Source organism: Hibiscus syriacus, unplaced genomic scaffold, assembly GCF_006381635.1.
Source record: "Hibiscus syriacus cultivar Baekdansim isolate YM2019G1 unplaced genomic scaffold, ASM638163v2 tig00111013_pilon, whole genome shotgun sequence".
Taxonomy (NCBI): Eukaryota; Viridiplantae; Streptophyta; class Magnoliopsida; order Malvales; family Malvaceae; genus Hibiscus; species Hibiscus syriacus.
This window is the reverse complement of record NW_024062953.1, coordinates 934,210-1,054,657: the sequence shown is the minus strand read 5'-3', so window position 1 is coordinate 1,054,657 and position 120,448 is coordinate 934,210. Positions and strand designations below refer to the sequence as shown.

The following is a 120,448-nucleotide window of genomic DNA, read 5'->3' as shown; positions in this document are numbered from 1 at the left end:
TGACTGACGACGGTAGAGCAATGACGAGAGGACACCATCAGTTGAGGTTTGTTCGCAAAGCATCAGGGAGCACATGGAAGGTGGCAGTGTGGTGAACGAATGTCGGGATTGGTAAAAAATGTTGAAAATCAAAAGGAGATAGCTTGAACTTCAACAAATCTTTGTGGGGCTTTCTACGACAGACAAGGCTTCTCGGAGTGTGGCCGGTTGGGTTTTGCTCGTGAGCCGATGACGCATACACCAGTGATAGCTGTGTTCGCCACCGATGGCTGGAAAATAAACGACGAGAGAAGTGACAGAAGAGTACTTGGTTCGGCTGGTGGGGGTTTTGTTTGGTTTCTAAAACAAATTGTTTTTGTGTGCATGTGGAATTATAAACCCCTCCAAGTTTGATGGATTATAAAGGATTTTCCCAAAAAATCACCGATGACCGGTATATTTACCGATCTAACACCGGTCAGACTATATTTCCCGATCTAACACCCTTAGCAGTAAAACGCGTCCCCTGTACCGCGCTATATGTTGATTTGGCACCACGTGGGGTAATGTGTTCCCCCTGAAGCGCATCTTATGCTGACATGGATACACGTGTGTAAAGCGCGACCTATGGGGCGCGCCTTACGTCACGTAGGGGTATAGCACGGGGAAGAGGCCGCGCCTTACCTTTAATTCTGATTTATATATAGCGCGGGGCAGGGGTCGAGCCATACCTTTAATTGCCTTGTAATTTTTCCCGGCTATAAATACCCTTCTCCCCGATTAAGTTCCTCACATCTCTCCTCTCAACTTATAAATTAATACAATAATTCCGTCAACGAGTCAATAATCCTGACAATTTTCTCAGATTTTATTCAGAAGTTCGTTCGCTTTTTCGTTATAAGGTAATTTTGTGATAATTTTTTTTTATATTTATTTTTATTATGATAATTTGAAAAAATATTATACTAATTGTTGTCAATTAATTTTTTTGTTTGTAAAATTAGAAAGCGGGAATATACGTCGAAATAGTTTTGCGGTACATGTAATAATATAAAATTATATTATTTAAATTATTTACGTTTATGTGTAAAAATTTTATTATGTTATATTTTCGTTCATATATTATTTATTTCATCAGCATTGTTTCAGTTGTTTTTTTGCAAATAAAATATTGCTGCACTTTTAAACTCAAAGAATGGCGCGACTTTTAGCTATTGTTTATTATGATGGTGAAATTCGAGAAGATGAAACCGGCGTTGTTTTCGTATCAAATGAGCGTTTTAAAATATCACAGAAGAGAAACATAACTCTTGAGGAGCTGATAACGAAGATTTCGAGGAAGATTCATGTTGGAAGTAGTAGAAGAATGTCGTCGTTGCAGTACAGATTTCCAACATCATTGTTGCCATTAATTTATACAGCGTTCGAACTTTTAAACAATGATGACGTTAAAATGTTACCGTATCAGCAAAGTGTCGAGATATATAATTTGCATCCAAGCAAAGTAGATCGTCTGCCATTTTATATCTGCAAAAATAAATAAATAAGTAAAATATTAAATAAATTAAATACTTAAATAAATTAAATACAAAATATTAAAAATATAATAAAATATATATTAGAAGAGATTATAAGAGTATTTGAGAGAAGTTGAGAGAATTTAGTGTGACGAAAGTGATTGAGGATGGAGGTATTTATAGGGAGGTTTGGGGTATTGAAGTCAGGGTAGTTGTGTAATTACACCTAAGGCGCGCCGCAGGGGCACACCTTCCTGACGCGTGCCAGATTCACAGGGAAGGCGTGGTCCCTGCCCCGCGCCTTAGGTGTAATTACACACCTACCCCGCGCTTTATCCACGTGTATCCATGTCAGCATAAGGCGTGCTTCAGAGGGTGCGCCTTACCCCACGTGACGTCAAATCAGCATATATCGTGGTGCAGGGGGCGCGCTTTACTGCTAAGGGTCTTAGATCAGAAAATATAGTCTGACCGATGTTAAATCGATAAATATATTGGTCACCGATAATTTTTCGGAAAAAACGTCGGGTTATAGGATATTTTCATTGTTTTATTTAAATGAACATATCCTAGCTTAATGACTGTGGGACACGGGTTCAAATCCCTTAAACCACACTTGTTTTTAATTTCATAAAAACTAAAGGTAAAAGAGAAAATTCTTGCTCAAGTCCTTGAACTAAGAGAAATCTCGCAAAACAGATCTCAAGTTTCCAAAAACTTGAAATTTGGCCCCTCAAAACTTTAATAAAACTATTAACATTAATCCAAAATTTCGGGTGTGACAAATGAAATTAGAATATTCAAAAATTTAAAATTAATTTAAAATGAGGGTTAGAATTTGAGAACATATGATGCAATTAACGTTACTGAATAAATTATAAATATATAATTTGTAATATTAAACTGAGAAAGCGTTAGTAAAAAAATAATGTAATAAATGCAGGGGTAGTTTAGTAATTTAACAGGGGAAACAAACGATTTTTCAGTGGATCAGGACAATCCCTTTCATTGCCAAAAACTGTGGGCCCTTGAATTCAATGGGCTCTCAATCAAGGCAAAAGAGTGGTTTCAGCAATAATTGAAAGGCTCCATGACCTGTAGATCTATGCCACGTAGCTGAGCATCAACGGTTACGATGACAGAGGAATCTTTTTTACTGGTGTCCACGTCTGGGGCCCATTGCCCTCAAGATCAGGTCTCAATCATTAGATAAAAACATTATAGGGTTTGGGTCCCACTTAAAAGTGACCCTTTGTAAAAAATGAAAAAGAAAATAATTTTGGGAATTTAACAATTAACAATACATCCTACATATCTTGTTAAGTTGAACATCATTAAATAATTTGAGTTTCTATTCATAATTTTTTCGATTATATATATATATATATATATTCACGTAGTTGTCCAACCATGAAATTTAGAAAGAGAACAATATTTTTATTATTATTAAAGTCACTTAATAATTTTAAAATTTTAAATATATTATAATCATGTAATTTTTTAAAACTTATTTTTTCTATTTTATTTTTGCTACATTAGGTTTTACATTATTGTTATTTAATTATTTTTATTTAATTTTATGATTAGTTATTTGATAGATATATATAAAAGTACAATTTTTTTTAATTCTTTACATTTATTTGTATTTATCCATTTAATATTAAATCTTTAAAAATAATTAAAAATTGTCATTAACTAATAATATAAAAAATAAAATTATCTATATTTTACAAATTAATAAAGGATTATAAATATAAATTTTTTTAATTACTTCGTAGAAAAATTTTGTTGATATTGTAATCATGGTTTTCAGAATCGGACCGGCTATCGAACCGGACATGTTACCGGTTCACTGGTTCAATCGGTCGAACTAGTTCGACCGGTCGGAAGAACCGGACGACGTTATAATTATTTAAAAAATTAAATAAAAATACCAAAAATATTTAATAAAAAATAATTTTTTATATCATAATTCATATTCAAAGCAAGTCATAACATATATAAGTTAAAAATCATAAAATCAAGTGAAACAAAATGATTCAAATTAACTACAACATAATATTTAAGTTAAAATATATTAAATAATAAATATAATTATATAACCATAATTAAAAAATAAATTTGGGGCTAAAAAAATCATAACAAAATGATATTGTTTGGTTTAATTTTTTTTTAAAAAACAATCTCACATGGCTAAGAAACATAGAAGATCATCTCAACTAACTTCTATAAATAATAGAGGTAATTTGACATTTAAAATCATGGAGCCTTTTGGTAAACTATTCTTTCACTTCAATCAAGCTCGAATTTTAGGCTTCAATCAATCTTCTAAATTTTTTTTGAGTTCAAACCTTTTCGAGTTTAAGTTTCAATATTATATTTCGAGTTCGTGTTAAACTTCATAATTTTTAGCTTGTGAGTTTGAATCGAGTTGAGCTTACTTTTAAATTTTTCAAGTTCGAGTCGAGCTCAACAATACTCGAGTTTGACTTGGCTCGTTTAACAAACGATTTCGTTTGGTTTAATTTAAAAAAAAAAATTGGAGGTTTTTTCTGATTTCCAGTCGGTTCGGTTTGAACGGTTCAACGATTCTGGACGGTTCACTAATAACGTTCAACCGGTCTAGATTAAACCGGACTAGACAACGATTTCCAGTTGAACCGACCGGTCCAATTTTCAAAACAATGATCGTAATTGATTCATTGAAAACTCGATCATTTTTTTTTGAGGATCAGAGATTAATTTACTATTTAAATCATAATTTGTGAATACTATTTTAAAATTAACCCATTAAAATAACTAGAGTAGGCAAAATATAATTCGATTTATAATATATTAAAATTATTTTATAAAATTCAATTATCATAGTTTACTTTATACGATATAATTTCCTTCCATAGTAGCCAAAACAGCAATCATCATCCATATAGCTCCAAACTACTAAACCATGGGCTGTCTCCCAACCATACCATCATCATACATTTCTTAACTCTCTTGGAAAAAATATTTTATAAAAACAACCCTCAAATCCTCTCCCTTCCATCAAACAATCACTTTGATTCTTCTTCCTCGAGCCATGTTAGGGAAGAGAGTTCGACCCTTGATCGGAAACTTGCCGGAGCTACTCATCTCCACCCACAAATCGGCGTTTTGGGATCCAATAAGAAGCCCCAAAGGTCCACTAGATCTTAAAACCCCATCACCGAGAGGTTTAAAGTGGTACGACGCCGGCGGTGTGGGTCTCGGAATCATTGCTTCGATGGAGAAATCTATTCGCAGCTCGAATCGGCCGACGGCGGCGATCGGAAAAGGTGGACTGATCGGAGGATTGGAGGGGTTGGAGGTGGATGATAATTCGGAGGATTATACGTTTGTGATAAGCCATCATGGACATGGGAAATCATCGACGAAGGTGTATATTAATGAAGAACAAAGACATGACAGAAATGGGTTCTTCTCCGGAGCAGTTAAGGAAACACCGTTATCACCGTCGTTAACGGAGGCGGCGGCGAGATTCGTCGAAGATGAAGAATACCCAACCTCGAACTTTCTCAGTTCTTGTCATCTTTGCAAGAAGAAGTTGCATGGACAGGACATATACATGTACAGGTAAGAACTATGAGCTAAAACCCCTTCTAATAATTTTTTTGATTGATTATTTTCCATTGATTCGACTGTTTTAATGATTTTTTTTCTTTTTGCAGAGGGGAGAAGGGTTTCTGTAGTTCCGAGTGTAGAGCAACACAGATAATGATCGATGAGAGGAAAGAGAGATGCAAATCAGAAGCTTCGAAATCTGTGAAAAAATCAAGTTTGAATTTTGATAATAATTCTGGGCAGATTTTCTCCACTGGGATTCTTGCAATTTAGCCTTTGGTCAAACCAGCTGAATATATATAAATTATAGGAAAAATATCATACAATTTATGAGGGGATTAATAGATTAGTTTAATTTTCCCGATGCTAATTTAGAATAAGAAGAAAAAAATTTGAAAAAAATTTGAAAATTTTGGTCGGATTTGTAGAGTAGAGGCATATATGTTGTAATGAGAAAGATGTGAAATTTGATAAGAAATGAAGTTCCTTTTTGCAATTTTTATGCTTTTCTTTTTCCAATTTCATTTTTGTTCATTTTTAAAAGCTTAAGCAAAAGGATTCTGATTTTGTTGGAAAGTTTGAGATATGATTTACTTTTACTTTTAGATTAAAGTGTTAATGTACACTTTAGTCTTTAAAGGACACTTGAACTTTATTTGGTAAAATAGAAAGAAAATTGGGAGAAAGAGAAATTCAAACTTTTGAAAAGTGAAAATACAAGAAAAAAATAAATTTTATTGATGTATATCTAGTTAGGGGTGATTAATTGATTCAAATTTAACAAGTTTTGATCTAATTTTATCAAAATTGATATAATTTTTTGAAAAAAATGAATTTTGAATTATGTGAAAGAGAGTATTAAAATTTGAGTCAAAATCTGATTTAAGATATAAATGTTTAATTTTATCTAATTTAATATAATTATAAAAATAATATTTACAAAAAATATTATCATATATTATTTTGATCAATTTAATTATTCCTCACTTTTTCTCAGTTTTGTCGTTACTCATCTCCTCCACTTTTTCCTCTTTGTTCTTTATTTATTATTAGAGAGACAATACAAGAATAGACGAGAAATGATAGGAATCAATGAGAGAAATTTGAAATTGATTTGTGTAAAATTACCGGATTTGAATTTTTATTCCACGTTTTGAGTCGATGTCGTGTTGGGTAAAATCTTCTAAAATCAAAGATAGGTCAAGTGACGAGTAGAGAGTGACACTTCTCATACCAGAGTCGAGATTAATTAAGTCAAAAATTCAATCCTAACCGACTCATAACCATCTTTATACTCGATAATATGATAAGAAAATGAGATAGGAAAAATACTTTAAAAATAATATATATCTTAAACTAACTCATATCTCACATACACATCTCTAATACTTGTATTTTTATTAAAGGATTCGATAATTTAATGATTAAAATACAAAAATAGTATGATCGAACCTATCAAGTAGTCTTTTAGTAAAAAGTATATTATTCTTCTTAAAAATTTCAAGTTAAAACAATTGTATTAATAAGGTGAGTATATATGGGATGTATGTACGTTGTAATTGATTTTCTGCACAGAATTTGAACATTTCCTATCTGTATGGCTAGAGCCGCTTCATCATGCGAACCATATCTCACAAAACCGACATCTTTATCTCGTTGCACACGGACAATACATGCTCGATGGTTCCCGCTTCAAGGGCATGGAAATGACTGTGGAGATCAGCTGATGTAACCCTGTGACACTTATGTCCTTAACTATCGGGAGGGCTTTCTTGTCGAAATCTTCGTCTGGGTGCTCGTTGTAGTCTGTCTTCATAACGATTCCAACTCGGACATTACCGACATACTGATCCCACCCACTCTTTACTGCAATTGCATCATCTCCGAAGCCTATGTAGCAGTCCTCGACTATGACATCCTCACATGAATCTGTTTACAACAAATGGTTATCAATTAGTCACATCCAGAGTGAACTAATCTTTTCAATCTGCAGAGCAAATCAACAAACCGAAATGTTGTACAGAGGCATAGATTTGAGCCAAATTCTCAGCACATTTTGTTCCTACTTACCGGGATCGATTCCGTCAGAATTCCACGCTTCATGTAAAGGAGCGATGATGGTAACGTTCCTGACCGTTATGTTCTTGCAGTTGTATGGATGAAAAGTCCAAAACGGAGAATCACGTAAGGTTATATTGGCGATTACAATGTCACTAGAGCACATAATCTGCACAAGCGGACCCCTGGTATGATTGTCCCTGTCCGTTTTAGATACCGTTATGCCCTGTTGAATTGTAGAAACAAGACACAAATTATACAATGACCAAACACACAGCTTCAATGGTAACTCGGAATTCGCAAAACACAATTCCGGTAACAGAGATGCCGTATCTAACGATACAAACGGGGCAAAGAAACTAAAAGATTATAACATCTTGGAGGCTTTGACCGTTGATTAAACTCCCATACTGAGGTTCATGACGTTCTCTTCAGTGCCCGTATGATGGCAACGGAGGCATTAGTGGCCGTTGTTTCTCACCCTGTATGATATCATAAATGGGAACACATCCAAAATTAGCAATAGATATTGTAAATGTCATACCACAACAGCAAGGTGAAGCCATTGAAATCCAAAATCTTAATCAAAATGGGAAAATAACGAATCGCGACGGCAAATTATAAGTCACTAGTGTCACCGATCACAACCTAGCTTGTTTTCAGTGACTTTCAGTATCACTGTCAAATTCAAAAGTACTTATCAGTTCATGAACTCGACTAACTTCAACGATAAGAAATTACTTAATGACTAAAGCATAAACTAACATCATTATACTAGCACACTATGGAGGTTAGAAATCGATAAAATCACTATAAACTTTCCCGATTATACGACCATCATACATGCTTACACTAATTATAAGACCCCCACCATAACCACTTACAACCTGGCTTGTTTCTAGTGACATTCAATTCCATTATTTATGGATTCATGAACTCGACTAATTTGATCGACGGAAAATTATCTAATGGTTACATCATTATGCTAGCACAATGTGGAAGTTAGAAATTGGTAAATTGACTAAGGATTCCCTTGATTAATACGATCATAATACATGTTTACACAACCCTCCATCACTGTCATACATACTTAAACATGAACTTGAATAACTTCAACAAATCATTTAATGTGGAAGTTAGATATGGTAAAAAAAATTATGATTTCCCCTGATGAATATGATCATCATACATGTTTACACTAATTATATAAGACCCCATCATCACCATCATATATACTTATCGGTCTATGAATTCGATTAATTTCAACAATGAGTGACTAAAATATAAACTAACATCATCATAGTAGCACAAATGTGGAAGTTAGAAATTATAAAAATAAATTATATTGATGAACTTATTTTATATTAATGAAACATTAAAAAACACAAAAAATAAAATTTCAAAAATTATTTACATGAAACAAACAAAACCATAATTTAATCTTCTTGAATCACTTCTAACTCATTCTAATTTGATCATAAAAAAGTTTACTTGTATCAAAATTGACCAAAACTCAAAATTAACCTGAACTCGACAAGATATAAAACGAAAATCAAGGATGAAGGTGAGAATTTAGCGTAGAAGAGACAGATAAAATTATAAATTTTTGGTAGGATCAAAACTAAAAAAAAAATAACTATTTTAATAAGAGACTTGGGATGCAATTAACCCGTTGTAAGAGACGTTCCCGTGTAATAACCTTGTCCAAAATACAATTGAAGTTTCGTTATATACTATTGAAGCTGACACCGCCATTAATAGCAAAAAGCAGACATCACTGTTGTAACCACCACCGGAATCTCTATTGTTAGAATCCAAAGCAACCTTCGACACCCCACCATTTCGACACCTCCACTCGAAGCCACCGGCACAGCCAACCAAACGAAACAAAACCTCAGCATAAAACCACTCTATCCATAGCCATCGCCATTGCAAGGAGCTGCAGCAGCAGTAATCATTTGGAATCGGAGCTTTCTTACGTCGTTTCTCCCCCCGGTTCCACCAATGTCCACCGCGGTTGTCAGTTCCCTTGTTTTGATTCTTCTCACTCTTTTTCTATTTTCCACCCTTTGTTTCTCTCAACCCGACGCCGTTCCCCTCCTCAAGTTCAAGAAATCGTTGAAGAACGGCGATTCGAAGTTGAAGAATTGGATCCCAAACTCGTCACCTTGTCGGAGAAAATGGGTTGGCGTAATGTGCGTTGGTGAAACCATCATTGGTCTCCATTTGACGAATCTAGGTCTCTCAGGTTCTATCGATGTCGAAGCTTTGTCTCAGCTTCGTAGCTTGAGAACCATCCGTCTGGTGAAGAATGCCTTCACCGGACCGATCCCCGAGTTCAATAAACTCGGGGGTTTAAAGGCTATTTACTTATCGAACAATCAGTTCACCGGCGAGATACCAGATACGTATTTCGGATCGATGAGAAAATTGAAGAAGGTGTGGCTGAATGAAAACAAGTTCACCGGGAATATCCCAAGCTCATTGATGCAATTATCCAACCTCGTGGAATTGCATTTACAAGGGAATCAGTTTTCCGGGAAAATCCCGGAGCTGAAATATCCCGATGTTCTTAAATCACTTGATTTAAAGGGTAATCAACTCGAAGGGAACATCCCAAAAAGTATGTCCAAGTTCAACGCTTCCACATTCGAAGGGAACGTTAGGCTTTGTGGGGAACAACTTGATAAAGCTTGCCCTCCCTCACCCCTCTCAAATAAACCGACTTCACCTTCCACCCTCACCATAATCGTAACCTACGTAACTTTTTTCGTCGTATTCTTTTTTGTGATAACCAAAATTGCTTCGACGATAGAGGAGAGAGACGAAAATTTGAAGAACCTAACTAATTTTAGGGAAACTTTGAAGAAAGTACACGTCGTGTCCGGCTCGACTCGACATACATCAATAGAATCGAGTCGGAAGAGTAGTTCAAATAGTTTGAGCTTAAAGATCAGACAAGGGTCATCACAGAAAGGGAACAAGAATAAGATGGATGATTTGATAATGGTGAACGAAGAAAAGGGTGCCTTTGGGTTTGAAGATTTGATGAAGGCCGAGGCCGAGGTGCTCGGAAACGGTCCGTTGGGCTTGTCATATAAGGCCGTGCTCGAGAACGGATTGCCTGTGGTGGTGAAGAGGATGAGAGAGATGAATAAGTTGGGGAAAGACGAATTCATAGTCTTAATGAAACGATTCGGAGAATTTAAGCACCCAAACATTTTGACACCATTGGCATTCCATGTTAGAAAAGAGGAGAAGCTTATTATTTCGGAATATATGCCTTGTGGTAGCTTGTCGTATGCCTTGCACGGTACGTTCATCTTCATCTTTTTGGGTTAATTGCATCTAACGTTCTAAAATTAAGATTCAGATTCGATATAGTATGTTTAAAATAAACAAATCAAATTTTAAAAACGTATGTATATATTAGATTCAAAGTTCTTCGTACAATAGATATACACATGATTAAAATTTTATCACGTGTTTTGAAATTTGGGAAAATATTTGAGGACGTCTAGTGTAATTAACTCCTTTTTCATGCAGGCGACCGAGGATTTTTTCATGGAAGATTAAATTGGCAAAATCGTTTGAAGATCATCAAAGGAATCGCCAATGGACTTGGTTACATCCACACAGAGTTAGCAACCAACGTTGTTCCCCATGGTAACCTCAAATCCAGCAATGTTCTTCTCACCGAATCCTATGATCCGCTATTAAGCGATTACGGCTTCCACACATTAGTAAACTCCGACAGAGTCGTTCAAGGATTGCTCGCTTTCCGGTCCCCGGAATGTCTCCAAATCCAACAACATGCCTCTCCCAATTCCGATGTTTATTGCCTTGGCATTGTCATCCTCGAAATCATGACTGGTAAGCACCCTTCGCAATATTTGAACGATGATGACAGTGGGATCGACATCGTGCAATGGGCAGAATCGTCGATATCAGAGAACCATGGTGAAGAGCTGATTGATCCTGAAATATTGTCAAGTGGTATAGCTTCGATCGACCAAATGATCAAAATCATTCGAATCGGAGTTGCTTGCACTAAAAATAACCCTGACCAACGATTAAGCTTGAACGACGCTATTAATATTATTCAAGATGTTAATTAACCCTGATCAACCATGCATGTTGAAGTTAAAAAATTGTCAAATACAATATATATGTGTGGAACTCGACTCTCGACGTTAGGTACCTTGTCGGATTATGATTCAATCCTTTTATATACGGACAGGGTTACCGATGATGGTGTTGAAGACTAAGAGATTAAAAATGGTCTACTTGTTATGCCTTGAGAACTTAATAATTGATGTTGTTGATCCTTGTCATTGAATCATTTCAAACTCCAGAATTTAGAGTCTATTTATTTAACTTAAAATAGATTTTGATAAATAATTTCTTAAGAATAAATTATATTTTTTGAAGAAAAAATTGAAAATGATTTACTTATGTTTGAATGATCCTGTATAAATTGATCTATATTATTTAATAAAAATATAAAAAATATTTGTTATAAATACCAAAATACAATAAATAATATTATTCATTATAAATAAATTTAATATTATTATTTTTTAAATGTTACAATAATTTAACCAATATTATATATTATAAAAAATATTAAATTATTTAGACGTATATAAGTTCTTTTTCCCTCAAACTTCCCTCTTAAAGAAAAATATTTTTCTACACCGATAAATATTATCTCAATATTTGATTAAGAGAAAATATTCAAAATAAAAAAAAGACTTATATGCTACATTGATCTAAAATTTGAAGATCATAAGAAAAAAAAATAAAAAATTTCCCGTATTTGTGTTCGGATTAGAGGAAGAAAATGAAGAGTTACAAAAAAAAAAAAAAAAAATCAGAGAATGAACAAGAAAATGAAGTGATTTGGAGATAATATGGTTAGAGTTGGGGAAAAAAAGAAAATCGAACACAGAAAATATGATATGTACTCACAAGGGTTATCGTTGTTGTTGAGGGAGATGTGCCGGTGACGATGATATTTTAAGTGTTTATATTTTCAAGTAAAAATAATTATATCATATCAAAAATTAATTCGTAAAATACTTTACAACGAATATAAAAAAATTACGTTTGTTAAAAAAATAAATTATATTGACCAACTTATTTTACATTAATCAAACATTAAAAAATACAAAAAATATTTTTTGAAAGGATACAAACAAAATCTTAATCTAATATTCTTAAATCGACTGTACTTCAATCAGATTTAAATATAGAAAATTTTAGTTGGATTCGAATGGACTAACAATTAATCTAAACTCGATACCATTTAAACCAAAAACCAAAGATGAAGCCAAGAACTTAGTAAAGCCGGAACAGAGATAAATACTAATTATTTATAATAACAAATTAAATACTAATTATTTTATGGGATCTAATTCAGTGGGTCCCAAGATGCAATTAACCCTTTTTTGATACGTTCGCTTGTAATAACCTTGTCTGAAATATAGGTGAAGTTTCGTTATATACTTAAAGCCGACACCGCCATTAATATTTAATAGCTAAAACTAGACACCGCCGTTGTAACCACCACCGGAATATCTATTGTTAGAATCAAACGAAACAAACCCTCAGCTCAAAACCACACGATCCATTGCCATTGCCATTACAAGGAGCTGCAGCAGCAATAATCATTTCGAATCGGGGGCGGAGCTTTCTTTCGTCGTTTTCCCCTCCGATTTCACCAATGTCCGCCGCTGTTGTTGGTTCCCTTGTTTTGGTTCTTCTTACTCTTTTTCTTCTCCCGACCCTTTGCTTTTCTAAACCCGAAGCCGTTCCTCTCCTTCTCAAGTTCAAGAAATCGTTGGAGAACGGCGATTCGAAGTTGAAGAATGGATCCCAAACTCGTCACCTTGTCATAGAAAATGGGTTGGCGTCATGTGCAACGGTGAAACCATCATCGTTCTCTATTTGACGAATCATGGTCTCTCTGGTTCTATCCATGTCGAAGCTTTGTCTCAGCTTCGTAACTTGAGAACTATCAATCTGGCCAAGAACGCCTTCACCGGACCGATCCCCGAGTTCAATAAACTCAGGGGTTTAAGGTCTATTTACTTATCGAACAATCAGTTCTCTGGCGAGATATCGGATACGTATTTCGGATTGATGGGAAAATTGAGGTGTGGATGAATCAAAACAAGTTTACCGGGAACATCCCAAGCTCATTGATGCAACTATCCAACCTCGTGGAATTGCATTTAGAAGGGAATCAGTTTTTCAGGAAAATCCCAGGGCTGAAATACCCTAATGTTCTTAAATCACTTTATTTAAAGGGTAATCAACTCGAAGGGAACATCCCGAAGAGTATGTTGAACTTCAACGCTTCCACATTTGAAGGGAACGTTAGGCTTTGCGGGGAATAACTTAAGAAACGCTGCATTCACAATCCGCTTTTAGATAAATCAAATTCACATTCCACCGTTGCCTTAATCGTCACCTCCGTAACTCTTGTCGTCGTGTTCTTTTTCGTGATCGTCAGCATTACTTCGATGATGAAGAAAAAAGATGACAATTTGAGGAACTTGAGTAATTCTAGGAAAAGTCTAAGAAATGTCCACGTTGTATCAAGTGTTGGGGAAACTGGGTTATTTCCCACACGAACATAGTTTCAAAATTGACCTAAAATTTCAAGAGCAAAACCACCAAAGGTTGCACATTGGATAAACCCGTCAAACTATTGAATATTGAAACACAATGGAAAAACTGAATAAAGAACAATAAAGGAGAGAACACACCAAATTTACGAGGTTCGACGAGAATATCGTCTACTCCTCGGGCACCACACCGGATGATAACTTCACTATCAACAAATATTACAACAAATGAAATTCTTTAGAATTCCCAAAGTGAGAGAATGAAGAAAACAAGAGGAAGAGAGAACTTGTTTTGGGATGATTTCTAATGAAATACTTAGGCCTATTTATAGTTGAGTTTTAAGGACTAAACTTATAAATAACCTAATATTTTAGGGATCAAAGATGAAAAATAAGTTGGCCACCTACCAAAGAATTTTCCAATGTGTACAAGTTAGCCACCAACCAAAGATGTCAACTTTGCCAACTTTCAACTTTGCTAATTTTTCAAGCCAAACATAACAAATCTCCACCTTGGCTTGAAATTACCAAGCCTACTCAATTTCTTCAACTCCCCAAATTTCATGAAGCTCTTTTAATGTAGTGCCTCTAATTGCGCTCACAAGCGCCATACACTCGAAGGTGCTCAAACTTTCAGGATGTTAATCAAGTTCAAACAATGATTGAACTTGATTACTGTTACCACCTTGCTCATCATATATGCAGGATTTTCCGATGTCGTAATTTTCTGAAGTAAAATCCTTCATTCTTCAAAGATCTCCCGCACAAAGTGATACCTCACGTCGATATGCTTAGTCCTTGAATGGTATACTTGATTTTTCTCTAAGTGAATAGCGCTCTGACTGTCACAATAGAGATTAATGTGACTTTGAACAACTCCTAAGTCTTGCATCAACCCGTTAAGCCAAATTGCATCCTTCACATCTTCTAAAACTGCTATGTATTCTGCCTCTGTAGTAGACAAAGCCACCGTAGATTGCAAAGTAGACTTCCAACTTACTGGGCTTTAGCAAAAGTAAACAAATATCCAGTAGTTGATCGACGCTTATCCAAATCACCAACATAGTCAGAATCAACATATCCAACCACACACTGACCAAGTGTTTCATCCTGTTCAAAAACTAAACCAACATCCACGGTTTGTTGGAGATACCGTAGAATCCATTTCACAGCTTACCAATGTCCTTCTCCAGGATCATGCATGTACCTGCTCACAACTCCAACTGCTTGTGAAATGTCAGGACACGTAACACTATTGCATACATCAAGCTCCCAACTGCATTAGCGTATGGAACTTTTGCCATATACTCTCGTTCTTCATTAGTTTTAGGAGATAATTTGTTGAAAACATTTTTGTGTTTCGATATAACAAATTAAGTTTAAATGAAATTATATTCGATTTAATTAATCGAATATCAAATTATTACTCCAAGTCTTTCAAGTTCAAATTCAAACCTTACTAAATGTGTAAAATTGTGTTTTATACTTAAATTGTTTTTGAAACAATTTTCATAAAGTATTTTGAACCAAAATCAAGCCTAAAATCAATTTATCAAAGTGATGCATCGATGCACCAATCCATGCATCGATACACTGATGATTTTATGAAAATATCGAATGCATTTGATGCATCGATGCATCAGCCATGCATCGATGCACTCTGGCTATTTTGAAACGTCGAATGCACTTGATGCATCGATGCACTCTTAGTGCACCGATGCACTAAGGGTCCAACGGTCAAAATATTTGAATTTTACACTGATGCACCAATGCACCATGGGTATTCATCGATGCACTGACGCTCCCAACTACTTTAATTAATTGTTTTCACACTTAAACGACTCTATTGACTCCACTAAGCATCCCCAACGTTCAGAATCATTTGAAGGTGCATTTAAACAAGCTTAGAAGCCATTGATCAACAACAAGAAACAACAATCAACAAGAATCAAGAGAGAATCAAGAGAGAATCAAAGAGAAAACATCAAACCTCAAGTTTGAGCATTTCAAGCCTATTTTTCATTCAATATTCATTTTGCTTTCAAGAACACTACTTGTACTCAATTGTATTCATTTTTTAGTGTTCTTTTCTTTGTTCTATAATTGTACAAACAATCTACCTTGTGAGGATTTCCTTGTAAGTTTGCAAATTTGTAATATTCTCTTTGAGAAAGAGTGTTCTCAAGAATTAGGGTATATTCTTGAGGGAGTTGTAAGGTTATCTATTTGGCCTCAAAAGAAAAAACAAATTAGTGAATTTGTTGGAAAATCCTTAGTGTGGATAGCTAAGGTAGTGGACGTAGACTTTGATTGAGAAAGTCGAACCACTCTAAATCGCTGTGCAATTACTTTCAATTTTCTGCAAAAGCTTCCACCAAAATTTTAATTGCCAATTCACCCCCTTTTGGCCGATTCCGTCGATCGATTAACTCAACATAATTGAGAACTAAGTTTCAAATGAGAAGCCAGTAGGATACTTACATGTTTGGTATTTTCATTCATGCCAAAACATTGTAATACCTTTCTCAGATACTGCTTCTGTGTTAAACAAAGCTTCCCTATCTGTCTATGTCTGCTTATCTCCATACCAAGAATCTTCTTGGCCTCACCTAGATCTTTCATCTCAAACTCTTGATTCAACTGATCCTTTAATTTGTCTATCTCCTTTTGACTGTTCGAAGCGATCAACATATCGTCAACGTACAAGAGAAAATAAATGAAAGATCCATCTTTTAGTTTTTGCAAATACACACAATGATCATAATTGCTTCTAGTGTACTTTTACCTCCTCATAAAGCTATCAAATCGCTTGTACCACTGCCTCAAAGATTGCTTCAATCCATATAGCGATTTGTTTAGCTTACAAACCCATTTCTCACAACTGCCATCTTTGTATCCTTTTGGCTGAGTCATATAGATCTCCTCTTCTAAATCATTGTGAAAGAAATCCGTCTTTACATCAAGTTGAGCTAGCTCCAAATTCAACTGTTCTACCAAGGCCAACAATATTCTAATGGAGGAATGCTTCGCAAAAGGGGAAAATACTTCATTGTAGTCGATTCCTTCCTTTTGAGCGTAGCCTTTAGCTACCAACCATGCCTTGTAGCGAACATCTTTCTTGCTATGAGATCCATCTTTCTTTGCAAATACCCACATGCATCCAATTGTTCTTTTACCTTTTGGTAATTGTGTTAATTTCCAAGTGTTGTTCTTTTGGAGAGATTGTATTTTTTCATCCATGACATTTTTCCACTTATCACTTTCCAATCTTTGTATTGCTTTTTGGTAAGTGATAGAGATATCATCATCAACAACTGGAAGAGCATATGCCACCATATCAGCAAATCGAGCAGGTCTACAAATTTCTCTCATTAGCCTTGTAACTGCAAGTGGTTCTGGTGTCTCCAATGGATCTTGGGTTAGAACATCTTCATCTTCTGATTATTCTATTGGAGTTGAAGAATCAACTGTATCAACTTCTGGGATCATCGTCTACTGAAACTCCACTTGTTTTGGAGTATGCTCCACCTGCTGCGGAGTACTACTTGTTTAGACAGCTTCATTTGTTGCCTTCTTTACTATAGCAGATTCATCAAAGGTAACATCTCTGCTACAAATTATCTTCTTGGTGTCTAAACACCAAAGGTGGAATTCGTTCACTCTATGGGTCATTCCCATAAAAAGAGTATTCTTTGCTCTCTCTTGGATTCCTTCACATGATAATAAGCAGTGGATCCAAATACATGTAAGAAATCATAATCAGTAGCATGTTTTCCAGACCATACCTCCAATTGTGTTTTTCCTCCTATCACTGATGATGGCAGATGATTGATGAGACGACCAGCATATGTCACAGCCTCAGCCCAAAATGTCTTGCTTAACCCAGCATTAGACAATATACATCGAACTTTCTCCAATAATGTTCGATTCATACGCTCTGCCACCCTATTCTGTTGTGGTGTATTTCTAACAGAGAAGTGTCGAACAATACCATACTCATGGCAAATGTCAAAGAATGGGTCACTTTTATATTCATCTCTATTGTCCATCCTAAGACATTTGATCTTTCTACCAGTCTGGTTCTCGATCATATTTTTCCATTTCAGGAAAATTCGAAGCACTTCATCTTTAAACTTCATCGGATACACCCAAACTCTTCAGGAAAAGTCATCTACAAAAGTTATAAAATAATGGTTTCCTCCCAAAGATGATGTCTTTGAAGGACCCCATACATCTGAGTGAATATAATCCATAATACCTTTTGTATTATGTATAGTGGTGCCAAACTTCACTTTCTTCTACTTTCCCAGAACACAATGCTCGCAAAAGTTCAATTTGCAAGCTTTTGCACCTTTCAACAATTCTTTATTTTCCAGAATTTGCAAGGATTTCTTTCCAGCATGTCCCAACCGCATATGCCACAACTGGGTTGCATCCAAATCATCGCCTCCGGAAGCTACTGCAACTGCTACAATAATTGTACTACCTTGGTAGTAATACAAATTATTTTTCCTTACGCCCTTCATCATTACAAATGCGTCATATGTGACTTTTAAAACTCCATCTCTAATAGTGACTACTGAGCCTTTGGATTCCAAGGCTCCCAACGAGAATGGAATGTTGTTGATGAAGCAACCAATGATATGTCAGATTCATTTGCATCATGCTCTGTAACATATTCATATGGAGCAACTTTTCCTTTCTTCTTCAGCTTTGGACAATCTTTCTTCCAGTGTCATTTCTCATGACAAAAGGCAAATTCATCTTTTCCCAGTCTGAACTTCGACTTTGATCTCCCTCTCCACTTTGGCTTTGACTTTTCGAGCGACTTCTTACCACCATGGCCTCCGCTGCTTCGTATTTGCTCTCCTTCTTAGTTTTCTTTCTGAGCTCATAACTATACAAAGCAACATTTACATCTTTAAGAGTAACATTATCCTTACCATAAAGTAATGTTGCCTCAAGGTGCTCAAATTCATCTGGAAGAGATGACAACAACATCAAGGCTAAATCTTCATATTTAAAGGTTTCATCCATGGCCAATAAGTCTGCCACTAGCTCATTGAACGCAGTGATGTGTTCATTCATACTGGTGCATGGTTGATAATCAAATCTGAACAATCTTTTCTTCATGTGGAGACGATAATGAAAGTTTTTCTTTAGGAATTTTTCCTCCAACGTTTTCCACATCTTACTTGCAGAAGTCTCGTTCTTGTAGCCAAAATTCTGCTCCCTGGAAAGACAAGATCGAATCGTGTTGCACGCCAAATGATTTATTGTTCCCCATTCTTTCTTCTCCATATATTCGGGCTTTTCTTCCTCAATGGCGATGTCTAGACCTTGTTGGAATAAAACGTCTAACACCTTGCCTTGCCATATGCCAAAATGACCGGATCCATCGAACAACTCCACCGAGAAATTTGCATTTGACATCACCCTCCTCACTGGTCCAAATGAAGAGCTTGAGTCCCAACTGATCCGTATTTTGGCATTTTAATTCTAACGAACAATATTCAATATCACGAATTATATATTTTCAGCAACGGAACCACCAGGATAACCTCAACAGAAGCTCTGATGCCAATTATTGGGGAAACCGGGTTATTTCCTACACGAACATAGTTTCAAAATTGACCTAAAATGTCAAGATCAAAACCACCAAAGGTTGCACAACGGATAAACCCATCAAACTATTGAATATTGAAACGCAATGGAAAATCGAATAAAGAACAATAAAGGAGAGAACACACCAAATTTACGAGGTTCGATGAGAATATCGTCTACTCCTCGGGCACCACTCCGGATGATAACTTCACTATCAACAAATATTACAACAAATGAAATTCTTTAGAATTCCCAAAGTGAGAGAATGAAGAAAACAAGAGGAAGAGAGAACTTTTTTTGGAATGATTTCTAATGAAATACTTAGGCCTATTTATAGTTGAGTTTTAAGTTCTAAACTTATAAATAACATAATATTTTAGGGATCAAAGATGAAAAATAAGTTGGCCACCTACCAAAGAATTTTTCAATGTATACAAGTTAGCCACCAACCAAAGATGTCAACTTTGCCAACTTTCAATTTTGCCAACTTTCAAATTTGCCAACTTTCAATTTTGCCAACTTTCAACTTTGCTAATTTTTCAAGCCAAACATAACATCTAGCTCGATTCGACAGACATCAATAGAGTCAAGCAGGAAGAATAATTCGAGTAGTTTAAGCTTAAAGATCAAACGAGGGTTGTTATATAAAGGAAACAAGAATAAGATGGATGATTTGATAATGGTGAATGAGGAAATGGTAGCCTTTGGTTTTGAAGATTTGACGAAGGGGGAAGTGGAGATGCTCGAAAACGGTCAGTTGGGCTTGGCATATAAGGTCGTGGTCGGGAACGAATTGGTCGTGGTGGTGAAGAAAATGAGAGAGATGAATAAGTTAGAGAAAGATAAATTCATAGTTGAAATGAAATGATTCGGGGAATTCAAGCACCCAAATATTTTGATGCCATTGGCATTTCATTTTAGGAAAGATGAGAAGCTTATTGTTTCAAAATATATGCCTTGTGGTAGCTTGTCAAACGTCTTGCATGGTACGTTCTGTAACATCCTGAATTACGAGTTAGTGACTAAATTGTAAAATTTCAGAATTTGGTGATTAAAGTAGAATATTTGAATAATTCAATGATTTATTTGAGAATATTTCCAGAAAGTTGTTAGTAATTATCCAAGGAATTAAAGGGCAAAATGGTCATTTGACAGGAAATATATTTCTTTCCTTAATAAATATGATTCACGTGGGGGTGGGGGAAGAGTTATCTTAAAACTCTTTCTTCTTTCTTCTTCTTCTTCCTCCCGTATCTCCCAGGCTCAAAGGTAAGTTTCTGGTTTTTTTGGTTATTTGTTGATTTAAAAGTTGGGTTATGATCATTAGATGATAATTAAGCTTAAGGAAAGCTTAATTTGTTCTAAAACAATAAGATGAAAGGTATATGAGAGATTAAAGATTTTGAGTTTTTGAATGAAATCTTGAAATAGAGTTCATAGTTAGAAGTGGAAGTCAAATTTAACTTGTCATAAGTGGAATTAAGAGATATGAAGTGTTAGAATTGAATTTAAAACATGTAGAAAATTTGGTATGATTCTTAATTTTAAGAATCATAATGAGATATGGAAGATAAAGATGGTTTATATGTATATAAATTGGTTTAAGTAATGATAGTTGAGTTTAATGGTATGATAGGGGCTTAAAATAGAAGAATTGAGTGAAGAGTTGATGATTTTCGAGTTTAAACAGTAAAATTCTGGGTTTTACAGATTACGCATGGGGTACAGATTCCCCCTAGGGGGTATCGATTCCCCCTAAAGAAAAAAATAGAATTTTTGTTCATTAAATAAGCTTAAGTTATTAACATCAAGTTTAAGGTTTAGGTTACTGATAATTGTTTTGAAATGTTATATTTATGTAAATATTAAGCCTAAACAAGTTCCGGAATAATCAAAGAATTAGGATTGAATAAAAGCAAGGCTAAGGTGAGTACAATTTATTTTGTACCTAGATTCTTGAACAAACATTGGCTTGCGATGAGCCAATGATGGAGTGACTATGGTAAGAAGTAACTTTTAAAATGTTATGTGTGTATTAGTATATAGAAATATATATATGTATATATTTTTATATGTTACATGATTTACATGTTTAAGTGAAAATGCACTAGTGATATATGTGATGTATTGGAAACATATGAGAACAAGAGATGACATGATTTGTATGATGTATGAATTCATGAGCAAAGGTATATGTGAATATAATTTGTATGGATTATATGTTATGTGAACATAAGAGGATTGAGCATGTTATATGATATGAGATTAAGAAATGAAACATAAATGATATATATGTTTATGTGAATCCATGCAAAGTGATATGAGCTATGTGACATATGAATATGAATTCATATGAAAAGTGGCATGAATTACATGAAAGTAAACTACGTGATTATATGCACATGTGATATGTGATCATAAGAGCAATGATATGAGTACATGAATATAAGAAGCATAAGAAAAATGCCCATGTTATATGATACGAGAGCTATAGGTATAGTTGGCATGCCAAGAGTTGAGGGTCTACGCGGTCATTCGGGACAATTCTATGTGGTCCTTCGGGACATATATGTAATTCTGTGGAACATGTATGTGGTACTTCGGTACACTTATTTGGTCCATCGTATTATTTATATGGTTCTTGAGGAGTGATCCTTCGAGACATATGTGATATGTGGTCTTTCGGGATATAGTGGTCCTTCGGGACATTTCTATGCGGTCCTTCGGGACAAATATTCAGTGCCCCTAGTGGGAATTTATACGAGCTGTGGTGACAGCATTTGTGCACAACCTCAATGTACTCAGTTCTCAATAGTGTACATGGGCTAATAAAGAAATTTAATAAGTATACTGAATATGATATGTATATATGATTTGTTATATGGAATAGATCACCAGATTTATGTAATGGTGTATTGATTGGTTAATGTATAATATATTATGTATAAGGGTATTAAATTATAAGAATTAATGATAATGAATGTGAAATGTTAAACGTGTTGATAATGGTATATGTGTTCCATGATCTGTATAGAAATTTCATGATGATATGTTTATTCCTTGGTATAGTGATATATGTGTATATGATAAATATATGGTAAGTAAAAGGGATTAATTAACCAGAGCTTGTGTTCTAGATTGAAGAGTTGCTATTGACTAATTATAATAGTAAAGGTGATAGAGTTATAAGATTGGAAGAAAAGATAAAGTGAGTTAATAAAGTATGATATGGATTTGAATATGGTTAAGTATTTGGATCATATAGATATGATGAAGACATGAGAAAAGTATTTATAGGTTTTAAAGGGAGCTTTGAGGAAGAAAAAAATACAAGTACAAGAGATGGTGAAGAATAAGGTTCTTTATAAGTAAAGCTGATTATCAAAGTTATAAAGATGTGATAAAGATCGATAATTAGAGATGAATATAAGTGATAGGAAAAGAGTATGTGAACATGAATTAAAAGATATGATCTATGTTACAAGAAGATTTTAATTTGTGGAAGAAAAAAAGGGATAAGGAAATTAAAGGGTTAAGTATGATAAAAGTTATATGGAAGTGTAGATGATAAGTCTGATATAGAAATATGAAAAGTGTGCAAGAATATGTGAAACGATTGTTTGATTCTATAAAGTATATGTTTAATCATGTTTGAAGAAGATTTAAGTTGATACCTTTTGGTTATAAAAGGGTGATTATTCCTTGAACAAGTACGTGAGATTATATGAAAAGATTTTGTGTATTGTAATATAGACAATAATTAAGTAATAAGTAAAGATTTGGTTTATGATGTTAAGTGATGAAAATGAATGTTATTGTCTACGTGATAAGTAACATTATATGAATTTTAGAAAGATGAAAGTCGAAAGAGAGAAAAGACAGAAATGGACGAGGATACTGTTTATATAATAAACGACAATAGATGAATGAATAAGGGGAAAAGGTAGTTGAAGAACTAAAGGAATGAAAGAATAAATAAAGGAAACAACCTGAGAGTATTAAAAGATATGTTTTTGTCAAAGTGTGCAATGAAAATTCGAGGAAAAATTTTCTTAAAAGAAGGGGAGATTTGTAACATCCTAAATTACGAGTTAGTGACTAAATTGTAAAATTTCAGAATATGGTGATTAAAGTAGAATATTTGAATAGTTCAATGATTTATTTGGGAATATTTCTGGAAAGTTGTTAGTAATTATCCAAGGAATTAAAGGGCAAAAATGGTCATTTGATAGGAAAGATATTTATTTCCTTAATAAATATGATTCACGTGGGGTGGGGAAGAGTTATCTTAAAACTCTTTCTTCTTCCTTCTTCTTCTTCCTCCCGTATCTCCCAGGCTCAAAGGTAAGTTTCTGATTTCTTGGTTATTTGTTGATTTAAAAGTTGGGTTATGATCATTAGTTGATAATTAAGCTTAAGGAAAACTTAATTTGTTCCAAAACAATAAGATGAAAGGTATAGGAGAGATTAAAGATTTTGAGTTTTTGAATGAAATCTTGAAATATAGTTCATAATTAGAAGTGGAAGTCAAATTTGACTTGTCATAAGTGGAATTAAGAGATATGAAGTGTTAGAATTGAATTTAAAACATGTAGAAAATTTGGTATGATTCTTAATTTTAAGAATCATAATGAGATATGGAAGATAAAGATGGTTTATATGGATATAAATTGGTTTAAATAATGATAGTTGAGTTTAATGGTATGATAGGGGCTTAAAATAGAAGAATTGAGTGAAGAGTTGATGATTTTCGGGTTTAAACAGTAAAATTCTGGGTTTTACATATTACGCAGGGGGTACAGATTCCCCCCTGGGGGGTATCGATTCCCCCCAAAAGAAAAAAATAGAATTTTTGTTCATTAAACTGACTTAAGTTATTAACATCAAGTTTAAGGTTTAGGCTACTGATAATTGTTTTGAAATGTTATATTTATGTAGATATTAAGCCTAAACAAGTTCTGGAATAATCAAAGAATTAGGATCGAATCAAAGCAAGGCTAAGGTGAGTGCAATTTATTTTGTACCTAGATTCTTGAACAAACATTGGCTTGCGATAAGCCAATGATGGAGTTACTATGGTAAGAAGTAACTTTTAAAATGTTATATGATTATTATGTGTGTATTAGTATATAGAAATGGATATATATACATATATATATATATATATATATATATATATATATATATATTCTTATATGTTACATGATTTACATGTTTAAGTGAAAATGCACTAGTGATTTATGTGATGTATTGGAAACATATGAGAACAAGAGATGACATGATTTGTATGATGTATGAATTCATGAGTAAAGGTATATGTGAATATAATTTGTATGCATTATATGTTATGTGAACATAAGAGGATTGAGCATGTTATATGATATGAGATTAAGAGATGAAACATAAATGATATATATGTTTATGTGAATCCATGCAAAGTGATATGAGCTATGTGACATATGAATATGAATTTATATGAAAAGTGACACGAATTACATGAAAGTAAACTACATGATTAGATGCACATGTGATATGTGATCATAAGAGCAATTTTATGAGTACATGAATATAAGAAGCATAATAAAAATACCCATGTTATATGATACGAGAGCTATAGGTATAGTTGGTATGCCAAAAGTCGAGGGTCTACGCAGTCCTTCGGGATAATTCTATGTGGTCCTTCGGGACATATATGTAATTCCGTGGAACATATATGTGGTACTTCGGTACTCTTATTTGGTTCATCGTATTATGTATATGGTTCTTAAGAAGTGGTCCTTCGAGACATTTCTATGCGGTCCTTCGGGACAAATATTCAATGCCCCTAGTGGGAATTTATACGAGCTATGGTGACAACATTTGTGCACAACCTCAATGTACTCACATACCTTCAGTTCTCAACAGTGTATATGGGCTAATAAAGAAATTTAATAAGTATACTGAATATGATATGTATATGTGATTTGTTATATGGAATAGATCATCAGATTTATGTAATGGTGTATTACTTGGCTAATGCATAATATATTATGTATAAGGGTATTAAATTATAAGAATTAATGATAATGAATGTGAAATGTTAAACGTGTTGATACTGATATATGTGTTCCATGATCTGTATAGAAATTTCATGATGATATGTTTATTCCTTGGTATAGTGATATATGTGTATATGATAAATATATGGTAAGGGATTAATGATAGTATTTGCATACACCTTTTGTTTATATGAAATGATATATGTTTTATATGCCTCACTAAGTCATCGACTTAACGTGTGATTGTTTCACACGTAGGTTTGGAAAGCGAAAAAGAGAAGATTGAAAAAAGTTATGCAAGACAGATCAGTTTCTCCTTTCCAAAGATCATATCAGAAAAGAAGTTAATAGTATGTATTTTGTAATACTTATAGTGGTTGGCATGTAAACAAAGATTTGAATCCGATATATTTTAATCGGTTTTGTAAAATCATATGATTGAATTTTATAATGTTTTAAACGTATATTTGTAAATGGTAAATGAAAGATGATGAACGTTTTAAATTTTATGAATTTATACGTATTTTACGGAAGTACTGTAGTAGTACCGTAGCAGGGTATCGATTCCCTGTAGCAGGGGAATCAGTTCTCCTTTGATAATCTGGAAAATTTTAGCATTGGGTACTGTAGCAGGGTACTGTTTATTACTGTTCACGGTACTGTTCATACCGTATTTTACTGTTCATAAATATGTTTTTGCCTCAAAATTTTATAACAAACACAATTCAATAATATATGATCGTATTTTCTTAAAATGAGTTCAAATGTTTTGATATTTTGTAAGAATATCGTTTTTAAAAGTTAATGTGACATCTCAGACTCGTATCTGAGTCTGGTACGGGTTGGGGTGTTACACGTTCATCTTCATCTTTGCTTAATTTCAAGTCATTTATTTTTTGTTTTTCGGGTTAATTCCATCTAACGTTTTAAACTTACAATTCAGATTTTATTTATAGCACGTTAAATTAAATATATCAAATTTTAAAAATATTTGTACTGACTGATTCAAAGCTAAACGTACTACAGATATATACACATTCAAAATTTGATCATGTGTTTTATATACGCTTAGCGTCGAATTTGAATTGTTATTTATTGCCTATGTTGAAGACCAAGCTACCAAAATGACTTGATTGATACGATATAAATTATTGAATATTATGTGATCTGACTTGATCCGATTTTGATTTAGAGAAGTTTCATCTGACTTAATTTTTAGAATAAAAATTCACATCTAACCCGATTTGATAATATATATATATATATATAATTCAAAAAATATATAAAGAGCGATGTATTATAGCAATTATCCCTAAATATATAAAAGTCAATACACTATTATTCTCCGGGTGTGTTAGATATTTTTCACTCTAAACCCTAATTTGACATGATCTTATAATTGAAAACCAAACTTAAATATAAATTTCAACAACAAAAAAACCTTCGAAATGATAAACACATCTAGTTCAGGTCAAATGTTCATCCTACTAATGATGTTATAATAATGTATTATCAAATTGTGTCGGATTATAATAGAGTGATTAGATATTAAACTTGAGTATAGAAGGATTAAAATTATAATTTATCCAAAAGTTTTGATGTTCGGGAACTAATTCAAGTTTTGGGCAAATGGTTTGAAGAAATCAAGTGCAATTAACCCCTATTTCATACAGGTGACCGAGGACTGTTTCACGGAAGATTAAACTGGCAAAATCGTTTGAAGATCATCAAAGGAATCGCCAATGGACTTGCTTACATCCACACACAGTTATCAACCTACGTTGTTCCCCATGGCAACCTCAAATCCAGCAATGTTCTTTTAACAGAAACCTACGATCCATTGCTAAGCGATTACGGCTTCCACCCATTCATAAACTCTGACAACGTCGTCCGAGGATTATTCGCTTTCCGGTCACCAGAATGTCTCCAAAAACAACAGCATGTTTCTCCCAAATCTGATGTTTATTGTCTTGGCATTGTCATCCTCGAGATCATGACTGGTAAGTACCCTTCGCAATATTTAAATGATGGTGACGGTAGGATCGATGTCGTACAATGGGCGCAATCGTCGATATCGGAAAACCATGACGAAGAGCTGATTGATCCTGAGATATTGTCAAGTGGTCCGGCTTCGATTGATCAGATGATCAAAATCATTCAAATCGGAGTTGCTTGCACTAAATGTAACCCTGATCAACGATTAAGCTTGAACGACGCTATTAGTAATATTCAAGATGTTAATTAACACTGACCAACCATGGATGTTGAAGTTGAAGATCAAAGATTCCTCGTGTTTGTGTTCGAATTAGACGAAGAAATTGAAGAATTACAAAAAAATAGAAAGATACATATTTACATTAGTTATTATTGTTGTTGAGGTAGAGGTGTTTGTATTTTAGATGTTTATGTTTTGAGGTAAAAATAACAGTATTTAAAATAAATAGTAAAACACTTTATGATTAATGCCAAGAAAGTTATGTGGTCAGATAGCATAGGAGGGACTTACATAAATTTATAAAATTTTGGAAGGATCAAAACTAAAAAAAATATTTCAAAATGGCTTAAATTAAATAGTTATTTTCAAAAGAATTAAATTCAAAATTAAGGACTATAATGTAATTAACCCTTTGTTAGATACGTTTGCTTGTAATAACCTTGTCCGAAATATAAGTGAAGTTTCGTTATATACTTAAAGCCGACACCGCCGTTAATAGCTAAAACCAGCCATCGACGTCGCAACCACCACCGGAATCACTATTATTAGCCTCCAACGCAACTCAAAGCCATCGGCACAGGCAACGAAACGAATCAAACCCTCATCACAAAATCCCACGATCCATCGCCATCGCCATTGCCAGGAGCTGCAGCACCAATAATCATTTCGAATAGAAGCTTTCTTTCGTAATTTCTCCCTTCGGTTCCACCAATGTCCGCCGCGGCCGCCGCTGTTGGTTCCCTTGTTTTGGTTCTTCTCACTCTTTCTCTTTCTCTTCTCCCCACCCTTTGTTTCTCTCATCCCGGCGCCATTTCCGTCGTCCTCAAGTTCAAGAAATCGTTGAAGAACGGCGATTCGAGGTTGAAGAATTGGATCCCAAACTCGTCACCTTGTCGGATAAAGTGGGTTGGCGTCATGTGCGAAGGTGAAACCATCACCGGTCTCCATTTGGCGAACCTCGGTCTCTCGGGTTCGATCGATGTCGAAGGATTGTCTCAGCTTCGTCGCTTGAGAACCATCCGTCTGGTGAAGAATGCCTTCAACGGACCGATCCCCGAGTTCAATAAACTCAAGGGTTTAAAGGCTATTTACTAATGGAAAGATCAGTTCACCGGCATGATACCGGATATGTATTTCGGATCGATGGGAAAATCCCAAGCTCATTGATGCAACTATCCCACCTTGTGGAATTGCATTTAGAAGGGAATCAGTTTTCCGGAAAAATCCCGGAGTTGAAATACCCGGATGTGCTTAAATCACTTGACTTAAAGGATAATCAACACGAAGGGAACACCCCGGAAAGTATGTCCAAGTTCAACGCTTCGACATTCGAAGGAAACATTAGGCTTTGCAGGGAACAACTTAAAAAACGCCGCATTCACCATCCACTTTTAGATAAATCAACTTCGCCTTCCACCGCCACCTTAATTGTCACTTCCGTAACTCTTGTCATCGTGTTCTTTTTCGGTATCATCTGCATTACTTCAATGAAGAAGGAAAAGGATGATGACTTGAGGAACTTAAGTAATTCTAGGGATATTCTAAGAAATGTTCACGTCGTATTCAGCTCGATTCGACAGACATCAATAAAGTCGAGTCGGAAAAACAGTTCGAACAATTTGAGCTTAAAGATCAAACGAGGGTCATCACAAAAAGGGAACAAGAATAAGATGGATGATTTGACAATGTTGAACGATGAAAATGACGCTTTTGGGTTTGAAGATTTGATGAAGGCGGATGCGGAGGTGCTCGGAAACGGCCGGTTAGGCTTGACATATAAGGCCGTGCTCGGTAACGAATTGGATGTGGTAGTGAAGAAGACTAGGGAGATGAATAAGTTGGGGAAAGACGAATTCGAAGTTGAGATGAAACGATTCGGAGAATTCAAGCACCCAAACGTTTTGACGCCGTCGGCATTCCATTTTAAAAAAGAGGAGAAGCTTGTTGTTTCGGAACATATGCCTTGTGGTAGCTTGTCATACGCCTTACATGGTACGTTCATCTTCATCTTTGCTTAATTTTGAGTAATTTATATTTCGTTTTTTCAGTTTAATTGCATCTAACGTTTAAAAAAGAATTGTTTGATATCATATTAATATTCTAAGGATTCAATTGAAAAATTAATTAAATTATAATTTTGATCCTTATACCGTGATTAATTTCTTTTTGGTACATTGTACCGTGCTTAAATTCTAGAGTTAATCTATGTGTTTTAATTTTTGATAATTGATCTCTACTTAATTTTATAATATATTTTTTATGAAATAATTTAATAATATCATTAATTAAAATGTTGAAGTGTTTTTTTCTTGAAAAAATCATGTTGATATTTGATCGATATAGTTAAAGAAATTAACTATTGGAATAGTTATGCCGATACGGATTTTTATGGTCATGGAAGATGTCGAAACAATTTTTCCTTAAAAGTGAGATTTTGAAAACCACATTAATTCTTAATTATCCTCTTTTTAATTTAAAAAAATACGATTTAAAAGACCTCTCGTTTCGAAAATTTTGGATTTCCTTTACGATCGAAAAAAATACGGTTCAAAGAGTCGCCATCAATCTTTGATTAGGGTGTGATTGGGCACCCAAAAATGTTTGTTATTTTAAAAAATAATAATTTTAATTAAAACAACAAATTAAGGTCTGCGTTACCAAAATCCGAGTTCGAGAGTCGGTTATGTGCAGGGAATGATTAGCACCCCCACAACGCCCTAAAACGGTACCTAGTCGATTAATTAATGTCTTTGCAATAAACTTTACAAATTCGAATTTAATTTAATTTTTGATCCCATAAAACAAAGATGTAAATTTAAAAAGACATTTAAAAGCACTCAAATAAATTAAATTAAAATTACCAAGTCGTTTTAGAAAGATAAAGAGTGTTTGATTATTTACAAATATTGAGACCAGATCTTAAAGGCTATAACAATATTTTCTCGATAAATTTAAATAAACGAACACTTCCTTTTCTTTCGTTCCCAAATTTTAGGTGAAGAATCGATTTTTAAGTTTCACTTTCGGGATACACTTTTATTTTAAAATCATTAAAAGCGGATCTCAAATGCGTATGACAACCCACTTAAAACAATTTTAAATTAAAAGTGTATTACCCTTAATCCAATATGTATTATGTCGAGTTATGCAAATGAGGTTACCATGCGAATCGTGCAAAAAAAAGAATGTCATGCCAAAATTAAAATTTAAAAAATGTCGTATATTTGAATAAATGCTTGAATTAAAAAAATAAAAATTGAAAAGCATACATGCACATGTTAATATTAATATATACCTATCTATTTTATAAACATGTTAGTAAATTTTCAATATTCTAAAATGATTAAACCTACACCTCTATTAGTATCACATTAACATAACATATGAAGAATGATTATCACTTTAAAACAATTAATAATTAAAGTTTTATCTCATTGATGGCAATGTACAAGAACATTAATGCTGAAATTACAGTTTAATGACGTGGTGCATACATACATACAAGAAAATGAACATTTCACGTACATAAAAATATAAACACCCACAATTATGAACCAAACAAAATATATTGTATATAATACATGCCTATAAGTGTCCTTGTAACATTCCAAACTATGGGTTAGTGACTTAATTGTAAAGTTTCAGAATTTGATGATTAAAGTAGAAGAATGAATTAGTTCAATGATTTATCTGAAAATAAATCCTAAAAGTTATTAGTAATTATTAAAGGATTTTAAGGGCAAAGTGGTCATTTGACTTGGAAAGATAAGATAATGATATATATGGGATAAGATTGAGAGATTTCTCCAGAAACTCTCTTTTCGTCTTCTTCTTCCTCTCCTCCCGTATCTCCAAGCTCAAAGGTGAGTCTTCTACTTAGTTAATTATTTGTTAAGTTTAAGATTGGGTTTTGATCATTAGATGATAACTAAGCTTAAGGAAAGCTTAAGTTATCTTAAGATCAAAAGATAAATGAGATAGAGAAGATTAAAGATTAGAGGTTCTTGAATGAAATATGGGAATAGAGTTCATAACAAGAATTGAAAGTTGGATTTGACTTGTTATCAATCTAAGTAAGAGATATGAAGTAATAGAATTGGAAACATATTGCAAAATTGATGTAATTATTGAATTACATATGGAAGATAGGATTTTGAGGTTTAAGATGAAATAAATGAATATAGATTGGTTTAAGTATGTGCACTAGAGTTAAGATTGAAAAAGGGGATGATATATGAAGTGTTTGAGAGGAAATGAAGTAATTTTCGTGTTGAAAAATGATTTCTGGGTTAGGGGGAATCGGTACCCATTCAAAGGGGTACCGATACCCTCTCAAACGACAGAATTCCAGAATGTCATGAGGGTATCGATACCCCCAGTAGGGAATCGATACCCCCCTAAAGGAAAAATGTGAATATTGGTTTAATAAGTTTGTTTAAGTTGCTAGTATCCAATTACAAGGTGTAGGTATCTAATGATTGCCTCAAAATGTACATTTATGTAGATTCTGCGCGTAAAGCAATTCCGGAACATTTGACAAGTAAGATCGATCAAGGGAAAGATAAGAGATTGGAATTGACTAGTGAGGCAAAGGTGAGTGCATACTAGTGATATGTAGTGTTTAATGGAAATAAGACTTGCGACGAGTCTATTTCCTAGAGTAATATGCATGAAGTCATGGACATGATTATGTGTTGTTATAATTATATGTGATTATATGTATTACATTGATTGTATGTATGCATGACTAAAGATAATGATATGCTTTGTATATGTTATGTGATTATGAATAGGTAGAAAGGAAACAAATGATGATATAAGAATCTATTATAAGATATATGATATGAAAATATGATAGTGAGCTATGTGAAAGAACTATGAGATATATGAGTTATATAGAAAATATATGCGAACAAGATATGACATCTATATTTATATGAAACAATGCAAGATGATATGAGCTATGTGAGATATGAATATAAAATCATATGAGAAGTGAAAAGAATTACATGAAAATAGACTAAGTGATTACATGTATATGTGAAAGAAGCTATATGATACGATCTATGTGATTACATGCAACATATGATATTAGATATATGTTTACACATACATGTGGTATGTGACAGAAGAGAATGAACATGTGATTATGAGATCAATGATTACACGTACATGTGATACGTGACTGAAAAGAAAAGATATGTGTTTATAAGAGAAAGAATATGAATAAGTAATGTGAACTGTTATAAATGATAATGCCCATGTTATGTGATATGAGAGCTAGGGGTATAGTTGGCATGCCAAGGGTCGAGGGTTTACCTATATTCTTCGGGACATATGGACTGTTTACCTATGTTCTTCGGGACATATGGACTGATTACCTAGGTTTTTCGGAATCTATGGACTGGTCCTTCGGGACATTGATCGAGATGTGGTGACAGCATATGTGTGCACAACCTCAATGTACTCACATACCTTAAGTTCTCACTAGTGTACATGTAATAAAGTGATTAAACAAGCATACTGAATGTGATATGTGTACGATGGGTTTATAAATGGTTATCAAAGGTAAGTGGTTTGAAATGTGTTACATGAACCATATGATGTTATGTGTGTTTCTTAATGATAATGATAGAGATTATGATAATGATGGTATATGTTTATGTATGCTTTATGTTATATGAAATATTATATGTTTTATATGCCTCACTAAGTCATCGACTTAGCGTGTGATTGTTTCACACGTAGGTTTGGAAAGCGAAAAGAAAAGTAAAGAGGAACAAGACAGGTCAGTTCTCCTTACCGAATGTCAGATCAGAAGAGAGGTGAATAATATGTATTTTTGTATATAAAGTTCTAGTTGGCATGTAATCAAAAGAATATATTGTATAAGCTCTGAATAATTTTGTAAATGTTTTGAATAATTTAAATGTTATAAAAGTTTTTAAATTACTCACTATTTTATACGAATAAATTTTTGAAAAGTCAATGTGACACTTCAGACTCGTATCCTGGTCGGATACGGGTTGGGGATGTTATATTTAATGGTATCAGAGCTACGGTTTAGCCGATTCTAGGCTAAAAACGAAGTCGAAAGTGTTTTAAAAAGTGTACATGGCAACACAAAGTGAAAACATTTTCTGATCTGATAGGGTAAGGAGTGTGCTGTCTTGTTAATAGAGTTAAATTGTTATGTTATATAAGATAAGTGAATACTGAGAATGATTTATGAGATATATATATGTTTATATGATATGATAGATGATATGTGAACATATGCAAATGACATGTTATATGATATGAATTGGATGATCATATGCACACGTGATATGCGATAGAAGAAATGATATGAGAGTTTCTAAACTGAAATACAAGACGATAGACCTGAAGGTAATAGCATTCACCTGCCCTGGCCAGGCAGGGAGAATAGCGAAAACCTCAGGGAATGTCTGTATAAGATTAGAGAATGATTCATGATGTTGAATGATATTCCAATGTGTTTTCAATTGTATACTTCGTTAACTCATAGAATGAATGTATCGAAATAGTTAAAAGTGTTATGAGCACCTGAGCTCAAGGGTGAATTTGAGGAAGGCTCTGTTGTTACAGACCTTTGGATAAATGATATGAAGATAATGCTAGAAGATGTTCATTTCTCCATAATGGAGAAATTAAATTGAAAAGTTTGTTATTATATGGATAAGATGGAATATGGTGAATGAGTATCACCATAAGGATGTTAAAAGATTAAATGAATTAGTGAGAATTTGTAAAAGAGTTCAAGGATAAGTGTATCAGTGACAAGTGTATAAGGTATATGAAGCCAGAGCTTATGAGTTTGAAACGAAGGGATAATATTGGGTATAAGTAAGAGTGTGGATATGATTAAGAGAATTGGTGCTTCATAGAGTTCAGTACTATCAAAGAGAGTCAGACAGACTCAATTAGTATGGTCTGGTACTGAAAGATTAAACAATGATTTAATTGATAATAAACCAAGGTTAAAGACAACCTTTGTGAATTAGATTAAAAGTTCTGTTAGAGTTATGAAAATTGAAGCGGGAAAAGTATTATAAAAGGGTGAGATGAGTATTGAGATTTGGTAATTGTTGAAATAATTCCAATTGCAAAGAATGTATGAGAATGGTTAGATGAAGGTTTTCGCTTTAGATTCAAAAAATCGATGTTGATTAACAGAGTTAGGAAGTTGGAGTATATTAAGTTAAAGGATTAGAAGCTGATGAAGGAAAATACAATTATAAGAGATAGTAAAGAATGAGGTTATGTATAAGTGAAGTTGGTTATTAATGTTATAAAGAGGTGATAAAGATAGGATTTGTATATAAGAAGATTTTGATAATAAAAGGATAAATGGATAAAGAAATGAAAAGATGGTGTTTAAAGGATTAAATATGATAAAGGGTTATAAGGAAGTGCAAATTGTAAGTTTGATTAGAAGTAAGAAAAGTATGTAAGGTTATATGAAGAGGTTATGTGTATCGTAATACAGAAAAGGATGAAAGAATGAGTAAAAGTTTGGATTGTGGTGAATTAATTAGAAAATGAGGAAAGAAATCAATGGATTGATTTTTGATTTTTAGTGATAAGAATTGATGTTACTGTCTACAGGATAAGTAACATTATATGAATTTTAGAAAGGTCAAAGGAAAAATGCATAATTGAATGAGAGAAAAGAAAACAATGGATTGATATTACTGGTTATTGTTTATATGATAAGCAACAAAAGATGAATGTATAAACGAAAAAGATAGTCGGAAAACTAAAGGATTGAAAAGTAAGTGTCTGATGATGACAAGAAAGAATAAGTCAGGGAAGCAACATAAGAACATTAGAAGATATGTTCTTATCAAAATGTGCAGTGAAAATTCAAGGATGAATTTTCTTATAAGGAGGGGAGAGTTGTAACATCCCAAACTATGGGTTAGTGACTTAATTGTAAAGTTTTAGAATTTGGTGATTAAAGTAGAAGAATGAATTAGTTCAATGATTTATCTAAAAATAAATCCTAAAAGTTGTTAGTAATTATTAAAGGATTTTAAGGGCAAAGTGGTCATTTGACTTGGAAAGATAAGATAATGATATATATGGGATAAGATTGAGAGATTTCTCCAGAAATTCTCTTTTTTTCTTCTTCTTCCTCTCCTCCCGTATCTCCAAGCTCAAAGGTGAGTCTTCTACTTAGTTAATTATTTGTTAAGTTTAAGATTGGGTTTTGATCATTAGATGATAACTAAGCTTAAGGAAAGCTTAAGTTATCTTAAGATCAAAAGATAAAGGAGATAGAGAAGATTAAAGATTAGAGGTTCTTGAATGAAATATGGGAATAGAGTTCATAACAAGAATTGAAAGTTGGATTTGACTTGTTATCAATCTAAGTAAGAGATATGAAGTAATAGAATTGGAAACATATTGCAAAATTGATGTAATTATTGAATTACATATGGAAGATAGGATTTTGAGGTTTAAGATGAAATAAATGAATATAGATTGGTTTAAGTATGTGTACTAGAGTTAAGAATGAAAAAGGGGATGATATATGAAGTGTTTGAGAGGAAATGAAATAATTTTCGTGCTGAAAAATGATTTCTGGGTTAGGGGGAATCGGTACCCATTCAAACGGGTACCGATACCCTCTCAAATGACAGAATTCCAGAATGTCATGAGGGTATCGATACCCCCAGTAGGGAGTCGATACCCCCTAAAGGAAAAATGTGAATATTGGTTTAATAAGTTTGTTTAAGTTGCTAGTATCCAATTACAAGGTGTAGGTATCTAATGATTGCCTCAAAATGTACATTTATGTAGATTCTGCACGTAAAGCAATTCCGGAACATTTGACAAGTAAGATCGATCAAGGGAAAGATAAGAGATTGGAATTGACTAGTGAGGCCAAGGTGAGTGCATACTAGTGATATGTAGTGTTTAATGGAAATAAGACTTGCGATGAGTCTATTTCCTAGAGTAATATGCATGAAGTCATGGACATGATTATGTGTTGTTATAATTATATGTGATTATCTATATTACATTGATTGTATGTATGCATGACTAAAGATAATGATATGTATTGTTTATGTTATGTGATTATGAATAGGTAGAAAGGAAACAAATGATGATATAAGAATATATTATAAGATATATGATATGAAAATATGATAGTGAGCTATGTGAAAGAACTATGAGATATATGAGTTATATAGAAAATATATGCGAACAAGATATGACATCTTTGTTTATATGAAACAATGCAAGATGATATGAGCTATGTGAGATATGAATATAAAATCATATGAGAAGTGAAAAGAATTACATGAAAATAGACTAAGTGATTACATGTATATGTGAAAGAAGCTATATGATACGATCTATGTGATTACATGCAACATATGATATTAGATATATGTTTACACATACATGTGGTATGTGACAGAAGAGAAGGAACATGTGATTATGAGATCAATGATTACACGTACATGTGATACGTGACTGAAAAGAAAAGATATATGTTTATAAGAGAAAGAATATGAATAAGTAATGTGAACTGTTATAAATGATAATGCCCATGTTATGTGATATGAGAGCTAGGGGTATAGTTGGCATGCCAAGGGTCGAGGGTTTACTTATGTTCTTCGGGACATATGGACTGTTTACCTATGTTCTTCGGGATATATGGACTGTTTACCTATATTTTTCGGGACATATGAACTGTTTACCTATGTTCTTCGGGACATATGGACTGTTTACCTATGTTCTTCGGGACATATGAACTGATTACCTAGGTTCTTCGGAATCTATGGACTAGTCTTTCGGGACATTGATCGAGCTGTGGTGACAGCATATGTGTGCACAACCTCAATGTACTCACATACCTTAAGTTCTCACTAGTGTACATGGGCTAATAAAGTGATTAAACAAGCATACTGAATGTGATATGTATACGATGGGTTTATAAATGGTTATCAAAGGTAAGTGGTTTGAAATGTGTTACATGAACCATATGATGTTATGTGTGTTTCTTAATGATAATGATAGAGATTATGATAATGATGGTATATGTTTATGTATGCTTTATGTTATATGAAATATTATATGTTTTATATGCCTCACTAAGTCATCGACTTAGCGTGTGATTGTTTCACACGTAGGTTTGGAAAGCGAAAAGAAAAGTAAAGAGGAACAAGACAGGTCAATTCTCCTTACCGAATGTTAGATCAGAAGAGAGGTGAATAATATGTATTTTTGTATATAAAGTTCTAGTTGGCATGTAATCAAAAGAATATATTGTATAAGCTCTGAATAATTTTGTAAATATTTTGAATAATTTAAATGTTATAAAAGTTTTTAAATTACTCACTATTTTATACGAATAAATTTTTGAAAAGTCAATGTGACACTTCAGACTCGTATCCTGGTCGGATACGGGTTGGGGGTGTTACAGTCCTGTACTACCATTGAATTTAAAAACAACAACTATTAAAACTAGGCATACAAAGTTCAAGTCTATCAGTAAATTAAACATGTTGGTTATGGGGTTAAATTATCAAGTAACAAAGTTACAGGTTAAATATGAAAACAATCATACAATGAGGGTAACAACAATTGAGGACTAAAAAGAAAGTCGCTTAAAACATGAAGGCTAAATTTTAAATTGTAAAAGACTGATTTAAGGATCAAAACACAACATGCCAAATGATAAATGATTATGCGCATAATTCCTCCACTTACCAGACACGGGTTCACCTAAGGCTAAGCATTGTCGTTTCGATGAACTCATATGTAGGGTAAAGAAAAGGGAAAAAAATTAAACCCTGATATCATTTTACCCAACTATCTCTCTCACCTCACATGCAAACTTTGCCTTTACAGAACACATGGCTTCTCCTCTGCTTCTCCCTTACCCACGCTCAATCAAACTCTCAACCATCATAGCCACCAGCCAAAAATCTTGATAGCCCCCAACTCTCACCGGTTAAGAAAACCTCTCCGATGACCACCCTCAACGGTGACTTCTACCTCTACGGCGACCTAACAAGACCAAAATTTCTACTCCGGTGAAGACCCAAACAATATCAAGGTGAGTTAGACCAAGACTTTCTTTTAACCTTACTCTTCTATTTTAAAATCTGGATCTAGAAACTAACAATTAAACCCACATACAAGGTTTCCCGAACAAATATCAATGATTCAGTGTTAATCCCAATGACCCAAATCGGTAAGCTTCTGACCCTTATTTTTTAAAACTTATACCACACACATATGAATAGTTACTAGAAAGTAAATGAAATAACTTTGATAATGCTTTCTGTTTATGGTTGTTTTCGTTTGAAAAAAATGCTATTGCCCCTTTTGAATGATTGGCGCTTTCCTTTGAATAGAACCGTGAAATCAAAGGAAAAAATTGTTTCATTTTTATTGCTTTCAAAATGTTGAACCATAAACTTTTACAAATTCCCCTCTTTCCCTTTCGTTCTGTCTCCGTAATCTTCTTGCTCTTTTTTTTTCTTTTTTTGTTGTTGTGTAACCTCCTCCAAAAACCCCTAGATAGTAGTCAATTCTAAATTAAAAATCCATTTACAGTTTTTAACTGCTAGAAGAAACCCCCATTTGCAGGTACACCGAGGCAATTTTTTCAAGCGTGCGTCTCATGTGTGCATAGCTGGAACATCAGATCACCATTCTGATTCATTGGTTGTTCCTTAGGCGGCGCCTGGTAATACTTCCATAAACCCTAACGGGTTACAAGTTCTTCTCGGGTTCTAATCTTCTGGACTGCTATCTGGATGGATCGCCCATTTCCACCTTGAATTTGGCTACAATTCAGTTGAGCCTACAATCAAATAATATGTGACAAATGAATAATACTACAGTTAATAATAATATGATATATATGTATTTAAAAAAAAGAATTCAAAACTGACACTATACTATATTTTATTATCTCTCTAAACTATTATATTACTATATAATTATCAACAAATAACATAACATAATCAAAATAAAATTATAAGATAATAGCAAAAATCTTCGGACGAAAAGACGTGTCTACAGCTGCCTCTCTTTGTCCAATGTTGTACTATAACAGTAGGGCAAAGAATAAAGACACAAGGTCCGAAGACGATCCATCTCTTCATAGGAAATCTGTGCCACTGTGACTTCATAATAAGTCAGAATTGAAAAAATCTTCGGAAGACGAGTCCGCTCTCTATTCTTTCAGAGAGTATAAAACTTGAACAATCTTCAACAAACGGGTCCGCTCTCTATTTCTTGAGAGAGTATAAGACTCGAACAATTTTCAACAAACGGGTCCGCTCTCTATTTCTTCAGAGAGTATAGAACTCGAACAATCTTCATAAAACGAGTCTGCTCTCTATTCCTTCAGAGAGTATAGAACTCAAACAATCTTCAACAAACGGGTCCGCTCTATATTCCTTCAGAGAGTATAAGACTCGAACAATCTTCAACAAACGGGTCCGCTCTCTATTTCTTGAGAGAGTATAAGACTCGAACAATTTTCAACAAACGGGTCCGCTCTATATTTCTTCAGAGAGTATAGAACTCGAACAATCTTCATAAAACGGGTCCGCTCTCTATTCCTTCAGAGAGTATAGAACTCAAACAATCTTCAACAAACGGGTCCGCTCTCTATTCCTTTAGAGAGTATAGAACTCGAACAATCTTCATAAAACGGGTCCGCTCTCTATTCCTTCAGAAAGTATAGGACTCGAACAATCTTCAACAAACGGGTCCGCTCCCTATTCCTTCAGAGAGTATAGGACTCGATCTTCATAAAATGAATTTGCTTCACTACTCTTCCGTGAAGGCTTAAGATTGACTTTGTAACATCCTCAATACCGGGTTAGTGATCAAATTGTAAAGTTTCATAATTTGATGACTAAAATAGAAGAATGAAATAGCTCTATGATTATTAGATGCATATGATGAAGGTTATTTTGTAATTGTTAAAGGAAATAAAGGGTAAAATGGTCATTTGATCATTTAAGGAATTATATACACGTGGGAAGAGAGCTATCTGGAAGCTTTCTTCTTCTTGCCTTCTCTTCTTCACGTGGGGCTAGCTTCAAAAGGTAAGTTCTTTGTTTGTAAATGAATTGTTGATTTTAAGGTTGGGTTTTGATTATTAGATGATAACTAAGCTTAAGGAAAGCTTAAATCATCTTAAAAACAAATGATGGAGAGGTTAAGAGAGATTAAAGATTTGGAGTTTTTATATGAAATTTTGGAAAGGAATTGATAAGTAGAATTTGAAGTTAAATTTGACTTGTCAATGGTTAAATTAAGAGATTTGGAGTGTTAGAATTGGAATTAGAACACATTGAAAATTTGGTATGATTTTTGAATCTCATATGGAAGATAGGATTTTGAGGTTTAAGATGAAATAAATGAATATAGATTGGTTTAAGTATGTATACTAGAGTTAAGAATGAAAAGGGGATGATATATGAAGGGTTTGAGTGGAAATGAAGTAATTTTCGGGTTGAAAATATGATTTCTGGGCAAGGGGAATCGGTACCCATTCAAGGGGAACCGATACCCCTTCAAACGACAGAATTCCAGAATATCTTGATGGAATCGATACCCCCATGGTAGGGAACCGATTCCCCCTAAAGAAAAATGTTAATATTGGTTTAATAAGTTCGTTTAAGTTGCTAGTATTCAATTACAAGGTGTAGGTATCTAATGATTACCTCGAAATGTACATTTATGTAGATTCTACGCATAAAGAATTCCGGAACGTTTGGCAAGTAAGATCGATCAAGGGGAAAGATAAGAGATTGGAATTGACTAGTGAGGCCAGGTGAGTGCATATTAATTAGTTTATGGTGCTAAATGGAAACAAGACTTGCGACAAGTCTATTTCCTCTGTTAGAATGCATGAATATATGATTATACGTATATGAATGACATGAATTGTATGTATGCATGATTATATGTGTTAACATGCTTTTGAATGTAATGTTATGAGAAGTATGTGCTATGTAATGTATATATGAACATATGTGAAACTGAACTATGTGACTGCATGATAAAGATATGAGCCATATGACATGATATATGTGAACATGAGAAAACAAAGTATAAGATATGAACTATGTGATCCTATGAGAATATGAAAAGAAGCTATGTGACTACAAGTATATGTTATGAGATAAGATCTATGTGATTGCATGCAACATATGATATTAGATATATGTTTACACATACATGTAGTATGTGACAGAAAAGAAGGAACATGTGGTTATGAGATCAATGATTACACGTACATGTGATACGTGACTGAAAAGAAAAGATATGTGGTTATAAGAGAAAGAATATGAATAAGTAATGTGAACTGTTATAAATGATAATGCCCATGTTATGTGATATGAGAGCTAGGGGTATAGTTGGCATGCCAAGGGTCGAGGGTTACCTATGTTCTTCGGAACATATGGACTGTTTACCTATGTTCTTCGGAACATATGGACTGTTTACCTATGTTCTTCGGAACATATGGACTGTTTACCTATGTCCTTCGGGACATATGGACTGATTACCTAGGTTCTTCGGAATCTATGGACTGGTCCTTCGGGACATTGATCGAGCTGTGGTGACAGCATATGTGTGCACAACCTCAATGTACTCACATACCTTAAGTTCTCACTAGTGTACATGGGCTAATAAAGTGATTAAACAAGCATACTGAATGTGATATGTATACGATGGGGTTATAAGTGGTTTGAAATGTGTTACGTGAACCATATGATGTTGTGTGTGTATAGTGTTTGATTGAAAAGGTTAACAATAAAAGTATGTGATTACATGATAAACTGTTAATGATGAATTATGTGTCTGTATGTATTTACTGTAATTAATCTGATATGATTTTATATGATACGAAGAATGCATGGAATTGCTATAACATGATAGAAAAGAACATGCATGTATCGATATATGTTTTAAAGTGCATTATAAGTCGTTATGCCTCACTAAGTCTTCGACTTAGCGTGTGATTGTTTCACGCGTAGGTTTCGAGAAGAGTAAAGAGTAATGCGTAGCAAGACAGGTCAGTTTTCCTTACCAAATGTCAGATCAGAAAATGTATGTACTGTTTACAGAGTGTAGTTGGCATGTAGTCTAAAGATATAAATGGTATGAACTCTGATATCTGTTGTAAACGCTTTGAAATAAATTAAATGTTATCAAAGTTTTAAATTACCCACTATTTTATACGAATGAATGTTTAAAAAGTCAATGTGACACTTCGGACTCGTATCCGGGTCGGATACGGGTTGGGGGTGTTACATTTAATGGTATCAGAGCCAAGGTTTAGCCGATTCTCGGCATAAACCGAAGTCCAAAGTGTCATAAAAGGTGTACATGCCAACATAGATTGAAAAATTTATGATCTGATTGTGTAAGGAGTATGTTGTCTTGCTAATAGAATAAGAATAGTTTAATACAGTAGAAATCCGATCGTAATAATTTCAAAGTAAGTGAAAGGTGATATTCCTGATTGTGATAGCTATTCACTTGCCCTGGCCAGGCAGGATGAAGAGCGTACACCTCAGGAAATGCCTAGTAAGATCAAAAGTTGATTTCAGAAAGCTGAAATCATATCTGAATAATGATAGAAAGTTTTCATCGTTTGAAATTGGAAAAACGATATAGAGTTATTATGTGGATAAGATAGAATATGGTGAACGGGTGTCACCATAAGAATGTTAAAAAGATCTAAGGACGTGATGAGTACGTATAGAAGAACTTAAGGATAAGTGCATCAGTGACAAGTGTATAAGATGTATAAGTCAGAGCTTATAAGTTCAAAATGAAGGAATAACATTGTGTATAAGCAAGAGCGTTTATATGATAAGGGTTTGCAGTTAAGACGGAAAAGTTAGTGTTAGCTAACGAGAATATGCGATGGGAATGTACTGGAATTATAAGATTATAAGATATTGTCAGGATATGAGAACCAAATCCGTAATGGATCTGGATACAGTTGCATATTTGGATCATAGTAATGTGGTATAGTAAAGGAAAAGGAAGTAAGAATTTGTATATTTAAGTAAAGCTGAGGATTGATAAGAAGAGTTTGAGAATATGTATATCGATGATCAGATTATAGGACACAGGAAGTCAGAATGTTGAGTTTGAGTAAAAGAAATTTCAGGATGTATGAGAATAGAGGTGAAATTGATAAGTTGAGTAAGCGAATGTTAAGATAATTTAGATTGGAAAGAATGTATATGATTGGTATAAGAGGGCTTGTGCCCTAGACTGAACCAAAGTTATTATCTAGCTGTCAGAGTAAAGGTGCTAGAGTTATAAGATTGGAGGAAAGATATAGTGGAGTTAATTGATTATGATATGAATTTGAATATAATTGTATATTCTGAGCAGATAGCTATGATGTAGAAACAGAGATAAGTATTTGCATGGAACCTTCAGGAAGGAAAATACAAGTATAAGAAATGAAAGGGATTGATTTAAAAGAATCAGATACGATAAATATGGAAGTACAGAGGACAGTTTTGATATAGAGTGATGAGATGAATGTTATTGTCAACGTGATGAGTGACATTATATTGAATTTTAGAAAGATCAAAGGAAAAATGCATAATCGAATGAGAGAAAAGACAACAATGGATTGGTATTACTGGTTATTGCTTATATGATAAACAACAGAAGATGAAGGTATAAACGAAAAAGATAGTCGAAAAACTAAGGGATTGAAAAGTAAGTTTCTGATGATGACAAGAAAGAATAAGCCAGGGAAGCAACATAAGAACATTAGAAGATATGTTCCTATTAAGATGTGCAGTGAAAATTCGAGGACGAATTTTCTTATAAGGAGGGGAGATTTGTAACATCCTCAATACCGGGTTAGTGATCAAATTGTAAAGTTTCATAATTTGATGACTAAAATAGAAGAATGAAATAGCTCTATGATTATTAGATGCATATGATGAAGGTTATTTTGTAATTGTTAAAGGAAATAAAGGGTAAAATGGTCATTTGATCATTTAAGGAATTATATACGCGTGGGAAGAGAGCTATCTGGAAGCTTTCTTCTTCTTGCCTTCTCTTCTTCACATGGGGCTAGCTTCAAAAGGTAAGTTCTTTGTTTGTAAATGAATTGTTGATTTTAAGGTTGGGTTTTGATTATTAGATGATAACTAAGCTTAAGGAAAGCTTAAATCATCTTAAAAACAAATGATGGAGAGGTTAAGAGAGATTAAAGATTTGGAGTTTTTATATGAAATTTTGGAAAGGAATTGATAAGTAGAATTTGAAGTTAAATTTGACTTGTCAATGGTTAAATTAAGAGATTTGGAGTGTTAGAATTGGAATTAGAACACATTGAAAATTTGGTATGATTTTTGAATCTCATATGGAAGATAGGATTTTGAGGTTTAAGATGAAATAAATGAATATAGATTGGTTTAAGTATGTATACTAGAGTTAAGAATGAAAAGGGGATGATATATGAAGGGTTTGAGTGGAAATGAAGTAATTTTCGGGTTGAAAATATGATTTCTGGGCAAGGGGAATCGGTACCCATTCAAGGGGAACCGATACCCCTTCAAACGACAGAATTCCAGAATGTCTTGATGGAATCGATACCCCCATGGTAGGGAACCGATTCCCCCTAAAGAAAAATGTTAATATTGGTTTAATAAGTTCGTTTAAGTTGCTAGTATTCAATTACAAGGTGTAGGTATCTAATGATTACCTCGAAATGTACATTTATGTAGATTCTACGCATAAAGAATTCCGGAACGTTTGGCAAGTAAGATCGATCAAGGGGAAAGATAAGAGATTGGAATTGACTAGTGAGGCCAGGTGAGTGCATATTAATTAGTTTATGGTGCTAAATGGAAACAAGACTTGCGACAAGTCTATTTCCTCTGTTAGAATGCATGAATATATGATTATACGTATATGAATGACATGAATTGTATGTATGCATGATTATATGTGTTAACATGCTTTTGAATGTAATGTTATGAGAAGTATGTGCTATGTAATGTATATATATGAACATATGTGAAACTGAACTATGTGACTGCATGATAAAGATATGAGCCATATGACATGATATATGTGAACATGAGAAAACAAAGTATAAGATATGAACTATGTGATCCTATGAGAATATGAAAAGAAGCTATGTGACTACAAGTATATGTTATGAGATAAGATCTATGTGATTGCATGCAACATATGATATTAGATATATGTTTACACATACATGTAGTATGTGACAGAAAAGAAGGAACATGTGGTTATGAGATCAATGATTACACGTACATGTGATACGTGACTGAAAAGAAAAGATATGTGGTTATAAGAGAAAGAATATGAATAAGTAATGTGAACTGTTATAAATGATAATGCCCATGTTATGTGATATGAGAGCTAGGGGTATAGTTGGCATGCCAAGGGTCGAGGGTTACCTATGTTCTTCGGAACATATGGACTGTTTACCTATGTTCTTCGGAACATATGGACTGTTTACCTATGTTCTTCGGAACATATGGACTGTTTACCTATGTCCTTCGGGACATATGGACTGATTACCTAGGTTCTTCGGAATCTATGGACTGGTCCTTCGGGACATTGATCGAGCTGTGGTGACAGCATATGTGTGCACAACCTCAATGTACTCACATACCTTAAGTTCTCACTAGTGTACATGGGCTAATAAAGTGATTAAACAAGCATACTGAATGTGATATGTATACGATGGGGTTATAAGTGGTTTGAAATGTGTTACGTGAACCATATGATGTTGTGTGTGTATAGTGTTTGATTGAAAAGGTTAACAATAAAAGTATGTGATTACATGATAAACTGTTAATGATGAATTATGTGTCTGTATGTATTTACTGTAATTAATCTGATATGATTTTATATGATACGAAGAATGCATGGAATTGCTATAACATGATAGAAAAGAACATGCATGTATCGATATATGTTTTAAAGTGCATTATAAGTCGTTATGCCTCACTAAGTCTTCGACTTAGCGTGTGATTGTTTCACGCGTAGGTTTCGAGAAGAGTAAAGAGTAATGCGTAGCAAGACAGGTCAGTTTTCCTTACCAAATGTCAGATCAGAAAATGTATGTACTATTTACAGAGTGTAGTTGGCATGTAGTCTAAAGATATAAATGGTATGAACTCTGATATCTGTTGTAAACGCTTTGAAATAAATTAAATGTTATCAAAGTTTTAAATTACCCACTATTTTATACGAATGAATGTTTAAAAAGTCAATGTGACACTTCGGACTCGTATCCGGGTCGGATACGGGTTGGGGGTGTTACAGACTTACTTCGAAGGTCAAACCTGAAAATCAAGCATTATCAATCATGAACAAAGGCTCGAAAATATTATATTCAAAAATTTAGAATTTGATAAAATTTCTAAAAATCCATCTTCATCGTGAAAAATTGTCTGGAAGACATTGGATATGTGAATCTACTTTGGCTCAGTTTTTGTATAAACATCATTCTTGTCAAGATCTCAAAACTAGTTATCTTCATCTCGATGCTTCAATATCTTCAATCTTAAACTATCTCTGGGAAACCTGTATATATTTAAGCCATCATACAATTATGAATGTCATGATCCTATTCATGTCTAAAATGTATGCAGTTATGCAATTTAATGCGTGTTCTTCTTCGAAAGAACTCCCTCTCCTTTTGATCTTGATGGAACTCGGTTTCGTCTTGAGCACAAAACATTTGACAAGTTCATCCCAGTTAACAATCTCAATTCCATGTTTGAGATTTTCTATGAACTTCAAGATTTTATTTTCTCGTAACCACACAAGCTTACATGTTTAAACCATTGTCAGCTTCAGAATACCTGCATTTTCCGAAACCTTTTGCACAATAATACAAAATGATCTCATGTACTTCAAGCTAAGCTATATGTTTTAACTTTTCAAAATAAGATGCTCGCAAAAAGGGAATTAATAAGAAAAGACATCTCTTTATTTATATAAATGCAGAGAATTTTTAGGTAACTACATGGCAAACTTTTAACTGGAAGCAGTAAAAGAACAAAAGAGTAGGTGTCTTCAAATATCAATAATGCAAATGCTTTTGAACTGGCACGCCGTTAGAAGGTCTTGAGTGTAGCTTCTTTCAAAAGGATCTCCAAAGTTGTGATGATGTTTAAGAGTGTGAAACTACTTCTAAACTCCTAAATCTCTCATCATTGGATGCTCTAAACCAGTATTGAATCTCATGTGCATTCAATTTCTCTCCTGGTTATTTTAATCGAGACCCATTAATCTTTAGTCTCAATCCTGATCACCAAACGTCATTGTTACTATCCATATCAGAAGCTCTTTCCACTTCTAAAATCAATTCAGAACCTCCACCATGCACGAATTCTGAATTTAAACAAAACTCAAGTCGCCCTTTGTGGGTTTTCAACTTGAGACCTCATTTGGTTTCAAGACGCCCTTTGCGGATTTTCATCTTGAACCCCCTTTTTATTTTTCTCTATTTTTTTCTTTTTTCATCATTTTTTCTTTTCTTTTTTCTTCCATTTTCTATTTTTTCTTTTTTCCTTTTCATTTTTCATTTCTTTCTCATTTTTCATTTCATTTTCATTTTTTCATTTTTTCATTTTCATTTTCATTTTCATTTTCATTTTTTCTTTTTCTTTTTTCATTTCTTTTTCAGGCAAAATACCTCTTAACAGCGTCAGAATTCACTGGATAGGGTAATTCCGATCCATCCATTTCAGTTAAGACTAGAGCTCCCCCAGAAAAGGCTTTCTTGACAGCATAAGGTCCTTCCCAGTTGGGCATCCATTTTCCTCGGAAATCCTTCTGAACAGGCAAAATCCTTTTAAGCACCAAATCTCATTCATGGAATTCTCGAAGACGAACTTTCTTACCATGTGCTCGTATCATACATTTTTTGTACACCTGACCATGACAAATAGCTTTAAATCTCTTTTCTTCAATCAAATTCAACTGGTAATACCTAGCCTGTACCCATTCTGCCTCATTGAGCTTCACATCTGACAAAATCTAGAGTGAGGGAATTTCAACCTCAATAGGTAAGACAACTTCCATCCCATATACTAGAGTAAATGGAGTTGCCCTAGTTGACATCCGTACTGAAGTTCGATAAGCAAAAAGAGCAAATGACAACTTCTCATGCCAATCTTTATAGGTTTCAGTAATCTTCTCTATGAGCCTTTTGATGTTCTTATTAGCTACCTCTACTGCCCCAATCATCTTTGGGTGATAAGTGGTGGAATTATGATGCTTTATTTTGAACTGTTTATAGACCATGTCCATCATCTTATTGTTTAAATTCAATGCATTATCAGAGATAATCCTCTCTGGTAAACCATATCTACAAATGATCTCTTTCTTTAAGAATTTGCATATTGTCGACTGGGTAACATTTGCGTAAGAAGTTGCTTCTACCCATTTGGTGAAGTAATCTATGGCTATCATAATGAAGCGATGACTATTTGAAGCTTTGGGTGAAATTTGTCCAATAACATCCATACCCCACATTGAGAATGGCCACGGAGCTGTCATTACATGCAATGGATGAGGAGGAGTATGTATCTTATCTCCATAAATCTGATATTTGTGACATTTTCGGGCATAATTAATACAGTTTGTTTCCATAGTTGACCAATAATACCCAAATCTCATAATCTGCCTAGCCATAGCATGCCCATTAGCATGGGTACCACATATTCCCTCATGCACTTCTTCAAGAATCAATTTGGCTTCTTTCGTCTCCACACACCTTAACAGGACCTGATCTAGACTTTTCTTATACAGGGTCTCACCATCAAGTACATACCCTGATGTCATTCTTCTAATGGTTCTCTTATCATTCTCAATGGCATGTTCCGGATAACTCTGATACCTTATATTTTGCAAGATATCATAATACCAGGGGTTTCCATCTTCTTCCTCTTCAATACTAAAATAATGGGCTAGATACTCATAAGCCTTTATTTCAATGGGCATCATATTTGAATGCTCGTTCATCTTAAATGCTGCTGCCAGTGTGGCTAAGGTATCTGCCATTTGATTCTCTTTTCTGGGGAGATAATTGAAAGTTACTTCTTTAAATTCTTTAACAAGTTCCATAACCAGCTTACGGTATTCTATAAGCTTAGGATCTTTTGTCTCCCATTCTCCTCTGAGCTGGTAAATTATCAAAGCTAAATCCTCATACACCTTGAGCATTTTTACTTTGCGTTCAAAAGCAGCTCTAAGACCCAGAACACAAGCTTCATACTCGGCCATATTGTTTGTACAATCAAAATTAAGCCGACTGGTGAAAGGATAATGCTCTCCCTCTGGTGAGACCAAAATTGCCCCGATTCCATGTCCCATGGCATTTGAAGCACCATCGAAGTTCAACTTCCAATATTTACTAGTGGATGCCACTGATTCTTCTACCGAAATAGACATTAAATCCTCATCTGGGAAATCAAAGCTCAACGACTCATATTCTTCCGAAGCCCTACTCGCAATGAATTCCACTATAACACTTCATTTAATTGCTGCCTGGTTTACATACTGGATGTCAAATTCAGACAATAGGATATGCCAATGAGCTAATCTTCCAGATAATGCAGGAACACCTATAAGATACTTCAAGGGATCAAGCTTGGATATAAGTCAGGTAGTATGATACAACATATATTGCCTAAGCCTTCGGGTAGCCCATACTAAAGCACAAAACAACTTTTCAATGGGTGAGTATCTAGTCTCACAGTCAGTGAAATTCTTGCTGAGATAATAGATAACCCTTTCTTTCTTCTCAGTTTGGTCACGTTTCCCCAGTACACACCCCATTGAATTTTCATAAATCGACAAATACAGAATCAATGGTTTGCCTGAGATGGGTGGCGCCAAGATTGGAGTACTCAAAAAATATCTTTTCATTGCTTCAAAAGCTCTTTGAAATCCTCACTCCATTCCCCTGAGTTATTCTTGCGAAGAAGGCGGAATATGGGATCACACTTTTCTGTCAGCTACGAAATAAACCGAGCTATATAATTTAACCTCCCCAAAAATCCTTTGACTTCTTTTTGTGTTCGTGGGGCTGGCAAGTCTTGAATAGCTTTTACTTTATCTGGGTCTATTTCAATTCCTTTTTGGTTTACTACGAAACCCAACAGCTTCCCAGATGTCACCCCAAAAGTACATTTATTTGGGTTGAGTTTTAGCTGGCATCTTCTTAGTCTTTTAAAGAGCTTTCTCAAATTCCCAATATGTTCTTCCTCTGTCTTGTCTTTGACAATCATATCATCGACATAAACTTCTATTTCTTTATGCATCATGTCGTGAAATAATATCACCATGGCCATTTGATATGTTGCCCCTGCGTTCTTCAGTCCAAACGGCATTACTTTATAACAAAACGTTCCCCACATGGTAATGAATATCATTTTTTCCATATCTTCAGGGTTCATCTTAATTTGATTATAGCCAGAGAAACCATCCATAAAAGAGAACAAAGAATTTCCAGCAGTATTATCCACTAGAGTGTCTATATGTGGCAAAGGAAAATTATCTTTTGGGCTAGCTCGGTTGAGATCTCTGTAGTCGACACACATTCGAACTTTCCCATCCTTCTTTGGCACTGGGACAATATTCGCCACCCACTCAGGATATTTAGCCACCTTAAGAAACCCGACATCAAATTGTTTCTTCACTTCCTCTTTAATATTGAGCATCATCTCAGGTCTCATTCTTCTTAATTTTTGTTGTACCAGCTTACACTCAGGCTTTATTGGTAATTTGTGGACAACCAATTCTGTATCTAAACCCGTCATATCTTCGTATGACCAAGCAAACACATCTTTGTATTCTTGAAGCAATTCTATCAAATCATGTCAACCTCCAACTGACAGAGTGGTACCAATCTTAACTTCTCTCTTATCATCATCTGTTCCCAAATTCAAAATTTCAGTTGACTCTTTATGAGGTAGAATCTGCTTATCTTCATTCTCCACCATTTTCAGCAATTCAGAAGGTAGTTCACATCCCTCATCATCATCACAATTCTCGATTTCCCCTTGACATATAGGCTTCTCGAAATCAATATCCGGGTCAGAGTCATTAGCATTCATATTATTAATATCTGAGTTCCTGAAAGAAAAATGAAAGAGAAGATATATACACATATATACATATGGGAGGATCTTTTCCCATATAAATAAATAGAAATAAATAAATACATACATATATACAACAAAGAATGAATGAATGAATGAATGAAATGCATGGGAGAATGTTTGTAATTTTTAACTATCGGAATGCATCTTTTATTGAAAGCAAGAAAAAACAAACAACTTAACCCTTTACATAAAATCACCTATTGCCCCAGGGTATGAACAACAGGGAGAAAGTTTCAGTGCATTACTCTGTAACAGATTTGTAAACTACAGTCAGTTCTTCTGCGGTCCAATTGTTTAACACGAAGCCCGGCGGTGCAGGATAAATGCCCATAACTCTCATTTCCTCAAACTCACCATCAGTTATAACATTAATGCCTAAATCTCCCAAGGCATTCTCAACCTTCGTCTCATTACTCCTTGAATTCCCTTGAAACATATACCCTCCATATATGAAAATGCTGCTCAACGGCGGGAAGGTCATGGGTTCCCAACTAAGGTCTTCACCAGCCAATATGGCCTTTCTCATTTCCTGACCCTTCTTAATTCCCCTCAGCTTATCCCTCAGAGTTGGCTGATACCCCAAACCAAACCGATCTCTTTTAGTAGCAGGGCATATTGGATTCACCGATCTTTGTAACTGACTTCCTAACCCTTTTCCAACTTTTGCTCCTCTTCCAAGGGTCAGCTTGAGTCCCATTTTAGTACAATTTGACAATCTAGGATTTGGTATCTTCCTACCTTCAGCCACAAAAGTAGCATTAACAAACTCCAACGATCTGAAAGAACACTCGACCGCTTGCTCATCCACTTCAATATATGGAGCAGTAGTAGAAACAGAAGAAATAATTTCCTCTTCAGCATGAATACATATCAACCTTCCATCAATCACAAATTTTAATCTCTGGTGCAATGTGGACAGAACTGCACCGGCCTGATGAATCCAAGGTCTTCCTAACAAACAGTTGTACGTAGTCATAATGTCCATTACGAGAAATTCAACTTCATAAGTTGTTGGACCAATAGTTAGAGGAACATCAATCTTGCCCAACACTTCTCTTTTAGTCCCATCGAAAGCTCGAACCACACTTTGGCAGGTTCTCATAAGTATACTATATAATGGAAGGTTCTTCAGAGTCACTAAGGGCATCACATTCAAAGCTGAACCATTATCAATCAAAACCCGGGACAACACATTCCCTTTACACTTAATTGTAATATGTAAAGCCTTCTGACTACCAATCATCCCAAAAGGGATCTCATCATCAGAAAAAGATAAAAAATTATCAGCTTGTATATTGGAAACTAACCGGTCTAACTTTTCAATGGGCAACTCTTTCGAAACAAAAGTCTAGTTCAAAATCTTTAACAGAGCATTCCTATAGGCCTCTGAACTCAAAAGTAATGATAAAACAAAAATACGGGCATGCAACTTGTGTAACTGTTCCACAACACTGTACTCACTGTGCTTCAGAAACTTTAAAAATTTCATTGTTTCACTCTCGGTTATAGGTTCGTTGATAACGAGCTTATCTTCTTCTATCTGTACATCAACTTTTTTCCCCTTATCAACCGCAACCTTCTTCTCAGATTCTTTAGGTGGATTAAGAGAATAACACCTACCAATTCTGGTAAAGTGTCCCACCTCATCTACTTCCTCATTCTCTTTTGTTACATCTCCCATCTGGCAATCATATCTCAAAGGCACTTGTTTATTATCCCGATATGGGAATGGAGATGGAGGTGTAATAATCACTTTCGGAGCTACCTTTTCAGGCAATCAATTCTTGGGAGTAATGATTAGGGGACAACTAGCATTGTAAACCCCTTTAGATGATCCTTCTAAAGTGCAAACTTCCGCTTCCTCTTCTACAACAATCTCTTTAAAGAACTCAATTTCTTTACTGTCCATCATGTCTTGTACCAAAGATAGGAAGTCAGGACATTGCTGAATATTGTGTCCTTCACTGTTATGATACTGACATACCTCTCCACTGTTAAACTGCTCACCCATCAAATTGGGCTTCAAGAATCCTACCTTGACCATCTGCCACCACACCTAACTCATGGGTGATACCACCTCACTAACATTCCTTACAATTCTCTTTCCTTTCTCTTCAGTAATCGCATTAACTCCTGCCCCTGCATGGCTTGACAACGGATTCTGAGCTATATTCGGCTGCTCACTGTCACCAAAGTTGATGACATTCCTCGTTCTCAAAGCTTGGACAACCTTATTAAACGCAGTACAATTCTCAATGGAATGCCCGGGGTTCCCTGTATAGTACTCACATTGAGCACTAGCATCATACCATTTGGGAAAAGGAGGTTGCATTGGTGTCACGTGATACGTCAAAACCACATACCGATCATACAAAATCTAAAACAATTCCTTATAAGTCATCAGGATGGGGTCAAATTGAGGCCTCTCTCTCCTCTGGTCCCTTGCCCTTTGTCTATTGTCATTTTGTGTTGATGACCCTACTCCTTGAGGACGGGAAACAATGATGTTATTAGAATCGTATTGCCTCACATTATTGACTTCGTTTTCATTTTTCCTCGTTGGTGGCCTCTTATTAGACTCTCCTCCCTCGAGCTTTCCACTCTTAACCGACATTTCAATCATTTCTCCCACCGTAACTACATCAGTAAAACTTCGATAAGGATTACCGATAAGATGCGGGAAAAAATGAGCCCTTAAGGTATTGACAAAAAGTATATTTGTTTTCTCCTCTTCCAATGGCAGATGGACTTGCATCGCTACATCTCTCCATCTTTGAGCATATTGTCTAAAACTCTCGTTAGACTTCTTTTCCATTACTTGCAACATCATCCTGTTGGGTCTAACATCTTTTACATGTTTGTATTGCTCAAGAAAGAACTTAGCCAAATCTTTCCATGATTTAATATTAGCTCTACTCAGCTGGTTATACCACCGGATTTCCAAACCAGTTAAGCTTTCTTGAAAACAATGTATCAAAATTGATCGTCCCCTATGTATCCGGTCATCTTCCTAAAAAACATCGTGATATGCGCAGAGGGACACCTGGTACCATCAAACTTCTCAAAGTCAGGAACCTTGAACTTTGGAGGCAAAACCAAATCCAGAACTAGACTTAATTCCTTTGCGTCGAATCCATAGACACTGGTATATTCCTTCATGGCTCTGACTTCTCTTTCTAACTGTTTTCATTTCTCTTCCAGTGGATTGTTTTGGTCATTCTTGGCTTCTTCATCAAGGTCCGAAACTTGATGATATTGATGTTCTTCCTGATACGAATCAGATCTAAGCTGTACGTTAACAGAAGCACCGGCTGGATTAATGTGCACCTTCCCGACATGAACAGGGGTCACTTGAACGTTTTGAGATTGTTCTGGGGTGAACCCTGGAGGATAAAGTGGGTCCTCAGTTACAGCTCCTGGCACATGGCTTTTCCCATGTTCCGGATTTCTTCTGCCCAATATACTCGCAAACTTGGCAAACATCTCCTTTTGGGCATTCATCATATCTTCTTGCATTTTCTTGATATTATCTTGTAAATCCAATTGAGCCTTCTCGATTTGGGCAAGTTTGTCCTCCATAACTTTCTTCCTGGTTCTGTAGGTATGCTTGGGATTTTCCAGTATTACTCTCTGTCACAAAGTCATTTTGTTATCGCTGATATTTATTAATGAATATGAAATATATGATTATGAATGAATAAAATGCGATGCAAAAATTTAAATGTATAAAAAATGCATATGCAAAATGCAGGGTGTTGATCCTGGAAAGACTCCTTAGAACAACTCTTTATATTAGAACGACGTTCAATTACAAAGTTGAAACATATCACAAATAAATCTGCACCATCTCTCATATTTCCTGCACATGTGCTAGCAACTATACAATCTTCTGATTTTCTTCAGCCTCTGGATCCAGTTCTTCAGTCACATCAGCAGCTTCCTCAGATAGAATGACCAAATATTAAGCTATTCTTCGCGCATTTCCTAGGTAACAAGCAATAAGGTCATCTCTTTGCTTAACTCTCTCCTGAGCTCACTCCCATCGAAAACACCACTGTATATCCCCCTCATAAGGAACTATCGATAGCTTACTTGTTTTCCTCTGAAAATCTTGAACCATGGCTTCAAGCTCACTCACTTGTTTTTTCAGACTTTCAACCTCCCCCTGACTCGAGCTACCTTCCCTATTTCGGTATCGTCGTAATGTAGTCTCTAAACTTGAAATCTTCCTCTTTAACTTCTCATTCTAAGCTTGACTCTCTTGTAATTGCTGCTCTAAAGAATCCTTTTCCTTCGATAAAATCTTAACTTGGTGTTTGCTTTACTTGAGCTCTTCTTGACTCTCTCCGGCTACTCTTTTGAGGCTCGCCACCTCTTGCCTCAATTCAACAGACTTACTCGAGCTAGAACCTGCCTGAGCTTTTACCATTCGCTGATAAGTTGACCGAAGATAGTCAAAGTCTAGCCGAAGTTGCTTCTCTACTTTTTCAATTCGATATGCTCTACTCTTCTGAATGTCAATCTCCAATCTCTTTTGATACACTTCATCTTCTAGCTTCTGTAAAGTCATTCTCCATTGTCTCCGTTCTGCTTCGAAATCACGCTTAGCTAACTCTAATAGAGATGGCACCACTCTCAACTGTTCCTCCACCGGCTGAATATTTTCAGGATTCACTATCGGGAAGTTATCATTTACTCGTCCGCTTCTCCACTATTCGTACTCTTGAGATAACTCGAGATCATAAGTGAACAGATTCACACGACGAGTTTGCTTCCAGGCCTCAGCAACCCCTTTAACTTTACCCTTATATTGATCTCCGTTGAATGCAAAATCTAACCCTACCAAGTCACATATGGCTGAAATGAACTGCCTTGACTCATACTGTCTGGAAACTAGTAGCGGTGCAAACCCAACAGAACCCCATATACCTGGTAAAAGAACCCAATCTCGCTCTCCATATCGGTAAAGTATAGCCAAAGAGACATTCCACGAAGCTCGCCACAAAATATCACCATCTCTGATATCCTTGAAGATGACCATCCATTTTTCTTCGATGAAGCCCCCAAGCCATTCTTTAGAAAGAAATCCTTCAAATGCAAAAACCCCTCTAGAAACACTCGTCTTGGTGCTCTTTCAACATGTTTGAAATGACTCAGAATCCACACTAGCAGCAAAGGCGCACATCCTATAAAGCGTCCTTCTCCTTCGAGCCTACAAGAACTCAAAGACCGGAATGTCTCTGTAGCATCCCAAATTATGGGTTAGTGACCAAATTGTAAAGTTTCAGAATTTGATGACTAAAGTAGAAGAATGAAATAGTTCAATGATTATTGGATATATATGATGAAGGTTATTTAGTAATTATTAAAGGAAATAAAGGGCAAAAAGGTCAATTGACCAAGAAATGAATTAAAAATGGGATTGGTAAGGATATATACACGTGGAAAGGGAGAGAATTCTCCAGAGTTCTCTTCTCCTTTCTTCTTCTTCTTTACGTGAAAGCCAAGAGCAAATGTAAGTTTGATTTAGCTTTTGATTTCTTGAAAGTTTTAAGTTGGATTTGAGTCTTTGAGGGTTATATAAGCTTAAGGAAAGCTTATATAAGTTTAAAACACCAAAGAGAGATAATTAGAAAGGAATTTCTATTAAAGGTTTATAAATGAACTTTTGTTATAGAAAGGTTTTTTGAAGTTCTAAAGTTGGATTTGACTTGTCAAGGGTCTAATTAAGAAGTTAGAAGCAATTGAATGGAATTTGGAACATGTTAGAAATTGAGTATGATTCTTGAATTTCCATATGAAAGATGGAATTTAGAGGTTAAAGATGAGATAAATGAATATTAATGAGTTTAAGTATGTATATGAAAGTTAGGAATATGAAAGGGGTTGAAATATGAAGGATTTAATCCAAAAAGAATGAATTTTCGGGTTCAAAAAGAGGTTCTGGGCAGAGTGCATCAATGCACATTCATAGTGCATCGATGCATCAAGGTTAAAACCCAGAAATCGTTTGAAGGTGTATCAATGCACAAAAAGTGCATCGATGTACTCTTTTAAAATAAATACATCGAATGCAATTCGTGCATCGATGAGTAGTGCATCGATGTATCCCAGTAATAAATAAACATCGAATGCATTTTATGCACCGATGCATCAGTAGTGCATCGATGCATACCTTCATTAAAAGATGAAATTGCCTTTTTCTCTTAGTTTAAAGAGTGAACCATTAGAGTATATTAGTTATAATACTAATATAGATCTATGTATGATGATATAGATATAGAACGTGATCCCGTTTCGGATCAATTGAAGGATTATAATCGAATCAAAGCAAAGCTAAGGTGAGTGCACATTCTCTAGTATATGAGGTTCAAGGGAAAATAAGACTTGTGATAAGTCTATTTCCAATAGTGAAAAACATGAATTCATAGAAGTATGTATTTGTTATGATTTATATGTGTGCATGAGTATATGTGTTATTGATATGAATATGGTAAGTAAAAGGGATTAATGGTGATGATAAGAATAATAATAAGGTTAATGAAATGATAGGTATATGTGAATATAGGTATTGATGTGTTTTGTATGTATTGTAAGATGATATGTTTATGTGATAACATGATAAGATGACAATGATTTACATGTCATATGAACACATGAGAAATGTTATGAGCCATATAAAAGAGAAAGTATATGTGATACATGAGGGTGAATCCTATGTTTATATGAATATGAACTCATATGAGAATTGACATGAACTACGTGATTACATGTATATGTGAATGAAACCATGAGCTTATATGAATATATGATATGGTTACATGAATATGTAAAAGGATATAAAAGATATGCCCATGTTATGTGTCATGAGAGCTAGGGGTATAGTTGGTATGCCAAGAGTCGAGGGTCTATGTGGTCCTTCGGGACATATATGTATTCTTTGGAACATGTGTGAAGTCTGGTGAGACACATACTTGATCCCTAGTATATATATATGATTCTTAAGGAATGATATGTGGTCCTTATAGACATTATTATATGGCACTACGGTGAAATTCTACGCGGTACTCCGGTGCAATTCTACGCGGCACTCCGGTGCAATTCTATGAGTTGTGGTGACAGCATTAGTGCACAACCTCTATGTACTCGCATATCTTTAGTTCTCACATGTGTATCATGGGCTATTAAATAGATAATATTAATAAAGTGATATGATAATATGTTTGTTTCCTTGTAGAATTTCATGTGTGATATTGATTGTACAAATGGTAACTTATAAGACCATATGATGAAAGGAATCAATGATAGTGATAAAATAAGAAAGAAATGAAGATGATAATATAATTGCTTGGGTGTACGTGTTTTATGATAGTATATATATATGGACATAAGAGATCATAGGAACATGAGATAAGAGATATGAATGATAATGACATATATGTATGCATATATTTGTTACATGTAAAAGTATGAGTGGTATGAAATGATAGTAGTAATTGTTTAGGAATTATTATTAATTACCATTTACCTTATGTGTTTATATGCCTCACTAAGTCTTTGACTTAGCGTGTAAGTGATTTACACGTAGGTTTCGAGAAGAGTAAAGAGCAATGTGGAGCAAGACAGGTCAGTTCTCCTTACTAAAGGTCAGATCAGAAAAGATGTGAATAATATGTATTTTAGTATATAAAGTTCTAGTTGGCATGTTTTCAAAAGAATCTATTGTTTAAGCTATGAACAGTTTTATAAATGTTTCAAATAGTTATATGTAAATAATAAGTGAAATATACATGCTCTGATTGGTTTTGTAATAATGAAAATGTCTTTTATGTAAATTAGTCATTTATATGTTATAAAAGTTTTAAATTACTCACTATTTTATACAAGTACATATTTTAAAAGGTCAATGTGACACCTCGGATTCGTATCCGAGTCGGATACGGGTTGGGGTGTTACATTTAATGGTATCAGAGCTACGGTTTAGCCGATTCTAGGCTTAAATCGAAGTCAGAAGTGTTTTAAAAAGTGTACATGCCAACTTAAAGTGAAAAATTTTGATCTGATAGTGTAAGGAGTATGACGTCTTGCTAATAAAAATAGATTATTATGTGATAATAGAAGTATGATAATAAGAGCTTCGAAAGAAGTGAAAGGTAATAAACCTGAAGGTAATAGCATTCACCTGCCCTGGCCAGGCAGGGAGAAGAGCGAACACCTCAGGAAATGACTTTATAAAATTTGGAAAATTATTCTTCATGTTGAAGAATGTTCTGATGTGTTTTCAATTTATACTTCTTTAACTCATAGAATGAATGTATCAAATTAGTTGATAAAGTTACGAGCACCCAAGTTCAAGGGTGGATATGAGGAAGGTTCTATTGTTATAGACCTTTGGTTGAATGATATGATAGAAAGTTTTTATTTCTTCAAAGTGGAGATGTTGAATTGAGTAGTTTTGTTACTACTTTGGTAAGTTAGAGTATGGTGGACAATTGTTACCATAAGAACGTTAAAAGATTAAATGATGTGATTAGAATTGTATAAGAGTTCAAGAATAAGTGCATTGATGACCAGTTTATAAGACAGATGAAACTGGAATACACGAGCTTGAAACAAGGGAATTACACCTTGTATGAGTATGATTATAAGTTTATTAAGCTAAGCAGAATTGCTGCTGAGTTAATTCCGACTGAAAATGATACATGTGATTTGTTGTTAGGACTTGCGCCTTAAATTAAAAGAGTGTTACTGATTTTGAATTTGTTATCGTTTCAAGAAATGGTTAATTATGTTAAAGCTTTAAAGAGAAAAAGCTCAGAACGAAAAGTTTAGAGAAATAAAATCTAAGATGATTAAGAGAATTAGTGCTTCATAGAATTTTAGCACCATCAAAGAAAGGTAGAGATTCTGGTTCAACTTTAAACCAGACATGAATTAGTTGTATTCTTCGTCAGAGAATCAAATCAGATGAGAGTTCGACATACTCCAACAGTAGGTTTGATCTTGAAAGATTAAACAAAGAGTTAATTGAGGATAAGTCAGGGTTAAAGACAACCCTTGTGAATTGGGTTAAAAGCTCTTTTAGAAGTTATGTAAATCGAAGCAGAAAAAGTATTTTAAATGAATTAGATGAGTATTGAAATCTGGTGATTTTTTTTAAACAAATGGAGAAAACATAAGTATAAGAATGGTAAAGAATAAGGTTTTGTGCAAGTAAAGTTGACAATCAAAGTAATGAAAATGTGATAAGGAGTGATAGTTAAGGATAAATATATGTGATATAAAAGAGCATGGGAGTATGAAGAACATGATATGGTTTAGTTATGTATAAGACAATGCGGATTATAAAAAGGATAAATGGATAAAGACCAAGGAATGGATTAAGTGTTTTGCTAGAAATTAAATAATGTGAAGGATAAGAAGTATTTTAAATGTATCAAGTGAGGTAGATACTGTTTTTGTATTTAAGATGGAAAGAGTTAGCGTAGGCTAACGAGATTATGGGACGGAATATATTGAAATTACAAAATTTCAAGATATGGTAGGTTATGATAACCAAATATGAAGTGAATCTAGATACAGTTGTATACTGTGATTATAGTAAAGTGATAGAGTGAAGGAAGTGAGGATTCAAATGTTTGAGTAAAACTAAGGATTGATAAGAAGAGTTTAAGTATGGGTACATCAATGATCAGTTTATAAATAAAGGAAGTTAGAATGTTAAACTTGAATAATGGAAGTGACATGGTGTATGAGATTGAATGTTTATTTGATTAGTTGAGTAAACTATTGTTGAAATAATTTCGACTGCAAAGAATGTATATGAATGGTTCGATGAAGGTTTATGTTTTAGATTGGAAGAATCGATGTTGACTAACAGAGTTATAAGATAGTAGTGTATTAAAGTTAAAGGATTAGAAGATGATTTCAGGGTAAGCTAATTATGTATGGTGTGGATTGAGATATGGTTATATATTTTAATCATTGAAATGAAAGGTAATAAAGGAGACAAGGCATAATACTGTATATGAATGAGAGTATGGGTTCAATAAGTGAATTACACTGGGTTGATTTTAACTGAAATGATGTTTATGATTAATTTGATCAGGGCTTACGCCCTAGATTGAAAAGTTGTTATTAATTAGCTGTAATGGCATGGATGTTAGAATTATCAGATTTGAAGGAAATATAAAGTAAGTTATTCAAATGAGATACGAATCTGGATGTGGTTGTGTATTTTGATCATATAGATATGATATAGGCAAGGAGATAAATATTTATGTGTTTTAAAGAAAATTTTTGAAGGAAAAAAATACAAGCAATATACGATAAGAATGAGGTTCTGTATAAGTAAAGTTGATTAGTAAAGTTATAAAGATATAATAAAGACTGGTAATCAGAGATAAGTTTAAGTGATAGGAAATAGTATGTGAACATGAAAGAAAGATATGATTGGTGTATAAGAAGATTTTGAGTTATGAAGAAAATGAAAGGATGGAGTTTAAAGAATTAGATGTGATAAAGATTATGTTGAGATATAGGTTATAAGTTTAACCAGAAGTAAGAAAGGTATGTCATGTAATATGAGAAATTGTTTAGTTATGCAAAGTGTATGTTTAATCAGTTATGATGAAGATTTAAGGTTATGTTTCTTGGTCAAGTGGATGTAGTTAGAGAAATGAATAAAGATTTATATGTATTAAGGAAGTTTTGGAGTCAGTCAAGTAAGGATGAAATAAAAGTTTGGTGATTCTTGAAAGACAATTGAAGATTGACAAGGAATTTGATTGATTTATGAGTTTGAGTAATAAGAATTAATGTTATTGTCTATCTGATAAGTGACATGATAGGAGATATAAAGTAAAAAGGTAGTCGAATAATTGAAAAGATAAGAACCAAGTTATTAAAGATGATATAAAAGATTAAGTTCAGAAAGCAACATGAGAACGTTAGAAGATATGTTCTTCTCAGGATGTGCAGTAAAAATTCGAGGACGAATTTTTAAAAGGAGGGGAGATTTGTAACATCCCAAATTATGGGTTAGTGACCAAATTGTAAAGTTTCAGAATTTGATGACTAAAGTAGAAGAATGAAATAGTTCAATGATTATTGGATATATATGATGAAGGTTATTTAGTAATTATTAAAGGAAATAAAGGGCAAAAAGGTCAATTGACCAAGAAATGAATTAAAAATGGGATTGGTAAGGATATATACACGTGGAAAGGGAGAGTATTCTCTAGAGTTCTCTTCTCCTTTCTTCTTCTTCTTTACGTGGAAGCCAAGAGCAAAGGTAAGTTTGATTTAGCTTTTGATTTCTTGAAAGTTTTAAGTTGGATTTGAGTCTTTGAGGGTTATATAAGCTTAAGGAAAGTTTATATAAGTTTAAAACACCAAAGAGAGAGAATTAGAAAGGAATTTCTATTAAGGGTTTATAAATGAACTTTTGTTATAGAAAGGTTTTTTTGAAGTTCTAAAGTTGGATTTGACTTGTCAAGGGTCTAATTAAGAAGTTAGAAGCAATTGAATGGAATTTGGAACATGTTAGAAATTGAGTATGATTCTTGAATTTCCATATGAAAGATGGAATTTAGAGGTTAAAGATGAGATAAATGAATATTAATGAGTTTAAGTATGTATATGAAAGTTAGGAATATGAAAGGGGTTGAAATATGAAGGATTTAATCCAAAAAAGAATGAATTTTTGGGTTCAAAAAGAGGTTCTAGGCAGTGCATTGATGCACATTCATAGTGCATCGATGCATCAAGGTTAAAACCCAAAAATCGTTTGAAGGTGTATCGATGCACAGAAAGTGCATCGATGCACTCTTTTAAAATAAATACATCGAATGCAATTCGTGCATCGATGAGTAGTGCATCAATGTATCCCAGTAATAAACAAACATCGAATGCATTTTATGCACCGATGCATCAGTAGTGCATCGATGCATACCTTCATTAAAAGATGAAATTGCCTTTTCTCTTAGTTTAAAGAGTGAACCATTAGAGTATATTAGTTATAATACTAATATAGATCTATGTATGATGATGTAGATATAGAACGTGATCCCGTTTCGGATCAATTGAAGGATTATAATCGAATCAAAGCAAAGCTAAGGTGAGTGCACATTCTCTAGTATATGAGGTTCAAGGGAAAATAAGACTTGTGATAAGCCTATTTCCAATAGTGAAAAACATGAATTCATAGAAGTATGTATTTGTTATGATTTATATGTGTGCATGAGTATATGTGTTATTGATATGAATATGGTAAGTAAAAGGGATTAATGGTGATGATAAGAATAATAATAAGGTTAATGAAATGATAGGTATATGTGAATATAGGTATTGATGTGTTTTGTATGTATTGTAAGATGATATGTTTATGTGATAACATGATAAATGACAATGATTTACATGTCATATGAATACATGAGAAATGTTATGAGCCAAATAAAAGAGAAAGTATATGTGATACATGAGGGTGAATCCTATGTTTATATGAATATGAACTTATATGAGAATTGACATGAACTACGTGATTACATGTATATGTGAATGAAACCATGAGCTTATATGAATATATGATATGGTTACATGAATATGTAAAAGGATATAAAAGATAATGCCCATGTTATGTGTCATGAGAGCTAGGGGTATAGTTGGTATGCCAAGAGTCGAGGGTCTATGTGGTCCTTCGGGACATATATGTATTCTTTGGAACATGTGTGAAGTCTGGTGAGACACATACTTGATCCTTGGCATATGTATATGATTCTTAAGGAATGATATGTGGTCCTTCGGGACATATATGTATTCTTTGGAACATGTTTGAAGTCTGGTGAGACACATACTTGATCCCTAGTATATGTATATGATTCTTAAGGAATGATATGTGGTCCTTATGGACATTATTATATGGCACTACGGTGCAATTCTACGCGGCACTCCGGTGCAATTCCACGTGGCACTTCGTTGCAATTATATGAGCTGTGGTGACAGGATTAGTGCACAACCTCTATATACTCGCATATCTTTAGTTCTCACATGTGTATCATGGGCTATTAAATAGATAATATTACTTAAGTGATATGATAATATGTTTGTTTCCTTGTGGAATTTCATGTGTGATATTGATTGTACAAATGGTAACTTATAAGACCATATGATGAAAGGAATCAATGATAGTGATAAAATAAGAAAGAAATGAAGATGATAATATAATTGCTTGGGTGTACGTGTTTTATGATACTATATATATATGGACATAAGAGATCATAGGAACATGAGATAAGAGATATGAATGATAATGACATATATGTATGCATATATTTGTTACATGTAAAAGTATGAGTGGTATGAAATGATAGTAGTAATTGTTTAGGAATGATTATTAATTACCGTTTACCTTATGTGTTTATATGTCTCACTAAGTCTTTGACTTAGCGTGTAAGTGATTTACACGTAGGTTTCGAGAAGAGTAAAGAGCAATGTGGAGCAAGACAGGTCAGTTCTCCTTACTAAAGGTCAGATCAGAAAAGATGTGAATAATATGTATTTTAGTATATAAAGTTCTAGTTGGCATGTTTTCAAAAGAATCTATTGTTTAAGCTATGAACAGTTTTATAAATGTTTCGAATAGTTATATGTAAATAATAAGTGAAATATACATGCTCTGATTGGTTTTGTAATAATGAAAATGTCTTTTATGTAAATTAGTCATTTATATGTTATAAAAGTTTTAAATTACTCACTATTTTATACAAGTACATGTTTTAAAAGGTCAATGTGACACCTCGGATTCGTATCCGGGGCGGATACGGATTGGGGTGTTACAGTCTCAGCTAAAATGGCTGGAACAGGATCCACATGCTTGTCTAATCTTTCAAACAGGTCAACGACTGATACATCTACATATCCTAACACCTTTGGAAAAATAACGAGCCCATAAATCCCTAAAGCAAACAAGTCAAGCTTCTTTCTCTTATCAGGGTGATGATCAATTACTTCTTTCAAAGTAGCCCAAGAGATACACTCACTGTCTCCCTTCTTCTTAATGTTTCTGACTACCCAATCTTCACTCATTCCGTTCATCAATAGTAATTTCTTCTTAAATGAAGGACTGACTGGCAGCTTGGTATATACTCTATCCATTTGGGACCTCGGATAACGGACTAAAGCTTGATACTCCTCTATTGTTGGTGTCAGATCCACCCTACCAAATGTGAAATAGCTATAAGCCGGATTCGAAAACTGCGCTAATGCTCTAAACAGATTTCGGTCAATATGAACATCCAAAAGATAAGAAATATCGCCGTACAACTGATAAAACATCTCCTTATCGGCTGCTTCCCATCTTCCCCATACCTTTCTTAGCTCACTCAGATCATTCTGACATACGTTGATGTGAGTATAACCAAATAACTCCGACATGTATCCAGGCATCACACTATCCTCGTTGGTCAATTGGGATTGTTCCGACCACCTCAGAATATCTGCATTGTCCTCAACCTCTCTCTGAACCATTCGTTTCATATTACTGGCCTTCTATATGGACATTGATCCCAAATCAACACCATGTAATGGACATTGCAATGCAAAACAGAAAAGAAATAAAGCAAAGACAACAAAAGATCAGTTAGTAAACATAAAGCAATTAAGTCAGGATAATAATTTGTTAAAGAATCCTACCCACATGATGGCTACCCAATCATGCTTTATCAGATCCTACCCAACATGATATCTACCCCCATGCTTTGTTATTCACAAAAAGAAATCCTAACCGCATGATATCTAATTCGCATGCTTGTTCGAAAAATAAACCTAACCGCATGATATCTAGTTCACATGCATTTATTCAAAAAACGAAAATAAATTACTCAAAAAAGCTTTTCCTTGTATACCCTCCTTACGGGATTCTTAAGGTTCAGGTTTGGCTCAACCTAAGTTCAGGCTCTACGTTCACTATATGTCGGCTTAGGTTCTAAAGTAATAGGTTCTCGAATTGTCCTTGTCGGTGCCCCCTTGAGCTGCCGAACCGTCAATCCTGGCCCATCACAAGCTTTAGGGGATCGAGTTTAATTTCGAAGGAACACACCTCCTTATATCCATACGGAGGTGATTACCATCACGAGGACCATAAGGTGTGAGCTCTAGGAGCGATCCACTATCCCATGCGGAGGTGAAAACCACACGAGGGCATAGTCTCTCACTCTTACTTAATTAAGACGGAGCGGGGTTTTAGCTCATGTCATGAAAATGCAACTGTGCAGTGTGTGAGGAAAAGCGAAAAAACAAACAATAAACACACTCAAAATCAATTCCTAAAACAAACAATTATTCTGAAACCATTAGCAAACAGATTAATACAACTATTTAATTGTCAATCAAATTAAATTAAAGAAATCAAAATACAAACAAAATTTATTAAAAACTAAACAAGGGATCAAAAACCAAACTAAAACGAATTTATAATTTTCAATTGCAAAGACAATTAATTAATCGACTATCGGTCTGACTCTCTAAAAAAAGTACCAAGCAGAGTCGCCAAGCTGTCGAAACGATTTTTCCTTAAAAGTGAGATTTTGAAAACCACATTAATTCTTAATTATCCTCTTTTTAATTTAAAAACAAATGCAATTTAAAAGACCTCTCGTTTCGAAAATTTTGGATTTCCTTTACGATCGAAAAAAAATATGGTTCAAAGAGTCGCCACCAATCTTTGATTAGGGTGTGAATGGGCACCCAAAAATGTTTGTTATTTTAAAAAAAATAATTTTAATTAAAACAACAAATTAAGGTATGCGTTACCAAAATCCGAGTTCGGGAGTCGATTACGTGCAGGGAATGATTAGCACCCCCACAACGCCCTAAAACGGTACCTAGTCGATTAATTAATGTCTTTGCAATAAAATTTACAAATTCGAATTTAATTTAATTTTTTATCCCATAAAACAAAGATGTAAATTTAAAAAACATTTAAAAGCACTCAAATAAATTAAATTAAAATTATCAAGTCGTTTTAGAAAGATAAAGAGTGTTCGATTATTTACAAATATCGAGACCAGATCGTAAAGGCTATAACAACATTTTCTCGATAAATTTAAATAAACGAACACTTCCTTTTCTTTCGTCCCCAAATTTTAGGTGAAGAATCGATTTTTAGGTTTCACTTTCGGGATACACTTTTATTTTAAAATCATTAAAAGCGGATCTCAAATGCGTATGACAACCCACTTAAAACAATTTTAAATTAAAAGTGTATTACCCTTAATCCAATTATGTATTATGTCGAGTTATGCAAATGAGGTTACCATGTGAATCGTGCAAAAAAAAGAATGTCATGCAAAAATTAAAATTTAAAAAATGTCGTATATTTGAATAAATGCTTGAATTAAAAAATAAATAAAAATTGAAAAGCATACATGCACATGTTAATATTAATATATACCTATATATTTTATAAACATGTTAGTAAATTTTCAATATTCTAAAATGAGTAAAAATAACATATGAAGAATGACTATCACTTTAAAACAATTAATAATTAAAGTTTACCTCATTTATGGCAATGTACAAGAACATTAATGCTGAAATTACAGTTTAATGACGTGGTACATATATACATACAAGAAAATGAACATTTCACGTACATAAAAATATAAACACCCACAATTATGAACCAAACAAAATATATTGTATATAATCCATGCCTATGAGTGTCCTATACTACCATTGAATATAAAAACAACAACTATTAAAACTAGGCATACAAAGTGCAAGTCTATCAGTAAATTAAACATGTTGGTTATGGGGTTAAATTATCAAGTAACAAAGTTACAGGTTAAATATGAAAACAATCATACAATTAGGGTAACAGCAATTGAGGACTAAAAAGAAAGTCGCTTAAAACATGAAGGCTAAATTTTAAAATGTAAAAGACTGATTTAAGGATCAAAACACAACATGCCAAACGATAAAGGATTATGCGCATAATTCCTCCACTTACCAGACACGGGTTCACCTAAGGCTAAGCGTTGTCGTTTCGATGAACTCATATGTAGGGTAAAGAAAAGGAAAAAAATTAAACCCTGATATCATTTTACCCAACTATCTCTCTCACCTCACATGCAAACTTTGCCTTTACAGAACCCATGGCTTCTCCTCTGCTTCTCCCTTACCCACGCTCAATCAAACTCTCAACCACCATAGCCACCAGCCGAAAATCTTGATAGCCCCCGACTCTCACCGGTTAAGAAAACCTCTCCGATGACCACCCTCAACGGTGACTTTTACCTCTACGGCGACCTAACGAGACCAAAATTTCTACTCCGGTGAAGACCCAAACAATATCAAGGTGAGTTAGACCAAGACTTTCTTTTAACCTTACTCTTCTATTTTAAAATCTGGATCTAGAAACTAACCATTAAACCCACATACAAGGTTTCCCAAACAAATATCAATGATTCAGTGTTAATCCCAGTGACCCAAAACGGTAAGCTTCTGACCCTTATTTTTTAAAACCTTTACCACACACATATGAATAGTTACTAGAAAGTAAATGAAACAAGATAGAATACCTCTTTGATAATGCTTTCTGTTTATGGTTGTTTTCGTTTGAAAAAAAAGCTATTGCTCCTTTTGAATGATTGACGCTTTCCTTTGAATAGAACCGTGAAATCAAGTTTTATTGCTTTCAAAATGTTGAACCAGAAACTTTTACAAATTCCCCTCTTTCCCTTTCGTTCTGTCTCCGTAATCTTCTTGCTCGTTTTTCTTTTCTTTTTTTTTTTCTGTGTAACCTCCTCCAAAAACCCCTTGATAGTAGTCAATTCTAAATTAAAAACCCATTTACAGTTTTTTAACTACTAGAAGAAACCCCCATTTCGTGCTTCCTTCTCTTTCTGTTGGTGGATAAGTGAATCCTCCTTTTTCCGTTAATTTCTCATACTGGTTAATATTGCAGGTACACCGAGGCAGTTTTTTCAAGCGTACGTCTCATGTGTGCATAGATGGAACATCAGATCACCATTCTGATTCAATGGTTGTTCCTTAGGTGGCGCCTGGTAACACTTCCATAAACCTTAACGGGTTACAGGTTCTTCTCAGGTCCTAATCTTCTGGACTGCTATCTGGATGGATCGCCCATTTCCACCTTGAATTTGGCTACAATTCAGTTGGGCCTACAATCAAATAATATGTGACAAATGAATAATACTACACTTAATAATAATATGATATATATGTATTTGAAAAAAGAATTCGAAACTGACACCATACTATATTTTATTATCTCTTTAAACTATTATTTTACTATATAATTATCAACAAATAACATAAAATAACATAACATAATCAAAATAAAATTATAAGATAATAGCAAAATCTTCGGATGAAAAGACGTGTCTACAGAAGAAATATATATAGTTTATAATACAAAGTACCCTCTTTCAAATAAATAAATAAATAAATAAATATATATATATATATATGTAAGGAAAATTCATGTTGATATTTAATCGAAATAGTTAAAGAAATTAACTATTGGAACAATGATTTGGGATGATTATAGATTGGTAGGGTTTTTAGTTTATTTGAACCTGATTCAAGTATAATCACCTTACTTAGATTTAGGGAATTCATACTCAACTTAATATTTAGGGCAAAAACTCATATTCGACCTGACACATATACATATATAATTCTTGTTTTTATTAGGTGAAGAAAAATCTAATTAAAAAAATATACAAAGAGAGATATTATAGCAATTAACTTTTAATATATCAATGTCAATTACACTATTATTTTTGGGTATGGGCGGTTGAGTATTTTTCATCATAAATCATAATCTAATATTTTCCTTCAAAAAATCTGATCTAACCTAACCCGAACCTGAATTTTCAACAACAACAAAAGACCCAACACTATCTGGTTGGGCTTTAACCCATCAAATTCGAGTCAAGTGTCTATCTCTACTAATGATATTATAACATCGGATGATCTTGTTATTTCAAATTAAATGTTAAATAACTATATATGGTAGGATCAAAATCATAATTTAACCAAAGTTCTTTAAATGTGGGCAAATGATGTGAGGACATCAAATGCAATTAATCCCTTTTTCATGTAGGCGACCGAGGACTGTTTCATGGAAGATTAAACTGGCAAAATCGTTTAAAGATCACCCAAGGAATTGCCAATGGACTTGGTTACATCCACACACAATTAGCAACCTATGTTGTTTCCCATGGAAACCTCAAATCCAGCAATGTTCTTCTCACTGAAACCTATAATGCTCTACTAAGCGATTATGGCTTCCACCCATTCGTAAATTCCGACAGAGTTGTCCGAGGATTGTTCACTTTTCAGTCTCCGGAATGTCTCCAAAACCAACAACACGTCTCTCCCAAATCTGATGTTTATTGTCTTGGCATTGTCATCCTCAAGACCATAACTGGTAAGTACCCATCGCAATATTTGAACGACGGTGATGGTGGGATCGATGTTGTGCAATGGGCACAATCGTCGATATCGGAGAACAATGGCGAAGAGTTGATCGATATACTGACATATTATCAAGTGGTCCGGCTTTTGTTGATCAGATGGTCAAAATCATCCGAACCGGAATTGCTTGTACCAATAGTAACCCTGATGAACGATTAAGTTTGAACGACGCTCAGTTATATTCAAGATGTTAATTAACCATGATCAACCATGCATGTTGAAGTTGAAGAAGTTGTCAAATACAATATATATGTGGAACTTGACTCACGACGTTGGGTACCCTGGCAGATTATGGTTCAATCTTTTCATATACGGCCGGGGTCGCTAGAGTCGGTGATGGTGATGATATTGAGGACTCGAGAGTAAAAAAAGACCGACTTGTTATGCCTAGCACTGGTGGGATTTTGCGGCCAAGTTGTATATACTTTTGGAGACTCGATTAAGAACTTGATAGTCGATGTTGTTGATAATGGTCATTGAAATGTTTCAAACTTGACAATTTGGAGTCTTTTTGTTTAATTGAAAATATTTTTTAATAAATAATTTCTTGAGAATAAATTGTATTTATAAAAATCAAAAAATAATTTTCTGATTTTTGAATGATTTTGTATAAATGAATTTTATTTATTTGATAAAATTTTCAAAAAAAATTATTCATTATAAATATCAAAATAAATAAATAATATTCATTATGAAAAAATTAATAATATTATTTTTTTTAAAATGTTACAATAATTTAGTTAATATTATTTATTACGAAAATATTATTAAATTATTTAGACACGTGTAAGTTCTTTTCCCCTCAAACCTTCCTCTTAAAAAATATTTAGTTACACGGGTAAAAGTTATCTTAATATTTAGTTAAGAAAAAAATATCAATTTATACATGTATAAGTTAGTGCGCCATAAAATAAAAAGGACACATATATACTACATTTTAAAATTTGAAGATTTGAAGGGCAAAAAATAAAAGATTTCTAGTGTTTGTGTTCGAATTAAAGGAAAACAATTAAAGAGTTAAAAAAAGAATAAAAACGAGAGAATATATGAGTAAATGAAATGGTTTGGAGATATTATGGTTATAGGCTTATAGCAAGAAAGAAAATGGTTGTCCCTTTTTCCCATATATATGGGTAAGGGGGAGGTAAGATAGTAGGCTACCCCCAACACCAGGTTGAGAGCAGCTTCCGTAAGAGACCTCCGAATTATAAAATATCCTCTGTGGGACTCGATCCAACGACCTCAAAGTTAAAAACCTTGTGCTCTACCAACTGAGCTGGATGGTCATTTCTTATAGCAAGAAAGAAAGAAAGAAAGAAAGAAAAGAAACTCTATCCAAAGCAAAAATGATGAACAAGAATATATATTGGGTGTTTATGCTTTAAGGTAAAAATAATAATGTTTTATCAAAATCAAATTAGGAAACAGTACTTTATAGCAAATGTAAAAAAAAATTAGGTAGGTCGAAAAAGTAAATTACATTAACCAATTTGTTTACACTAATCAAACATAAAAAATATATATAAAAATATTTTATGAAAATGATTTACATGAAATAAATAAAATTTTAATTTAATCCTCTTAAAAACACTTTTAACTTAATCTGATTTGATATAATTTTTCTATTTGAATCCGAATTGAATCTGTTGAGTTAATTGATCGAGGGAATCGGTCAAGAGGGGGGTGAATTGGCAATTAAAAATTTGGTGGAAGCTTTTGAAGAAAATTGAAAGTAATTGCACAGCGATTTAGAGTGGTTCGACTTTCTCAACCAAAATCTACGTCCACTACCTTAGTTATCCACACTAAGGATTTTCTAACAAATTCACTAATTTATTCTTTCTTTTGAGGACAAAGAGTAACCTTACAACTCCCTCAAGAATTATACCCCAATTCTTGAGCACAGTCTTTTTCAAAGAGAAATACACAAATTTGCAAACTTATAAGAAAAACCTCACAAGGCAATATGTTTGCACAATTCTTAGAACAAGATAAGAACACTCAAAGATAATTATAAATGAGCACAAATTGTGTTCTTGAAAGCAAAATGAATATTGAAAGGAAATTTGGCTTGAATTGCACAAACTTGATGTTTGATGCTTTCTCTCTTGTTTCTCTATGATTTCTTCTTGATTGTTGTTGATCAATGGCTTCAGAACTTGTTTAAATACTCATTCAAATGATTCTGAACGTTGGGGATGGTTAGTGGAGTCAATATAGACGTTTAAGTGTGAAAACAATTAATAAAATCAGTTGGGAGCGTCAGTGCATCGATGCATACACTAGGTGCATCGGTGCATCAAGTGTAAAATTCAAATATTTTGATCGTTGGACCCTTAATGCATCGGTGCACTCTTAGTGCACCGATGCATGAAATGCATTCGATGTTTCAAAATAACCAGAGTGCATCGATGTATGGCCGGTGCATCGATGCATCAAATGCATTCAATGTTTTCATAAAACTCTGAGTGCATCGATGCATAGTATGTGCATCGGTGCATGAAATGCATTCGATGTTCAATTTATTCCATGGTGCATCGATGCATAGATTGGTGCATCAGTGCATCACTTTGAAAAATTGATTTTAGGCTTTATTTTTGTTCACAATATTTTGTAAAAATTGTTTCAAAAATATATTAAGTATAAAACACAATTTTACACATTTAGTAAGGTTTGAAATTGATCTTGAAGACTTGGAGTAATAATTTGATATTCGAATATATTTAAAAAAACCATTTGTAAAATCTTAAAATTTATTTATACTTAATTTGTTATATGGAAGCATCAAAATGTTTTCAACAGAATCAAAATTAAAAATTAATCTAATCTCGACACAAACTAAATTAAAAACCATAGATGAAGCCGAGAACTTAGTGGAGAAACCAAGATAAAACTATAAAATTTTGGTAAGATCAAAATTAAAATTTATTAAAATAACTTAAATTAAATAATTATTTTGACAGGATCGAATTCAGAAGGTCCCAAGATGAAATTAACCCTTTATTTCATACGTTCACTTGTAATAACCTTGTTCGAAATATAGGTGAAGTTTCGTTCTATACTTAAAGCCGACACATCCATTAATAGCTAAAATCAGACACCGCCGTTGTAACCACAACAGGAATCTCTATTGTTAGAATCAAACGAAACGAACCCTCAGCACAAAACCACACGATCCATTGTCATCTCCATTGCAAGGAGCTGCAGCAGTAGTAATCATTTCGAATCGGAGGAGGAGCTTTCTTTCGTCGTTTCTCCCTCCGGATACACCAATGTCTGCCACTGTTGTTAGTTCCCTTGTTTTGGTTCTCACTCTTTTTCTTTTCCCGACCCTTTGTTTTTCTCAACCCGACGCAATTCCCCTCCTCCTCAAGTTCAAAAAATCATTGGAGAACAGCGATTCGAAGTTGAAGAATTGGATCCCAAACTAGTCACCTTGTCGGAGAAAATGGGTTGGCGTCATGTGCGAAGGTGAAACCATCATCAGTCTCCATTTGAAGAATCTCGGTCTCTCGGGTTCTATCGATGTCGAAGCTTTGTCTCAGCTTCGTAGCTTGAGAACCATCCGTCTGGTGAAGAACGCCTTCACCGGACCGATCCCCGAGTTCAATAAACTCAGGGGTTTAAGGGCTATTTACTTATCGAACAATCAATTCTCCGGTGAGATATCGGATACGTATTTCGGATCGATGGGAAAATTGAGGGAAGGTGTGGCTGAATCAAAACAAGTTTACCGGGAACATCCCAAGCTCATTGATGCAACTATCCAACCTAGTGGAATTGCATTTAGAAGGGAATCAGTTTTCCGGCAAAATCCTGGAGCTGAAATACCCGGATGTGCTTAAATCACTTGATTAAAAGGGTAATCAACTCGAAGGGAAAATCTCGGAAAGTATGTCCAAGTTCAACGCTTCGACATTCGAAGGGAATGTTAGGCTTTGTGGGGAACAACTTAAGAAACTTTGCGCCCCCCTCCCCTTTCAAATAAACCGACTTCGCCTTCCATTGCCAATATAATTATAACCTACGTAACATTTTTCGTCGTGTTCTTTTTCGTAATTATCAATATTGCTTCAACGACGGAGGAGATGGACAACGATTTGAAGATCCTAAGCAAGTCTAGGAAAACTTTGAGAAATGTACACGTCGTGTCCGACTCAACTCGACAAAAATCAATAGAGTCGAATGGAAGAGTTGTTCGAATAATTTGAGCTTAAAGATTAAACAAGGATCGTCGTTGTAGACACTTATTTTCGTCTGAATTTGTTTTGTTTTTTTCTTTCTTTCATATTATTTATTTTATCATATCATATTATATATATATATATATATATATAGTAATGTAGCATAATTTTTTGAAAATGCTTTTGAAAAGATATAATATATAATTTTCATAAAACGGTTTTCGAAAATGTATATATTATATAGTTTTTGAAAACATTTTTAAAATATATATAATATATAGTTTTGAAAACGGTTTTTGGAAATATATATATATTATATAGTTTTTAAAACATTTTGAAAATGAATATATAATATATAGTTTTCGAAAAACATTTTGAAAAATATATAATATATAGTTTTTAAAACATTTTTAAAAACTTATATAATATATAGTTTTAAAAAAATGTTTTTGAAAAATTATATAATATATAACTTTAAAAACATTTTTGAAAACACATATAATATTTTTAAAATCATTTTTGAAAACTATATAATATATAGTTTTGGAAATATTTTTGAAAAATAATATAAAATTTTAAAAAATATTTTTAAAACATATATATTATATAGTATATGTTATATTATTATTAGTATTTATTATCATTATTATTATTTTTTATTTTATTATTTATTTACTTTTCATTTTGTCCAGGGTCCATATGTTCAAAATGGGCAAGAGTCCAAAGTATGTTCGGGTCCAGCATGGTCTAATGGGCCTGAACCAGCCCAAGTGCCCTAGGGTTTTCCAGTAAGGTTCCACAGCGTCGTAGGGTCAAGGAGGTCAAGAGTCATGCGAAACAGACGGCCAAGGGGTTCGGTCGAGATTTCCGGCCAAGGGAATCGGGACTGACCCGTCTCGAAATCCTTGGTCAACGATGGGTTTTGTTACCGTGTTAATCAGAACAAACGTGCACCGGTGGTGGGTATAAATACCCCACCACCCATCACCAAGAGGGGGGCCAACGACATCGACCAACACAGAACCGAGAATCAACGAGAGTACACACATAATCATCGAGTGGAGAACCACCCACACGACATTGAACCAAAAACGTAACAACAACCATCATCATCGAGCCACAGAAAACCCATACACAAAAAAAACCACAACCATCACAAAAACATAACCCACGAGAAAACAGTACCAACAACACGCATCAACAGTCGAAACCAACCACAAGATCGAGCCACTACACTGAAAATACGAAAACACAAACGCAAAAAAAAAACAACACAGTCGAACACAATAGAATCACAAAGAGACCGAAGAGCCTCCGGGAAGCCGAAAAGACACACCGTCGAAGGTAAAAGCCGAAGCTTTAAGGGTAGATCTACGTCGGTGGGGACACTTTTTGAGCGTTTAGAAGTCGTATTTGGGTTCACGGGCTTGAGAGGAACATTTTGGTTGGTTCAGGTGGCCGGCGTTGGCCGGCGGTGGTCGGTGCGGCGTTGGCCACCGGAGTGGTGGTCGGGTTCTCGTCGGGTTGGGGAGAGGATGAGAGCATTTTGAGAGAAGATTTTTGTTTTTTTAGGGTTTTGCTACAAATGAAGAAGGTTTGATTTTTTTTTGGTTATATATTAACCCACAGCAATGACCCGACCCGAGCGGATCCCTAGGGGATTCGCGTGTTTTTGAATAAAAAAGGGTAATCCCCTTCTGGTCCCTCGACATTTTAGACGAATCCATTTGCCCTCTAAATCGAATATATTTTTCGATTTTGCTCTGAAATTTGACAGACAACTTATTATTCTTTCAATTTAGTCCTCTCATTTGTTTTTTTTGGTTTTTTTTATTTATATATATATTTTTATTTTTTATTTTTTATTATTATTATTATTTTTCTTTATTTCCTTTAAATTTATTATTTTATCATTTTCATTATTTTATTCATTTTTTATTTATTATTTTAAGTTAATTTGTTTTTATTATTATTTTTTTCTAACATTTCTGCCTTTTAAGGGTCTTCGTTTAAATCAATCAAAGGTAAGTGGCGACTGATCAACCCATTTGTTTTAAAATAAATGATCGGTGGCGACTCCAATTCGTTTAATCCAAGTCGAAGCCTAATTTCGGGCCCAACCGAAAGACAGCCGCGTCAGTCATAAAAAGAGAATAAGAATGAGACGAACGGTTTGATATCTGCCGATATCATAGAATCATGGCGAAGAACTAATTGATCCTGAGGTACTGTCAAGTGGTCTAACTTCGATCAATCAGATGATCAAAACCATTCAAATCGAAGTTGTTTACACTAAAAGTAACGTTGATCAACGATTAAACTTGAACGACATTATTAATAATATTCAAGACATTAACCAACCCTGACTGACAGACTATATGATTGAATCCTTTTAAATGGGGACCGGGTTGTTGTAGCCAGTGATGGTATTGAGGACCGAAGAGATTAAAACATGGTCAACTTGTTATGCTAGCACTGGTGGGATTTTGCTTCCAAGCTGTATATAGTGATGAAGGCTCAATTGAGAACTTGATGGCTCATGTTGTTGATCATGGACATTGAAACGTTACAAACTTACGAATTTAGAGTTTATTTAATAATTGAAAAATATTTTCGATCAAATGATTTATGGAGAATAAATTATACATTTCAGAAAAAGAAATTCAAAAATAATTTGTCGATGATTGAATGACTTTGTATAAATTAATTTCCTCTATTTGATAATTTTTTCAAAAATTATTGTTGTAGATATTAAGTATAATAAATGATATTGTTTATTATAAAAAAACTTATTGTTATTGTTTTTCAAAATGTTACAATAATTTAGTTAATATTATATATTATAAAAATATTATTAAATTATTTATACTCATATAAATTCTTTTGAATCTCAAACTTTTCTCTTAAGGAAATATTTATTTACAACGACGAAAGTTATCTCAATATTTCAATTTTGAGAAAATATTCATTTACAGATATGTAAGTTAATGCGTCACAAAATAAAAAAGTTGCATTCAGTTGCATTCACTTAGACCCGAATATATGAAAGAAAAATATCAAAGATTTCACGTGTTTACATTCAAATTAAAAGAAAAAATTGAAGAGTCACAAAAAATATAGAGAATGAATGGGAAAATGAAGTGATTTGGATAGATTATGGTTAGAACAAGAAAAAACAGAAGGAAAAGAAACTCGATTGAACACAGAAGATGAACAAAAAAATACATATTCACATGAGTTATTGTTGTTGCCGAGGGAAATGTAGTCAATGGAAATATTTTGGGTATTTATGCTTTGAGATGAAAATAATAATATTTTATCAAAAATTAAATCATAAAATACTTTGTCACAAATACAAGGAGAATTACGTTTGTTAGAAAATGAATTATATCAACCAAACATTAAAAAATACTTTTAAAAAATTATTTACACGAAAACAAATAAAACTTTAATTTAATCTTCCTAAATACCTTTTAACCATACAAAAAATATTTGAACCAGAATTACTCAAACTCTAAACTAAACTCGACACAATTTAAATTGTAAATTAACCAAGGATGAAGCCGAAACTTAGCATATAAGGGACCGAGATAAAACTAGAAAAATTTTGTAGGACCAAAACTAAAAAAAATGCTTCAAATGGCTTAAATTAAATAGTTATTTTAATGGAATCAAATTAAGAAATGATGACTTCCGATGCAATTAATCCTTTGTTAGATACGTTCGCTTGTAGTAACCTTGTCCGAAATATAAGGGAACTCTCGTTATATACTTAAAGACGACACTGCCATTAATAGCTAAAAACCAGACATCGCAGTTGTAACCACCACCGGAATCGCTATTATTAGCATCCAACGCAACCATCGACACCGCAGCATTTCGACCCCTCCACTCAACGCAACCGGCATAGCCAACAAAACGGAACAAACCCTCAGCACAAAACCACACGATCCATCGCCATCGCCATTACCACGAGCTGCAGCAGCAATAATCATTTGAATCGGAATTTTCTTCTGTCATTTCTTCCTCCGGTTCCACCAATGTCCGCTGCAGCCGCCTCTGTTAGTTCCTTTGTTTTGGTTCTTCTCACTCTTTCTCTTCTCCCCATCCTTTGTTTCTCTCAACCAGCTGCCGTACCCCTCCTCAAGTTCAAGAAATCGCTGAAGAACGGCGATTCGAAGTTGAAGAATTGGATCCCAAACTCGTCACCTTGTCGGAGAAAGTGGGTTGGCGTCATGTGCGAAGGTGAAACCATCATCGGTCTCCATTTGACGAATCTTGGCCTCTTTGGTTCGATCGATATCGAAGCTTTATCTCAGCTTCGTAGCTTGAGAACCATCCGTCTGGTGAAGAACGCCTTCACCGGGCCGATCCCCGAGTTCAATAAACTCGAGGGTTTAAAGGCTATTTACTTATCAAACAATCAGTTTTCCGGCGAGATACCGGATACATACTTCGGATCGATGGGAAAATTGAAGAAGGTATGGCTGAATGAAAACAAGTTCTCCGGGAATATCCCAAGCTCATTGATGCGACTATCCCACCTCGTGGAATTGCATTTAGAAGGGAATCAATTTTCCGGGAAAATCCCGGAGCTGAAATATCCTGAAGTTATTAAATCACTTGATTTAAAGGGTAATCAACTCGGAGGGAACATCCCGGAAAGTATGTCCAAGTTCAACGCTTCCACATTCGAAGGGAACGTTAGGCTTTGCGGGGAGCAACTTAAGAAACGCTGCGCTCACCATCCACTTTCAGATAAATCAACTTCGCCTACCATCCCCACCTTAATCGTCATCTCCGTGACTCTTGTCGTCGTGTTTTTTTTGGTGGTCGCCGGCATTGCTTCGACCATGAAGGAAAAAGATGATGATTTGAGGAACCTGAGTAATTCTAGGGAAACTTTAAGGAATGTCCACGTTGTGTCCGGCTCGATTCGACAGACGTCAATAAAGTCGAATAGAAAAAGTAGTTCAAATAGTCTGAGCTTAAAGATTAAAAGAGGGTCGTCACAGAAAAGAAACAAGAATAAGATGGATGATTTAAAAATGGTGAACGAGGAAAAAGGTGCCTTTGGGCTTGAAGATTTGATGAAGGCGGATGCGGAAGTGCTCGGAAACGGCAAGTTGGGCTTAGCATATAAGGCTGTGCTCGAGAATGGATTGGCCGTGGTGGTGAAGAGGATGAAGGAGATGAATAAGTTGGAGAAAGATAGATTCAAAGTTGAAATAAAACGATTCGGGGAATTCAAGCACCCAAATGTTTTAACGCCATTAGCATTCCATTTTAGAAAAGAAGAGAAGCTTATTATTTCGGAACATATGTCTTGCGGTAGCTTATCATACGCCTTACACGGTACGTTCATCTTCATCTTCGCTTAATTTCAAGTCATTTATTTTTCATTTTTCAAGTTAATTACATTTAACGTTTTAAAATTATGATTCCGATTTAATATATAGTATGTTAAAATAAGTATATCAAAATTTAAAAATGTTTGTACATAATAGATTCAAAGCCCTTCGAACAATATATATATATATATATATTTAAAATTTGATCATGTGTCTTAAATATACATAGCCTCGGATTTAAATGGCTATTTAGTTGAAGATTATGATCTGATCCGACACAAATATATATAGTTATTATTTTTATTAGTTAAACTAAGGATTTAGTTGAAAAAAATAAAGAGAAAAATATTATAACATTTATCTCTAAATATATAAACGTCAATTACATACATTATTATTCTCGGGTCAGGTCGAGTATTTTTCACTCTTAAAATAAAACTTAATCTGATCTTATCTTTGAAAAAAAATCCAATCTAAACCCGAATTTTCAACAACAACAAAAAATGACATGAAAAACACATCTAGTTCGAGTCAAATGCTCACCCCTACTGATGATATTATAACAATGGATGATTAAATTCTACCGGATTAAAATATAGACATTACATTTTAAATTAAAGTATAGCACGACAAAATGATAATTTAACCGAAAGTTTTAAAATTTGAGAAGTAACTTAAAATTTGTGCAAATGGTTTGAGGACATCAAGTGCAATTAACCCCTTTTTCATGCAGGGGACCGAGGATTGTTCCATGGAAGATTAAACTGGCAAAACCGTTTGAAGATCATCAAAGGAATCGTTGATGGACTTGGTTACATCCACACACAGTTAGCAACCTACGTTGTTCCCCATGGAAACCTCAAATCCAGCAATGTTCTTCTGACCGAAACCTATAATCCACTACTAAGCGATTACGGCTTCCACCCGTTCGTAAACTCCGACAACATCGTCCGAGGATTGTTCGCTTACCGTTCCCCGGAATGTCTCCAAAACCAACAATGTGCCTCTCCCAAATCCGACGTTTATTGTCTCGGCATTGTCATCCTCGAGACTATGACTGGTAAGTACCCTTCGCAATATTTGAATGATGGCAACGGTGGAATCGACGTCGTGCAATGGGCACAATCATCGATATCAGAGAACCATGGCGAAGAGTTGATTGATCCCGATATATTATCAAGCGGTCCGGCTTCAATTGATCAGATTATCAAAATCATCCAAATCGGAGTTGCTTGCACAAAAAGTAATCCTGATCAACGATTAAGCTTGAACGATGCTATTAGTAAGATTCAAGAGGTTAATTAACCCTGATCAGCCTTGCATGCTGAAGTTGAAATAAGTTGTTAAATATTATATATATAATATATTAAGTATTCAATTGAATCGAGTAAAAAAAGTATTTTTTTAATTAATCGAGTTGATGGATGGCTTGACCTAGCCGGCAAGGACCTAACTGACTACCTCACCAAGTTCTTAGCTCAAGAGGGCTACGTGTTCACGTCATCGTCAGAATGAGAAATCTTCGAGACATAAAATAATGATTTTCATATGTAGCAACAGACATCAATAAGGAACTCGACATATCGAGGAAAAGTTCGGAGCTAGCAGGTTTATATGCCCCTAAATTCTGTTTGATCGAGCAGGGTGGGAATGGAATGGGGTGGTCTCCATGAGATTTCGGTGAGGTCAATCTGGAGGAGTGTGACATGGATGTTAGAAGGGAGATGTTCAGGAATGTGGTGCTTACTACTTTAATGTCCGCTTTGGCTGATAGATTAGTCAATGCGGCGACCTCGTCGGCTCCTCCGGGGAAGAGAGTTAGGGTGGTTACACCACCAGATAGTAAGTATAGTGTATGGATTGGTGGCTCTATTTTGGCTTCTCTAAGCACCTTTGAACAGGTAATTTCTTACTCAAAAATGCATTCGGGATCAATCAAGGCTCGGATATTTTGATGAATAAATGAACCTATAAGAGATTAGTTTTGTTGCAGAAAGTGGATTATTAAGGAACAAAATCACATCTGCAACAAAATCACAAAACATAACTTGTGCATCAAACGAACATGAAACAAAACTTGTGATTGTGCCATAACAAAATGCGGCACGAAAGCAACAAGCCACAGCAATTTTGAACAGTTTTCTACTCAAATGAAATGTAAGAACCTAGAAAGGAAGTAGAGAGAAAATAAGGGGCGTAAAGTCAACATCGGGTATAAGCAGAAATTTCTAAAACCCTAAAACTCATAGTGCACATAGAGGAAACTATCTTACTTGCCTCTTAAGACACATAAAATGAACTTCCTCGCCCCGAGCTTTTAGCAGATATATTAAGGTCTTCAGAATGCTCGAGAACTTCTACTCCCTTTTTTTGGCTTCTTCCTCCAATAACAGAGATAATGTGAGAATTTTTCATGCTATCCCACCCTCGTCTCAAATTTTGGGTCATAATTGCACTAATATTTGCGAACGTAGCATGAAACTCCAACAAACAGGTGGATCTATTAATCGAAATCAAGGAACTCCATTCTTTTTCTCATAGAGCCCTTCAGATCTGTTGCTTCCCTTTCTGCTTTCTGAGCCTGGAAAAGGATAAAGGGACGAGTTATAAAGGAAATCAATCAAGCCTCAGTTAGTGGTACAGGGAGGGAGCTATGTGCATTTTCCTCTAATTCTTTTATTAATCCTTGGAATAGCAAATCAGTACATCTTTCTTTGCCAAATCTAGATAGGTTCAGACTCAGTCATATAGATATGGGAGACATGTGCATAAACACGCGATGAAATAAGAGTTATGATAAGTCCTTTACCCTTTTTATCTCGGCAGCCGACACTGCAGTCATATGTGGTGGAAGCTCCTCCTTTTCCGAGTCCTGCGTAGCAAGCATCATTTCATAAGAAGAAACAACATATCATCAAACAAATCGATTCCGCATTCATATAAAAGAAAAAGGTTAAAGAAAAAGGATTTGGCATAACAGCATACCATCTCTCCTATTAAGACAACATTCTCCCCACGGATTACATAGAGACCTAAGGGGATATCACAGTACAAATTGCCAACAATAACTCGCTCACAAGCTCCTTCTAGAACAACATTAGCTGTGAATGCGGGACAACATCGTGTCAACGGTTATAATTCAGAACAAAAGAGACAAAGTAGGAAGAAACGAACTCAAGCAAGGAACAAGATCGGGACAAAATACCAAATTGATCAAAAGAACGTAGCAATCCCAGGAGCTTCCGGCCATCTCTCAGCAAAACAATGAGTTTCTCTGCAAAACAAATAAAAGTGCTTTTAACAATCGTTAAAGACCTAAATCTACGACAATTTAGCATTACGACAGAACAGGATAACATCTAGCACACAATGAGAATGCAGGAGACACCATATGCAACAAGACTAGATGCATAGTTTGTGCTAATAAACACTCTCTTGGAGACACCATTAGCAAGAGATCATCATGATTCAACTGCACAAATCTATTCAACACAAACTCCGGATTGTACAAGGCGTCATGAAATTTTCAGCCAAGTACCAAGATTGTAACTTTAGTTCGATGTTTTGGTTACGAAATTTCATGATATCAAGGATGAAAGCTTGGAACTTTAAACATAAAAGTGAGTCTCTTGCACAACCTCAAACTCTGTTCTAACAAAACCAATCAAGAATCCTATATAGATTTAAAAATGCATCTTTTAATCTAATTTTGCCTATGTTCCAAGCTAATAACAAACAAATTGGCCACTGAAGAACATATAACTTGACAAAAGGAAAGAACCCAACATAATATACAAACAGGAATCAACTGAATCAAACAGTATAATTCAAGAAATCAAAAAGAACCCAAATCAAAGCAAAACTGGAGGAAATCCCCCCAGAAAACAAGAGAATTCGAAAGATTGCAAACGAAAAAGGAATTCCAATTGCATTGGCTAATTTGCTACACGCAAAACAGAGGAAGAACAAGAGAAATTACTGTCAAGGTAGGTGGCAAGAGAAGTGGAGAGAAATATATCATCAGGGCCAGCCCAAGACATTGAAAGTCAGTCTTCTTTGAATACTTTTGAATCCCCAATTCTAAAAAAATGGCATTGGCTTCAAAACCCCAAAGTTTTAAAATCACCCAAAAATGAAAAACAAAAGGAAACAAATCAAATCTTTTTTTCAAAATTTATCTCCCAATAAGACTACACCCAGAAGAGATCACCAGCAAAGCTATAAAAACCCTAGATTTATTGACCAAATTAGAGGGAGCTTTTATGAGGAAAGAGAGAGGGAAGGAGAGTCATGTATAGGTTTAAAGCATGAAGCTTTAGTGGATCAATCATTCACCATTTTTTTCTCTAATAATATTTAATTTAATTACTTATTTTATGAATTATTTAAACTTAGGGACAGTGAAAACAAAGTTAAAATCGGCTCATTTTGACTTTGGGGTGCTAAATAAAATAATATATCAATGATTATTTATTTTTCTTTAGAAAAAGAAAAATTGGGTGTTTATTGATTATGATTATTAATTGCTTGAATTATTGGTTTTGGACTTTCAGGTTAACTTAATCATTGGTTTTTATAATGATTAAATCTTTTAATCAGTCCATGCATTAGATAAAAGTTATAGACTTATTCAATATACTCTAATTTAGTTATTGGATAAATTATAAATTTAATCACTTAATTTTCTTCTTACTCCTATTTTAATCATTCTAGTGTTAAATCATAAATGAAAGAGCGACATAATAGCCACATATGTATGTGTTGATGTGGATTGTTTTTATTAACATATAATTCATGTACTATCAACATCATTTTCCTTTTTTTTATATTCTTTTCAAAAAACGAAAGTTTTATAATTTTATTTATGTGTCACGTTGACGATGCAATTATCATTCTCTGACATTTTCTTCAACCACTCAAGATACCAATGGACTCGTCTCATTGTCTTCTTTCACTCTATCATATTAGGTTTTATCTAAATCACTTTAAATTTCAACCATAAACCCCAAAAGCATAAAATTCCAAACCACTATGATACATATTATATCCATCACTCGGTTAGTGTGGAATCAAGATATATAGCTCGCTTCCTTATTCTCCACCTATCCACTGTTGAAATTTTGAAGAATATATTTTATCATTAATAAACTAAAGAAAATTTGAGACGGGAGGTTTTTCATCAAAAAATGAAGAAAATTTTGGGGTTATTTCATAATTTTTAAAAGAAAAATATCCAATTATAATGTCGTTTAATTCTTAATGGTAAAGTGACCATAATAGAAACAAATCGAAAGTTTGATGAGTCAATTAAGAAAAATTATACTTTAACAATCAAAATAGAAAAAGAAATTTGAGTGATGAAATTTACAATTTACCCTTAATTTTTCATAATATTATATTATGCAACAAAAACCAATTGGATTATGTCGTTTCTCTTAGGTTCTTATAACATGCACTCATATGCAATGGCATATTTAATACACAAACCCGTACCATTTACTCACGTACGTACGTACTTACGTACATACATGAATGAATGCGATCATCGCATTACTGATAGATGTCTACAAATAAAAACATCAGAAAAACTCCAGCACAAAGCTATCTATTATCAACCAATGTTACGTCCATAAACCTATGAGATTAACTTGTTTGCATGGAAACAAAGTTCAGCTGCGACACTTAATACTCTAAACTTCATCAATCTATCTCGAATTTTGCCTAATTATAACAAGAACGGAGTTAGAATTTCAAATCGAATAATTCACAACCAATTCATAAATTTTTCAAATCCATTATACAAATTAAAGACAAAAATGAAAAGTTGGGGTGGGGGATAGGTCGCCTCCCACTGATAGAGCGGCTCTGTCACTGAGTTTGAAGCAATACAAGATTTATATTTCCAAAACAATATCTGCAATGAAAACAACGAATTGAAGTCAAATATTAATAAACAAATCAGGGATGGATTGAGAAGAGTTAGGATGTCATTGTGTCAAAATTTCAAATTTTTATATATTTATCTATTTTCTTAATATTTTCAATTGATGATCTAATTTTGTAGTTTTAAATTTCTAATATAATTTTCCCAGTTGGTAATCTAATATAAAATTTTACATTGGTCCAATTAAACGATTCATAATTTATCTCTGGTATTATAAAAACTTACATTCGGAATCTGTTTTTACCCATTTACTTCCATCATCTGCCTTTTCATCTCCATTGGCGATCTTGCTGCTCTCCAAGGATTTTTTGCTAGACAATCTCGGACTAGGGTTTTGAGGATATATCTTCTTCTGGAGAATAGTCCTCAATATCTGAAATTCAACATTTCAATTACTTCGTAAAATAAGGATTCAAATGAGATAATATTTAACGTAAGGGCTTATTTCATTATCATCCAATTCCACAGGGGTCAATTTGTTTTATAAACCTTACAGAACAATGGACTTTTTGTCAGTCCTTCAATTTAACAACTTTCCCAACTGGGTCCTTACTTTTTTGTCAGGATTAACCTCAAAACATAAAAATTTTAGTCATTTCGATGATGTGTTACTCTGAAATTTTGATAAAAAAGAATCTAATTTCGGAGACTAAAGGTTTATTTATTCCTTTATATTACTATCAAGTACCTTCTCCATTGGTGGCTCTGGTATCGAATCCCTTAAACTTGAGGTAGGAGACGATGAGAATCCACTTGTGCAAACAAACATCTTCTTTAGAAGAAAAGATAACGATTTTTTGCCAATGTCTTTCCTTTTGCTCTGAACTAAAACCTCGTTATCGTGTTTGTCGTTCGACTCATCGGAGCATGCACCGCAACGATCCCTTCGATCTTCCGCTTCATTGTTCGGGTCAGCTCCATGTTGTGTATAACTTCCTAGAGTTCCAATCGCTAGCAATCCGTGAGGCCAGTCCCTAAGTTCTTCATTGAAAGGCTGGTGGACGTGACCTAAAAGAAGAACGAAGATGAATGATTTTGAGATTAATCGATTCGACTGCTTGAACATCGTTTAATGAAAATTAGGTTGAAGGGTTAACACTTACCGTTCGCCGGAACCGTGTCGGATTTCTTACTGGTGAGTTTGTTTTGCACCCAGTTGAATATCTGGAATCAAATTAACAGATTGACATGCATTAAAGATACCTTAAAGGAAACAAAATTTAACGATTCTGGTAGTAATTTCTCAGTTCTCACCTTCATTTTGTGAAATAATGAATGGTAAAATCAAATTTGGGATTGGGGAAATTATGTTATATATATATATATATATAGGCAAAACTCACGAGATATTGCTGTGAAAAAAAACAATTCACGTGATAATGTTGTCCAAGAAATAATTGTTCGTGTGAATTATACAGTGCATGGATTGGTCGCCATGCAAGCCAAACAAGATCATAGGTCGCCATACACTCGGTGCGACCTTGTAGGTCACCATGCAAGCGGCTCGAACTCCTCTGTGATTCTGCTGAAATCACGACAAAGGTGGCTCTGCCTCCCTCACCCCTGTCTCCCTCATGCATGCAGCAATGAAATCACGACAAAAGTGTTCTATACGAGCTGTGGCGAGAGGATGAAGCTTTGCATGCACCATGCACGTCGGAAGAGGTCGCCATGCACGTCGGAAGAGGTCGTAATGCACGTCGAAAGAGGTCGTTTGCATGCGGTGGGGAGCAAGCGAGCATGCAGCGGGGAGCAGGGCGCAGGACAAGGTCGCCCGGAGGGCATGGCGACCTACAAGGTCGCCCGGAGGACATGGCGACCTATGCTGGGAAGCTGCCACATGTCGCCTGTAAGGCATGGCGACCTACGGCCAATCACCCTATTTGAGCAATTAATCTTGGGAGTACGTTATATCGTTAAATAAAAAATTCGAGAACATTATCTCGAAAATTTTGCCTATATATATATATTAAGAAGTGGCTATAGTTGCTAAATGGTTCAAGTTCCAAACACTGATATTGTCACCTTGTCTTCAAACTACCATGTTTCTTCGTTGCAGAGATCAATGGCATGCATTAAAGGAAACATTTGCTTCTACCAATGCTTTGGAGAATATATATTTATATATTATCATCCATTTATATAATATAAAACTTTTTTTAATTTTACATAAATTTAAGTAATAAAGAGAGAATAAACTATAAATTTCATCATTCAACTTTGAGTTTACTCTTATTAAAATTATTTTTTAACTATCGTTATAATAAGACATCTATCATTTTTAAAAGTGAAAAAATACTTAAAACTTTTTTAAATTTATGAAAATATCCTTGAAATCTTCCTTCACAAATTTTTAACATGCCTTTTTTATTTCTTTTTGATTTTTTGATGCTAAATCGTTTTCTTTTAAATCCTAATGACATGGAGGTGGAAAAAGAAGTGACGAACAATATGTCATGATTCTACTGTGGTCGGACAATAGAGATTGTAGATCAAAGTCGTTTTTCTTTAAATTTTAGGTTGAAGTCTCACGAGTTTTAAATATGTTTTTAGAAAATGTAAAATGATAGAGTGATAAAGAACTATAAGATGAATATTTTGGTGTTTGGAGTGGTTGAAGAAGAGACTAGAGAATGATAATTTTAATGACGGCGTGATACGAGGATGAAACTCTTTAAGAGTTTTAAAGTTGTTGAGAATATAATGAAATATAAAAAAAAAATTGAGGTGACTTCCACGTTGGCAGAAGAAGTCCATTTCAGCAAAATAAACAAGCCACGTCTGTCGTATTGTTTTTAATTTATTTATTACTCGATTGATAAAATGAAATAATACTAAATTAATTTTTTATTTAATGACCAAAATAGAATATGATTAAAGTTGAGTGATGAAATTTATAATATAATCTCTTTATATATATATATATATATATATATATATATATTAATAAAACCTATGTCGATACGCAGTTTAGTATATAATCTGAAAGATAAGCGTATTACAAAGAGGATGAGGGAAATGAAAGTTGAGTTTGGAACAAGAAGATATCGTGTCTGGTCTGGTTTGTCATGGAAAAGTGCATAGGTTTTATTTGCCAAGCAAATCCCTGAATTGTCGTTCATACGTGATTTCATGCACAACGGATCACCTTTCATCATGGTTTTCAGAACCGGACCGATTAGCGAACTGGCCATACTATTGGTTCACTGGTTCAATCGATTGAACCGATCCGATCGATCAGAAGAATCGGATGATGTTATAATTATTTTAAAAATTAAATAAAAATACTAAAAATATTTAATAAAAAATAATTTTTTATATCACAAGTCATATTCAAAGCAAGTCATAACATATATAAGTTAAAAATCATAAAATCAAGTGAAACAAAATGATTCAAATTAACTACAACATAATATTTAAGGTAAAAAATATTAAATATTAAATATAATTATATAACTATAATTAAAAAATAAATTTGGGGCTAAAAAACTCGTAACAAAATGATATTGTTTGGTTTAATTTTTTTTTAAAAACAATCTCACATGGCTAAGAAACATAAAAGAGCATCCCAACTAACTTCTATAAATAATAGAGGTAATTTGGCATTCAAAATCATGGAGCCTTTTGGTGAGCATTGAGTGGAGTATTTTTTTCACTTCAATCAAGCTCAAATTTTAGGTTTCAATCGAGCTTCTAATTTTTTTTTTGAGTTCAAGCCTTTTCGAGTTCAAGTTTCAATATTATATTTCGAGTTCGAGTTGAACTTGATAATTTTTAGCTCGTGAGTTTGAGTCGAGTTGAGCTTACTTTTAAAGTTTTCAAGTTCAAGTCGAGCTCAGCAATACTCGAGTTCGACTTGGCTCGTTTAACAAACGACGTCATTTGGTTTAATTTTTTTAAACAAAATTGGCGGTTTTTTTTGGTTTTTCCCGGTTTTCAGCTGGTCCGGTTTGAACGATTCAGCGGTTTCGGCCGGTTCACTAGTAGCGGTTCAACCGATATAGATTGAACCGGACTATGCAGCGGTTCCCGGTTGAACCGGACTAGGCAACGGTTCCCGGTTAAACCGACCGGTCCAGTTTTCAAAACATTGCCTTTCATATAAATGCTTTAAATGAGTCGGATCATGCTCGTCCAAAATGACGTGTAGTCCTTATACTACTTTTTAAAATAAACTTAAAATATTTTATAATAAGAATTAATTTGTTAAATTTAAAATGATAAGAGATCTACGAAGTTTTTTTATTAAAATTTATCATGAAAAATAATTAAAGATATTGTTAAAATCTTTGTTTGTAACTTTATCTATCATTTTCTCGAGAATCAAATAAAAAGTTCATTTTCCCTTTGAGTGAAAATGTCGTTAGGGCACAAAGGTTATACATAAACGAGTCCAAATGGTATTCATGTGTGAGGCCCTTAAATTTTAGGACCTTATTATATGTCACAAGTCACACTTATATATAGATGGGCCCGAGTTGGATCGATATACATACATTAATATCATATATAATTGTTTAGGTTTATCTTGATTCAGATCTAATCAAGTAACTTTAATTGTAAAATGAAATGTTGTTCTCCTCATAGATATTGAGTTTGTGAAGCTATATGTGAATGATGTATGTTATCAATTAATTAAAAAAAATTGAACATATATTATTTTATGCTCATATCAAACTATTAAAAAAATTATCTCGATTTAAATATATAAATTTTACATTTATTAAAGTTCGTTTATATTTATAAATAAATCGAAGATAATTATATTTAAACATGTTCGAATTTAGATTAAACTAATATTCTATTGGTCATTATTGAACAAGGTTCGAGTACAAAAGATCTGTGATTTTTGTTTAGGTCAAATAAATGAAAAGATCTGTCGCTAGGTCGATATGGTCAAGATTTGTGTTGGGAAACAAAACATCAGTGTCACGTGATATTGTCCTTGTTGATCACGTGGAGAAAACGCCCATGCCATCATCGGCTCTTAGCCAAGTGAGCCGGACCGGCCACTCATATTCTTGGTCCACCGCAGCACCGGCAGTTCCGACCAACATGTGTCTCTAAGTGCTTGGTCATTCATCAATCAAGTTGTCTGTCAAGAGGTCGAAATCCCTTTGTTCAATTGTATAATTTCAGTTTGATCCTCCTAAAATTTTAATTATTTGATTTAGTCCTTTTAGCTATTTAATCTCATTTTGAGGATGATTCAATCAAGATTTACAGGGCTTTTGATGATTTATAAGGGATTAAAGAGCTTATAAGATAGTTAAACAATCTTAGGATTTATGAAGTTATAACTAAGGGTTGTACTAAGATTCAATTTATCGGTAAGGTATTATACAATAGCGAATTTTGACAAGACAATTTGGGGGTCTATTTAAAAATTTTAAAAACTTTTGAGGGTTTAATTTAAAATTTTCAAAAAATTATGGGTTTAACTAAAATTAAATAATTTGATGGTTTTGTGATTTATTATCTGATTTTCTTATTTATTCAATTTCACTTTTATTTTGAGTCCAATTGATGATTGAATTTAAACCACGTGATTATCTATCACTATAGAATATTTGTGTATATTCAATTCCTCTTTATGACAACAAATTTTCTATTTTTTAATTTAATCCCTCAATTTTATATGATTTCTTCATTTCTCAAACTTCTCTTTCATTTTAAGTTTATTTTGATCAAATTTAAACTATATACTTCTCTCTACCATTACAAAATGCTTATGTAACTTTAATTTCTATTTTTAACTACAAATATACTCTTTTTTTAATTGAATCCCTTAACTTTGCATTTTATTTATTTTAGTCTTTTAATTGTTTTTTTTTGTTAAATAATATTACTATGTGAAAAAGAATATAAAAAATATTTATGTAGATATTATATGTTTAGAAAAATTCGATAAATTTAAACTAATTTGTATAATAATATTATAAACAATTATAATTAAATTTGAACAGAAAGTAAAATAACTCAATTCGACTCAAAAAAATAAAATAAAGTTCGAACAATAAATTAAGATTCATCAACATCTGTCACCAAACACGAAGATCATATTCCTGATAAATACCAGCCAAAACCTTGGTGATGAAGCATGTCGAAGGCAAACCCGAGGACTCCCATGAAAAGGTTCAAATTATCCAAAATTTCAACTTAATTTACAAGATTGACTATTTATAGTATTTAATAATCTTCTTTTAGTATGCATCGAGTTCTATGCCATATTTGGAAAGATCTCGTGAAAGTTGCCAAATATGGCAAGTAGCCTACATTTCCAAATTTGATAACACGTGATCATTGAGAGATTTGAGACATACATAAACATGTCTTTTCCTTTATACCAAAGATATACACGAATACAAATACACGATATACACGAATACAAATACACGATATACACATTCAAATACACGATATACACGAATACAAATACACGATATACACGAATACAAATACGAATACAAAGATGCTGTCCTTTCAGAGAACTGCTTTCTATTGTCCACTTTGTCCACAACAGCACAGTGTGCAGCATTCAAGGCAACCGATGAATGCCAAAGCAGTGAATATCTGTGTCAATAAAATGGCACACTGATTATTCATATTCGAACAGCACTGAATGCAGCACATGCAACAGCAGAGATTACACATCCGTCCGCAGCAATCCGAAGTCGCCTTCATGAAAGCTTCCGCTGCATCGGGTAGTTTTTGTTCTTCGGCTCCTGGATGGATGTTCTCGGCTGTTGCGATCACGTCACCGAAGCCGACCGAAAGGCTTTGAAGCAATCCGGATGCCTACATTCAGAAACCCAAACTTCCATAAGCAAAAGAAAACCACACATGCTGGTTATCGAGGCAAAAGCATATATAGTACCTTTATCTCTCCAGAAGATTCGTTTGCTTTTTCTCGTTTATTTTTTTCAAGTAGGACCATTCGAGCATACTCGGAGATATTGCAGGTCTCTATGCTCAATTGTGCAACCTGCCATTAACAAAACTATATCAACCGCAGCTTTTACGGATACAAAACATGACGAGATCGGTCATTCCATTAAATCTAAGTTGTTGTAACCTTTTGCTCAAGCTGTTTATTCTCCGAGAACCATGCCTGAGCAGTGAGTAGATCAATCTGCTGTCTTGCTAACACCTGTAGGAACAAGGCAAGTTATGGCAATGACTCGGACTTCTAACACAGAAAAACCGAGCTAAAACAAATCAGCTGATTAGTAGGTGCCTTACTCTGTCAAGAGGTATGTCCTTAGGCCTGACTACCTTCAGGCCCATGACAAAGTTACTCAAATCTCCTAATATACCATTTGCTTCAAGGGTGTTGGGAAAACTTCCTCGGTACCTCCCGCATACCGTCAACGGTCTTTCGAAGGAAAGATCGGGAATGCTTGAAGAGTACAACTATACATGAATGGAAACATGAATGAATCACGGCAAGGTGTTTGTTGTGATATTCATGTGATTTCAATTGATTCTCTATGCATTACTACATCGAACATACTTCGTAAGTTGTGATGATACGGACTCTGCAAACGTACCTCTATTTGTTCATTATCATTGAATGAATTGACGGTTATATCGGCAAGAATGGTAGACAATGCTTTACTGAATAATTTTTGCATCTGAACCTCAATTAAACCTGACAAGAAATCGGGAAGGTAAAAATTCCAGCAATGCATGCATCAAAGTTTCATCATATTAACACAATTCTTTAGGTTGAGATATCGACATAAAGTCGAAGTACATGCAGACCTAGATCACAAGTGGCATCGAAATCTCCCCGGCAGATCGAGGCAAGCATGCGCAGGAAATAATGATTACAGAACGAACCTGCAAGCATAGCTTATATTACCAGACACGGATTTAAAGCAATCAATTAATGTAGGAGGATCAAACGATGAAAATATTACCTATGCCGAAAGTATGTATGCGTGGCGACAGTGATCCTTTGTTTGTCGAAAGCTTTTTCATCCTGTCACAAATGTTTCTCTCATCTTCGACTGCCCCATCAGTGGTGAGAAAAATCATAGGAACGGAACCGGTAGTGTTTGATAGCATCTCGTATGCCTGGTAGATAACCAAAAAAAAAACACGAGAAATTTCATATCAGACGATTAAACAAAAACGAAGAAATGAGTACACACCTTCTCTAGTGGAAGTGACATATTAGTACAGCCACCCATAGTAGATTTCATGCTCATCCAAGTAGTCGCCCTTTCAATTGCTTCCTCGGAAGCCAACTCCATGGCTGTTGAAAATAGAGAAGTTTCACCACTGAATGCTATAATGTTGAATGAATCGTCCGGACCGAGTTTAGACAGGGCAGAAGATACTGCAGACTTGGTAGCCTCAAGTGGCTTCCCTTGCATGCTGTCGCTTATATCAACAACGAACACAACCGCCTTTTTGAACACCTATCGGATTCAATGAAACAAGGGTCGGTACCAAAACGAATAACCAAATCAAAATAACATAAAAGGTTGAACAAATGCTAGACCAACCTTCCTACTCTCCTGACTTCCAGGTAATAGATAAACACAAAACATATCCCTTTGGTCACGATCATATAAAGGCGGAGATTGCAAAAGGACTGCTCCGAATATGTTACCAGAAGAGACCTATAAGAACATGCGGATAACGTGCAAATATAAGTATCCCGATCATGGAGAATCGAGGTATTTCTCACAAAAGACTAATGAAGCTCTAGTTTAATTAAAACTTAGGCAAGGTTATGACATGGTCATGCTTACACTGTAAGAGAAACTGAAGTCGGTATTCGACCAAGTGATAACTTCTGCTTCATACAAGAAAGAAAACTTCTCGGCCTGGCGTTTTGTTTCCTGCAAAATTCGGGGATTCAGAAAGGAAAACAACATCATTCATTGAAAGTAACCAAGATTAAAACACAAGAACAATGATTTGTAGTAAAAAATACACCTTCAAAGGATGACTAGACGCCCTGCACAAGATTCCAGCTGCAAAACCAGAGTTAACATTCAACTGTATCTTTTCTTTTTTTGAAATCTTATTCACAACCGGCGTAACGTAATCGGGAAAACTAAAGGGCACGGTTAAAGAAAATTCCCCCTCGTATGACAATTTCTGAGACCAACAAAGCTTAATTCCGATATTAGTACCTCCATCAACCTGGAAACACAAAACAAAAGCATTCAGTGGCAACAATGGACTCAAACTACATCGATTTAAAGCATTCATTGGCAACAATGGACTTAAACTACATCGATTTAAAGCATTCATTGGCAACAATGGACTTAAACTACACTGATTTGAAGCATTCAGTGGCAACAATGGACTTGAACTACATCGATTTAAAGCATTCAGTGGCAACAATGGACTTAAACTACATTGATTTAAAGCATTCATTGGCAACAATGGATTTAAACTACATTGATTTAACGCATTCAGTGGCAACAATGGACTTAAACTACATTGATTTAAAGCATTCAGTGGCAACAATGGACTTAAACTACATTTATTTAAAGCGTTATAACTTCGTGATATTGCCACACCTGCGGTATGGTTAAAGTAAATATGTGTGGCTGCAAAAAGCCTCCATCTTGTGGTCTTGCTAGCTTCTGAATAACCTTACTTTCTTCTACTCCGATCAGTCCAGTGGAATATGATTTCCCGGGAAGATCAACCTCCACACCTAGAATTGTACCCTGTTAGCCAAATGAAATATTATTGCTTTGAAACTATGAATGAACACAGTTCAAGTTATTCAAACACAAAATCAAGTTAAACCAATTTCATCATCCATAATTCCATCAACAGTTGAGATGATTAGAAAGGACATCAAAACAATATATTTTAAGCCAACTACCATTTGATCTCTAATAGGATTGGAATCTTAGCATTGTGAATAGAACAAACCGGATTGGAAGATGTATATAATACTCGATCTAAATTGGTCGAGTAATGGATCAGATATCGGTTGATATAAAGAACTTAACTTTAAGTCAACCAATTTCCATTTGTGAGCAAGTATCATGGAACAAACCTGGTTTCCCATGGGGACTGCAATCCGACAATCACAAGAACGGCTACCCATAACGCAATGGACCCTCCATCGACCCGAAACTTGAACAAAAGCAATATCCACATAGCAATCAACTTCGAGCTCGACTCCGTTCATCTGGAGAGGAATCAAAGCAGGCGGATCGCACCTGCCGTGCACGTGAGGCTGGTAGCTCGGCATATCCGGGTTGTCAACAATCCTCGGGTCAGATATAACCGCGTACACCATCGGAGCCGAGGGCAAGTACCAATCGGGCATCGCCTGCATGGGAGGCTGCGGTGGCTTCGGCGCCGCCATCGGTTCTCTATCTTTACCCGAGTGTACCCGTTTCGCTAGATTTAGCCCCTCTTCCACCGCCTTTGCAAAGCCTTCCGCCATTCTCAACACCAAAATTAGACAAAAACAAAACAGAAAAAGAAACTGAATTTGGAGGAAATCGGTTCACTTCAAAGATGGGATCTCTGCGTTTTTTTGGCAGCAAATGGTGTTTAGCAGCTGATTCGTTTCGCGGTACTTTGTGAGTTTCTCTCTGTTAATTAACAGCAAAGCAGTGAACTTTGTCAAGTTAAACAATCGATTAATGGCTTATGCGCGTTGAAAAGGAAGAATATGAGTGTACGTGGCGGGATGTTATTGGATGGAAAATTATTTTCATTCATATCTGTGGTGATGGTGGATTAGCGAAGGATTTTACGATGGGGGAGATCCCGTAGACTCCAACTGTAACTGTCAGTTAGTTTTCGCTGCCTCTTTTTACTATTTTATTTTAAGGTCAAATTATGATTTTACTTCCTGTAATATGATCGAATTTAAAATTTCATACATTGTGCCGATCGAATTTTACCTCAATTGACATAATTATTCTTACTATTTGCAAGATGACGTGTGTTAGAATACATGCTTCTGATTTACGGATTTGAGGAAACTACTATTTATAAACAGGGATGGATTGAAGGGCAGTAGGATAATTATTCCCTCTAAAAATTTAAAATTATTTTATAATTTTAATTTTTTTCTATGTATTTTTTATGAAAAATCGGTTTTCGATTCTTAAAATTTTATAAATTCATTTCTTAAAATTTTAGAGGTTTACCTCCCTGATATAAAATTATATGTGTATGTTAATCAATATAAATCACTAATCGTATAAATTTATATCAAAGTAATTTTGGATGATGCCCTAAACAATATGAAAGTGAAAGGAAAAAAAAAGTAAAATACACAAATTATCTCCTTGATTATAAGAAGCTACTTTGTTGAGTCCCCAAACTATTCAAAGTTATAAAATGATCATTCGATTATAAAATGTTGTTTTGTTAATTCTACTTACTATTAAAAGTTACAAAATGATCACTTGATTATTCATATTTTCAAACTCATTTTTTCCATTAAAAATTGGTGGCCTTTTGTGTTGGACGTTAATCTATTAATTAAGATATGATAAAATATGATCCAAAATCATTTGAAGTGTATTTTATGGGTCGAGTCTCCATTTATATTATGTCGTCGTGACAGTATTTGAAATATTATGTCGTCGAGCCAACTGTGCTAGTAGGTATTTTTAAAATATAATTTTATCATATCCCATATTATAGATTAACGTTCAACTCAAATAACTGTCATTTTTTAACATAAAATGATGAGCTTGATTCACATGAATAGTATATTGACAATTTTATAACTTTTAATAACCAAATAACTTAACAAAACAATAATCAAAATATTATTTTATAACTTTTAATAGTTAGATTAATCAACAAAATAACGATTCATAATTTATGACCATTTGTATACTTTACTAAAAGAAAAATATGCAAGTAGTCATCAAAACGTGGTACAGATAAAGTTAATGATAATCATTACTTCATAAATGGTTAAATAACAACAGAGGTCACTGACTTATGTTAAAGTGATCATTTTGGTCATTGAATCTTAAAAATTACAAAATAATTATTAAATTTCTCAAATTATTACAAAATGGGCATTATGATGTTATAATAAATCATAAGGATTTAATAAATATATTGAATATTATATAAAATTGTGATAAATTTAATGATCATTTTGTAATTGTTTAATAAATTTAATGATTATTTTGTAATCAATTTAATAATTTAATAGTTATTTTATAACTTCTGAAAGTTTAATGATCAAAACAAAATAATTACAGTATAGTTTAGTGACTTCTAGTGTACTTTACTCTTCATAAATATATATAGTCTGGTAGGTAGCTGCAACAACGTGATGAAGTGACTTATCCACAACTTTTATTGTAATAAAGTAAGTGGGAACCCAAAGGTGACAGCCATGGATCTTAATGAAGATTTGAAAATAATAATTAGGCTCAAATTTAACTGGGAAAAAAAGGTTAATTAGTGCATTATACACTAGATGTCTAAGAAAATTCATTATAATATAAGATTATAAGGTTAAGAAAAAGTGTTGCCGAAAATACTAATAATTTTTTAATATTTCTGATAAATCATTATCTAAAATGTTATTTTTTCTACCGAAAATGTTAATCAGAAAAATTCATTTTAGGTAACAAAATTAATATTTTCGGTAAAAAAATAATATTTTAAGTAACGCTCTACCGAAAATGTTAAAAAATATTTCTGATAACGTCTTTTATTAACCTTATATTAGACTGTCATTTTCATCTTGATTTTGATGTTTATAATTACAATTCTTTATCTAGTTTTTTTCATCTTGATTTGAAAATTAAAAGATTACATCAAATTTTAATTGATTTTGATGTTTTGTAATATTCTATTCGTTTCGATTTTGGTTCGTTTTAAGAAAAAAATCATTTCGGCATAGATAATTTTATTCTTTTCATTTTAATTCGACAACATAAAAAATAATTGGAATATATAGATAAGAACATTATAATAAATATTCCTATATATATATATATATTACGGTAATTATCCCTTCTCGAGTCAAATTTGAGATTTTTTTAGTCTAAATCTGACTCCTTCTCGACCCAATTTTCCCCTTCACAAATCCGCCCAAAAATATGAATTTCATAAAGAAAAATATGTTAAATTCAAATGATTTAACTAGAGATGACAACAGATTGGTTGGATCGAGATTTCGATTGACCCAACCAAAGAAGCATACCCTCTCTGAAATAACCATTATTCAAACAAAACAAATGAAGAAAAAAAATGAGTAAAAGGATATTATTACCTTTTTAAGAACTTTGACCCTTCAAATTCTTCCAATTCACAATCTTTCGGTTGCCATCTTAGATTCTCAAAGGCAAAGTCTTGACTCTGCATCATACGACAAGCCCACATTGCTGCTATCCACTGTTTACAACCATGCCCGGAATACAACGGCCACCTATCATCTATAACCCATTTTCCTTATATGTAATCACAGGCTGGAAAAAAGATAAAAGAGAAAATGAGAGGTGGTAATCACTTACTAATCAGTCATTAACACAAAATAATGAACTAATAGGTTCAAAATCTACGGCTTCAAATAGAGAGGGAGCACTGACATTGTAACCGAGGGCAGCTTGCACGTCACCAACCACCCGACTAGGAAAATGACTAAATAATGAAGCGTACAATACAAATTGTTGTGACGGACGGTTGATATTGCATTCATGTACGCTAAAACAGTGTGAATAACTCTTTGCTGAGATATCCATCATCAGCTTAAAAGACCTCGATCAACAAAGATTGGTCAGATATATTCTTATTAATCATGTTGATGAATGCATTTCCTCCCCCAAGGTTAATGTATATAACAACAAAACTGTAGACAGAATTTCTTCACTGCGATTTCCAAATGTAAACTCGTATACAGGGACAGAAATGTGCAAAACAAGAAGAATTCATATCATGCATAGGCAATATTCTACCTTGATGCTCCATCCTTTTTTCTTGTTCTGAAAATTTTCCTCCTAAAATTACGTTATTTGTTTCCTCTATCTGCATCAAGCTTGATCCACTTTCAATAACACCAGTTTTCTCTCTTTTGGGACGGTGTTCGTGTTTTATTGCTTCTTCTGTAGCATCAAAACAAATTAAAATTGGAACCCCCGAAAATACAATGACTTACAAGTGCAAACTGAAGAAAATGGCTGCAGCAAAATGTTTAATCTAACCACGCAAATGCACATCAAAATAAGAGATATGGAAACTATATACAATTGACATCGGCAATTAGAGGCCCCAAACATCATCTTGCGGGCAAAAGCTTATAATCATGTCGATGGAAGAATTGAATACCAACCAAAAATAAGATTTAGCATAACAACTCATTCTACATGTTTAGAGAAGCAGATCACCTTTCTTCTGTATAGGAACTCTTTCAAAGTCTGAAGAACTTTCGGCAATATCGGTCAAATGTGTTTTATCTACAAAATGTTCCCCGTTGTTATTTAAGGCTTCAATCCTTGTCAATGTAGAAATATCTTCTTTCACATGTCTTTGGGAATCTACTGGTACTGCTTTAATATCTGCACCAGAGATTATGAAAGTAAGGGAAGCTATTGTGAGCGTGTAGGTAGCGGCACTCTTATCCAGAATATTCTTCTTAAGTTTCTAATTCAAATTTCAAACGATTTTCAAATATAAAAATCAGAGTAAAGCAAATATCAACAACTTAACGATTTGGCATTAATGCATGCTGCTAAAAGTAGTCTTACAGTGCAGTAGGCCAAACCTTGTTGTAATCCCTATGCAGAAAGCAACTAGACTTGACAAAGCACCTTTTTATAACATAAAAATAACCGACTCCTGTATTGTTATAAATGTACATATGTGGCATTAACCAGGGAACATTAATCGAGGTGATGTTATAAAATGATTTACGATTATAGGATGTAGTTTTGTTAAATTTTTTAATTATTAAAAGTTATGAAATGATCATTCGATTAAATTTATTATTTTTTATTAAAATGTCGAATGATATCTGAGTTGAACGTAAATCTGTTGATTGAGATATGATACAATTATATTTTAATGGTGTCTACTGACATCAATGTTGCTTTTAAACATTGGTTCGAAGGCATAATATTTCAAGTACTAATTCGATAATATAATGTAAACAGATAATCGATCTACAAAATACAACTCGAACTGTTCTAAGATTGGATTTTAGTATATTTAAATCAATATATTAACTTCTAACTTAAATGTTTTCCAAATTTTTATTGAATTTTTTTTGAAACATATAAATAATCGAGAAATAATTTTATAATATTTAATAATAAATGAAATTAACAAAATCGCATCATATATCAATGTTGGAAGAATTGGACCGGTTGACTAACAAATCAAACCATCCTTCCTCATTTCTAACTCTTTAAATAAATTATTCATTGAAAAGTACTTTTGGGATCGAAATTATTTTTTAAATCATAAACGATGCTAAATATGAAAAGAATGCATTTAACAAACTCGTTTATGGTACAACGTGTACCCAATAACTTTAGATTATTTTTAATACTAAATATGAAAAGTGCTTTTATGTTTTAAAAATATTTTTGAACTTAAAGTTCTTTGAACAAAATTATCGGCATTCACCGGCTTCCAACAACATGTACCGACTGACTTGAGATTATTGTGCACTATTTCTTATTCAAGGAAACGGCTAATTTATGGGAAATAACATTTAAAATAATAATTTTATTATAATAACATCCCAACGACATTATCCTATTAAACTGATATACAAATTACTTTTTCTTACATGATGCGTCTTTATTAAAAATATGTCATTTTAGTAAATAATATTATTTTTGATAAAAGAAATAGAAACCACCAGAAAAGTAACTCAACCCAGATGAAATTAGGGATGTAAACGAGCCGAGTCGAGTTTGAGTATTGCTGAGCTCGACTCGAACTCGAAAACTATATGAGCAAGCTCGACTCGACTCGAAAACTAGCGAGCTAAAAATTATAAAGCTCAGCTCGAACTCGAAATATATTATTGAAACTTGACTCGAACTCGAAAAGGCTCGAATTCAAAAAATATTAAGAGCTCAATTGAAGCTCGAGACTCAAACTCGACTGAAGCTCGATTTTAAACTCGATTTAAGCTCGATTCAAACTTGATTTAAGCTCGATTCAAACTTGATTTAAGCTCGATTTTGAGCTCGATTCAAGCTCAATGGGTTTTAATTTCATTTGCTAAAACCCTTCCCCCTTTTATACACTGACTTTATCCCTTATTCCCCCAAAAACCATCGATGTGGGATATTAACTCTTCATCTTAGCTTATCTTACTTTCAGAGTTGGGCCACTCTTCATCCTCATCATCGGGCAGCCATAGATTTCTTCAAAAGAAACCACGCATTCACCTCCCCAAGATCTTTGCTTTAGGCCCACTTCTCCATCGCCGTGAGCTCAAGCACTGGAAAACTGCATTACTTTCCCTTTGCCAACATCATCTTTCTATCTTCTTTTCTTCTTTAAATTTTCAGAAATAGACTGCAAGATTTGTTCAATATTTTTCGATTCAATGTACTTTGATGTGGCCTTTCTGGGGATGAACAACAGCTCATCTGTCCAACCATTTGTTGCCACAGAGAGGGTTGTTATGTACCGAGAAAGATTTGCAGGGATGTACTCTTCTTGGGCTTATGCACTAGCACATGTACGTTCTCTTAAGCATCATAAGTTAAAATTAACTTTTTTATTTTCTCTCTTTGAGCTAAGTTGCTAGTTTTCTGAGTTCTCGATAAAGCTTATAGTAAATAAGGAGGGTGTAAATATTCTGCAGGTGACAGTTGAGGTACCCTATCTATTTATCCAAACTCTGTTGTTTGGAATGATCGCATATCCCATAACAATAATATAATATTATATTTTAATTTCATTTTTGATTATTTATTATTAAAAAATAACAATGACATTACCATAACATCATAAGATAATATAATTTCATTATTGAAATATTTTTTTAAGTTTGGGTCTAGATCATAGTTTAAAGATGAAATTATAATATTAAAAAGTTTAAAGATTAATTTATAATAGTCATAACTTAAAGATAAGATTATAAGATTATAATATTTAAATATTAATTTAAAATAAAAATTATAATTTAAGGATATATGATATAATTAATCATCTCTCTACATATATAAAAAAGAGAAAATAACCTCAGTGACCAAAAATCCTAGATAATGTACGATTTTCCAAATTCGTTGAAAAAAAGATTTTGTTTCTTAAGAATTTTCTCTAAAAATATAGTATCCACGCGGACGTGTCGAATACACGTATTACCACGACCACGACCACCACCACGAAACGAGACGGCGGCGGCGGCGGTTCGCGAGAGTCCCCCTTGTTCTCTATCACTCAACAAGGAAGTGGAAAAGCCAAGCCTTAAATACAATTCCCAATAGTGTTTCCAATACAATGTGGGATTGAGCATTACCAACACTTGTTTCCAATACAATGTGATTATTCAGGAAACAATTAACAATCATGCACCTTAAAACAACTGAATCAGCAACCAATTGCATTAGTATATACGATTAAATATTCATAATTAAAAGTCAATCTACATCAATCGCGATTATTGCAATTTTAAGCAAACATTCAAAAATAATATCACTATTTAAGGCTCAATCTCACATAGTATTGGGAACAAGTGTTGGTAATGCTCAAATCCCACATAGTATTGGAAACACTATTGAGAATGGTATTTAAGGCTTGGCTTTCCCACTTCCTTGTTGAGTGATAGAGAACAAGGGGGACTCTCGCGCGCCGCCACCGCCGTCCGTCTCGGGTCGGGTCGGGTCGTGGTCGTGGTCGTGGTCGTGGTAATGCGTGTCGAAGGTCGGGTCGGGTCGGGTGGTCGTGGTAATACGTGTCTTCGACACGTCCGCGCGGATACTATCTTTTTAGAGAAAATTCTTAAAAAACAATTTTTTTTTTTAACTATCACAACGAATTTAAAAAATCGCAACGACAACTGTAGACTATCGCAACGAATTCGGAAAGATTTTCAACTATCGCAACACGAAATGAAAAATCGCATTGCGATTTTATTGGTCATTTTCGTAAATCCAAAAAAAATTGATCAAAATCGTATATTATCTGAGATTTCTGATCATTGGGGTTATTTTCTCTATTAAAAAATGCATAAAAGTCCAGTGCAGGCAAGCACGGGTTGAGGACCCCACGAGTGGGGGCAGTAGGCCCGAGTACCTTGAATCTCGTGCTCACACGCCATCCAAGAGTGTCCTCAAGTTCTATCTACGAAAATCGAGTAGCAAATATTTGTAAATATTTCAAAATTTCCCTAAATTCATATATTATAATTTTGAATAAAATTTGAATTTTATTATTTTAATTATTGTTTACAACTAATTAAGAGTCCATAACTTAACGTTTAGATATCTATCATTTGAATTTGTATAATTTTAACTTAAAATTTAATGAGTGTTTAAACACATTAAGTTGGGTTAATAATTAAAGGGATATTGTTCTCTTTAGAGATTATAAATCCTCGTAATTACGTCAACAATATGTGTGTTGTTAATTATTAATAAAGATTTTAAAAATATATTACATTATAATCACTTCAAATTATTAAAAAAATAATAATTTTTTAATTTATGACATGTAGAAATACCTTTGATAATTGAAATGTTGAAATATGTTATATTAAATATGTAGCATAGGATGGTCATTAATCGGAATTTATCGAGTTTTAGCTCACCTATATTCGACCCTAGTATAATATCTATTCATCTATCATTCGATCTAACTCAACTTTTGACAAGCTCCATTCGACCCTAAACCTAACACAATTTTTATGGTAAAGACCTGCATTTACACTAGACCGACACACACATTTATATATAATTCTTATTTTATTAGGTAAATTAAGGACTTAATTGAATATATATATAGATAAATTATAGTATTTTTTTTAAATACATAGAGGCCAATTATATTATTATTCTCAAATCGGGTCAAGTCGAATATTTTCACCCTAAACTTTAATTCAAATTTAACCTGAGTTTATCCTTCGTAAAACCTGATTTGATTTGTATAAACTTGTCTTTTCAAAAAAAAAACTCAATGAAACCAAAATCCATCAAATTTGGATTAAATGTTCAACCCTAATTTGGTTCATTATGTAAATATGTAAAAAAATAATTGAATATCATCTTTGGAACCTTACATTGTCTAAGGAAGATGGGAGACGTGTTATCGGAATACATAAGTCTCGATAAATAGTTTTGAGGGGGCTAATTGAAATTTTAAAATCTATAGAGGTATAGCTAAAAGATTATCCCAACAAATCTTACATTATTGCATAGGGTTGAAAATTCTTTGTTGAAGAGGGTTATAATAAATCATATGTCAATGTTCAACTGTACATTTGTAGTGTTAGGTTGTAAATTAGTTGAGTGGAGTTAGAATCAAAATTTTAAAATAAAGTTTGACTTAATACGAAAATTTTTGAGTCTAAAATTTTCAAGTTTAACTCAAATTTAAAATCATTAATTGAAGCTCGAAAAAGATTGAAATGAAAAAAACTTTAAACTTAACTCGGTTGAAATTCAAACTCAAACTTGAATTTATGTACATGAAAAACTTATATTGCAGTTTTTTTCTTCAAATCAACTTATTAATAATTTAACTTGTTTAAAAATAAATTTGTAATATATTATCTTTTCGGAGTTGCTCGTGAACTTTTCGAATCGAATATCAAATAGTTTATTTTGACTCGTTAAGAATTTGAGTAGAATTTTATTCAAATTTATTCAAATTGAATATCAATCGAACTTTGACAGAATCAATATCTAATAACTCACTATTCATCTTATTTTATTTACCGCCCTAGTAATATTAAAAGGAATGGTAAGTTAAGCCTTCAGAGCATATGGACCAAGCAATAGGTGTGGACCATAAAGAAGAGCTAGGCTGCAATTGGAACCCCAACCACTAGTTCTTTACGGGTTAGCTGAAAAGTGTTGACTTTTAGGGTAAAATGCAAAAACTTACTTTTGATTATAGGATATTGTTGGGTTAAGTTTTTTAATTATTAAAAATTATAAAATAATTTATAAATTATAAGGTGTTACTTTTTCAGTCACCGACTAATTATACAAAATAGTCATCGATTATTATTATATTTTAAATTCATCATTTTTATGTTAAAAGAATCTGATGTCATTTGAGCAAGATGTTAACATGCTTATTACGCTATGATAAAATATGATCATATAACCGTTTGAGCTGTATTTTATAGATTGAGTCTCTATTTACAATATGTCATTGAACCAATGCTTAAAATATTATATTGTCAAGTCAGTGCTTGAAAGCAACAATAGTCCCGATAGATATTCTTAAAATATGATTTTGTTATATCTCTCTCAGCAAATTAATGTTCATTTCAGACAATCATAAAATTTTTAACAAAAAAAACGAGTTTAAAATATAGAAATAGTCATATGATCATTTTGTAACTTTTAATAATCGATATATACTTTATAATCGAAATATCATTTTATAATTTCTAATAGTCAAGGGACACAATAAAACAACATCCTATCATTGGAACATCATTTATATACTTTACCCTAATTTTTATTATTTGGTCATACAATATATATGTGATCGTAGATAATCATGTTTGAACAATAAGAAAGGTTAATTCAATTTACATTATTATTGTTACAATAATTTGAAAAATCTAAAAATAAATGTATATTTACACTGTTTACACTCGGATGATTTCACGGTATTCTGGAAGTATTTATCAGAAGAATTTACACGACAAATTGCACAAAATAACTCGCACATCTCCAATAATCTACTCTTACCAATGCACTGTTGAAGTTGATGGAAACACGAGGATATGAGAGAAATTAAGAGTATGGGTAAACTAAAAAAATAATCACTTAATTTTTAGGATGATTACATGTTAGTCACTGAACTTTTGAAATGTATCATACAATCAGTAAACTTTTAATTCGTTTTTTTTTATTTTATCTTGATTTGTAGTTAAAGTTAAAATAAATTAATTGTGATATATAAATTTAAATTGGTGTCATTGTTATTTCATTACTTATCAATACACTTAACTTAAGAATGAACGTAGAATTTTATGTTAAAGGAGAAAATTTTTCAAATAAAAAAACATAAACTTATAAAATATATGGTAATTTAAAATTTTCAGAAGAACGATTGAGCTTCGATCCATCTCTAACTAAATTCTATTGTTTTTCTTTAAGTTTATAGTTAATATTAAGAAATTGTAATTGGTGATAATTTAGAGTTGAAACTTGAAATTGATGAGTACATCACTATGATGATAAAACATTCATGTGTTTAAAATTAGATCCATATCTAATGGTTAAATTACTATTTACAAATGGAGTATACCGATATTTACGAATGGTATGAGCTAAGTTAGAAGTGTAACTGTTATAATGAATTTTTATTATATTTAATTTGAATTAATTAATTAATAGATAGAATATACGTGAAAAATATTATTTTGGTGAGTCCTAGGCAGATGTCACGTGCGATCTAAGGAACTCCAATCGTGCTTTCTCCCTCCCTGTCTGCAACGATGTCTGCAATTCTGCAACCCCCACTCACTGAGTTTGATCGGCCCAAAGTAATACATCCAGTTTATACAGTCTTTCTAAAACACTCTTTTTTCTATGCTCTTTTCACCGTTGATTTTCAGAGAAAAGAGAGAAGACAACACTGTATATATATTGTGGAAAGGTTGAAATCTTAGCTTAAAATGGGTTCGTACAAACAGTTGCACGCTTCTTTTCACTATCATTATTACCATTATCTGGTGAGAATTTTTTTAATTCATTTATAACGCACACATAAATTTAGAATTTAAAGTAAAATAATATTTTCTTTTACTAAGATTATTTGATAAATTCAAATTGATATTATTTTATGTCAAATAAAATAAATATATATTAAATCAAATCCGTTATTTAAAAAAATACATTTGATAGCAAATGTTTAACGTGATATGAATTTATCTCTCATGACTAAAATACCAATTTCTTAATCTAACATTTTAAAATTTTAATAACTTCTTAATTTTGTAATTTTTTTATCAAAAAAAATAATTTTGTTTTCAAATTCAGTTAAATAGTTAATTATATCTTCGAATTTAATAAAAAAATAATTTTACTTTTTATTATTTCATTTTTACATGTTAATTGTTACATCAACATTGTTGACTATTATATCAATACTATTAATCATCATGTTAATACTGTAATAATCAATATTATTTTTTATTGTTTAAAGAGTTTAATTAATAAAATAAAAAACGAAAGGCAATATATCCAAGGACACTATCAAGTTGACCTAGTAAAACCATTAAAAAAATAGGATTAATTCTGATTCTCTAACATAGTGTATGGACTAGAACCACAATTAAACCTTTTAGTATATTCTGCAACTTCATAACTATAGCAAAGTCTTTCACCTTTAAGTTTAAGTGGGAATAAAAGATTATCAGTGGGAATAAAAGATTATTGGGGAATAGGATTACTGTAAATGTTGTATTTTGTGTTTGGTTGATTTAGCAGTAATGTAAAATTACAATATTTGGTTAAAAGAATAAAAAATTATCAAAATATATATTTTACTAAATTATCCTTATTATATATTTGTTTTTTAACAACTTGAATTCTATTATAATATTACTATAATTAATTTATATATATATTTTAAAAATATAAAGTCATAAAATTTATATAATTTTTTTTTACAAAATTAAAAAGATAAATATGTTTAATGAAAGGGTAAAATTTTATTTTAACCCAACTTCATATAAAATTTTAATTATATACATTTTTTTGTAAATCTAAAATAGATAAATTTGTAATTTAACCTTCGTAAAATTTTTATTATTCAACGACAAAAGAATTATATTTTTGAAATTTTTAAAGGCATTTTAGTCCAAAACATCGGTAATTCAACAATACCTAAGGGAAGTGATAATCACATTCCCGATAATATTCCCAAAAATATACTATTAGAAATAAAAGATTACCGAAAATATGATTACTGACCAACCAAACGGAATCCCACATACCCAAACCAAACACGCCCTAAGAGTTCTTCATCACAATTTACAACCTCTGCTGATGCTGCTACCGAGTTATTTTTGTTCTGGGTCGTAATTATCCTTGTCAGAAAACTTTAATTACTTTATCTGCCACTGCCACTGTCACACCCACCCCCCCAAAAAAACCCTTTTCTTATTAACTCTACACAAGACGAGTCCTTTGAACCTTTTATCCATGCGTTTCACTCTTGTTGTTCTTTGGAAGTGACCGGAGAAATCATCAATGGCCGCCGTTTCCGATAGTTATTCGTCGTTTCCTGTGCCGTGTCCGAAGTCGTCGCCGGAGTTTCCGGATTTTTATGGGAAGCGAAAGGAAACAACTATGGTCTAAATACTGGAAAGAGAGATTAGTTTTCTTGAGGCGTGTTTCAAAGTTTCTAATTTTTTTTTATCGATATTCGATTTATTGATAGAGTAATATCGTTTTTCGAACAGATGGAGTTAAAGCCCGTCGATGGTCTCCAACATGCTTCGAAATGCTGCAAAGAGTATGCATAGTGAAGACACTCGATTTTGTCTTTTGTTATTAATATTATTACATTATTATATAATATTAGAAACTATATTATATAATTATATTAATTTTATTTACATTTTACAGGGCCCAAATCAAATAAAAACAGGCCCAACACGTGGCCCAGTTAAGTAGCCCGTGACACCCCAAACCGTAGCTCATCTCACTCTCGCTTCAACAACCCTCATCAGCACCGCATGGAGTTTTGGCCGAGAGTTCCGTTTCCTCTACTTCCTCTTCGAAGTCCCCACGCCGTACGACACCAACCCCGACTCCTCCGATGCAAAGATCTCGCAAGACACCACCAACAGCAATGGAGTTAGAGTTTTAATAGGATTTAAATTCTTAAACTTTAGGCTATAAATATTCGATGTAATCGAACACTGGAAATCGCGAGCACACTAAGATTACACACGAATATACGCAATATACTACGAGAGACCGAGAGGGATACAACAAATTCGAGGTTTTACTGTGTAACCAGATTCAAAGAGAAATAAAAGGTGAATATTTTTGTTTTGTTTTTTTACCTTGCATGTCGTTTCTTCTTCCTCTTGATTTGCCTCGTCTGACTTCAAATAATTCAAGAGTGGATAACGCCGATGATCAAAGGGAAAGGGTTTCGAGATTTCGAAACCAGATCTAGTCCCGAGGCGTTTGTTTCTTTAGAAAAGTTTTGATTTTTAAAAGAAATGGTGGAAAGAGCTTTCGAAATCTTTAAAAAAAAAAATTTTTCCGCCGATGAACGGCGGTCGCCACCGTTCAACGGAGGCGACGAGGCGGCGCAGGGAGCGGCCAACGGCCGGATTATGGAAATATGTTGCTGTGTTCTTCATTTGTTGAAGAACAGGCGAGAGAATTGAAGGATAAGGGGGAGCGTCTGGGTTTTTGAGAAGAGAGAAATGAAAGAAAGTTAAAAAATTTAACTTTTATATTATAACCCAGACCGACCCGTGACCCGGCGGATCCCCTAGGAGATCCGCGTGTTTTTGTAAATATTATGGTAAATCACCCTATTAACCCCCAACGTTTTTAAGACCCCCATTTTGACCCGAAATTCAGTTTTCAATTCCAATTTTCTTTTGAAATTGACCCCCATTCTGTTTCAATTTCCAATTTAGTCCCGATAAAATTTAATTTGTCTTTTAACTTTGATTTTTAATCTTATTTTAATTTATTTATCTTTATATTATTTAACATATTACGTTTTATCATATATATTATTATTATTATTAAATATATTCATGTTTATTTTCTTCATTTTACGCCATATCTTTTTACTATTATATGTATATATATTTATTTAGTTTTCCCTTTGTTATTATTACCTTTATACATATATTTTTAATTAATTACATTTATTTTATTTATTTATTTTTCTATGTTTTATTTTGTTTATTTCTTATGGTCCTTATTTTCGGTTCAATTTCACTTTTTTTTCGAACATCTCTTTTCCTTTAAGGTTATTTCAACTGATCAATGGTAAGTTTTGAATCGTTATTTTACCTTTTAATTTAAAATTAAAATTTTCTTAATTAAAGACAACTGAAAATTATATAGTACCGAAAGGGCAGTTCAAGGGTGCTAACCCTTCCTTGACTGTAACCGACTCCCGAATCCGACACATCTTTGGTAAGACGCAGATCAGGTAAAAAATAGGGTATCCTATCTACCTATTTGTTTTAAAATAAAAGATCGGTGGCGACTCCAATCCATATTTTTCAAGTCGAAGCCCAATTCCGGGGTCCAACCGAAAGACGGTTGCGACAGCTTGGCGACTCCATTGGGGATTCTCAAGTGAGTCAGGCTAAGGTAATTTTCAGTTGTCTTTTTAACGAAAAAAGTAAGTTTAAATTTTAAGGTAACATTTCGATCATTATTGCTTACTTTTGATTATATTTTTTTGAGTAAATAGTTGTACTAACCGTTTTCTCAATGATTTCAGCCCTTAAAGTCTTTTTTTCATCTAAGGCTCTAAACCCGAGCTCTGAACCCGTTTTAATTAGGGGTGAAAGCGACGTATTCGTGTGAATTTATTCACCTCATATGCCTAGCAAGTAGCCTTCGGGATTCATATACCTTATGTCTTCGTGTGAATTTATTCTCCGCATAGACATAAGGGAATGTGCCATCTCGAGTTTAACTTAATCCACACAAGCCTGTGATGAGTTTAAGACTAAGGGTCTGGCAAGCTCAAGGGGGCACCAGCAAGGAGAACTCGAGTACCGTTTTTAGCACCTAAACCGGAAGACTTTGAAGAATTAGAGCCTACCCCAAGACCACATTCCAGAACCTAGGACATTTCTTTCCTAACCATGTTTTTGGTCTTTATGTTTTTTTCTTACCATTTATTTATACTTATTTTACTAACTTTTTTCCCTTTGTGTTTATTTTTTAGCATTTGCATCATAACAAGAGGTCATTGATCCCTAAAAAGTGTTTGTTACACAAAATAATCTGAATTAATGGATAAAGGTATTGTAATACAAGAAATTAAAAACCCCGAAGTACGACTATGGTTCGAGAAGACTCAGAAGGAAAAGGGAGACAGCCTTCAAGGAAGTTATGTGTCAGAACAGGTTAGCTACGTCTCTATCAGCCTAAAGCAGAACGACGTGCAAGAGCTTCGAGACATCTGGGGCAGTTGGAAGAATGATCAGAAACAGAAGTTCAGCCAACGGTACGGTGACATTGCATTATTGCCTCATATCAAGACTGATGAGCCCTTGATCAGAGCCTTGGTTCAGTTCTGGAACCCGTGATACAGTTGCTTCACTTTTAATCAGGAGGACATGGTGCCCACCATTGAAGAGTACACTACACTGTTGCAATGTGAAAATATCAGACCAGAGCGAGCTTATATTAAACATATCAATAGTCAGTCTTTCAAGATTGCACTAGCCAAGGTTGCTGGGGTTGACAAAAGATGGGTAACAGACCGGGCTCGATGTAAAGGCAGTGGGGAAGGAATTGCTTGGCTTCATATCAAGCAACTGATAAGGGACTATCCTGATAAGTGGAAGGCAATAGACTTGTTTGCACTGGATCTGTATGGTCTGATTATATTCCCGAAGACTTTGGGATACATTGATGCTGCTGTGGTAGAACTATTTGAGCAACTTCCGAAGCGAGTAAACCCAGCACCTGTAATCTTAGCCGAAACCTTTCGATCTCTCAGTCATTGCAGAAGAATTGGCGGAGGAAGATTCATTGGGTGTACTCAACTCCTTCAGGTCTGGATACACAACCACTTTTGGAAGACTAACAAGGTTGCCTACCACCGATTTAGCACTACATATTCCCCTTTGGGAGAGTTTATCACCATGAAATGGCATGAAGGCGCTTCAAAAGAGAAGTGGATGAAAGTGTTCACTCATCTTCAGGATCAAAATATTGCCTGGAGAGCCCCCTGGTTGTTCCTCAGTGACATTCTTTTCCGATGTGGGGACTCTGACACTATAACCTTACTTGGACTTTGGGGTGCAGTTGGGTATACTCCGTTGTTAGTACTTAGACAGTATGGGGCACGTCAGTTTGTCCCAGCAACATGCGGACTAGCTAGAACAGAGTTTGTGTACCATGGTGATAGTTATAAGAAGATGATCAAGGATGCAACTGATTCATGGAAGAAGGTATTTCGCATGGATGTTGTAGCTGCCAGAGACATGCTTACTCTGGATTATATGGAGTGGCGAAGATTAAGAAAGAATGATAACATCCCTGTGCGAGACTGTGAAGACACCCGGACCATAGAAGAACATCTCAAACATGTTCTTTCTGAACTTGAGATAGCCAAGGCAGAGTTTGAAGCTGTGAATAATGAGCTAGAGCAGAAGATAAAGGAACTTGAAGCGTGGAAGTTAGATACCGATTCTCAGAAAGATCGAACAGACAAACTGGAAAGAGAACAGAAAAGAGTCTGTTTTGAGCTTGAAGACTTGAGAAAGGGGTATCAAGATGCTGTCAAGGATAACTCCAAGTTGAAAATGTCCTCTGAGTACTGGAAAGATGAGGCTCACAGCTTGAAAAGAAAGTTTGAAGGGCCTGATGAGAGAGCCTGGAAGGAACAGATAAATACCGCCCAGAGGCGCTTAGCAGACAATCAACATCAAAACTAATGCTTGAGAATCCGAATGGCTGACTTAGAAAAACAACATGAGAGAGATGGAAAAACAATAGTCGAGTTAGAAGCTATCATAGATGGATTCAATAAGCAAGCAGCCGAGTTTCAGATAGTGCCCTTTGATGGAGGTCTGCAGTGGCGTTTCCGTTGGGAGCAAGCACAACGAAGGGTGAAGGCCAGAGACGCAGTCATCCGAGACTTCCTGGATCAAGTACAGAAGGTAACCCGTCATCTTCACGGCCTGGCAAGGGAAGCCGGAGTGGTTCGACAAGGCATTCAACCAGTAACAGATGAAGGCAGAAGACTTGTCAACCTACTAGAAGCTGTTTGGGGTTTAGAGGATTTAGTCCGAAAGTACATTTGATTGTTTTTATGTCTCTTACAAGATAAAACATTTTTGTCTAAATAAAGATTATTTATAATAATGAACACTTTTCTGAATCAGTGCCTCTAAATCGCATACATCATGCATTGCATACTTTGCATTTTATATTTCATGTTTATTTTTATATTTTCCTTGTTTTTACATTCATATTAACTAACAGAACATGTCTCAGAAAGGGAAAGAGCAAACACCAAGCTTACTACTGCAAATATTAAATACGCATCACCCGTACAATACCCGAGCAAAGAAAAGACAAATGGAGGCCAGAATGGAAAAACTCGAGGAGAACATGGCAAGACTACAAAAAGAACTGGAAGATAAGATGGCTCAAAACAGTCAGAGCACTCTGGAGTCTATCAAGAAAAACCAGGAGTCCTTGGTCGACCAAATAGTGGCCAAGTTATCAGGTTTACAGCAAGCTAGTGTAGTAGGGGGAAGTCCCTCCGAAGGGGTAACCATATCACCAACCCCACAATTGGTTATTTCATTCGAAATCTTACCCAAACCATAATTAAATTCTTCTACTGTTAAAGGAAAAGCATCATCTGCTGCAAATATGCAAACTTCCAAAAGTAATCCTGATAATCATCCGGATGATTACAGTATCCCGGATTTCACTGAAGATAACAAAGCGAAAAAGATGGAAGAGAAGATCTGGATGTTAGAAGATCGAATGAAGATGGTCCAATGGGACCATGATTATTATGGAGTGGACGCAAGGGAGCTGAGCCTGGTTCCAGATTTGGTGCTTCCACCAAAGTTTAAAGTTCCTGAGTTTGAGAAGTTCGATGGGAACAACTGCCCATCAACCCATATCACTATGTTCTATCGGAAGATGACAGGATATGGAGGGAATGATCAACTCCTGATCCACTGCTTTCAGGAGAGCCTATCTGGTTCAGATATCCGTTGGTACAATCAGCTCAGCCAAACTCACATCAAGACATGGAAAGACTTAGCCAAGTCTTTCCTATAACAATATAAACATATCAACGATATGAGACCAGACCGAGTTATGCTGCAAAGCCTGGAAAAGAAGCATAATGAGAGTTTCCGACAATATGCGCAGTGATGGAGGGATTTGTCTTTGCAGGTTCATCCACCCTTGGATGAAAAAGAGACTAGAAAGTTGTTTATACAAACCCTAAAGGCACCTTACTTTAGACACCTGGTGGAAATTACATATGGAGGTTTCTCAGATTTAGTCATGGCCGGTGAAATGATTGAGTTAACTATTAAACAAGGAAAAATCGAGGGAGGAGACTCCAGTAAGAAACCTCCCATGAAAAACAAAGACCGAGAGATCAACAATTTCAACACTTATAACGTTAACAAGGGTGTTACGGTCTCAAGCTCAAAAACCACTGCAACTGTACCATCTAGTACTTCTACCCAAACTCAAAGGGAACCAAGGAGGGAAAGGGAAAGGGAGCAATTCGATCCCATTCCCATGACATATAAAGAGTTATATCAACAATTCCTCGACACTCACGCAGTTTCACCTTACCTAAAGGATCCGATAAAGCCCCCATATCCGAGATTGTATGACGAGAACGCGAACTGTGAATATCATGGTGGTGTTCAGGGGCATTCGATTGAAGGTTGTCTCGCATTCAAGAGGCTTGTACAACGAATGCAAAACAAAAACTGGATCACCTTCAACTCTGAAACACCAAACATCGCCCAGAATCCCTTTCCTAATCATCCGGAGGCCGGAATTAATGCAGTCATCACCAAAAACAACAGGAGAATCAAAACCAATGTTTCAGAAAGCAAAGCTCCTTTGGCTTGGGTACGGAGCCAAATGGTAAAGGCAGGGCTTCTTGTATCATAGTCATATGCAGTAAAAAATGAAGGTGGTAGCTACTGTTGTTACCACAACGAAGAGGGGCATAAAGTGCAAGAATGCCTCGAATTCAAGTCATTAGTTCAGCTCATGATAGACCAGAAAGAGCTGGAGTTTTATGAAGAAGTTCAGGATTCCCCAGAAGCAGACATTTGCGCTACCGGAGAATCATCAGAAAAAGACTCGGCAGGGGTAGTCCTTTAATCATCACCCCTAAGGCAAAGACGACAACGATAACTCCACAAGCAAATGTGGTGATTACAGCACCTCGACCTTTTCAGTACAAGGACAATCGGCAAGTGCCATGGAAGTACGGATGCCAGGTGAGTACTTCCAAAGGATGTGACAACAATGTGGGGCAAAGACAACTAGATCCCTTCAAGGAAGATGTATTGGCTATCAATGAGCCTATAAAGGAGGAAGAAGCTAAAGAATCCTCAAATTTCTGAAGTATAGTAAGTACAATGTTATAGAACAGCTCCATAACTTGCCAACAAACTCTTCAATGTTGGCACTTTTATTAAACTCAGAAACACATCGGGAGGCACTGTTAAAGGTCCTGAATCAGACATTCGTGCCACAAGACATACCAATCAGCAAGATAGGTCGACTGGTAAATAATATTCAAGCTGATAATCTCATCTCATTTTCAGATGATGAGATTCCATCCGGAGGAAGAGGTCGAACGAAGGCATTGCACATCACTACCTACTGCAAGGGGCATGCTCTGCCAAGTGTATTGATCTACAACGGATCAACCTTAAACGTGATGCCTCTAGTAACATTGAAAAGGATGCCAATAGATACCTCGCATATGAAAGCCTGCCAGAACGTGGTCCGAGCATTTGATTGGACCAAAAGAGAGGTTATTAGTAAGATAGAGGTGCCACTGACTATCGGACCTGTCACCTATGATATCGAGTTTCTGGTAATGGATATCATGCATTCCTACAACTGCCTTCTGAGAAGGCCATGGATTCATCAAGCTGGTGTAGTACCATCCACACTGCACTAGAAGGTTAAATTTGTTATTGACGGGGCCTTAGTAATTGTCGATGCTGAGGAAGATATTGTGGCAAGTGTGACCACGGAGGCCCCATACATCGAGGTGGATGAGGAAGCGGTGGAGTGTTCATTCCGCTCCTTGGAGTTTGTGAATGCCACCTTTGTGGCAGAATGAAGAATGATTCCTAGACCCTGGCTTTCCAAGTGTATCAGAATGGAAATCATGCAAACATTAGGATGAGATGCCAAGACTAGAAGAGGGTTTTGAAAGTTTCTGCAGGGGAGGATTGATCTAGTCCTTCCTATTCCAAAGCCAGACCGGTTTGGGCTCGACTTTCAGCCCAGTTACCATGAAAAGAGAAAAGAAGTTCAGAAGAACCGAGAGAGAAGACTAGCCAGGTTGATTGGAAGTGAACTTCAATGGGAGCCCATGACATTCCCGCCTCTTTGCCACATATTCAAGTCAAGTGGTTATGCGTTTGAGACCACATTTTCATACTTAGAAGTGGATTTGGAAGATTTGAGCATCAATGTTTTATCCACTGGAAATGCTGATGACACAGTTAAACCTGGGATATACCCTCTGCCACCTGGGTTCATGCCTAGCCGTTGGTCGATCGAAGAACTACTTATGGTTTACAAGAGTCTTTCAAAGTAATATTCGAACTATCCCTATTCGCCTATACCCGGGGCAATTGATGATCTTTTGTAAGGGTTAATAAACATTATGTTTAAGTTCAATAAAAGATGCATTTTTTCTTTTCCCATGGCAAACAAATTTTCCTTTGTTCCTTTTTGAATTCATTGTCTATCTTCTTCATTTCGATACTTCATTTCCACTTTCCCTCGAATTTAATTCTTGATTATTTCGTGTGGGATATTTTCCTCTCATACATGCACATTTTCCCTTCTTTCAGATTCCCAAATAACAATAATGTAGGCACTAATGATCCTGATCCGGAGGTGGATTTTAAATCGGCCATTTGCCTCGGGGAATTTGATGAGTGTGACACTGAAGAGGAGTGCAACTTGCCTACTGAATTGTTGAGAATAGTAGAAAGAGAAGATAAATAAATACTACTCCATAAAGAGACAATCGAAATCTTGAATCTGGGTACTGAGGAAGATCGAAAGGAGGTTAAAATCGGCACGACTCTTTCGACGGAAGCAAGACACAACCTGATAGTCTTACTTCAAGAGTACAGAGAGGTGTTCGCCTGGTCGTATCAAGACATGCCTGGATTAGACACGGATATGGTAGTCCACAAACTGCCAATTAAACCAGAATACAAACCAGTGCAGCAGAAACTGAGAAGGATGCGACCAAAAATGCTCCTTAAGATCAAGGAAGAAGTTAGGAAGAAATTTGATGCTGGTTTTCTTCAAGTGGCCAAATATCCGGAGTGGGTGGCCAACATAGTGCATGTACCGAAAAAGGACGGGAAAGTACGCATGTGTGTCGATTACTAGGACCTTAACAAGGCAAGTCCCAAGGACAACTTTCCCCTGCCACACATAGACACTCTGGTGGACAATACAGTCGGGAACAACTACTTTTCATTCATGGATGAATTTTCGGGGTATAATTAGATCAAAATGCATCTCGAAGATATAGAGAAGACCACTTTTGTCACGATGTAGGAAACTTTCTGTTACAAAATGATGCCTTTCGGATTAAAGAATGCTGGGGTAACATATCAGAGAGCTATGGTGACTCTGTTCTATGACATGATGCACAAAGAAATCGAGGTTTATGTCGACGTCATGATTGTCAAGGCACAGACCGAAAATGAACACGTCGAGCATTTGATAAAGCTCTTCCAAAGATTGAGGAAGTTCCAGCTTCATCTGAACAATAGCAAGTGTACTTTTGGGGTAATATCCGAGAAACTGTTAGGCTTCGTGGTCAGCAAAAAAGGCATTGAGGTTGATCCTGACAAAGTTAAGGCCATCCAGAATCTACCTCCACCTCGAACACAAAAGGAGGTCTGAGGTTTTCTGGGCAGATTAAATTACATAGCTCGGTTCATATCTCAGTTAACCGATAAGTGTAATCCAATCTTTCGACTTCTCCGAAAAAACAACCCTCGGGCATGGGATGAAAACTGTCAGATTACATTCGAAAAGGTGAAAGAGTACATATCTCATACTCCTATCTTGATGTCCCCCATCCCAGGCAAACATCTGTTCTTATACCTATCCATATTCGAGAACTCAATGGGGTGTGTCCTGGGTCAACATGACGAGTCTGGAAGAAAAGAAAGAGCCATCTACTATCTCAGTAAGAAGTTCATAGATTGTGAGGTCAGATATCCTCCTATCGAGAAAGTTTGTTGTGCTTTAGTCTGGGCTACAAAAAGACTCAGACAATACATGTTGTATCACACCACGTGGTTGATTTCCAAATTAGATCCTTTAAAATACATGATGGGTGTACCTGCTCTATCTGGAAGGTTAGCCCGATGGCAGATATTATTGTCTGAATTCGACATTGAGTACGTGAGCCAGAAAGCCATAAAAGGAAGTGCCATATCGGATTTTTTAGCAAGCAGAACCAATGAGAATTATGAGCCATTAGACTTTGATTTCCCAGACGAAGACTTGATG

General features: G+C 34.2%; 6 protein-coding genes and 2 pseudogenes across 7 annotated transcripts; 5 read left to right on the top strand and 3 right to left on the bottom strand.

Moving 5' to 3' along the window:
* The first annotated feature begins 4,445 nt into the window (after window positions 1-4,445).
* On the top strand, window positions 4,446-5,463 carry LOC120149888 (FCS-Like Zinc finger 13-like). The gene is made up of 2 exons (XM_039162591.1): window positions 4,446-5,105; window positions 5,201-5,463. The coding sequence occupies exons 1-2, from the start codon at window positions 4,573-4,575 to the stop codon at window positions 5,364-5,366; spliced, it is 699 nt and encodes a 232-aa protein (XP_039018522.1). The 5' UTR covers window positions 4,446-4,572; the 3' UTR covers window positions 5,367-5,463.
* Window positions 5,464-9,155: 3,692 nt separating this feature from the next.
* Window positions 9,156-11,269, top strand: LOC120149975 (pollen receptor-like kinase 3). The gene is made up of 2 exons (XM_039162686.1): window positions 9,156-10,464; window positions 10,698-11,269. Exons 1-2 carry the CDS (start codon window positions 9,156-9,158, stop codon window positions 11,267-11,269), a joined length of 1,881 nt encoding a protein of 626 aa, XP_039018617.1.
* Window positions 11,270-12,876: 1,607 nt separating this feature from the next.
* Window positions 12,877-27,670, top strand: LOC120150043 (annotated as a pseudogene).
* A 681-nt stretch (window positions 27,671-28,351) lies between these two features.
* LOC120149974 lies at window positions 28,352-77,896 on the top strand (annotated as a pseudogene).
* A 1,674-nt stretch (window positions 77,897-79,570) lies between these two features.
* On the top strand, window positions 79,571-82,186 carry LOC120149972 (pollen receptor-like kinase 3). Its single transcript, XM_039162685.1, has 2 exons — window positions 79,571-80,885; window positions 81,615-82,186. Exons 1-2 carry the CDS (start codon window positions 79,571-79,573, stop codon window positions 82,184-82,186), a joined length of 1,887 nt encoding a protein of 628 aa, XP_039018616.1.
* A 797-nt stretch (window positions 82,187-82,983) lies between these two features.
* On the bottom strand, window positions 82,984-85,240 carry LOC120149907 (sm-like protein LSM1B). 2 transcript variants are annotated; one of them, XR_005518495.1, is made up of 6 exons: window positions 84,861-85,240; window positions 84,087-84,155; window positions 83,867-83,982; window positions 83,691-83,753; window positions 83,291-83,462; window positions 82,984-83,244 (listed from the first exon to the last, which is right to left on the bottom strand). XR_005518495.1 is itself a non-coding variant. In XM_039162612.1 (5 exons), exons 1-5 carry the CDS (start codon window positions 84,919-84,921, stop codon window positions 83,385-83,387), a joined length of 387 nt encoding a protein of 128 aa, XP_039018543.1. In that variant the 5' UTR covers window positions 84,922-85,239; the 3' UTR covers window positions 82,984-83,384. The 2 variants fall into 2 exon arrangements, 1 of the variants encoding a protein (XP_039018543.1); XM_039162612.1 differs by having other exon boundaries at window positions 82,984-83,462; window positions 84,861-85,239.
* Window positions 85,241-93,145: 7,905 nt separating this feature from the next.
* LOC120149880 lies at window positions 93,146-97,419 on the bottom strand. Its single transcript, XM_039162580.1, has 13 exons — window positions 96,859-97,419; window positions 96,368-96,520; window positions 95,775-95,984; window positions 95,588-95,677; window positions 95,339-95,455; window positions 94,982-95,251; window positions 94,748-94,904; window positions 94,590-94,667; window positions 94,376-94,476; window positions 94,068-94,238; window positions 93,901-93,975; window positions 93,703-93,810; window positions 93,146-93,623 (listed from the first exon to the last, which is right to left on the bottom strand). The coding sequence occupies exons 1-13, from the start codon at window positions 97,252-97,254 to the stop codon at window positions 93,324-93,326; spliced, it is 2,226 nt and encodes a 741-aa protein (XP_039018511.1). The 5' UTR covers window positions 97,255-97,419; the 3' UTR covers window positions 93,146-93,323.
* Window positions 97,420-100,085: 2,666 nt separating this feature from the next.
* LOC120149971 lies at window positions 100,086-101,661 on the bottom strand. The gene is made up of 4 exons (XM_039162684.1): window positions 101,557-101,661; window positions 101,180-101,435; window positions 100,751-100,897; window positions 100,086-100,264 (listed from the first exon to the last, which is right to left on the bottom strand). The coding sequence occupies exons 1-4, from the start codon at window positions 101,659-101,661 to the stop codon at window positions 100,248-100,250; spliced, it is 525 nt and encodes a 174-aa protein (XP_039018615.1). The 3' UTR covers window positions 100,086-100,247.
* Window positions 101,662-120,448: the final 18,787 nt, after the last annotated feature.

What these genes read in the sequence shown, in the direction of transcription:
- LOC120149888 (XM_039162591.1), top strand. Translation starts at nt 4,573, where the DNA reads ATGTTAGGGAAGAGAGTTCGACCCTTGATCGGAAACTTGCCGGAGCTA. An exon ending in CAGGACATATACATGTACAG is followed by an intron (nt 5,106 to 5,200) that starts GTAAGAACTATG and finishes TTCTTTTTGCAG; the next exon opens with AGGGGAGAAGGGTTTCTGTA.
- LOC120149975 (XM_039162686.1), top strand. Translation starts at nt 9,156, where the DNA reads ATGTCCACCGCGGTTGTCAGTTCCCTTGTTTTGATTCTTCTCACTCTT. An exon ending in CTTGTCGTATGCCTTGCACG is followed by an intron (nt 10,465 to 10,697) that starts GTACGTTCATCT and finishes TTTTTCATGCAG; the next exon opens with GCGACCGAGGATTTTTTCAT.
- LOC120149972 (XM_039162685.1), top strand. Translation starts at nt 79,571, where the DNA reads ATGTCCGCTGCAGCCGCCTCTGTTAGTTCCTTTGTTTTGGTTCTTCTC. An exon ending in CTTATCATACGCCTTACACG is followed by an intron (nt 80,886 to 81,614) that starts GTACGTTCATCT and finishes TTTTTCATGCAG; the next exon opens with GGGACCGAGGATTGTTCCAT.
- LOC120149907 (XM_039162612.1), bottom strand. Translation starts at nt 84,921, where the DNA reads ATGTCTTGGGCTGGCCCTGATGATATATTTCTCTCCACTTCTCTTGCC. An exon ending in TTGTCTTAATAGGAGAGATG is followed by an intron (nt 83,754 to 83,866) that starts GTATGCTGTTAT and finishes CTTGCTACGCAG; the next exon opens with GACTCGGAAAAGGAGGAGCT. An exon ending in CGGCTGCCGAGATAAAAAGG is followed by an intron (nt 83,463 to 83,690) that starts GTAAAGGACTTA and finishes ATCCTTTTCCAG; the next exon opens with GCTCAGAAAGCAGAAAGGGA.
- LOC120149880 (XM_039162580.1), bottom strand. Translation starts at nt 97,254, where the DNA reads ATGGCGGAAGGCTTTGCAAAGGCGGTGGAAGAGGGGCTAAATCTAGCG. An exon ending in TGTCACTTCCACTAGAGAAG is followed by an intron (nt 94,905 to 94,981) that starts GTGTGTACTCAT and finishes GTTATCTACCAG; the next exon opens with GCATACGAGATGCTATCAAA. An exon ending in CGATGCCACTTGTGATCTAG is followed by an intron (nt 94,477 to 94,589) that starts GTCTGCATGTAC and finishes ATTTCTTGTCAG; the next exon opens with GTTTAATTGAGGTTCAGATG.
- LOC120149971 (XM_039162684.1), bottom strand. Translation starts at nt 101,661, where the DNA reads ATGCCACATATGTACATTTATAACAATACAGGAGTCGGTTATTTTTAT. An exon ending in TGCATAGGGATTACAACAAG is followed by an intron (nt 101,436 to 101,556) that starts GTTTGGCCTACT and finishes AATTTGAATTAG; the next exon opens with AAACTTAAGAAGAATATTCT. An exon ending in AGTTCCTATACAGAAGAAAG is followed by an intron (nt 100,898 to 101,179) that starts GTGATCTGCTTC and finishes TTGATGCTACAG; the next exon opens with AAGAAGCAATAAAACACGAA.